The sequence below is a fragment of the Oncorhynchus gorbuscha genome, linkage group LG04 (genome assembly GCF_021184085.1).
Source record: "Oncorhynchus gorbuscha isolate QuinsamMale2020 ecotype Even-year linkage group LG04, OgorEven_v1.0, whole genome shotgun sequence".
Taxonomy (NCBI): Eukaryota; Metazoa; Chordata; class Actinopteri; order Salmoniformes; family Salmonidae; genus Oncorhynchus; species Oncorhynchus gorbuscha.
In genome coordinates, this window is record NC_060176.1 from 42,836,207 (window position 1) to 42,970,178 (window position 133,972).

Below are 133,972 nucleotides of genomic sequence, written 5' to 3' on the forward strand. Positions count from 1 at the left end.
TAAGCCATCAAAGGGGGCGTTATCTCTTACATTGAGGTAGCTTATATTTGAGTGGTGGAGTCAGGGTGGGATGCATTTTTTTGTTATTAGTTACAGTAACTCTGCAATTGTGTCAATTACAATACAGTTAGGGCAGTATATCCTACACTGGCTGTATGACTGGAAACAGTGATTAGTCAAAATAATGATGCACTACACACAGCAAAATGCACTTTAGAATTTGTAGCCAAGTGGGCCTGATAAAAATCAAGACGAGGATGTGTTTGTCTCCCTCTTCTGTTTGCTCTGGGTTTGTGGAATGGTGGAAGGTGCACTGAAATAAGTTGGTATTGATACCTGCACAACTACTTTTTGGCTCCTTTTTTTGCAGGGGAAGCAAAAGAGTCTTGCCAGGGCAGCTGAGATCTGTGGGAGGACAGCCTGCTGTTTCTTCAGCTCATCCGCAGCCACAGTACCTGAACAGGTGACAGAGAGCAGGGTATGACATCAGGGTCAATTATTATTTTTACGATCCAAAACAGTTTGTTTTTTTACGTTGTGCCTTAATGAATACGAATTCATTAAGCCACAACGTTAAAAAAATAACTGCTTTGAATCGTAAAATAATGATTTATTTAACCAGCAATTCAGTTAAGAACACATTCTTATTTTACAATGACGGCCTACCCCGGCCAAACTCTCCCCTAACCCGGACGATGCTGGGGTAATTGTGCGCCGCCCTATGGGAATCCCGATCATGGACGGTTTTGATACAGCCCGGGATCGAACCTGTAGTGACTCCTCTAGCACTGAAATGCAATGCCTTAGACCACTGCACCACTCCGCAGCTCAAAAACTGTGGAGCCCAAAAATGTGTGGAACTCTAAGGCACCTATTGGTGCCTAATGAATAAGACTCCCATAGTCGCCCATCGTAACATTACAATAGTGTGTATTTTTTAAATCAAAGTTTACAGCGTTTCCCATTCCCTTCGATTCAGTAGGGTTTTTATCAAATATGGTTTAGAATCTGTGGTTTTATCATAGAGAATGATTGAGGCCTGTAGTGGCCAAAAGGCCGTTTTAGCATGGGTAGCGCCATTCAGGGACTCCGCAATGCCTGAGTCATTTTAAAGTAGTCACCTGGGTGGGATTCCTATGGGTTGTAAGCCTCAATGGCGCTGCCCATACTGTCACAGACGCTATAATAGCACAGATATCAAGATGAGTTATATATCTATCTCTATTGGTTTTATGGATCAATGTTGCCCATTCCTGGAAGAACTGGAAGACCCATAAATTAACAGCCAATCATCAGTCTGAACGACTCTGCAGTCTGCACATAATATCTAGGCCTTTGATACGACTTTTGATATAATCAAATAATGGGTTTGTTCAGACAGGCCTACATATTTGCCACTGGGACAATTGACATTCACCATAACAGGCCCTCGAGACCGTACCAATAGATATAAAGGGTTTCATTCTAATGTTATGTTTGATATTTTTTATTAAACATACATAATTATAGTATTTAGAAAAAATAACACCGTTTCTATTTCCGTATTATGTATACTGTTTTTCATGGTGTTACGGTTCGCATTAAACGTGTATTTGAGTAAGGCTCTCTCTCACTCAACATTGTTGCTCCCCTCTGTCATATATTGGTATCGTCCCAAGATGGCAGCCTACACTTTGAAGCGTTGTTTAGGAGCTGTCAAAGTTATCCGTAAATGTGGAAATCACCGTTTTATAGGTACATTTTTTAACACTAAAAAATAATTATTTAAATCAGGAACGTTTTCTATCATTGATTGATTCACTGTTTGGCCGAACTATTTGTGTTTTTCCAGGCAAGTAGCTAGAAGGCTAGCCAGGTGGCTACCTAGCTAGCTACGTATAATGAACCCATTCTGACCTAGCCGAACTCCTCACAAGCTAAACCAAATAAGATGCCTCTTATCCCGTTTGTCCAAAGTTTAACTTAGTAGTTGCTTTTACTGTAATCGCAATAAATTGCATTGTGCATGTTACCTTCAGAGACGATTGTCTACTCTATGTAACGTGTGGTCATTCTTGTTTATGTCCTACAGCTAGAAGATGTCTACTTTCTACACCATACACAGACACCAAATTATGGGACGCAAGAGAGAAAGATCATCAAAATCTGGGTAAGACTCATTGCTAACAATTCTCTTTGTCCCTACCCAGCGCAACAAATTAAAGGTGGGCCTCAACCATATCTGCCACACGTTAGCTGTTAAGTGGACATGAAATCAGTTGCATTTTAGTTTTGGGAGACACATTGACGTGTGAATATATTTGTTATTCTGTGCATACGTCGTACTATAGATGTAACTGTCAAGTCAGTGACGATGTCTGTGAATGTCTGCACTAAATTAACACAGGGGGGCAGTGTTGGCTACACGTGGAGAGATACTGTACTGTGTTATTAGTAGTGTAACGTCTTTTGAAGATTTAAGTCATATATTTAAATGGCAGAAAGTTTCAGCAAGTCTAGCTCTTGTGAAATGTGAAAGTAAAGCTGAATATGAACATGTCATCCTACAGCGCTGTTGGCCTCCTTGATGGATAGGACGTATGACCGAAACTTCCCTGTCAGCTCCCTGTCAATATCACGTGTAAGAGCATGCAGAGTACTGAGAGATTTCATCCTTGTAGCTTGTATTGTCTGTCAACCAGTTTCAGCTGTAGCAAACTACTTCATTGTCATACCATATCTCTGTGAAATTTTCTTTTTCAGTTTGTTGACAACATATCGTCAAGAGAAGAGGTTGATCAAGCAGAGTACTATCTGTATAAGTAAGCCTAATTTGCATGCCCTGTTAAATTATTTTCGTTGTTAGGGTGTTCACTTCCTGGCCACTGTCTTCTGACCCCTGTTTTCTTCCAAAGTTTTTTATGGTGTGTTTATGTTCAGTCACATGCATGTTTGTTCTGTGCTTCGATGCTGTCTAAGAGCTTCCCTGTTCTCCCCTCCTCTGGAATCTGTTTTTTATGTGATTACAAGATTAACAAGAATATTGCATTGCAAGCCTATGGGTTAAGCGGTTACGCTTGACTTGACCTATGCTGCATAAAAGCGTCAGAATAATGACATAACAGAAGTCATAAACATTCATGTCTTGTTTGTTCTTGTTTTTTTACTTCTGAACATCTCTCTTCTCTCTCCTGTAGATTTCGCCACAGCCCGAACTGTTGGTACCTCAGAGACTGGACTGTCCACAGCTGGGTCAGACAGTGTCTCAGATACGGGGCCAGAGACAGGGCCCTGCACACACTCAAGAACAAGGTAGGACTACATTATGCTAAGCAGAGCCATAGTCCACTCGGTATTAGATAGAATGAAAATGGTGAAAACAACCTGTGGTGAGCTAGGTTACCCCATTGGTTCACTTCAAAAACTTGACATTTTCTTGTTGTCTGCTTGTTTCAGTCAATTGCAAATTCAACTTGTACATTGAACAATACAGCAGCATGTTTTTTTATTTCTGTATAACAAAAACTGACGACGAAGTTCTGACGACGAAGTTGGCTTTTTTTTGTTTTTACAATGGGTATCAATGTTTTACCCAATTTGTGGGGATGGTCGAGGGGAATTCCTTTTATGACGTGAATATCAACTCTGAGTATAGAAACACAGTGTCACAAAGTGTCCGCCATGTTGGCACCCAATGTTCCATGACCATACATTGTCATTAATGTTCTACCTAGAATGGTAATTGTCCAGTACATAGTGCCTTTTTGAAAATCTACATTCTAAAGAGTTTGACCTCCATGTCTGAGGTTGACTATGATATTGTGCTTATGGAACGTTTTTTAACCGTTCTCTGTTTCTGTATTTAGGTGCAATATGGAATGTTCCCAGATGATTTCACGTTCAACATTCTGATAGATTCCTTCATAAAAGATGAAGACTTCAAAGGTAAAGAGTCTCTGACTTCTGAAACTGTAATATCTGTCAAACTGTAAAGTTATCCCAGACCTCCTTTGGAAAAACTCAGTTAAACAAAACTAAGCCAATGTACACACATATGAAATGTAGCTTAAAACCTCACAAGGTTGTTCCTCTTGTGCAGGTGCCTGTTCTGTCGTGGAAGAGGTGATGCTTCAGGAGTCTTTTGATCTGCCCACAACACAGATCCTGTCCCTGTATGCACTTAGCAATTACCTTGCAACCAAACCAGAGCTCAGCGTAAGTAAAGTAGCATTCACTGCTCTGTACTTCATGTGTACCAACATGTCCGGGAGAAGGTATCGTGCCAAAGAACATTTGGAGTGTCTGGACTCTGTAGAAATGATTGATTGTTGTTAACTTAAGGAGGGCATATGTGTGTTTAGAAGGTCACTATGATCCCAGCACAACACCATCCCCCTTGATAAATATGGATATTTACATATATATATTTTACCAGTTTTTTATATTTTAGTCATTTAGCCAGATGCTCTTATCCAGAGCGACTTACATTAGTGCATTCATCTTAAGATAGCTAGGTGAGACAACTTATCACAATCGCAGCAATTAGATTTTCCCTCAACAAAGTATCTATCACCAGTCAGTGCTAGTAGGAAAAGATGAGTGCAAAATGTATCAGTTTAAATGTAGTAGCCACAGTTACTGTATTTCTGTGGAAGTCAGTCATTATGCTATTTCCAAATGTTGTCTGAAGCATAAGTGTATGTTTGTGTTGGTTGACTGTGCAGATGTCAGAGGAGAGGGCTCTGGGAGCATCGCTGCTGATATCTGGTCTGAAGCAGGATGGCTCTATAGGCCTCAGCGCTCAACTGCTGGGCTGTGCTTTACTAGGTCTGTATTCCCCCAGTCAGACCATACTCCTGGTCCTAAAAGAAGCCATAGCCTTTCCTCATGTTCCTAACCATTTGTCGATAGCAGAAGGATGAGGATTCCTCAGGAAACCCTGCTTTATCCTCTTGTCAAACATTTAAATCAACCTCTCCAAACCACATGGTCTGGTTGTCATGTTGTGCTGATCACATCTCTGATAGTTTCCACGTCCTGCTCCTCTCTCGTTCTCTCTGTCTGTCTCTAGGTAAGGTGGAGATGGGGGCAGGGATCCATGCTGTGTTCAGGGGCATGCCTCTGATGTGGAGCCCAGGGTATCTGGGCCGGGCCCTGGCCGTCATGGAGAGAGTAGCTGCCGCTCCTGGAGATGGCAAACTATCAAAGGATGCTGTATGTACTCACCAATACCTGTCTTAGTGCTGTACTTTTTACAATACCTAAATCAGCATCTAACACGAACAAGATCATTATTAACACATTATACAAGTATAAGACTAACTTATTATAAAGCATTATCATGAATAAGAAGCCTGTACAGTTTAGCTGATTGTTTACAATCTCATTTTACTCATCAAATGCTGCAAATAACACAATGAGCATATGACACCAACCTGGTGGCAGTAGAGAGCTGTTACTTTCCAGGTACAGGGTATGAGACGGTCTGAGGGTTTATCTCCAGGGCTTAGTGTTGAGACTGTTATATCTGGGTTATTTATACCCAGAAGCACGTCAATGCACCCTGGTGCAGTGCTCCTCTAGCCCTATCTAGTTCAATAGTTCAACTCTGAGCAGAGTAATGTGATTTAGTGGAGTCTGGAGAACAGGGGGAATCTGTGAGACTTTGGGAACCAAACCAGGTTTGCCAGAAAGCAGGACAGTGTCAGAACTGAGGACTCTGTGTAGATCAGGAAATATTAATTGTGTGTGCCATTGTCTGCGTGTGTTTGTTTTCGCGTCCGTTCTTTGTCCTGATGGACTCCTATGAGGGGATGCTCATTGCTCCAGAATTATCGTGTCGGTCTGTCAGTGCATGTCCGCCTGTCCCAGTTGCGTCTGTGTGTTTCCTTAAACCTGTGCTGTGTGTGTGTGTTTATCCTAGGTGGATTACCTGGAGGGTCTGTTGCAGGACCTGTCCTCTGCCTCAGACTCCTCATCTGGAGAGGATGATGAGTCCGGAGGAGAGGAGGGGAAGAAAGAGGAGGAGGTGGATGAGGACGACCAGGCAGAGAGAGATAAGCTACCCCTCTATGCCAGCAGGTTTAAGGTACTGGGCAAAGGGAAGATCAATTAAACAAGGGAAGAGCCTGTGTATGGACTGCATGTATGTTGTGTTACAGATTTCTTGTTTTGATCGGTTGAATAAATTGCTATTAAGCACTCATAATCTACAACGACAGTTACACTTAGGGCTCGATTCAATTAGATTGGTGCCAGCCGACACCCGCATAGCATGTGTTTTGACGGTGTCAGAGGTGGAACCGTGTAAGAGCTGTTAAATCCACAAGCGGCTTCCGGTATAACTATGTCGGACAATGCCTTTGGCTGTACGGAGTCTCATTAGTAGGAATCCCATGCCTCTGTGTTTACCAGTTCGAACACTGGAATGTGTGATGTAATCTAGGCCTACACCGTGATTAGGATCAAATAAATCTTCATCGTGACGATCACAAGAGCAACTGCTCACCGGTTTGATGGTAATTACACCGTCTGACACCAGGCAAAACATCAGCTGTGTAAGTCGCTCTGGATAAGAGCTTCTGCTAAATGACTTAAATGTAATGTAAATGTATGTGGGTGTTGGCTATTGCTGGTTAACACTTGATCTGATTGAATCTAGGCCTTAATGCCTCCTTTTCCATACACCCCATCGCTCACCACCTCATCTCCTCTGGCCATGTGTAGGTTCTGAGTGGGCAGCTCCAGTCCAGGGGAAAGGTGGACCCTAGTCCCCTGCAGGTGCTGGTCTCCAGCCTGGTCCAGCAGAGCCTAGCTTCAGCAGAGGGCCCTGACATGGAGCAGTACCAGAGAAAGGTGGGGGAATGGGAGGCAGAGAGGCAGCAGCTCATCAGAAGGGAGAAAGAGATGAGGGAGAGGGCTGAGGAGGAGAGACGGGCCCATCAGGCAGCCAAGGCAGCTGCAAAGCAGGGCTGAACAAACAGCCCACGCTACACAAGAAGTGTGGGTCATATTTGAAATAATATCATCTGTACGTGAAAAGCAAAAAATCTAGTATTTGTCTTTTGGACAAATGCCATTCGCAGATTAGCAATATACTGTAAACAAGATCAAAACTCCCCATAATGGAAGTTTGTCTATTAAATTACTGTGATCTTCAAATAATGATTCTTTACTTGTTTATTTATACACAAGTATAAACAAAGCAAAGGCTTAGTTTGTAGTTATAACTTTTAAGTGGTTTTACACGTAATACTCATAACCTCTGTTTTGTCCTTAGCTATGTTTTCTTGAGATTTTTTTTTTTTTACTTCTCTTGAAAGTATGTTGTATTTCCTGTTGTGGACATCAACATGATGTTATTGGTCTAGCTCCAGTCTAGTAATTGTTAAGCCTGATGGTCACTATGACCTCATGTAAGCCGAAAATAAGAAAAGCGGGGGAAATCCTCCCACTCCTTTTCCTCTTGTCTCTCAGAATGAGGTGTTTGTGAGCGTACATGCAGGCCGTGTGTGCTGGTGTGTGCGCGTGCATGTGTTTTCTCCCAGGGGAATGAATCCCATGCTATACAATCCTAGGGGAGCTGATGAATAATCTAGGGAAAACAAAATGTGTCCTTTACGCAGGCATGAATACAGTTGCATTTCTTAGCCTTATCTGTAGGCCACAACCCACAAAGAAAAGCACACTATCTTAGATCCAGATCGTAGGTGTATTGCTTGGCCCTGTTTTAGAGATTGAGAGGTCTTTCTGTGACGTCTGGAAAATTGTATTGTGTATCAAAACAGTGGCATAACGGTAAAGTATGAATTATGTATTGAGACTTTAGTAAACTGCAACATAGGCTACTCAAATACCACAGGCGAAAAACATTTCTGGCTAAGTTATCCCTGTTGTTGTTTTTTTCACTTGGGGGAGATAAGTCATCAATGGGGGACAAATAACTGTTGTGGCTCACATAATGTGTTCATTCCACATAATGCTCCAACTATTGAGCATTCATGGCATGGGCTTGGGAAACTGCCTGTTATGTAGACTAAGCTGAATACACAGCACAAATACTTTTAAGTCACAAACAAGAGCCATTGTTGTGTGGAGGCTCCATATTGACTCCCTAAGAGTTATTTGCTAAAAAATAGTTATATCCTACTAGATCTGCCATTTGCAAATTCCCATGGATCGGATCTGTTTTTATGTTATAAAACATACAACATTCCATCAGACAAGCAGTAACTGTATATCATCTGATTGAAACACATTTTCCGATTATGACATCAAAGATTGTTGGCTACTTAAAAACTGTGAGAAATTCTCTGACTTAAAAGTCCAATGCGGCCATTTTTATCTCCGTATCAAATCGTTTCTGGGTAACAATAAAGTACCTTACTGTGATTATTTTTAATGAAAATGTTCAAAAAGAAACAACAATAGCTTCTTAGCAAAGATACATTTCTTAAGCAAGAATAAAGTACCTTAAAACTGAAAACTAGCTGTTATTGGCAGAGAGGTTTGGAACTCTCTTATTTGTCTACTAATTTACCGCCTGGTGATGTCACCAGGCAAGCCAAAGCTCCATCCCACCAAAACAGTCTTTTCAAACAGCTCTTACACTAAAAGGGCATTACCATTATGTTCACAATGTCATAGTATTATTCCAACCTCATTGTGTGTAGATGTATATAAAACACAGGAAATCACATTTTTGACTGCACTGGGCCTTTAAGAAGAGTGTTCCATCACCCCTGTGAAACGACCGTTGTGTCCTCATAAATGCTTGATCAACAAATACTCATGTTATTCTATTCCTCCCCTGTGCTGCTGCTTTTCTGGGATTACAAGCTTAAGCTTTGGGAACTCTTCTCTGTCCCTCTCGATTTATAGATGTGATATACAGATGTAATGGGAAAGGGAACATTTTCCACAGCTTGTGACATGACAACTTTTCCCAGTATGTTGCTGTGTCTAAGTTCTTTAAAACAGATTATAGGATAAGATGCTGCTAGGGTGTGTTTTTGTTGGCTCGGCAACTGGCAGCACTGGTGTCTCGGGATACTGGGTTTATTAATCTTCAGTAATTCATCAAAGAAAATGCTGCATATTTAACATTTTAAAGCCTGCTAAGAGATTAATGAAGGAAAATAAGATAGAACTGATTTGTCATGAGGGCTTGAAGATGTGCGTATAGCAGTGTGTTTTTACAGAATATTGCACTCGGAGGAACACACAACCTCTGCATTTACAAATGAGATTACTCCCATTGCTCTCATTTCTCTCCCTATCCCCCTTCTTCCAAAAACAGTAGTCTTACATGCCCCTTGAAACAAGTGCTGTGTGTGAAAATAACATTTTGCTCTTTGCCAATAGTTTTAGGTGAGAAACATTATGCAAACCCAAAGGACAACTTGCTGTTATTGCATATTTTATTTTAGACTAGGGAAAGAAGAAGGTGGGAGTGCAATGCTCAGTCACAATTGGGGTCATTTTAGAGAGAAGCACTGTCCAGGACAAGAATCTCCCGTCTGCCTGTGAGGAGTTCTCTTCCTGAGAGCCCAGCTTCCTAAAACACCATCTCTGAACAAAACGCTGACATGGAGAGAACACTGAGGCAATGTTCAGATGATGATGGAAGACCTACAGTATCTTCTGACTTGGTTAAGTAGGACCTGACAGAAGTTCCCTTAGCTTCCAGACATGACTTGAACATAACACATACCTGTGAAGTCCATTCAAATCAAACTTAATAGCCTACTGCTGCTAAACCTGTGTAGTTACAGCTTTAACGACTGGATACACAAACAACGCTGTACACAAACAACGCTGTGAGAGAGCTTTGCTGCAGATACTGTCTGAGTGACCCTACAGTAAGTATGGGTTACTAGGTAGCCCCCGCTGCCCTCAGACTCTCTGGGGAATGAGACTTAACATGACACAGTGATCCTACTGCCCTCCTGATGTGGTAATGACGTACTTCTGGTCTTGGCAAGCCAGTAGGAGTGAAATAGCTGTCACCAGATCCCACTGTGCAACATTTGGAGTGAGGTAGGCATACGGTAGGAGTATGTGAACAAATGAACCTTTTTACAATTGAGGAAGTACAGTGCAATCAAAGCACTCAACCTGACAAAGTGGAACGAACAAATATAGTTCAGATTAATTAAAATCATAAAATAATAAAAATGTATTGTAGACAAATTGGACATATGAGCAGTGAGATATGGTCTTAAAAGGGAAGGCGGTAAGAGCTGTGTGTAGTGAAGAGACCATACTGAAAAGGCATACTTAACTTGATTAATGGGTCTATTAAACTAGAGAGGAAATGGTTTTATGTTACAGTACCAGTTGAAAGTTTGGACACCTACTAATTCAAGTTTTAAAAAAAAAACTATTTTCTACATTGTAGAATTATAGTGAAGACATCAAAACTATGAAATAGCACATAAGGAATCACGTAGTAACCATAAAAGTGTTAAACAAATCAAAATATGTTTACGTTTTAGATTCTTCAAAAGTAGCCACCCTTTGCCTTGATGACCGCTTTGCACACTCTTGGCATTCTCTCAACCAGCTTCATGAGGAATGTTTTTCCAACAGTCTTGAAAGAGGTGCTTTTCCTTCACTCTGCGCTCAAACTCATCCCAAACCATCTCAACTGAGTTGAGGTTGGGTGATTTTGGTGGCCAAGACATCTGATGCAGCACTCCATCACACTCCTTGGTCAAATAGCCCTTACACAGCTTGGAGGTGTGTTTTGGATCATTGTGATGTTGGAAAACACATGATAGTCCCATTAAGTATCCGTTCAACTACTCTGTGTCTCACAAAGACATGGCGGTTGGAACCAAAATCCTCAAATGTGAACTCATCAGACCAATATGGACTTGGTCTTTTACCAAATAGGGCTATCTTCTGTATACCACCCCTACCTTGTCACAACACAACAGATTGGCTCAAACACATTAAGAAGGAAAGAAATTCCACAAATTAACTTTTAACAAGGCTCACCTATTAATTTAAATGCATTCCAGGTGACTACCTCATGAAGCTGGTTGAGAGAATGTCAAGAGTGTACAAAGCTGTCATCAAGGCAAAGGCTGGGTGCTTTGAAGAATCTCAAATAGAAAATATATGTTGATTTGTTTTTTGGTTACTACATGATTCCATATGTGTTATTTAATAGTTTTGATGTCTTCACTGTTATTCTACAATGTAGAAAATAGTACAAATAAAGAAAAACAATGCAATGAGTAGGTGTGTCCAAACTTTTGACTGGTACTGTATGTTTGACAACATACATGCGTTCTGCATCTTTTCAACCTAACAATCACATTATGACTCATGGTACAGGCAATGGCCTGCCTGGATTACTCAGCAGTATCACTTGGAGGACCATGTTATTTTGTTTTTGTACCGAGTACAATTTTTTTTTATTCACAATATGAAACCCCAACAATTAGCCCATCTCACAGTATTGTCCATTTTCAACTGGAACATATTGAACAAAGCACTTTACAGACAAAATTCAGGATTTTGTACATTGTTTCCTAAAACACCCAACCACAAACTGAATGGTCATCCTCAGGTTGATACCATAAGCACCTATTTCCACCCTGTTCCAGTGAGTTTTCTGGAACATCTCAACATGTTAAAGTGAGACCTAAATGTTCCAGACGGCTGTCCTGAGGCACTATCCATGTTAATAATTGTTAACGCTACATGCACTTGTTTACACGTTTAATGATCCTCAGAAGGAGCACTCAGTCTGCACAATATAAACTAGGGGGCTGAATCCTAGCTTCAAATCAAATGGTATTTGTCACATATGCCAGATACATCACAGGTGTAGACCTTACCGTGAAATGCTTACTTACCAGCCCTTAACCAACAATGCAGAATATTAAAAAGTAAGAAAAATGTGCAGAGGAAAACTAGTAACACAATAAAATAACAATAATGAGGCTATATACAAGGGGAACCGGTACCAAGTCAACGTGCGAGGGTATGGGTTAGTAGAGGTAATTGAGGTAATATGTACATGTAAGTAGGGTTAGTGACTGTGCATAGATAATCAACAGAGAATAGCACCAGCATATGTGAAGAGTGTGATGGAATAGAGGTCCTGGATGGCACTACCTTCTGGAGCGCCTTGTGGTCAGATACCGAGCAGTTACCATACCAAGCGGTGAAACCAAAGCCATTCGACTGCTGAATAATTAATCAAATGGCCACCGGACTATTTACACCCCCCCCCCCCCCCCCCCTCCATTTGTTTTGTACACTGCTGCAACTCGCTGTTTATTATCTATACATAGTCACTTCACCCCTACCTAAATGTACAAATTACCTCAACTAACCTGTTCCACCGCACACTGACTCGGTACCGGTACCCCCTGTATATAGGCTCGTTATTGTGTTACTTTCTTTATTTTTTTTACTTTAGTTTATTTGATAGATATTTTCTTAACTCTTCCTGAACAGCACTGTGGGTTAAGGGCTGGTACGTAAGCCTTTCACGGTAAGGTCTACACTTGTTGTATTCGGTGCATGTGACAAATAAAGTCTGATTTGATGCAACCCGTTAGGATGTTCTCGATGGTGCAGCTGTATAACTCCGTTCAGCCTGCTGAGGGTAATATGCAAATGTCGTGCCCTCTTCATGACTGTCTTGGTGCGTTTGGACCGCCAGGTCCTTATTGATGTGGAACACCAAGGAACTTGAAGCTCTCGACCCGTTCCACTACAGCCCCATCGATGTCAATGGGGGCGTGCTCGCCCCTCCTCTTCCTGTCGATGATTATGTAAATCTCCCATTGACGTCAGTGCATGATTTACCGGTTGCCTGTGAATATCTCAAGGTAGAATTTAGACCCAGGTGAATAGTGACAACATCCCTTCAATAAAAGGAACTTGACGTGCAGAGTGCTGGACGAGGCATTATTATGCCACTATCATGGAATGAGATTGCATGTGACAGACGTGTGGATGTAACCTATAGTTTTACAAAGGTAAACAGTCTGGTGGGTGGGATAACAGAGGCCTTTGCTTTCTCATTGGCATAATTTATCAAACTACCATTGCTGCCAACCCAAACAGTTTACGTCTCATTCTCCCTGTGTCCAGCTTTGTTATGTTGCGTGAGCCATCGCACAAAACCTTCTACGGATGTTATCTACAAGTTTACCAAACTGTAGAACAGACATACACAAAGCCTTCCTCAACTAGGATTGAAAACAAAGCCGTTGTAGAGAGTACAACCCAGGACAACACCCTCCACCTCATCTCTGTGTCTGTCTGTCTGGAGTTTGGGCTGTGTAGACAAAGATGGCTGGGGATTCCCATAGAATGATTATACATCAATACACTGAACCAAGCCGCATGCCTTTACTATATAAACTTAACTACCTTCACATAATAGCCCTGAGGCGTTTGTGTGCCGTAGTGCAGTCTGTTGCCTAATACCATAAAATGTTTAACCCTTAACCCTTTGATTTTATGCTCACTTAAAACGTTTGTGTACTCCATAGTCCTAGAGAGCAACCGACAGTATTTAGTCTAGAATGGAGATAACAAATGGTGTCTCTCTCGCGCGCTTCTCTCCCGAACAAATGTGCATGTACCTACTCATGCAGTGAAAGGAATCATTGTATTCTGGTTCTCTACTGTAGGTAGCTGTTGTGTTTTTATGTGGAAGGGCCCTAAGACTGAAGGTATTGACATGCACGGTGTTGTGAAGGCTACTGCAGTAGGCTTAATAATGTTAGACATTTCCATACTGGAGGTTATCTGACTTTCGACAAACAAATCCTGGTGAAGATTAACCATTTTCAAGTCTACTTACAGTAACTTACAGTATTGTAAGTTACTGTAATTGATCCAATAAGACCCCATTGAGTTGTTTGGCGGCCATATTGGGAAAAGGCTTCTGTGCAGTTAATATGTGAATCCTGTGATGGCCCTGTATCTACAAATCTTTTTAAAAGCCTGTTCTATAGTTGTAACTGCTGCTTTCAAAGTTGGTTAAATTACATAGCATTTGGAAGGTCATTTCATTTCATGACCTTTCAGAACCACTTGTCAAACAAAGATTACAATGTATCAGGGTGTCCTTTTTTCAGCAATTTAAACAGGTAATTCTGATACAATATGTACCCCGGAGGTCTCCACTGTGTAGATTGTTTATCTTCAACTTTCTTAGGGAAAAGCATTGTCAGACGTCTGGTTCACCTCCATTCAGAGACCATTATACGCCTTTCTACAGGAAAGATTCACTCCTAGAGTCTGGGCTTAGAACACTTGACATCTTGACAACTGCAAACTACCAAGCTTCTTATTTGTTTCTGACTATTCTGTAACTGCAAACTACCAAGCTTCTTATTTGTTTCTGACTATTCTGTAACTACAAACTACCAAGCTTCTTATTTGTTTCTGACTATTCTGTAACTACAAACTACCAAGCTTCTTATTTGTTTCTGACTATTCTGTGTAACTACAAACTACCAAGCTTCTTATTTGTTTCTGACTATTCTGTAACTACAAACTACCAAGCTTCTTATTTGTTTCTGACTATTCTGTAACTACAAACTACCAAGCTTCTTATTTGTTTCTGACTATTCTGTAACTACAAACTACCAAGCTTCTTATTTGTTTCTGACTATTCTGTAACTACAAACTACCAAGCTTCTTATTTGTTTCTGACTATTCTGTAACTACAAACTACCAAGCTTCTTATTTGTTTCTGACTATTCTGTAACTACAAACTACCAAGCTTCTTATTTGTTTCTGACTATTCTGTAACTACAAACTACCAAGCTTCTTATTTGTTTCTGACTATTCTGTAACTGCAAACTACCAAGCTTCTTATTTGTTTCTGACTATTCTGTAACTACAAACTACCAAGCTTCTTATTTGTTTCTGACTATTCTGTAACTACAAACTACCAAGTTTCTTATTTGTTTCTGACTATTCTGTAACTGCAAACTACCAAGCTTCTTATTTCTTAAAGTCTGAAATGTAGGTAAATTACATGATGGATTAAGGCTATTAATCAGTGCTTGACGTGGGCAGGAGCCTACCAGAGCTGACTACCAGCACCTCAAATGTTCTACTGCTTGAGCTCTTGTTCCTCTTATACAATATTAGCTACAAAGTATTGTGGAGTTCCTGCACCTAAATATAAATAGTAGGACACCCAAAATGAGTACCGGAACCTATTGCAGTCTAAGTCAAGCACTGCTATTAATAATAAATAAAATAAACATTTAAATAAATATAAAATCCAATTAAACAAATTGAATCAAAAGTTATTTGCCTATGTGAACGCATTTTAAAGTAGGCAATTATTATTCTGGTTCATTTGATATATTATCACCACTAAGGATCTGACCCTTTTTTTCAATTTTCACCTAAAATGTCATACCCAAATCTAACTGCCTGTAGCTCAGGACCTGAAGCAAGGATATGCATATTTTTGGTACCATTTAAAAATAAACATTTGAAGTTTGTGGAAATATGAAATTAACAAGAATTTAAGCGTTCTGCCCATATCAGATATGTCTATGTCCTGGGAAATGTTCTTGTTACTTAAAACGACATGCTAATCCCATTAGCGCACTGTTAGCTCAACCTACCCTTGGGGGGACACCGATCCAGTAGAGGTTAATTAAGGCAATCCACTGTGTAGATTGTTTAACTCTGGCTTTCTTAGGGAAAAAGCATTGTCGGAAGTGAGGTTTGAACTCACATCTACATTCATAGACCAGAAATCCCCTGTCTCCAGGAATAATTCACTCTTTCAGGCTGGCGCATTAGACCGCATGGCCATCCTGACAACTGTGAAGTGTTTTCTTGTTCTGTAAGCTAAAGTTTTAAATGTAGGTACGCGACATGCTAGACTTAGGCTAAAAATAAAACTATTATTGCTCATTCATTAGTTTTCATTTTACCACTTGAGGCAATCCACTATGTCAATTTATTTTGCCGCATTCATGTGCTAGTCGGAACTCTGAAATGTTTAACTTGCTAAATGGTTGAACGCGGCACGTGTATAACTACAACTTATTAGCGAGTCGGACATTTCCGAGTTTCCTAGTTTCAACTAGCACGTGAACGGGGCATTTAATTCTGACTTGCTGTTTTGCATCAAATGATACATTTCGCATCATCATCGTGATCTGGCAGGTGACACTTTGCTTCTTGAAAGTTCAATACCTTGAAAACTTGACTGCTGACATGCAAAATGGACTAATGAAAAAATAAATGTGTTGATTTTATTTTAAGCAGCAAACTACTTTTAAGAGGTAATAACTACTTATAAATCTCAAATTAAATACAATAGACAACAATCAGATGTGTTTCCAACAGCCCCAGAACCAACTACTTGGAATGTCCCCACCCCATGCCCTAACTAGCCATTTAGACCAGTCCAAAATGTGGTCCCGAACGAGCGCAAAAGAAGGGGGCAGGACTCTTAATGTTAGGATGGTATTTTTCAATGTGCTCATCACTCTGCCTGTCCTGTGTTCACAATACATCAGTGTAAGAACACATTGATTCATTATCATCCGTCAAAGTTCACCACACCATTGCACTGCGCTTTCTCTCTCTTTAAACGTTCACTGCTTTTTGTTCTATGTTGTACGTTACATTCTGCAATTTCTTTGCACAGTTATTAACATACAATGTTCACTGCAGTTTACAGCCTAAAATATAATTTTGTACTCACTTAAAAACAAAAATGCAATTATTATCTAGGCTAGTCTAGATAATTGTATTGTCCCTAAACAAGATCAAAAGTGGAGCTTTTTGTACTCACCTGGCTTCTTCACTGCCTATCAGCTATTAATCCTTGTTATTGTGGATTTATATAGAAAATTGGTGCAGCTTTGAATGATTTTATGTGTGGTATGATTGCTAGTAACCCTATTGCAGATCTGGACAAACGATCCCCCTACCACTATTGTCACTATGCATGGTGGATAGTGGGCAAGGATAGACAGACTGGTAGACTATATTGACCTGTGGTATAGTTAGCAAGTGGAGAAGCATAGTGCATAAGGGAAGTTCCAGAACACCTTGATAGGGGAGGCACATGCAAGCAGATGAGGAAATTTGGCTAGGATGGAAGAAATGATATAGTAAAACCTGAAAAATAGTGAATGTAAACCAGGGAAAAAACGTACTCCCCCCCAAACTACACAGCCCTCCCCAAAGCAAAAAAAAGTTAAGCAACCCTCCTCTAGTTTGGACGCCCCCCCCCCCCCAAGTAATTTTCGAACTGTCCCTTACAGATACTTCAGCAAAATCAACGGAACTCGTAAACAACCGTTTTAAAGGCGTTCTAACTTCTGTTGTGAGTAGATCGGTTCAGCTCACATTCAGCATGAATATTTCAATCATGTTTGATAAGTTTAATTTATGTAGATAATATGCCTAAAGCATCTACAGTAGTCTTTACTTGTAAACAAAATGAAGGATAGCTTATAATGTGAATGAAGTATTTAAAAAATATATATACAATCTGGACATACTACAATGAGTAACAATACTGTGACCGGGAGGACCATGGTCCCGACTATACCTTCCATCATGTTTATTTTCGGAGTGGTGGGAAATGTAATCGCCATCGTGGTGCTCTGCAAGTCCAGGAAAGAGCAGAAGGAGACCACGTTCTACACGCTGGTTTGCGGTCTGGCGGTTACGGACCTTTTGGGGACCCTCCTGGCCAGTCCAGTCACCATCGCCACTTATGTGAAAGGATCTTGGCCAGGCGGGGACCCACTCTGCCAGTATTTCGGATTCATCCTCCTCTTCTTCTCTTTAGCGGGGCTCAGCATCATATGCGCAATGTCCGTAGAGAGATACTTGGCGATAAACCATGCGTATTTCTACAACGACTATGTGGATCAGAGACTGGCGGGGTTGACTCTTCTGGCTATCTACATCTCCAATGCGCTTTTCTGCGCTATGCCTAGTATGGGTCTGGGACAAGTCAAAAAGCAGTACCCACAAACCTGGTGCTTCATAGAGTGGCGGAGCAACGTGAGTACTGATGCCACATTTTCTTACATCTACGCGGGATCCAGTTCGATTCTAATTCTGGCCACGGTGATCTGTAACGTTCTGGTGTGCGGGGCTTTGATCCGGATGCACCGGCAGTTCGTTCGGAGGATGTCGTTGGGGACAGACGGAGGGCGAAACACAGACCCAAGAAGGAGACGCAACTTCGGGAATCTGGCCGGCGCGGAGATCCAGATGGTGATTGTACTCATATGCACCTCAGCGGTGGTGCTCATATGCTCCATTCCACTAGTTGTAAGTTTCTCTTCTCACTTTGAGAACTATTTTACACATTTTCCTAATCGCACAAAGACTATTTTAATTATTTACGCACAAGATACACATGTACACACGATTTGATATTTTACGCACAATGCCTGTAAGTCATTGTGACTTCATGAGTTGTTAATAGTCCCAACCTGACATTAGAATAGTTTTCTCATAGCTGATTCGCATAGTAGTGTAGGCCTATATTGCATATTCTGCTTTGTATGCTGCTCACATCAGTCTCCATAAGGACAGGTGTGCCTTCAGACAGCTAGATCCATAAAATGCTTAGCCATGATTTGTTGAACAATTTGGCAATACATCGCGCGCACGCACGCACGCACGCACGCACGCACGCACGCACACACACACACACACACACACACACACACACTTCAATTAGATTCAATTACATTTATCTTGCAGGTGTCAGCAAGCTGTATAGAACATAAATATCAATCAATTCAAATCAGCTGGGCAAAATAAGGTGATTAAATTCCATTAATTACCTCTCCCTTGCAGGTGCAGGTATTTCTGAACCAGCTGTATAAGACTCCGGTGGAGCTGAGACTGGAAAAGAACCCAGATCTGCGGGCGATCCGCTTCGCTTCCTTCAACCCCATCCTGGACCCCTGGATCTACATCCTCCTCCGCAAGGCCATGCTCCTCAAGCTCATTGAGCAGATCAAATGTCTGTTCTGTCAGATAGGAGCACGGCGGCAGCAGAGACAGAACTGCCACCAGTGCCCCTCCATCATCTCCTCTCGAGAGTCACCCTCACTGGTATCCCGCGAGCTGAGGGAGGTGTCCAGCACCTCTCAGACTGTTCTCTACCTGCCCGAAGGAAGTGAGACGTACACAGGAAGCTGTCATCACACACGAGAGCAGTTTGGGTTCCGCACTTCCTCTGTCCAAGACCCCCGAAGTTCTTATTCATCAGGGCAGAGCAATACAGAGGACGGGAGCAGAGAAGCGACACATCTAACCAGGGACCTTTCTGGTGTGGCAGGAAAGACCACTCGGTCATGTGTGAAAGACCAGGCTCTTCATGTGTCGCTAAGCAATGAGACGGTACAGGAGAAATGCATATAAGTCTTGTTTATTTGGATTCCCAGAAGCGGTTACTATCTCAACAGCTACTCTAGTACTCCTCAGTCCTCATATTATTGTGAGCTTTCTGCCACACTTACATTGAAGGGACAGTCTTCAGACTGTCCAAGATGCCTTCTCTGAGGTAGACAGCTTCTGCTCTCCTAGGGAACTTATTTGGTTGGTGGAAGTGTTAGTAAAAGCAGAAATAAACTGCCACCAAGGCTGACTCATTTGACATTCTCTCAAGATGAGTTATGGCACATTTAAACAACGTTAAGAAGCTTTTGGGAAGCTAGGTAGAGGGAGGAAGAAGTCAAAACAACAGAGACACAACTGAGAGAGAGAGAGAGAGAGAGGGGATGTCTGCTCTGCTTTGATGTCAAGCTACCTTGACCAGAAACATCAATGTTTGTTTCTTTTCCACTCTTGTTGCACTGGTCAGTCAGGGAGCAAGATTGTCTCCATGGCTTATAGGTCCATGACTGTACACTGTAGCTCAACAGTTTAATCACTAGCTTCTTTCAATCATTGAGTAAACTTTGTATTTAGAGCCGAGGTTGCCAGTAAACAAAAAATATTCCGATGTACAGAAGCGTTATTCAGATTAATTGAAGGGAATGTAGCATGGGGCCTGAAGTAACGTGCCATGATTGCCAGGACCAAGGAAAAATCCGTTCTCACAAATACCTTTGTCTTGAGAAGCTTTGCTGTCTAGAGAGAAACATTGAAACTGTTTTGCATCACAGAATAGATTTAGAGAGTTTATAGGGCAGTAATATGTGTGTAATAAACATTATCCATGTGTTTGTCCTTCAGGTGAGAAGTATGACAAATTATGCTTTTTAGAATGCCTTTGTCATGGAATGAGTTGTGCCAACATGCAAGTTAGTTAGCCAAACACAGATTCTCAGTGACCCACCGCAATATTGTCATTGTCATAATTTTGTGACCTATGCAATTTCTTCTCTGTGAGAAGATGCAAGTTATTTAATCATGTCATGAAATGTTACATCAGCATAACATAAATATGGCATATCAGTTTTAAAATATGATGTTCCGGTATATCTGTAAAAGGCTTAAAATTACAGAGGTTTTTCATTATAAATTCACTGTGCTTGCGTTATATCCACCCTATAGAATATTCATGTAAGCAATACGTTCTGAAAAGGAATAAGATGGATTAACAGTTATTGAGACCCACATTTTGGCTTCAAAGATAAGTGCATGACTCCATTTCCTTTGGACCACCAATGAGACCGTGAATGTGTGTATGTGCAAAAAAACACGCACTTAGGTCAGTGTGTGTGTGTGTGTGTGTGTTATTAAACTGTTATTAAACTACATGTCATCTAAGAACAAGCGGAAATCATTTATGCAAGCATAGGAGGGTTTTCACACTCAGATTTGTAACAGAGTTCAGAAGTCATATTATGACTCCTATAAGCACACGGATGCTACTAAAAGGTACAGGCCACTACTTTCCAAGTTTACACAAGCATAATTGGGTAAACAAACCCTAACTAACTTGGGTCCGAGGCTGTTAACGATGAGTTCAGGTTCAAACACGCAAAATAATCCCTGATCTTCTTTTTGGTAACAGTATGTGCACGCAGACACACAGACACCCACGCGCACACACACATACACGCACCCACATATATTGTGATGAGCATAAAGTAGACTTCCCAGGATATAATCTCACTGAGCCAGCTTCAATCATAAAACGACCAATATACATGGCTCCTATTTGACGCTGTTAATATTGAACAAGCAATTCAGTGGCTGAAGCAAATATACAGAGAATGGGATATCAACACAGAGAGTGTGAGAGCAACCAACCTCAACATGAGAAACCTCAACAGCGGGGTGGAGAAAGAAGATCATCTGTGAAACCGTCATTTATCAAAGCATGGAGTACTTCCAGAAAGATTATGGCCTTGTTCAGTGTACTAATTGTCTTGTATTTGACCCATGTCTGATTGCACTTTTACCAAACATGTTTAAGCATCTTCCTTTCATACGAAAAAGAGCCACTAGATGCTTAATGGACAAAAATAGGCATATAGTTGACGAGCAAGTTCATAAAGTATTAGGTTTCAGGGTTAAGTTTGAGCTAGTGGCCCCACTTCCATCCGTTCTACACGTCCCTTCATTCTGCTGTATCATGGCCAGTATCGTCCCATAAGATGCAGTCCTGTGCTGTACATCAAATTACAGCAGAATGAAGCTAACTCCTAAAGCTAACTCTCTCTCCTCTGCTCTCATCCTTCTAGACCTATCGGCTGCCTTCGATACTGTGAACCATCAGATCCTCCTCTCCACCCTCTCCGAGTTGGGCATCTCCGGCGCGGCCCACGCTTGGATTGCGTCCTACCTGACAGGTCGCTCCTACCAGGTGGCGTGGCGAGAATCTGTCTCCTCACCACGCGCTCTCACCACTGGTGTCCCCCAGGGCTCTGTTCTAGGCCCTCTCCTATTCTCGCTATACACCAAGTCACTTGGCTCTGTCATAACCTCACATGGTCTCTCCTATCATTGCTATGCAGATGACACACAATTAATCTTCTCCTTTCCCCCTTCTGATGACCAGGTGGCGAATCGCATCTCTGCATGTCTGGCAGACATATCAGTGTGGATGACGGATCACCACCTCAAGCTGAACTTCGGCAAGACGGAGCTGCTCTTCCTCCCGGGGAAGGACTGCCCGTTCCATGATCTCGCCATCACGGTTGACAACTCCATTGTGTCCTCCTCCCAGAGCGCTAAGAACCTTGGCGTGATCCTGGACAACAAACTGTCGTTCTCAACTAACATCAAGGCGGTGGCCCGTTCCTGTAGGTTCATGCTCTACAACATCCGCAGAGTACGACCCTGCCTCACACAGGAAGCGGCGCAGGTCCTAATCCAGGCACTTGTCATCTCCCGTCTGGATTACTGCAACTCGCTGTTGGCTGGGCTCCCTGCCTGTGCCATTAAACCCCTACAACTCATCCAGAACGCCGCAGCCCGTCTAGTGTTCAACCTTCCCAAGTTCTCTCACGTCACCCCGCTCCTCCGCTCTCTCCACTGGCTTCCAGTTGAAGCTCGCATCCGCTACAAGACCATGGTGCTTGCCTACGGAGCTGTGAGGGGAACGGCACCTCAGTACCTCCAGGCTCTGATCAGGCCCTACACCCAAATAAGGGCACTGCGTTCATCCACCTCTGGCCTGCTCGCCTCCCTACCACTGAGGAAGTACAGTTCCCGCTCAGCTCAGTCAAAACTGTTCGCTGCTCTGGCTCCCCAATGGTGGAACAAACTCCCTCACGACGCCAGGACAGCGGAGTCAATCACCACCTTCCGGAGACACCTGAAACCCCACCTCTTTAAGGAATACCTAGGATAGGATAAAGTAATCCTTCTCACCCCCCTTAAAATATTTAGATGCACTATTGTAAAGTGGTTGTTCCACTGGATGTCATAAGGTGAATGCACCAATTTGTAAGTCGCTCTGGATAAGAGCGTCTGCTAAATGACTTAAATGTAAATGTTAAATGTAAATTACTGTAACACATAGAAATGTGAAACTGCTCTAAGTCAACACAACTCATGTCAACATGAATTCTCTGTCCTGAGTCATCTGGGGGCTGACGCCGGCTGTTCAACATTAGGGCACTGTTCACCTACAGATGAACAGGACAACAGACCACGTCATGATTTATTATCGCAATATACATGGCAGAGATCAGAAACTGTGGGATGGTAGAGAAGATAAGCCTTTAGTGACGTGCAGAAGGCCTCTTTTGCAGGTGGTGGTTCGAAAAAACAAAGACAAAATCTCATGTCGAGATATGAAGACCAGGCAATGGTTGAAACCTTGTCAATATTACACATTTGTCTGAGGGTAAGCTACAATGGTATTATTGATTGTAGGCATATGAATTCTGTAAATATTGAGTATTTCACTAATTGAGGCCCTTGTTCAGTGCTACAGCCACAGCTATAAAGTGTTCTCAGAGCAGGGAAGGAGAAGAAGATTTGAGCAGCTGCAGTCTAGGAATTAGTCAACATTCAGTTAAGCCTCACACAAACATCAGATTCAGAATACGAGCTTAATTAATGGGGTTCAGAACAGTATTAAACGCAGCACCTTTCCATGAAACACTTTGATCCTCATTGTTATTTAAAAGAAACCACAGTAAATAGAAAACTCTTAGCCGCTCAAGATGATCTGCATAGAATCTGAAAATTGGGCAGATCGGATATGATTCAAACAAAAGGGGCGGCAGGTAGCCTAGTGGTTAGAGCATTGGACTTGTCACCGAAAGGTTGCAAGATTGAATCCCCGAGCTGACAAGGTAAAAAATCTGTCGTTCTTCCCCTGAACAAAGCAGTGTTCCTAGGCCGCCATTGAGAAAAATAATAATTTGTTCTTAACTGACTTGCCTAGTAAAATAAATAAAAAACAATCTGCTAAATATTTGGCCTTAGCAAGATGGGAATGCACTTAGCTCCATACAAGAACAATATTCAGCAGTAGAGATGCACCCAAGGGAAGAGAGTGAACGTACAGTAGTACCCATTGAATGGAATATACACATTGAGGCCAACAGTGAGAATAAACAAATTAGACATGGCACTTACTCAATGTCATTTGTTTTGGCATTGCCTTACATTATGGTAAACACCTCACATTGTTAACCCAAGAAACCAAAAGGCCCCAAATGGACATTGGTAATATAAGAGGAAGGGAGTAAGACAGACATGGTAGAACCTGCTGATGAATGCCATGAATAATTGATGTGTGTGTGTGTGTTGGCTTTGAAATAACATCCATGTTCCTCCCAATGACATCATTCTCCAAGGTCAATGGAGTTGAAAGGGGAATCGGTTAAATTCATACAAATCCATTATAATTGACACTTTTACGGCTTAGGTGTCAGACCTCTTCAACCGAAATATCATAAAGCAACAAACAATGTTAATATTACAGTTAATACATTAGACAGCACTTATTTACTAGATAACTAATAACTAATTACTGACATCCACTTCCCCGTCCCAAAATTAGGAAAGTACAGTGGTTTCATACTGGTGTCGTAATTACAGAGTATACCTTTTTTTGTACAAAAGTTTGTCAGCTGGCCTGTAGTTCAAGACAAAGTGTAAAAGAAAATATATTGCACATACCTATGCACCACAGCAAGCGTAGAGAAGTGAGTAAGGCTGCATTTTAGACCTCCAGAAAAGTAAATCAATAGAGTCCTGTGACTAAAATACTGGAAACACACAAGCATTTCCCAGCTTCAAGCTAGTGTACCAGCCAACTCCGGTCTCCAGCGATTTTTGGAGACGCTCTCAGACTTTTACAAGAGGATAGATATTCTGGGATGCTGCTCTACTCAGTAGTCAAATTTCATATTAACTCTTGGGGCAGTGGACTGGACCATATTTAACATATAGTACCCACGTTCCTGACTAAGATGCAGACACCTGCCAGATCTCACAACACCTGGATAGGTGTTTAGCATATCAACTAACCACATTATATGATTTAGCAACCTGCCTGACTGCTGCCAGTCGATGATGTGGCACACAGCTATATTGCAGACTTTGCATTGCAAAAGTCTGCAATGTCGTCAGGCAGGAACGCCACCGATATCCTGATCTTGTATATGGGAGTGCCCAGCATCCCATAATAAACCCTGGCCATGCCGAAGGCAAGCCAACACTGACCCCAGTCTTCCCAAATCCTAACTGTGTGTTTGGTCCAATAACTGTTCTACTGATGGGAAACTGTATTTTTGGGGGAATCATATTCAAAATGGCTTCCCTCCATCAGGTCTGTAATTGAGTGAGTGAGATAAATGGGAAGCATAGGAACCTTACAAAAAAAGTGGATATGGCGAACTGGGTCTGGTAGAAGGTTCCCCCTGATAGACTGGATAAAACAACAACAACTAAAGCCATAAATTCAGCAGCTTCCAGAAACCCTGAAATGGTTTAAGACAGGGATCAACTAGATTCAGCCGCAGGCTGATTGTTTTCTTGAGTGGATGGTCGGGAGGCCAAAACATAATAAAAACATAATTTGTAAACTGCAAATTGACCGCAAGATGCCTAAACAGATATGATATTTGACTAAAACATAATAATTGTAAACCTGGCTTGAATACGATCACTTCTTTCTATTATGCGTGGGAATACTTGGGTACAAATGACCTAAAGTAAAATCAATTGGAGCTGATTTCCTGGTGTTTTTAGTCTTTCATGTCCAACACTCTATAAAAAAATGTTTTTTGGCTCAGAAAACTTGGGGGCCAAATAAACCCATCCACAGGCCAAATTCAGCCCACCAGTTGGAGACCCTGATTTAAGAGTTAACATGAACTCAGACATGAAACCAAAAGACAAAATATCTCCAAATATGAAAACAGGGAATTTGAATTTAATATGTAAAAATCTAGTGTGTGTTTATTTACTGTGTGCGCTATATGCTGTTTGTGAACTTGGTACAGTAAAGTAGCAAAATGCAAATGTACTGTATTATTGTGAAATAATGATTTAATTAATTTGATCAAATGTCACCATTTGGATACAGCTCTGGCATCTCTGTCTTAGCCTGAAGCAAACTGTGATGCCTTTCCACTGTTTGGGCAAACGGTTCTAATTGTTAGTGGCATGGATCAAAACAAATGTAAGTACTTTACCAGAGGTTGGGAATGGTTGACAAGTGCACTTACTCACGCACACACTATATCCAATGTCGCCTCTATGTGTATTTGCGAAGAGCAGGGCCTTGCAAATACGTCAAGATCTAAGGGACTGCAGATGTGAGGTGAAGTCCTCCAATGTGGGCCTTGCCAAAAAGGTTATTGGCAAGAGAGAGCCTTTAAAATGAGCCCTATTAGGGTCCTCTCTCTCCTTCTCTTCCAGGATTCTGGTCACAATGAGTTTTACAGGAACTGTCATCTCCTCCAATGTGGTGGTTGCCTCTTAGATTGCATCCATCTATCCTCCTTAGTGAGTGAAACCTCACCCTTCACTCAGATAGGGAGAAATACATGATAAGGATATACATTTAATTGTAAAATAAAGAAATAATAGAATAGTTGAATTGTATCTTATATGAGAAGAATATAATGAATGATCTGCTTGACTTTTTTCATTGTATTATCATGGCCATTATTATGCATAATGAGGTACTTTCTCAGCAATGGACTTTGAGATTTGTCAGTTGAATAGCTGTTACAGTTCACTTCAGTTCACCCGGAACCCTCAATATATTTCCTGTTCTGTATTCACTGGTTAAGGATCAGGAGTCTGGAGTCTGACAAGTTGCTGTCTCATTTAAGACAGGCTGAGACTTGTGGTACACACACTATTTAAAAATATATATAATTATTTAGATCCTCTGGCCTCAGTTGTGCTATCCAGGCATTTATCATTATGATGTGAAATGAAAATAAACAAATCCACAAATAAGTCAACCTGAATGTGACGAGCAAATGATGACTTCTCATGAACATGAAAAAAAGAACACCTGGCTGATTTATAACAAACCAGGGTTTGATCATCAATGATGTAAACAAAATAAGGTTTAGTCATTATGAACTTTGCACTAATAACAACCACACTTTGTGTCAGCTGTTTCCTTATTTCCTTAACCATTTCAAAGTGCAAACATCTACACTTTGTACATTCACTTAGTGCCTTCTGAAAGTATACAGACCCCTTGACTTTTTCAACAACGAAAGAATGACTCACAGCCGTATTCTAAAATGGATTAAATAAATGTTTTTCCTCATCAAGCTACACACAATACCCCATAAAGACAAAGCGAAATAAAAACAGAAATACCTTATTCACATACAGTGGCAAGAGAAAGTATGTTAACCCTTTGGAATTTCCTGGATTTCTGCATAAATTGGTAATAAAAATCACAACAATAGACAAAGACAGTCTGCTTAAACTAATCACACACAAACAATTATACATGTTCATGTCTTTATTGAACACACTGTGTAAACATTCACAGTGTAGGGTGGGAAAAGTGTGTGAACCCTTGGATTGAATAACTGGTTGACCCTCCGTTGGCAACAATAAACTCAACCAAACATTTTCTGTAGTTACGGATCGGACCTGCAAAACAGTCAGGAGGAATTTTGGACCATTCATCTTTACAAAACTGTTTCAGTTCAGCAATGTTATTGGGATGTCTGGTGTGAACTGCTCTCTTGATGTCATGCCACAGCATCTCAATCGGGTTGAGGTCAGGACTCTGACTGGGCCACTCCTCCAGAAGGAGTATTTTCTTCTGTTGAAGCCATTCTGTTGATTTACTTCTGTGTTTTGGGTCATTGTCCAGTTGCATCCCTCAACTTCTGTTGAGCTTCAATTGGCAGACAAGAGAGCCTTACATTCCCCTGCAAAATGTCTTGATAAAAATGCCTTTTTCCATCGATGATAGCAAGCTGTCCAGAACCTGAGGCAGCCCCAAACCATGATGCTCCCTACACCATACTTTACAGTTGGGATGGCCCCCCTTTAAGATTTAGATGCACAATTGTAAAGTGACTGTTCCACTGGATTTCATAAGGTGAATGCACCAATTTGTAAGTCGCTCTGGATAAGAGCGTCTGCTAAATGACTTAAATGTAAATGTAAATGTTTTGATGTTGGTGTGCTGTGCCTTTTTTTTCTCTCCACACATAGTGTTGTGTGTTACTTCCAAACAACTCAACTTTAGTTTAATCTGTCCACAGAATATTTTGCCAGAAGCGCTGTGGAACATCCAGGTGCTCTTTTGCAAACTTCAGAAGTGCAGCAATGTTTTTCTGGACAGCAGTGACTTCTTCCGTGGTGTCCTCCCATGAACATCATTCTTGTTTAGTGTTTTACATATCGTAGACTCGTCAACAGAGATGTTAGCATGTTCCAGAGTTTTCTGTAAGTCTTTAGCTGACACTCTAGGATTCTTCTTAACCTCAATGAGCATTCTGAACTGCGCTCTTGCAGTCATCTTTGCAGGACGGCCACTCTTAGGGAGAGTAGCAACAGTGCTGAACTTTCTCCATTTATAGACAATTTGTCTTACTGTGGACTGATGAGCATCAAGGCTTTTAAAAATACTTTTGTAACCCTTTCCAGCTTTATGCAAGTCAACTATTCTTAATCTTAGGTCTTCTGAGATCTCTTTTATTCGAGGCATGGTTCATATCAGGCAATGCTTCTTGTGAATAGCAAACTCAAATTTTATGAGTGTTTTTTATAGGGAAGGGCAGCTCTAATCAACATCTCCAATCTTGTCACTTTGATTAGGCAAAGTCATTAGTTTAGGGCTTCACATACTTTTTCTAACCTACACTGAATGTTTAAATTATGTATTCAATATAGACAAGAAAAATACAATAATTTGTGTTATTAGTTTAAGCACACTGTGTGTCTATTGTTGTGACAAAGATGAAGCTCAGATCAAATGTTATGATTCATTTATGCAGAAACTCAGGTAGTTCCAAAGGGTTCACATACGTTTTCTTGCCACTAAGTATTCAGACCCTTTGCTATGAGACTCGAAAATAGAGTTCAGGTGCATCCTGTTTCCATTGATCATCCTTGAGATGTTTCTTCAACTTGATTGAGTCTACCTGTGGTAAATTAGATTGATTGGACATGATTTGGAAAGGCACACAACTGTCTATATAAGGTCCCACAGATGACAGTGCATGTCAGAGCAAAAAGCAAGCCATGAGGTTGAGACAGAATTGTGTCGAGGCACAGATCTGGGGGGTACCAAGAAATGTATGCAGCATTGGAGGGCCCCAAGAACACAGTGGCCTCCATCAATCTCAAATGGAAGAAGTTTGGAACCACCAAGACTCTTCCTATAGCTAGCCGTCCGGCCAAACTGAGCAATCGGGGAGAAGGGCCTTGGTCAGGGAGGTGAACAAGAACCCAATGGCCACTCTGACAGAGCCCCAGAGTTCCTCTGTGGAGATGGGAGAACCTTCCAGAAGGACAACCATCTCTGGAGCACTGCACCAATCAGGCCTTTAGGTAGTGGCCAGACAGAAGCCACTCTTCAGTAAAAGGCACATGACAGCCCGCTTGCAGTTTGCCAAAAGGCACCTAAAGTCTCTCAGACCATGAAAAACAAGATTCTCTGGTCTGATGAAACCAAGATTTAACTTTTTGGCCTGAATGCCAAGCGTCACATCTGGAGGAAACCTGGCACCATCCCTACGATGAAGCATGGTGGTGGCACCATCATGTTGTGTGGATGTTTTTCAGCGGCAGGGACTGGGAGACTAGTCAGGATCAAGGCAAAGATGAACGGAGCAAAGTACACAAGAGATTCTTGATAAAAACTTGCTCCAGAGTGCTCAGGATCTCAGACTGGGGCGAAGGTTCACCTTCCAACAGGACGACGACACTCAGCACACAGCCAAAGCAACGCAGGAGTGGCTTTGGGACAAGTCTCAATGTCCTTGAGTGGCCCAGCCGGAACCTAGTTTTTAACCCGGTCGAACATCTCTGAAGAGACCTGAAAATAGCTGTGCAGCAACGCTCCCCATCCAACCTGACAGAGCTTGAAAGGATCTGCAGAGAAGAATGGGACAAACTCCCCAAATACAGGTGTGACAAGCTTGTAGCATCATACCCAAGAAGACTTTAGGCTGTAATCGCTGCCAAAGGTGCTTCAACAAAGTACCGAGTAAAAGGTCTGAATACTTATGTAAAGGTCATATTCCAGGTTATTTTCAATAAATTAGCAACATTTTCTAAAACCCCTTTTTTTTTTGCTTTCGTCATTATGGGTTACTACTGTGTGTAGATTGAGGATTTTTATTTTAGAATAAGGCTGTAACATAAAATGTGGAAAAAGTCAAAGGTTCTGAAAACTTTCCAAATGCACTGTATATTTCCTTTCAGAACAATTCCTTCCCAATTTGCAACGAACCTGTCCCAAAATAACAGTCTGGCTGTCAGGCATCCAAGTGGTTGGCTCATCATCTCCCTTTTGTTTTACACATACACACAAGCCATCTTCTGAAGATTTCAAATATAACTCATTGCACCGCGAGAGGAGTTTCTACTGGAATTGTGCTGGGGTATAACACTGGAGTTTAGTCCATTAGGTTCTAAGAACACTCAGAACACTTGACTCAGAGTTGACCAAAATGATATCTTCCATGATATAGTACATATACAGTATCTGGATGTTAAACTAAAGGAGTAGTCTAAATAAAGGAACAGCAGTTGGTTCTCAGTTTGGACACATCTGGCTGTTTGAAATGGATCCATTGGTAGGCTATATAACCCTGCTACAAAGGTACTTCAAAAGTCCAGTACCTTTGTACCTTATTGATGCTAACAAGCCAAATGACTATATTGGAGTAAAATTCCTCACATTTGTACACTTAGTATCAAGTTTTTTAAAGAGCCTTGTCATCTTGCAACACTTTCAATAAGGAAAACAAACACAGGTAAAGTTCTGACACAAACCATCTGTGGATAGGTTCTTCTTTCCTTCTGTGACAAAATATCTCCTCTTAATTCCCGCCACTTCATCCTGTATGGACTGTGGGAGTTGCCATGTGTTTATTTTTGTGTCTTTTTAGCGACTAGCGGCTTTGTTATGATAAAGCTCCTTCTGGATTTTAATAGAAAATAAGCATATACAGCCATGGGAATCCAATTAAATTGGGAGATTATTGACTAATGGAAAACTGAAGACAGAACTTTCTCTGCAATGCAAAACACCACTCCCACCCTTCTATGGTGTGGCAGCTACTTATATTCCAATTCTACATGTTACGTCAAACATCTCCAAAACGGTGTCATGCACATGTAACAACTCTACCACATACCTTCACACTAAAACACTGTTGACATGTAGATATGAGAAGAGCCACTGAGTTTGGCTTCATATTTTATAAACGAAAGCTAGATACATTTCCTATTACATGGACTTCTAAACGTTATGTTCAGTGAATGGAAGGTCATACACATTGTGGCTTTGAGATGCTCTGTAAACTGTACACCAGCCCTAAGGCAACCCTTTGAATGTTTATTCAAACAAATCAGTGATTTGTAGTTACTGTATTGAAACCAATTACTGGTTAATATAACAGTTAGTCCCATGTCATTTTCACATTTCATCCAGTAGTTTGAGTTGTGGGAAATATATGAATTTTTAGAACTGCTAAATATCTATTCAAACATGCTTTTCCCCCCTCCTTCATGCCTCTTTTGTCAAATCACAATACTGTGACTAAAGAATCCTAAACCTTTTCTGCCTTATGCACTTTGAAGAATAAACAAGTGAATTATTTAGGGCTCTACGCTGACCTTTTTTTTTACAAGGTGCACCTAAATTGAAAATTGTAGGCGCACATGAAGAAATTTACGAGCATAATGAAGAATATTTTAGATATTAAAGCTAGAATTGTAAATTTTTCCAGGCTCACTGGTGCTCCTGAATTAATATTCCTAGGCGCACAGCAAAATAGAGCCCTATTATTTTTCAGATCCTCAAGAAACAAACACGAAGAAATGTGTCCCTCTACTGGTTGCAGGAAAACCTTCCTTCAAACAAGTTTTAGTGATAAAACTGAATCCCAACCACAGGAGGTTGGTAGCACGTTTATTGGGGAGAACGGACTCGTGGTAATGGCTGGAGCAGAATCAGTGGAACGGTTTCAAATAAATCAAACACATGGTTTCCAGGTGTTTTGATGCCATTCCATTTGCTTGTTCTGGCCATTACATTATTATGAGCCGTTCTCCCCTCAGCAGCTTCCATTGATCCCAACACTTAATGGTTGCTGCTAGGGTTCTTGACAGAGTTAACAGTTCAACATTTTGATCTTCATTGTATAACCTAAAACTGACCAAATTAGAGGATGAGAGGCCATCAAGTTGTTTTATGATTTATTTATTTCAAACTCAGCCTAGGAAGAGCTAGAGGCAGCCACTGCTGCCCTCTTAGGCTTAGGGACAGTTCCCTCACGGAATCCATTCCTGGAAAAGACCAGAGAAAGTGAAATGTGTTAATGAGGAAGGAGGACAACGAATTGTAAACTACATTCATATCAGGTGGTCTCAAATGCTTTACATTGTGAGGAACATAACCCCATCCATCCCTCAACATGTACCACCCGTTTGGAAGATGGCACGGCAGAAGAGTATTTGGGTATTTTCCTTTCTTCTCAATTGATATAAGCCTACTCAGCATCTTAAAAATCTTCTGAATGTGTTATAAAGCAGTGTCCAACTTCAGTGTCATCCGGATCAAAATAACTTCTGTATGGGTTAACACCTCGACCAATGTGATGTGTGGTATGACGGCCCTCCATTGTTACATGGCCTCCCACTTGTCTTTATCTTTCTTGTTTCTGTTAGCTTTTATGCCCTTGGGTGTATATAGGCTGTTTCAGTGTTGTCTAAGTCTACTAGAAATGAATCTAACATCACATCTTAGAGTTGAGTATGTGATACGAGACTGGTCTTTCACTAGCAACTTACATAGCAACAATAGCTGTTCGTGCCAGGTAACATTCAAGAAAGAACAGTGAAATAAGCCTTCCAACTTGGCGATATCAAAAGTCTCCACTGATCATGAGATGTCAACAAGCATTCAAGTCTCTCACTGCCATTGCCTTGTCAAATCATGCCAGCCTAGTCACAATTTGATTGCAGAAAAACACATTTGACGAGTAGTTTACCTAACAGTCACTAACGAAACAAATAAAACTAACACCACCTACCTCATGGTATATAAAATAACCCCTAATATTATCTCAACATTAACAAAACTGAGGGTTCAACCCAGCACTGAAATGTATCCGTGTAGACCACAACCAAATCCATCAAGGCAAACCTAGCTGGTGAAATCACACAATGTTACATTAAGATCAGGTGAGTCTCTGCACAGCCAAAACGTTTAATCCAGTCTCACATTCAACAGGCAAAAATGCAAGCAAACAATGGAGAAATTGAGGTACATAATGCCTAAAGAACAGCTCTTCTTTGAATTCCGTGGGAAACATTGCAAGAAGGATGTTGGACTCACCTGAATCTGCGGTAGACGACCCTCAGGTGTCTGATACGGCCAGTTCCGGTAGTGCTGCGTCGCTTGGCCTTGGCACTCCAGTTATCTGCACGGGTAAAAATGATGAGCGTGTAAGAATCAATGAAGAGCAAAACTACAGCTTGTCTAAACCCCCGCGTGTGAGGACATCTTTAATTTCAGCTCTTTTCTTTTTGACATAACGTTAGGCATCACCGAAAACTTCTGACATGACCTGCGGTATACATCCATCCATCTAGCCTCACTGATGAGTCCCCATTGGTCACACCGATGGATGAGCTGATTTATCAATAACAACTAGCTAACCACCTGCCAGACATTCAAGAACAGCATGAGCCACTCACACTTTCTCTTGCGCTTTTCGGGGTAGCCACACTTTCCGCAGGAGGACTTCTGGAGGTGGTATGCCTTGGAGCCGCACCGACGACACAGGGCGTGCGTCTTGTTGCGACGTTTACCAAATGACGACGTTCCCTTCGTCTGGGAAACATAAAACATGTATTAAAAGCAATAACAATTGGCCAGTATAGTTAATTCCAAACACAGCATTACATACAACTGCATAATGTCACATAGCTATGTCAGTTGGCTAACATGATGCTAGTGAAAACCAGTGAAACTTAGGCACGGCTTTCGCTTTTTTAGACGATGAAAATAAGGACATACTAATAAATTCCGTCTTTAAAAATATATATTTTATGGGGGACAAAAAAAATGGTTTGCTTTCATTTTGAGAATGATTTGTAAACTAGTTAACGTTACAGTTCATTCGTCGGGTTGATAACTACTGATTATGAAACTGAACCCGTGATATACTGGGGTCTGTGACACTTAATTGCTTTCATCTTCACAACAATAATGCAGATGATAAGGGAGAAAATGCATTAAAGCGGATGATTTGAGATTTTCAATGTAATCTCGGTCCACCCTTACCATCTTCTTGCCGAAGTTCGCACGATAGAGACCGGAAAAAGGTTTTGTGTTGCACTATATTCAGTCCGTACCGGTATGCTGTAGCAAAACAAGAGCTGCCAATAATGTGTTCCTTTCACTAGCACGGAACGTAAACTAATTGATGTTGGTCGTTGAAATTTAAATACAAAATACTGTAATACAACATGTATTGTATTATAATTATATTTTTATTTTGAGATAATGTTATCCCATCATGCCAGATGCCAATTTTGCCCCGAGAGACAGGAACAGCAGCGAATACTAGCGGTCTGTTGAGGCTACTGTCAATTTTGAGTCCAGAAAATCCGACATTATAACTTTCATCTCCCTTGCTCACGTGGTTACTACTTGTTTCTCTTTATGCATATTTCTTTGGACCTTCAGCATGACTACATGAAGTTGATGGAGCGATTTAGGAGGTACTTTAAAAAAACGTTATCCTATAGTCACCAGGGAGTCATCATAAATGATATCCATTGACTGAAAGAATAACTTAAATGCCTTTAGTTCTGCTGTCCTATCGCATCACAGCAGAAATATAAACATGTTTAATTCCATTTTTTGTAAACAAAGTCATTGTAAATACTTTATTGCCTCAAAACATTAACACTACAATTTGTAAATCATGTATGTAAAGAACTTGCATGCATAGCTCTGTCAATGAATTTGAGTGGGTACATTTCTCCAGCTCCATCTCTCAGCGGTTTACCAAAACAGTGGCAGGTTGTCTGATGTGTTATTGTTTGAACCACATATCTCCTCTTTGAGTTGTAGAACCCTCATCAGCTTCTAATATAGGATAGAATTTTCTGTCTTGTTCTCGATTTTCACAGGGGCTTTCTCAACTGATCAGGTGACAACCCAGCAGTGGTAGTAATTTTTAATGAGCTCAGTGGCTGTTGCTGTTTCAGGTGGGGAACTACAGCAGGAGAGGGCTGCCCCAGCCACCTCAAGCCATCCTGCAGTCTGCTCTACCCAGGAGTCTGTATGGCTCTGGCCCCATCCTGCTGGCACCGGCTGGTCACTACGGTGACACTACAGGTCAGTTTAATCGTGTTTCACCGGTACACACTGGAATCAGTTACAGTTACAAGGTAGTAAATAAATTAAAGATGTCCCCGGAAAAAAAAAAAAAACAATGCCAAGGGCAGTGGTGGAACCGAAGAGGTGGATGACGAGAGCTCAGAGGATCAGGAGCCAGAGCCCAAGACGAAGCGTAAGAGGGTCACTGGCACAGAGGATGCTGGAGGTGGCAGGGGGAAAAGGAAGAAATCAAAAGCTCCAGAAGAAGGGTACCACTCTGACACCTCTGAGCCTGATGTAAAAAGCAGCAAGAAAAAGGGGGAGAACAAAGGAAAAGTAAAGAAAAATAAGAAGAAAGCTAAGAAGGACAGCGAGGAGGAGTATGAGGTGAGAAGCAGCGAGTCTTAAGAGTACAGATGATGAAGATCACAGTGATACCATCAATAACAAGAAAAAGAGAGCAGAGAGGCTCCCTGGTGTGATTGAGGCCACCAGTAAGGGAACCAAAAAGACCACCAGGAGAACGACATGGGGTCAAAGGACAAAAAATCTAAAGACGACGACAAAAAATCCAAAAAGGACAAGAAAGAGGACGAACAAACTCGTGAACAGGGGGATGAAGAAGGGGATGGCAAAAAGAAGAAGAAAAAGGCCAAGAAAGGCTCAGGGGGGGACAGTGATGAGGACACCAAAAAGGGGAAAGGCAAAAAAAAGAAGCTGGTTGAGAACTACGTGGAGATCTATGAGAATGAACTACGGAACTATGAGCCAGATACCATGGAGAACTATGAGGATGAGTACCACAAGAAGAAAGGTAGGACACATTATATTGTACATTGTACTGTGTAACTAGAATGTGGCACACAGATCAGGAACAGAAGCAGGTCACAGCATCAAACATAATGGTAATAAATGGGCACAAACAATAAATGAAAGAACATACAAAATACAGACCTCGTAGTATTATTGGCTGGCTAGCTTCAAACATGATTGCCAGAAATATAATAGGTCTACTACACAGAAAATATTTGCATCCTTAACTATTTCTCAATGCATGAGCTCCCCCCGTTATAGGTTGACTGCAATTGATTAATACAATGGCTGTATCGTTGCTGGTTCCTGGTGTAATAGCTTTATTGTTGACCTTAATTTTCTTGGTAATACAACACTTAAAGTATTCACAGGTATGAGGTAGGCCTATGTCTGCATCTCAAATGTAACATGACACCTATCAATAACAATGGCTTGTTTAACTTAATGAAAAGGACCCGACAATGTTATTACATTTTTTGGATGTCTACCTAGAATACTTACAACTAGTTGTAGACTTTCTTTATTTTTGACTCTACAGTACTGTTTTACTCACTCACTCACTCACTCACTCACTCACTCACTCACTCACTCACTCACTCACTCACTCACTCACTCACTCACTCACTCACACTCACACACACACACACACACACACACACACACACACACACACACACACACACACACACACACACACACACACACACACACACACACACACACACACACACACACACACACACACACACACACACACACACACACACACACACTATATCTCATTCTCGATCTGACTGTGTTTTGTATCTGTCTGTCTGTGCCTCTAACTCTCTCTTTGCCATGTCATACACCCCTGCAGTTTATGAGGTGGTGACCATCACTGGAGATGAGAGGGGGGCGGGCACCGATGCCAACGTGTTTATCACTCTCTTCGGGGAATATGGCATCACTCCGAAGGTGCATCTGGCTAGCAAGTGAGTCCCCTTTGTGGACTGTCTTAGATATTATATACAATTGAATTTTGAATAAATAAAAGTAGTCAATTATCAGTTTGTATTTTAATCTAATTAACATTGATGTTGTTAGCCAAACTGAGACAACATGAAAAGCTCTACAGAAATCTGAACTGTAATCTAATTAGAGCCAATCCTCTCATTACACTGACATACATTAAATTGCAAAACATATATTGATTGTTTCTGTTGGTTTGAGGTTTAACATCTGTTCTTTATCCTTTTATCTCCAATATCACAGCACGGAAAAGAGGTATTTCAGTGGTAGTCTTTTACTGTTGGGTCACATTTTATCCTGTATTTTTGATTGTTGAAAATACATAATTAGTATTTTGAGCAGAACTGTCATCTGGGGTACATAAGAAAAAAAATGTAGCTCTCTTGTACAAGGTGACTTTCATCAATATATACGGCTCTATTTATTCTCATATTTGAACATTCAAATTAGCATCAAAGCAGACATCATAAAAGACAACATATCCCTGCACGTCATCTCTAGTTGAAACCCTTGCTAAACAGGTATTGTGACAATTTAAAACTTTAATAAGTCAGTTCATAGAATTGCCAATTTAAAGAAATGTAGCCAGTTTATTCACTACTACATTTAGCTAACATTAGATAGTTAATCCAGAGATTCTTACATTTGCCTCAATTCGGTGGTCTCGTCTAGATCACCATGGTATTTGTAGTTCTTAATGATAGCCACATTAGCAGCCAATTCACATTTCATTTTGGGGGGGTAAATACACTACTGGTCAAACATTTTAGAAGACCGACTCATTCAAGGGATTTTCTTTATTTGAACTATTCTATACATAGTAGAATAATAGTGAAGACATAACCAAAAAAGTGTTTAACAAATGAACATTTATTTTATATATGAGATTCTTCAAATAGTCACCCTTTGCCTTGATGACAGCTTTGCACACTCTTGGCATTCTCTCAACCAGCTTCACCTGGAATGCTTTTCTAACAGTCCTGAAGGAGTTCCCACATATGCTGAGCACTTGTTGGTTGCTTTTCCTTCACTATGTGGTTAGACTCATCAAAAAGACGTCTCAATTTGGTTGAGGTCAGGGGTTTGTGGAGGTCATCTGATGCAGCACACCATTTCTCTCCTTCTTGGTCAAATAGCCCTTACACAGCCTGGAGGTGTGTTGGGTAATTGTCCTGTTGAAAAACAAATGATAGTCCCACTAAGCCCAAACCAGATGGGATGGCATATCGCTGCAGAATGCTGTGGTAGCCATGCTGGTTAAGTGTGCCTTGAATTCTAAATAAATCACAGACAGTGTCACCAGAAAAGCACCCCCACCCCATAAAACCTCCTCCTCCGTGCTTCATGGTGGGAACTACACATGCAGAGATCATCTGTTCACCCATACCGCGTCTCACAAAGACACTACGGTTGGAACCAAAAATCTCCAATTTGGACTACAGACCAAATGACAGATTTCCACCGGTCTAATGTTCATTGCTTGTGTGTCTTGGCCCAAGCAAGTCTCTTTTTCTTATTGGTGTCCTTTAGTAGTGGTTTATTTTCAGCAATTCGACCACACAGTCTCCTCTGAACAGTTGGATGTTGAGATGTGTCTGTTACTTGAACTCTGTGAAGCATTTATTTAGGCTGCAATTTCTGAGGCAGGTAACTCTAATGAACGTATCCTCAGCAGAGGTAACTCTGGGTCTTCCATTCCTGTGGCGCTCCTCATGAGAGCCAGTTTCATCATAGTGCTTGATGGTTTTTGTGACTGCACTTGAAGAAACGTTCAAAGTTCTTGACATTTTCCGTATTGACTTCATGTCTTAAAGTAATGATGGACTGTCATTTCTCTTTGCTTATTTGAGCTGTTCTTGCCATAATAGGGACTTGGTCTTTTACCAGATAGGGCTATCTTCTGTATACCCCCCTACCTTGTCACAACACAACTGATTGGTTCAAACACATTAAGAAGGAAATAAATTCCACAAGTTAACTTTTAAGAAGGCACACCTGTTAATTGAAATACATTCTAGATTTACATTTACATTTAAGTCATTTAGCAGACGCTCTTATCCAGAGCGACTTACAAATTGGTGCATTCACCTTATGACATCCAGTGGAACAACCACTTTACAATAGTGCATCTAAATATTTTAAGGGGGGGGGGGGGGTGAGAAGGATTACTTTATCCTATCCTAGGTATTCCTTAAAGAGGTGGGGTTTCAGGTGTCTCCGGAAGGTGGTGATTGACTCCGCTGTCCTGGCGTCGTGAGGGAGTTTGTTCCACCATTGGGGAGCCAGAGCAGCGAACAGTTTTGACTGAGCTGAGCGGGAACTGTACTTCCTCAGTGGTAGGGAGGCGAGCAGGCCAGAGGTGGATGAACGCAGTGCCCTTATTTGGGTGTAGGGCCTGATCAGAGCCTGGAGGTACTGAGGTGCCGTTCCCCTCACAGCTCCGTAGGCAAGCACCATGGTCTTGTAGCGGATGCGAGCTTCAACTGGAAGCCAGTGGAGAGAGCGGAGGAGCGGGGTGACGTGAGAGAACTTGGGAAGGTTGAACACTAGACGGGCTGCGGCGTTCTGGATGAGTTGTAGGGTTTAATGGCACAGGCAGGGAGCCCAGCCAACAGCGAGTTGCAGTAATCCAGACGGGAGATGACAAGTGCCTGGATTAGGACCTGCGCCGCTTCCTGTGTGAGGCAGGGTCGTACTCTGCGGATGTTGTAGAGCATGAACCTACAGGAACGGGCCACCGCCTTGATGTTAGTTGAGAACGACAGTTTGTTGTCCAGGATCACGCCAAGGTTCTTAGCGCTCTGGGAGGAGGACACAATGGAGTTGTCAACCGTGATGGCGAGATCATGGAACGGGCAGTCCTTCCCCGGGAGGAAGAGCAGCTCCGTCTTGCCGAAGTTCAGCTTGAGGTGGTGATCCGTCATCCACACTGATATGTCTGCCAGACATGCAGAGATGCGATTCGCCACCTGGTCATCAGAAGGGGGAAAGGAGAAGATTAATTGTGTGTCGTCTGCATAGCAATGATAGGAGAGACCATGTGAGGTTATGACAGAGCCAAGTGACTTGGTGTATAGCGAGAATAGGAGAGGGCCTAGAACAGAGCCCTGGGGGACACCAGTGGTGAGAGCGCGTGGTGAGGAGACAGATTCTCGCCACGCCACCTGGTAGGAGCGACCTGTCAGGTAGGACGCAATCCAAGCGTGGGCCGCGCCGGAGATGCCCAACTCGGAGAGGGTGGAGAGGAGGATCTGATGGTTCACAGTATCGAAGGCAGCCGATAGGTCTAGAAGGATGAGAGCAGAGGAGAGAGAGTTAGCTTTAGCGGTGCGGAGCGCCTCCGTGATACAGAGAAGAGCAGTCTCAGTTGAATGACTAGTCTTGAAACCTGACTGATTTGGATCAAGAAGGTCATTCTGAGAGAGATAGCGGGAGAGCTGACCAAGGACGGCACGTTCAAGAGTTTTGGAGAGAAAAGAAAGAAGGGATACTGGTCTGTAGTTGTTGACATCGGAGGGATCGAGTGTAGGTTTTTTCAGAAGGGGTGCAACTCTCGCTCTCTTGAAGACGGAAGGGACGTAGCCAGCGGTCAGGGATAAGTTGATGAGCGAGGTGAGGTAAGGGAGAAGGTCTCCGGAAATGGTCTGGAGAAGAGAGGAGGGGATAGGGTCGAGCGGGCAGGTTGTTGGGCGGCCGGCCGTCACAAGACGCGAGATTTCATCTGGAGAGAGAGGGGAGAAAGAGGTCAGAGCACAGGGTAGGGCAGTGTGAGCAGAACCAGCGGTGTTGTTTGACTTAGCAAACGAGGATCGGATGTCGCGATCTTCTTTTCAAAATGGTTGACGAAGTCATCTGCAGAGAGGGAGGAGGGGGGGGGGGGGGAGGAGGATTCAGGAGGGAGGAGAATGTGGCAAAGAGCTTCCTAGGGTTAGAGGCAGATGCTTGGAATTTAGAGTGGTAGAAAGTGGCTTTAGCAGCAGAGACAGAGGAGGAAAATGTAGAGAGGAGGGAGTGAAAGGATGCCAGGTCCGCAGGAGGCGAGTTTTCCTCCATTTCCGCTCGGCCTTCCGGAGCCCTGTTCTGTGAGCTCGCATTGAGTCGTCAAGCCACGGAGCGGGAGGGGAGGACCGAGCCGGCCTGGAAGATAGGGGACATAGAGAGTCAAAGGATGCAGAAAGGGAGGAGAGGAGGGTTGAGGAGGCAGAATCAGGAGATAGGTTGGAGAAGGTTTGAGCAGAGGGAAGAGATGATAGGATGGAAGAGGAGAGAGTAGCGGGGGAGAGAGAGCGAAGGTTGGGACGGCGCGATACCATCCGAGTAGGGGCAGTGTGGGAAGTGTTGGATGAGAGCGAGAGGGAAAAGGATACAAGGTAGTGGTCGGAGACTTGGAGGGGAGTTGCAATGAGGTTAGTGGAAGAACAGCATCTAGTAAAGATGAGGTCGAGCGTATTGCCTGCCTTGTGAGTAGGGGGGGAAGGTGAGAGGGTGAGGTCAAAAGAGGAGAGGAGTGGAAAGAAGGAGGCAGAGAGGAATGAGTCAAAGGTAGACGTGGGGAGGTTAAAGTCGCCCAGAACTGTGAGAGGTGAGCCGTCCTCAGGAAAGGAGCTTATCAAGGCATCAAGCTCATTGATGAACTCTCCGAGGGGACCTGGAGGGCGATAAATGATAAGGATGTTAAGCTTGAAAGGGCTGGTAACTGTGACAGCATGAAATTCAAAGGAGGCGATAGACAGATGGGTAAGGGGAGAAAGAGAGAATGACCACATGGGAGAGATAAGGATCCCTATGCCACCACCCCGCTGACCAGAAGCTCTCGGGGTGTGCGAGAACACGTGGGCGGACGAAGAGAGAGCAGTAGGAGTAGCAGTGTTATCTGTGATAGATGACTACCTCATGAATCTAGTTGAGAGAATGCCAAGACTGTACAATGTTGTCATCAAGGCAAATGGTGGCTATTTGAATCTCAAATATAAAATATATTTTGATTTGTTTAACACTTTTTTGGTTACCACATGATTCCATATGTGTCATTTCATAGTTTGGATGTCTTCACTATTATTCTCCAATGTAGAAAATAGTCAAAATAAAGGAAAACCCTTGAATGAGTAGGCGTTCTAAAACTTTTGACCAGTAGTGTATATTGATAAAGGTCACCTTGTCCTAGAGAGATTTACACGGTTTTCAAAATGCCAAACCAGGGTAAGCCTACATGAAACACAGCCCTTATTTTAAGTGTTTAAGAGTTTATAAAATAAAGTAATTGTATTATTAATAAAAAAGAATACTATTTCTTTAAGTGTTTATAAAATAATGGTGGAAAACCTATTGTAACCCTTTCCTTATTTGACTGCTAGGTTTTATGGGTATTATGAATCATACTGTGGTATTCTATGGCTCATACTTATTGAAGAGATTTGGTTTGAACAGCAAATCATTTCTATAAGGTAAATGCAATGAAAACATAGTAAGACAAGTGTGTTTGGTAATATGATTAGTGTTTCTCCTGCTTATGTTGCATTTAGTGTTTTTCTTATGTGTGAAAATTCTATATTTTGAAATATAAATGGAATTTGACCCGATTGTGTGTCTAAATTGCATTATTCTCAAAGTTTGCTTCGGGATGCTTACTTGATAACATGCTTGTTTTTGTTCAAGAATAATTGTCTACTACCTTAATTTCAGTTGAAGCATTATTTATAAGACCTTAAAATACAGCGAGGAGTTGGGAAGTTCTTTATGCATTTTCTGTGTAGTCTGATACCTTATATCATACTTGTATTCCCATTTCAGGAGTAGAACAGCCTTTGAGAAGAACAAAACAGACGTCTTTAGGATCAAAACTCATAACGTTGGGCCTTTGAAGAAGATACGGTACGACAGCTCCTCTGCCTTTACCGAAGACTGGACATGTGTGTAGATGTAAAGTTTCCACACTATTGTAGAGCTGTCATGCAGGTGAAAGAGGACCCAAAAGCGACTTGGCGAAAACAGAGTCTTTAATCCAGTAAAGTAAATACAAACAAAAAACACAACTTTCACTCGAAATGACGAGGACAAACTGGAGACTCGATCTTGAACAGCAGGTGAACAGCAGGTTGCCTCGGGAAGGCACTTGAACCAGACAGACTCAGACACCTGCTCACCACGCAGCATCTGAGGAAAACACGACACGACAGGGCGATACACAAACACAGCACGGTGAATTCTAGACAAGGAACCGACAGGACAGGAACGGAACACAAAGGAAGAAATAGGGACTCTAATCAGGGGAAAGGATCGGGAACAGGTGTGGGAAGACTAAATGATTGATTAGGGGAATAGGAACAGCTGGGAGCAGGAACGGAACGATAGAGAGAAGAGAGAGCGAGAGAGTGAGAGAGGGAGGGGGGAGAGAGGGATAGAAAAAGGGAAAGAACCTAATAAGACCAGCAGAGGGAAACGAATAGAATGGGAAGCACAGGGACAAGACAAGATAATAAATGACAAAACATGACAGTACCCCCCACTCACCGAGCGCCTCCTGGCGCACTCGAGGAGGAATCCTGGCGGCAACGGAGGAAATCATCAATGAGTGAACGGTCCAGCACGTCCCGAGACGGAACCCAACTCCTCTCCTCAGGACCGTAACCCTCCCAATCCACTAAGTATTGGTGACCCCGTCCCCGAGAACGCATGTCCATGATCTTATGTACCTTGTAAATAGGTGCGCTCTCGACAAGGACGGGAGGGGGGAGGGAAGACGAACGGGGTGCGAAGAAAGGGCTTAACACAGGAGACATGGAAGACAGGATGGACGCGACGAAGATGTCGCGGAAGAAGCAGTCGCACAGCGACAGGATTGACGACCTGGGAGACACGGAACGGACCAATGAACCGCGGAGTCAACTTACGAGAAGCTGTCGTAAGAGGAAGGTTGCGAGTGGAAAGCCACACTCTCTGGCCGCAACAATACCTTGGACTCTTAATCCTGCGTTTATTGGCGGCTCTCACAGTCTGTGCCCTGTAACGGCAAAGTGCAGACCTCACCCTCCTCCAGGTGCGCTCACAACGTTGGACAAACGCTTGAGCGGAGGGAACGCTGGACTCGGCAAGCTGGGATGAGAACAGAGGAGGCTGGTAACCCAGACTACTCTGAAACGGAGATAACCCGGTAGCAGACGAAGGAAGCGAATTGTGAGCGTATTCTGCCCAGGGGAGCTGTTCTGCCCAAGACGCAGGGTTTCTGAAAGAAAGGCTGCGTAGTATGCGACCAATCGTCTGATTGGCCCTCTCTGCTTGACCGTTAGACTGGGGATGAAACCCGGAAGAGAGACTGACGGACGCACCAATCAAACGACAGAACTCCCTCCAAAACTGTGACGTGAATTGCGGGCCTCTGTCTGAAACGGCGTCTAACGGGAGGCCATGAATTCTGAATACATTCTCGATAATGATTTGTGCCGTCTCCTTAGCGGAAGGAAGTTTAGCGAGGGGAATGAAATGTGCCGCCTTAGAGAACCTATCGACAACCGTAAGAATCACAGTCTTCCCCGCAGACAAAGGCAGACCGGTAATGAAGTCTAGGGCGATGTGAGACCATGGTCGAGAAGGAATGGGGAGCGGTCTGAGACGACCGGCAGGAGGAGAGTTACCCGACTTAGTCTGCGCGCAGTCCGAACAAGCAGCCACGAAACGGCGCGTGTCACGCTCCTGAGTCGGCCACCAAAAGCGCTGGCGAATAGACGCAAGAGTGCCTCGAACACCGGGATGACCAGCTAACTTGGCAGAGTGAGCCCACTGAAGAACAGCCAGACGAGTGGAAACAGGAACGAAAAGGAGGTTACTAGGACAAGCGCGCGGCGACGCAGTGTGCGTGAGTGCTTGCTTAACCTGTCTTTCAATTCCCCAGACTGTTAACCCGACAACACGCCCATAAGGAAGAATCGCCTCGGGATCAGTAGAAGCCACAGAAGAACTAAACAGACGGGATAAGGCATCAGGCTTGGTGTTCTTGCTACCCGGACGGTAAGAAATCACAAACTCGAAACGAGCGAAAAACAACGCCCAACGAGCTTGACGGGCATTAAGTCGTTTGGCAGAACGGATGTACTCAAGGTTCTTATGGTCTGTCCAAACGACAAAAGGAACGGTCGCCCCCTCCAACCACTGTCGCCATTCGCCTAGGGCTAAGCGGATGGCGAGCAGTTCACGGTTACCCACATCATAGTTGCGCTCAGATGGCGACAGGCGATGAGAAAAATAAGCGCAAGGATGAACCTTATCGTCAGACTGGAAGCGCTGGGATAGAATGGCTCCCACGCCTACCTCTGAAGCGTCAACCTCGACAATGAATTGTCTAGTGACGTCAGGAGTAACGAGGATAGGAGCGGACGTAAAACGTTCTTTTAGAAGATCAAAAGCTCCCTGGGCGGAACCGGACCACTTAAAACACGTCTTGACAGAAGTAAGAGCTGTGAGAGGGGCAGCAACTTGACCGAAATTACGAATGAAACGCCGATAGAAATTAGCGAAACCTAAAAAGCGCTGCAACTCGACACGTGACCTTGGAACGGGCCAATCACTGACAGCTTGGACCTTAGCGGAATCCATCTGAATGCCTTCAGCGGAAATAACGGAACCGAGAAAAGTAACGGAGGAGACATGAAAAGAGCACTTCTCAGACTTTACGTAGAGACAATTCTCTAAAAGGCGCTGTAGAACACGTCGAACGTGCTGAACATGAATCTCGAGTGACGGAGAAAAAATCAGGATATCGTCAAGATAGACAAAAACAAAGATGTTCAGCATGTCTCTCAGAACATCATTAACTAATGCCTGAAAAACAGCTGGCGCATTGGCGAGACCAAACGGCAGAACCCGGTACTCAAAATGCCCTAACGGGTGTTAAACGCCGTTTTCCACTCGTCCCCCTCTCTGATGCGCACGAGATGGTAAGCGTTACGAAGGTCCAACTTAGTAAAGCACCTGGCTCCTGCAGAATCTCGAAGGCTGATGACATAAGGGGAAGCGGATAACGATTCTTAACCGTTATGTCATTCAGCCCTCGATAATCCACGCAGGGGCGCAGAGTACCGTCCTTCTTCTTAACAAAAAAGAACCCCGCCCCGGCCGGAGAGGAAGAAGGCACTATGGTACCGGCGTCAAGAGACACAGACAAATAATCCTCGAGAGCCTTACGTTCGGGAGCCGACAGAGAGTATAGTCTACCCCGAGGAGGAGTGGTCCCCGGAAGGAGATCAATACTACAATCATACGACCGGTGAGGAGGAAGGGAGTTGGCTCGGGACCGACTGAAGACCGTGCGCAGATCATGATATTCCTCCGGCACTCCTGTCAAATCGCCAGGTTCCTCCTGAGAAGTAGGGACAGAAGAAACGGGAGGGATGGCAGACATTAAACACTTCACATGACAAGAAACGTTCCAGGATAGGATAGAATTACTAGACCAATTAATAGAAGGATTATGACATACTAGCCAGGGATGACCCAAAACAACAGGTGTAAACGGTGAACGAAAAATCAAAAAAGAAATAGTCTCACTGTGGTTACCAGATACTGTGAGGGTTAAAGGTAGTGTCTCAAATCTGATACTGGGAAGATGACTACCATCTAAGGCGAACATGGGCGTAGGCTTCTCTAACTCTCTGAAAGGAATGTCATGTTTCGAACCCATGCTTCGTCCATGAAACAACCCTCAGCCCCAGAGTCTATCAAGGCACTACATGTAGCACCCGAACCGGTCCAGCGTAGATGGACCGACAAAAGTAGTACAGGATCTTGATGGAGAGACTTGAGTAGTTGCGCTCACCTGTAGCCCTCCGCTTACAGATGAGCTCTGGCTTTACTGGACATGAATTAACAAAATGTCCAGCAACTCCGCAATAGAGGCACAGGCGGTTGGTGATCCTCCGTTCCCTCTCCTTAGTCGAGATGCGAATCCCTCCCAGCTGCATGGGCTCAGACTCTGAGCCAGAGGAGGGAGATGGTTGCGATGCGGAGCAGGGAAACACCGTTGATGCGAGCTCTCTTCCACGAGCCCGGTGACGAAGATCTACCCGTCGTTCTATGCGGATGGCGAGAGCAATCAAAGAGTCCACATCTGAAGGAACCTCCCGGGAGAGAATCTCATCCTTAACCACTGCGTGGAGTCCCTCCAGAAAACGAGCGAGCAGCGCCGGCTCGTTCCACTCACTAGAGGCAGCAAGAGTGCGAAACTCAATAGAATAATCCGTTATGGACCGTTCACCTTGGCATAAGGAAGCCAGGGCCCTAGAAGCCTCCCTACCAAAAACTGAACGGTCAAAAACCCGAATCATCTCCTCTTTAAAGTTCTGGAACTTGTTAGAGCAATCAGCCCTTGCCTCCCAGATAGCTGTGCCCCATTCTCGAGCCCGGCCAGTAAGGAGTGAAATGACGTAAGCAACCCGAGCTCTCTCTCTAGAGTATGTGTTGGGTTGGAGAGAGAACACAATCTCACACTGCGTGAGAAAGGAGCGGCACTCAGTGGGCTGCCCGGAGTAGCAAGGTGGGTTATTAACCCTAGGTTCTGGAGGCTCGGCAGGCCAGGAAGTAACAGGTGGCACGAGACGTAGACTCTGGAACTGTCCAGAGAGGTCGGAAACCTGAGCGGCCAGGTTCTCCACGGCATGGCGAGCAGCAGACAATTCCTGCTCGTGTCTGCCGAGCATGGCTCCTTGGATCTCGACGGCAGTGTAACGAGCGTCTGAAGTCGCTGGGTCCATTCCTTGGTCGGTTCCTTCTGTCATGCAGGTGAAAGAGGACCCAAAAGCGACTTGGCGAAAACAGAGTCTTTAATCCAGTAAAGTAAATACAAACAAAAAACACAACTTTCACTCGAAATGACGAGGACAAACTGGAGACTCGATCTTGAACAGCAGGTGAACAGCAGGTTGCCTCGGGAAGGCACTTGAACCAGACAGACTCAGACACCTGCTCACCACGCAGCATCTGAGGAAAACACGACACGACAGGGCGATACACAAACACAGCACGGTGAATTCTAGACAAGGAACCGACAGGACAGGAACGGAACACAAAGGAAGAAATAGGGACTCTAATCAGGGGAAAGGATCGGGAACAGGTGTGGGAAGACTAAATGATTGATTAGGGGAATAGGAACAGCTGGGAGCAGGAACGGAACGATAGAGAGAAGAGAGAGCGAGAGAGTGAGAGAGGGAGGGGGAGAGAGAGGGATAGAAAAAGGGAAAGAACCTAATAAGACCAGCAGAGGGGAAACGAATAGAATGGGAAGCACAGGGACAAGACAAGATAATAAATGACAAAACATGACAAGAGCAGTGGTTCGAAATGTTAACATTTTTGTGACCCACCAAGTAGACAAAGACAATGTTTCTAGAAAAACCCAGATTTAGGTTGCAACTTAATAGAGACTTGCTATCATCCATCATTTGGGAAACTCTGCACTAGAGACCTGTAGTACTTTTACCTTTCCTTCAGGATTTAATATGATTTGGTGCAGTATATGTAGTGCACAAAACATTAGGAACACCTTCCAAATATTGACTTGCACCCCCTTTTGCACTCAGTACGGCCTCAGTTCGTCGGGGCATGGACTTTACAAGGTGTTGAAAGCGTTCCAAATGTTTACGCCAATGCTTCCCACAGTTGGGTCAAGTTGGCTGGATGACCTTTGGGTGGTGGACCATTCATGATACACACGGGAAACTGTTGAGTGTGAAAAACCCAGCAGCTTTGCAATTCTTGACTCACTTAAACCGGTACACCTGCCACCTAATGCCATACCCCATTCAAAGGCACTTCAATCTTTTGTCTTCCCCATTCACCCTCTGAATGGCACACATTCACAATCCATGTCTCAATTGTCTCAAGGCTTAAAAATCTTTCTTTAACCTGTCTCCTCCCCTTCATCTACACGGATGGAAGTGGATTTAACAAGTGACATCAATAAGGGATCAAACCTTTCGCCTTGATTCACCTGGTCAGTCTATGTCATGGAAAGAGCAGGTGTTCTTAATGTTTTGTACACTCAGTGTATATGTTTCATTGGTTAATTGATTGATTGATTGATAATACTCCTGTAGGATAGAACATGATAACACAGGTCTGAATGCCAGCTGGTTCTTGGACAGAGTGGTGGTGACTGATATTACAAGACCTCACCTGAGGTTCTACTTCACCTGTAATAACTGGCTCAGTAAAGTGGAAGGGGACAACCTGTTTGTCAGGGATCTGCTGGGCAGCCTCGACCCCATGGACTTGCCCAAATGTAGGTACCATGTCCGCCATCTTGGATTTGATTGTGTTGGATGCAGCCTGTGGAAGGTTCTTGGCTGAGATTTTTGCATAATATGTGTAAAACCAGTTACAATCTGATTTAGTTGTATTATGGTTAATCAAACGTGTGTTTTTCTCTGGTAGATAATAAGTATGTAGTGAGCGTGTTCACAGCAGATGTAAAAGGCAGTGGAACGGATGCTGATGTCTTCATCAACATCTTTGGAGAGTTTGGTGACACCGGTGAGTTTCATTCCAGACAATAGGTCATTTTAATGGTTAGTTATGTGTGATTGAGAAACTAAAATGTGATATCTTGTAGGTTACTGATTTACAGTTTAGGATTCGGGCCCATAGTACTCAAACATGCTCTGAGTGTTACATCTGACCCTTTTCATAGGTGAGAGGCGGTTGGACAATAAGAATGATAACTTTGAGAAAAGCACGGAGGACAAGTTCACTTTAGAAGCTCCCCACCTCGGCAAAATTAGGAAGATTACCCTGGGTCACAACAACAAAGGCTCTTCCGCTGGATGGTTTGTGGACAAGGTGCAGTACAGTTAAAGCAAGACTATGCTATGGCTATATGAACAGTTTTAATCTGGAGGCTTATTAGGATATAAACTCATAAAATGAAGGAACCAATGTTGCCAGCAGACCTGGGTTCAAATACTATTTCAGGTATTTTAACAACTTTTCAATACATTTCAAAACAAGTATTCAGATAACCTTTATTTGAAGAAAAAAAACAAGTAGTTGAATATTGGAATGTATTTGGAAATACACATTGAAAAAATACACTAACTCAAATACACTCCCATGCATTTAACCCATGTAGTTTTTAATACAATTTGGTCAACTATTTGGTTTAAAAAGATAACCATTCAAAAAATCAACTGAAATACTTGTTTTGGGCTGTGTATTTGAACACACTCAAATACCAGTATCACTGGGGAAGCTAAGCCAGGGGAAAAAAGCCATATTGCAACCTATATGTTGTGATAATTGCATTGTTTGCTCTATAACCTATTAGTTGATATGCCTTGCGACCATGATATATGCCTAAGGCCAAGACAATAAGACACAGTGGCAGAATAAATTCAACCACACCTTTGTTTTATCACAAAACCGGAGAGCAACCACTGTCCGGTGAAGTCCACAAAGCATTTTGCACGTAACAAAGAGTCACATGACCTACAGCATGGTCAAGAAAGTGAATGTTTCCAACATTTTCAGACTACTAAGAAACTATTGATTTAGAACCACGGAGAGTTATTGTAAGTCTCAAAGTTGAGAGCTCAGAGCTGCTACACTATTCCAGCACCATTTCAACTTCAACATTTCAACATCATCAAATCACCTATACTTAGTCTAATACAGTGACAACTAGAAGATACCAAAAAACAATTTTGTCCAATCAACGTAAGCTAAATATGATTTGGCTGTCTATGGTTCTGATTTGTGTATGTGTGTGTGCGTTCCTGCAAGTAGAAAAATCATGTTGACTCACCCTGCTTGTAGAGAAACGCCAATGCCATCCTCCTCTCTTTCAATTTGAAGAAACAGTCTATGACTGTCATATAGTACATGCTTTTATTTACTACCTGGCTAAAATGCTTGCTCGCTAGCCTAACTTACTTCCATGGGCAACGTTAGCTAGTTAACATTAACCTTCTACATCTAGCTACATAGTGAACTTCCATCCTCTCAGTTCAGGGGCACAATTTATTTTATGGTTGTATCAGAATAACCATTATAATCATTCACAAGTAAGGAGAATTAATGAAAACCACAAGTTCAAATCTCTGTCTCCATCCATGGCTAATTTAGGAAAGGGGCGATTTTAGCTAGCTAGCTGGCTAGCCACCGAAGGACAAGAACACAACGAGATGCAACAATTCAAATTGATTCTAGGAGTGAAGCCAAATCCAAACTGGCTTCCCATGACACTTTCTTTTGGTGCGCTGGGACCATACACAGTTGAGCTCACTCAGTTTAGCTCAACGCTGATCGGCCATTATATTATATTTGTTTTTATTAAGGGAGGCCAAATGCTTAATGGCTTCCCTTGCATTCAATGCTTATTTTATGAATACATCCCACTGTAAAAATACACAGAATAATTATTTTAAATAACAAATAATCAAATATATATGTATTTGAACCCATATCTGGTTGCCTGAACTGTTAAGACAATGTTTGTTTTAGACGGAGGCTGCTTAAATGCAAGATGAAGGAACAATCCATCCATATCATTCCATATCCTGCCCTATTCTATGTTTTACTGTATGTGAGCCCCTGTTGTCTCTGGAGAGGTATTTAAGACATGTGATCCTAATCTCCTCCTCTCCTCTCCTCCTCTCCTTGTCCTCTCATCTGAGACTGGTGTCCCATCACCTCCAACACATTCCAGTTACAGTGTGGAACCATGAGATGAGTTCGCACACACACGCAAACACAAACACACGCACACGCACACGCACACACACACACACACACACACACACACACACACACACACACACACACACACACACACACACACACACACACACACACACACACACACACACACACACACACACACACACACACACACACACACACACACACACACACACACACGCCAGAGGGACATCCTACCCAACCTGTAGTAAAGGGACACCAGGCCTCATTAAGGGATTATATTTCCAGTAGAGGGACAGTGTTGATGTGATGGTGATTGCCACACACTGACACCAAAGATCACCAAGATAGACATGATTTTATTCAGGGCTAATTCAAGAAATAACTTGCACCTTGAAAATGTGTTCTTTTAATGTATGGTCCTGTTTATATCCTGTATTCAGACCCATGAATGTGTTACCCTGTTGACTGCTTAAATGGAGGGTTGATGTAGGTGCTTGTTTATCCAACTCCTTCCCAGAAGGACATTTGTCAAGTGTAAAGGTTTTGACCAGGGGTAACCAGGATGGGCTTTGAACCAGGAATCATGCAGTTACAGACACTGTGCCAATAGGGTTAGACCCCTTGGCAGACGCGAGGGAGGCCAGGAAAGGAGCTTGAACACAAACTGTATATTGCCCCTGGTCCTGTCCCTGCAGGTGCTCCTGGATGACATGGGAAACAAGTCTCTGTATGAGTTCCCCATCAACCGCTGGTTCGCCATCGATGAGGATGATGGGAAGATTCAGAGGGACATCCTAGTTGGAGGCAATGAGCCCACAGGTGGGGAAAGACCAGACAACACTGTATATGACCCCCGAAACAGCAAAAAGACACATTACACTATTACATTACAGTATGTTCAGTATTCGGTTCATTAAGCAGATATTCTTATACATAGATTTACTTTAAGTAACAAGTAAGTAAAAGGGGGCTCAGCAGCAACAACGAAAAATAAAGTATCATATGCAAATTCCTCTGGCTGTAGGAGGTGCATGTAAACATTCACAGTGCAGTTGTCTCCATATTTAGTGCAGTGACGTCTGCAATGATTCATTATTTCAAAAAGGAAACAAACAGTAAATGTACAATATCTCAGACCCTCCTGACATTCATTCTAGTTTCCACACTATCAATGTTTTGATTTGGTTTTCCTCCTCTCTGAGTGGGTGTTCTGAAGCAGAGACGTGAGTTGGCAGAGTGTCTGATTAGCTGACACGTAACTGTACCCGCCAGGTATTGTGTACCACGTCCAGGTGGTGACAGGGAAGGTCCGAGGAGCTGGCACCAACTCCAACATCCACATGCTGATGCACGGCACCAAGGGCCTGAAGAACAGCGGCAAGGTACAGTCATACATCAAGTAACATGTCATTTTAGAATGAATTGCATTTCCCTAGTCCAACATGACTACTTCCCTCCTTTTCGTCATTCATATTCATTAGAAGTCATAGGTGAAAGCAACGTGGTGTTTGTCTGTATAGTGATTGTACACGGTCTTTTCCACAGATCTTCCTGCAGGGGGGTAAGTTTGAGCGTGGTCTGACGGACATCTTTAACGTGGAGATATCTGCCCTGCTCAGCCCCCTCAGCCGAGTCACCATCGGCCACGACAATGGAGGAGTCAGCGCTGGCTGGTACTGCGAGAAGGTGCGAGTACACACATACACACGCGCACACACACACACTAATATAAATAAATGACTTCCTTATATGTTTAACATCCCAATCTATTTCCAGTCAACATATGACAGTGAGTCTCTTGTGCATGTTTATGTTCCAGATAGTGGTGTTCTGCCCGTTCACAGGGATCGAGCAGACCTTCCCTTGCAGTAAATGGCTGGATGAGAGTGAAGGTGACGGACTGATAGAGAGAGAGCTCTATGAGATGGTCTCACTAAGGCAGAGGAAACAGAAGAGTAAGCCACATTACTTGAATTCTCATTACCTCTCAGATGTAATATCTTTAATTCTCTCGCCTAGCTATTCTTAAACATTTTATCCCTTTCCATGTGTAATAGATAGAAAAAAAAGCTGCTTATGGTACTGTATGTCTCGGAGAATCTGAGTAGGGTGCTCCAGGGCCGCAAATATACAGAGTTCCAATTTCCATTCTCATATCATTGGAATGTAAATATCGTATAACTTTTGTTTCTAACATGGAAACCGTTCAAATTCTGACTCTCAAACTGAGTTTGCTAAACAAATTCTATATAATCTGTATATGTGGTTTGAGGTGTTTTTCCAGAGTGTGTGTCTGTTGAGTTTGGAGAATACTTCTCAGTTTGTCTGGTCCTCTTCAGAGCACCCCTGGTCTCTGTGGATCTGGACGTCAGATCTCCCTGGCGCAGGAACAGACGCATCCGTTTACTTCCAGATCTATGGGGAGAAGGGCAAGTCAGACGAGATGAGACTGGACAACAAAGCAGACAACTTTGAACAGGGCCAGCTGGATAAGTTCATGGTGTGTATGATGTATTTAGGATAGATGGATGGACTGACAGATGGGTGGACTAAAAAGACAGACAGACAGAATGACAGGCAGGCAGAAGGACAGACCGACAGAATGGCAGAAAGAAAGACTGACAGACAGACAGACATACTGATTAATCGTTACTCAGATTCATTCCTGAGTAACGATGGATGTGTACTGTTCTTGTTATTCAACACACAGGTTGAGCTACCTGACTTGGGGAAGCTTACAAAATGTCGCATCTGGCATGAAAAGAGAAGCCCTTTTGCAGGGTGGCATTTGAGCAAGGTGAGCAAATGAAAACATTAAGAAAAAAAATCCACAAATAAGCTTGAGGTTCAGATTCTCTCTGTCTCACACCCTATATAATGCACTACATTTGGCAAGAGCAGATGTGATAAGAGATTTGCCCTGTTGACTCTCTTGGTGTTTCCGCAGGCATCTCTGATGAAAACTTTGATAAAGGAGAAGTTTAAGTTCCCCTGTGAGCGCTGGCTGGATACTAACGAGGATGACAACGAGTTAGTTAGAGAGCTGCCTGCCACTGGAGACTTGATTGCTGAACCCCTGCCCTGTAAGGTCACAAAGGATCATCTACTGCATTGTTTCACCCTATGCAAACATACTAGCGTTGTTAAGTGAATGCTGTTGTGTTGTTGTAGTGATAAAGTACCGCGTGACTGTGTGCACGGGGAAGTTTGGCGGCAGCGGGACGGACGCCACTGTCTTCCTCAATCTGATTGGTGACCTGGGGGACACAGGCGAACGTACGCTGGTCAACTGCAAAAACAACGTCAACAAGTTTGAGAAAGGCAACGTGAGTCCAGGAGACCAACGCTAGGCCTCTTGGAACATATCTAAGGATTGCACTATAGTCAGTTTACTCAAATGATAAATTAACAGGATTTTCTACATACCTTAGCTGTAATCGATTCACCAAGACAGTTTACATAAATGTCTTCCTCATAGATCTCTCTATCTCTCACTCTCTGATTCAGATGGATGAGTTCATTATTGAGGCGGTGTCAATCGGGCAGGTGCGGCGTGTGCGTATCGGGCACAACGGGCGGGGCGGAGGTTGTGGCTGGTACTTGGAGAAAGTGATGGTCAGGGAAGAGGGACAGGCTGAGTCTCAGGTTGTAGAGTTCCCCTGCGGCAGGTGAGACATGGAACAGGAAGTGTGTGGAACAGATGACTTAGCCAGGTATCTCCTAGGACAGGTATGGAATGTATGTAACATCTATGACCTTGGGGAAGATGATTGAATAGGTGCCAGGTGATCAGAGAATAGGGTCAGGTTGCGATAACAGCAGGTATTTTGGGTAAGAGTTAAGACGGCCATGTTTTCCTTTACCATCTCAGGTGGCTAGATCGGAATGAGGATGACGGACAGATTGTTCGGGAGTTGGTGCCATTTTCAGACGGCCAGCGTCTTTACAGTAAGTGTTTGTGGGAAAATATATTCATATTTTTGTCATTTAGCAGGCACTTTTACCCAAAGCAACTTACAATGGTGAGTGCATACACTTTTGTCTTTTTTCCCCTGTGGGAATTGAACCCACAACGCTGTTTTTGCAAGCGCCATGCTCTACTAGCTGAGCCACACGAGAGCTGTCAACTCACTGACAAGTCAGTTGAAGTTGTTGTACGGAGACCACATTACTGTATTTACTACATTTGTTTCACCTGCCACGTGAGTGAATAAACACACCTGAACTACGACTTGTAGTTCTGCCTTTCAGATGTTAGCTATCATGTGTCGGTGAAGACAGGCAGCGTCAGTGGAGGCAGCTCGAACTCCACCGTTTTTGTGAAGCTGTATGGGGAGAAGGGAGACACCAGTAAGATGATGCTGGTGGTCTCTGACAACAACCTGAGCAACTACTTTGAGGTGGGCCGGGTGGATGTGTTCACTGTGGAGACGTTTGACATTGGACAGGTACAGTAACAGTAGAATTCTTGGTTTTAGTGTTAGAGGCTACTAGAAGTGGACGGTATCCAGATATACTGTTTCTGTACCATACTAGGGTATACGGTATTAACGAATGTGCACACAAGGGGCGCTACCCCCCCTTCTCCTCCCAAAAACAAAAATTGAAGGAAACGTGGATCTTGATCCAGGAGGGGATTGAATAGCTCTGCTGTAACCAAGAAGCTTGATCTTGACATCTAGCCACTTAGCTAGCAAGTTAGCAAACCAAATGCATAGCTGGAACCCTGAGAATAATATTATTTATTTAGATAACATTTATTTTTAAGGTGTTGAAAACCATACCCTCGATAAACGGTATGTCGCCCAAGCCTAGAGGCGATGCCTTTATTTCTGCCAAAGTGTAATCTCTCAAAAATTAAAGATGTATATACACAAGCATTGTATACCTTATTCATACAAGGCTGAATCCTTAAGATACATGCACATAAGTCAGACTTTCATTAAAATCATGTATTGATGTTAACCCGAGATGCATACAAAATAGAATATTTGGTGAATATAAGTAGAAAAATAAATATTTGTTTTTTTTGTACACCAGATCAGCCGTCTGATGATTGGCCACAACAACGAGGGGATGAATGCTGGTTGGTTCCTGGACAGTGTCCAGATCATGGTGCCGGCCAGTGGGAGTCAGTACATGTTCCCCAGCCACCGCTGGCTCTGTAAGGACGAGGCAGACGGCAAGACCGAGGTGGTGATCTACCCTAGCGAGATCCTGGACATTAAACAATGTAAACACACCTATTACAATACACCCTCATACACACCCATTTAATTATAAACAGACACACACCTATAGATGTTTCCTGCTTTATTTTTTATATACTGTACAGGGAATCCAATCAATCTCTCAGGCTATCCACACAGATATGGAAAATTGAACTAACTTGAATCCAAAGATTTTGATTGGGGCGCATAGAGGCGCAATATATATATATATTTTGCCTCCATGAGCCTCAATCAAAATCTTTGATTGATATATATAAGTTGTGTTCTTCTGTAATATCATTATTTTGTTTAATCTTGTTTTGCAGTGATAAACTATGAGATAACAGTGGTGACAGGTGATGTGAGCTTTGCTGGAACCAACGCTAATGTTTTCATCCAGATCTACGGTGGTAAGGGCAAGACAGAGGTCGTCAATCTGGCCAGCAGGTCCAACAACTATGAGAGAGCAACTACTGAGATATTCAAGGTCATTATTGTCATATTTCATGTCAATACTTTTTTTTCTGAGAATCTATTTGAGACAAACTGACATTATTCAATAGCATACAATATCGTTATAGACACAGTAATATTAGAAACGGGTAAGTAAATGGTTTGAAAATATGAATAACACCAACGAAGCCATGAAAAAACTAGTTTTAATCAGTCATGGAAATAAAAGCGCTGAAAACAAATTGGTTCTCTATTTAAAAAGAGGGGGAACAAGCTATGTAGGAAAAATCTTGGAGTTTTGGTGCAGGTATAGCCAACTAGCGCAGAAATTATATTGTGATATTGTCAAAACGATCTGATATATTGTCAAATAATATCCTGATATGTAGCCGTTTAGATTTTTTTTCTCCCATTACTAGTATGATGTCACATGGTACTGTTCGGTACATTTTAGAGTACATGTGCAAAAAAAATAGTATAATGGTACATTTGTGTATCCAAACATTTGAATATAAAGCTACAATCATCACACCCCCAACGTACTGTGAAGGTACATTACTGTTTCCCAGGGTACAAACTTATTTTGTGTACCTTCACTTCTTGATGGTATTGATGTAACGCTCGTCTGAAAAAGAGGGAGTGGACCAAAGCGTGGTACGTGTTCATGCTGTTTATTAAAATCTGAACACTAGAACAAAATAACAGAGCAAAAACGACAACGACCAGTTCTGTTAGGTGCAGCAACACAAAACAGAAAACTACCCGCAACACAGATGGGAAAAAGCTGCCCAAGTATGATTCTCAATCAGAGATAACGATAGACAGCTTCCTCTGATTGAGAACCACACCTGGCCGAACACAAGATAGAAAACATAGAAATAAAGAAACTAGAATGCCCACCCTAGTCACACCCGGGTCTAACCAAAATAGAGAATAAGGGCGTGACAGTACACCCCCCCCCCCCCCAAGATGCGGACTCCGGCTGCAAAACCTTACTCTTTAGAAACTTACCCTTTGGGTCTAGACAGATGGACTGTCTGGCTGCGTACCATTGAGAATGGCTTTTGTGGAACATAGACTTGATCTGGGTGGGCCTCCTTTATGGCGGCGGCTCTGGTGCAGGACGTAGACCCCCTCCGCCTCTAGCTCCCCCCACTTTGGTGGCGCCTCTGGTGCAGGGACCCTTGCCACCGACCCCGGACTGGGCACCCTCGTTGCTGGTGGCCCCAAACTGGGCACCGTCGTTTCTGGAGGCTCCGGACTGGAGATCGTCGTTGCCATGACTCCTCGCTGGAGGCTCCGTGCCATGACTCCTTGCTGGAGGCCCCGTGCCATGACTCCTCGTTGGAGGCTTCGTGCCATGACTCCTCACTGGAGGCTTCGTGCCATGACTCCTCACTGGAGGCTTCGTGTCATGACTCCTCACTGGAGGCTTCGTGCCATGGATCATCACTGGAGGCTTCGTACCATGGATCATCACTGGAGGCTTCGTACCATGGATCATCACTGGAGGCTTCTTGCCATGGATCATCACTGGAGGGAGGAGACGTATGGGCAGTCTGGTACGTGGAGCTGCCACAGGGCTCACAAGGCTAGGGAGACTTACAAGAGGATTAGTTCTGGGCGCAGGCACAGGACTCACCAGGCTGGAGAGACATACAGGAAGCCCTGTCCTTGGCAGAGGCACCGGATACACTGGGCTGTGTAGGCGCACTGGAGGTCTTGAGCTAAGAGCCTGCACAACCCGTTCTGGCTGGATGGTGACTTTGGCCCAGGCACGTGCAGGGCGCAGGCACAGGACGCACTGGGCTGTGCAGATGCACTGGAGACACAGTGCGCAGAGCCGGCACAGGATATCCTGGGCTGTAGAGACGTACTGGAGGTCTGGAGAGCAGGGCTGGCACAATCCGTCCTGGCTGGATCCTCACCCTAGGATGGGGAGTTGGCTCAGGTCTCCAACCTTGCTCAGCCAATTTCCCTGTGTGCCCCCCCCAAAAAAATGTTTTGGAGTGGCCTCCCGGTCTTTAGTGCCAGTCTTGTCCCTGTGTAATCCTTGGCCCTTTTACTAGCTGCCTCCGCCTTCCTTGCTGCTTCGACCTGTTCCCATGTCAGGCGATCTTTTCCGGCCAGGATTTCCTCCCATGTGTAGGATCCTTTGCCATCCAGGATGTCCTCCCATGTCCAGTCCTCCTTACCACGCTGCTTCGTCCTTTGGTGGTGGGTAGTTCTGTAACGCTCGTCTGAAGAAGAGGGAGTGGACCAAATCGCAGCGTGGTACGTGTTCATGATGTTTATTAAAATCTGAACAAAATAACAAAGAGCAAAAACGACCAGTTCTGTCAGGTGCAGCAACACAAAACAGAAAACTAGGCGTCTCACAGTACGGACATTGCAATTTATTGCCCTGGCCACATGTGCAATCCTCATGCCTCCTTGCAGCATGCCTAAGGCACGTTCACGCAGATGAGCATGGAACCTGGGCATCTTTCTTTTGGTGTTTTTCAGAGTCAGCAGAAAGGCCTCTTTGGTGTCCTAAGTTTTCATAACTGTGACCCTAATTGCCAAACATCTGTTAGTGTCTTAACGGCCGTTCCACAGGTGCATGTTCATTAATTGTTTATGGTTCATTGATCAAGCATGGGAAACAGTGTTTAGACCCTTTACAATGAAGATCTGAGAAAGTTATTTGGAGTTTTATGAATTATCTTTGAAAGACAGGGTCCTGAAAAAGGAATGTTTATGTCCATAATTGTACCCCAGTTCATACTTCAGATACCTTACAGTTCCTAAAAATCCAAATAACTTCACAGATCTTCATTGTAAAGGGTCTAAACACTGTTTCCTATGCTTGATCAATGAACCATAAACAATTAATGAACATGCACAAATCACTCTGAGAGCCACCATCTGACCACTGACGCAATGTTGTTGTTCACGCTCATTTTTCAAAATAAAAACCTGAAACTATGTCTAGTGACTGTAGACACATTAGGGAAGCCATAGAAAAAGGAATCTGGTTGATATCCCTTTCAATGGTCAATAGGGATACATAGGAACGCAGAGGTTTCAAAATAAGAGTCACTTCCTGATTGGATTTTTCTCAGGCTTTTGCCTGCAATATCAGTTCTGTTATACTCACAGACAATATTTTTACAGTTTTGGAAACTTTAGAGTATTTTCTATCCTAAGCTGTCAATTATATGCATATTCTAGCATCTGGTCCTGAGAAATAGCCCATTTACTTTGGGAAAGTAATTTTTCAAAAAATGAAAATAGTGCCCCCTAGCCTTAAGAACAACTCTTTTAACCTTTTTTTCTGAGAGTGTGCAGGATAAGCAAACCTGCAGTTACATGGCAAGGTTTTTTGCTATAAAGGTCTAGCCATATTGGTGGAGGGTGGATACCGAGAAGTTACATTCTGAGAGGCCACAGTGTAACAAAGTCTGGCTTCTGTCCTGACAACTGTACTGTAGATAGAAGCCAGCAACGTAGGAAAGATCTTCAAGGTGCGTATCGGCCATGATGAGGCGGGGATCGGCTCCGGCTGGTTCCTAGAGAAGGTATATGTCAAACACCTAATCATGGGCATGGTGACCAAGGCGAAGAAAAAGGATGACAAGAAGAAGAAGAAGAAAAAGAAGGTAAATCAAATATTTTTTCAGTTTCCTGTACTTTGTAATATCAGACTTTCTCAATAACGCTCTATTCTATTCTCAGGAGGCGGAGGAGGAGACAGAGGAAGTGATGCAGGAGATAGTGCAGACATATGTGTTCCCCTGCTCCCGCTGGCTGAGCCGGGGGGAGGAGGACGGGGAGCTGGTGGTGGAACTGCTTCCTGAGGATACAGACCAGCTGGAAGGTACTGGAGAGGGGAGAGGAGAGGATACATTTTTTGTTGTTTTGCAGCAAGTAGACAAATAATACAGTCACAACTTATGGATCAAACTAAGTCTGACTTACCTATCCTATGTATTGTCTGACAGAGAACACCTATGAAGTGTGCGTCTTCACCGGGGACATGCTGGGGGCTGGGACTGACGCCAATGTCTACATCAATATTTATGGGGAGAACGGGGACACAGGGGAGCGCCTCCTCAGGAAGTCAGGCAACCTCAATAAATTTGAGTCAGGGCAGGTGAGAGAGAGGAGTCACACTACATGGGGAGAAAATGAACACTTACAGGAAACCAATTGGTCTTACAGGAAAACAATGGGTCTTACAGGAAAACAATGTGTCCATTGAAGTTAAGCGGTGCTTTACTTAGCAAACACTGGTCTACAAAGTATACTGTAGCTGGTATGGGGAGACCGGACTTTAGCCTAGTTCTGCATGATTCCAGGTATTCTTGTAGCTTGGGTACTTGACTTTGTGTGCATTCTGCAATGCTACAATGTTGCTTTAATAAACTGTCACCCAGGCAAGTGCTCTTGTACGTGGAATGCCCACAATGCCCTCATTAGCTTTACATATCCCTTGGGAAATCAATAATCAGACCCTCATTCAGCAATATGAGCTTCCATGCAGACTGTTGCTCTGAGTGTTTCTCTAGGATTACATTAGGTCCATTAGGCCATCTGTGACTAAGAGGAGCTGGAAGTAGTCGCCAAAGTCACTGAACCTGTCACCCTGTCTGTCGCTACATTGACAAACCTGATAGCGTGTGTCCTCTTATTCAAAGTAGCGTAGGTATATGTTTACTAATCACTAAATGTGAACCAGTGAATTATTGAGCTTAAGTTTTGGCTCTTTGGAGCAAGGAGGAGTACACGTCCACAAACAATGTGTTTTATTTATTGCATCAGCCTAGAGAGGGACCTCTTATCATGAATCAGTGACACACTTGTATAAGACCTTTATTTACCAAATGAGTAGATAGTGTGCTATGTGGGAAATATGAGACCGTTTTGAGACTCTTTCTATGGAAGATGATAGACCTTTATTCAAGACTGCTGTTTTGGCACCTCTAATCATCTGTTTCAAACCCCTTCTTACTAAAACAGTACAAGGACAGCTGAAGAACCCTTTATGGTTCTAGGTAGCAAAAAAATCAGTTGCAAGAGTAAAGAATCCCCAAAAGTCTCTCTGTCAATGTTGCTGTTGTCATACAGGAGGATGTGTTCACCATAACAGCCATTGAGCTGGGCCCCCTACGGAAGCTACGCATTCGTCAGGACAACGCAGCGTCTTACTCCTCTTGGTACCTGGATCGTGTGGAGATAGTGGACACCAAGGATGACACCACGTAAGTCACTTTTGGGTGCATCCTAATAGTCTGAGGAGAGGAGGCTACTTTAAACTATTGAGATTCACCCAGACAGGAGTCACTTTCTCTCGTTCATTCCATATTGTAGCTACATTCACAAATTATCTTATCACTACCCTAGATATGACAGAATACTCACTCTCATGGTTGAACATAAAGTGTATCTGTGTGCAACAACAAAGTGTGTGACTGAATATGGTTCTCTTCCATATAGTTTGGTGTCTCACTGTGGGAATTATGGCAATAGTTTGGTGTCTCACTATGGGAATTTGCTCAATAGCTCATTTAATACAGAATAATCCAATCACACAACTTCTGTCACAGACAGACATGTCAAGTGGACAATGAGCCCCTCCCTCATAAGTGGCCACGCGCCTGCCCTCTGGTCATTCTCACTCTCTTACTTGCGAAGATCACTACGCTCTCTATGCTCTTCAGAGCGCCACTTGATCCCTGTCTTCCTGCTTAATGTTTTCAGGTGAGCCGTAAAAGTAAACGCTACTGAATGTAGGACGTCAGCTCTAGTCTTTGTGTTGAGTAATGACCCGAAGGAAAGTTTTTGCTTCGAGTAGAATTAGTCTCTGGTTGTAGCTAGTGTCACACGGCTAGCTACTGAAGCTAGCTCACGCCGCAAGTCAAGCTAACCACCATTAGATCTTCCTACCTGCCCAGATGGCTTTGGGGCACCAGAGGAGAGGCAGTCCCCGGAAGGACCCCTGACACACCCTTCCCCGGCCTCGGCTGGTTCACCCAGTCTCAAAGAGCAAAGTGGGAGGAGGGTGTGGAGTCCCCTTGGGTGTTGTCCACAATGCCCAAGGGGTACAGACTCCTTCGTGTCACCACGGTGGCCTACCCCCTGAAGAAGAAAACGCTGTGGCTAGAGATCTCCTCACTCCTGGACAAGGGTGCCATCCGCATGATTCGAGACATCAGAACGGCTAGGTGGGCCCAAAAAGGGACGAAGGGTTGCAAGCGATTCTGGACATCCGCAACCTCGATGGGTACTTGAAGGTACTGAGGTTCTACATGCTGTCCCCAGCCCACGTGTTGCAGGCCGTGTCCAGGGACCGTGGTCAGGGTTTCGTACTTCCATGTTCCTGTTCACCCAGCTCATTGGGAGTACCTCAGATTCACTTTCAAAGGGACGGCTTATGAATTCATGGTTCTTCCCTTCGGCCTCTCCTTGGCACCCCGTACTTTCACAAAATGCATGGACGCTGTCCTGGCACCTCTCACGTCCCGAGGATTTGATGATCCTCAATTACCTGGACGATTGGCTGATTTGTGCTCCGACCACAGGACCCAGGTCCTGTCAGACAGAGACATGCTCCTGATCCACATCAATCACTTTCGGCAGGGGTGGGTGGTATCCGCCCTGACCTGACAACGCCTGTTGGGCTTTCTCCATCTCCGGCCTCTTCAACGGTGGTTCAACTCCCACCGGCTGCACCCGAATGTGCCACCGTCACCGCCAGCTATGGGTGACCGCACAGTGCCTCAGGGCATTGTTAGGGTGGCTCTGTCGCTCCTTTCTCTCAGGTGGGGTGGAGATGCAGAGGATGTGCCGCCGGGAACTGGTCAGCACACATGTCTCCCAGATTGGCTGGGGGGTGTGACCAAGGGCAGGTCGGCCAGTAGCTGTTGGCTACCCCCTTGGAGCGGCAGGCACATCAACTGAAGGGAAGACAGGACCAGGATGGCTGAGCATCGTCTGCTGCTGGTGGCTCCATAGTTGCCCAGACAACCCTGGTTTAACCTTCTTCTGTCCTTGTTGTCTGTGACACCTTGGCAACTGCCCCTGAGACCCGACCTGCTGTTTCAGTCCGGGGGAACTCTGTGGCATCCGAGACCGCACTGCCTGAGTCTGTGGGCTTGGCCGCAGAACGGCACCAATGGTCCATGTTAGGACTACAGGAGGGCGTAATGAACACCATGCAGAGGGTACAGGCTACAACCGCGGCATACCAGTTGCGCTGGCGGTTGTTCTGCTCTTGGTGCACTGGTATTGAGGTTTTGCCCGAGTCATGCGGGGTGCAGTATGTCCTCCAATTACATTTACATTTAAGTCATTTAGCAGACGCTCTTATCCAGAGCGACTTACAAATTGGTGCATTCACCTTATGACATCCAGTGGAACAGTCACTTTACAATAGTGCATCTAAATCTTAAAGGGGGGGTGAGAAGGATTACTTATCCTATCCTAGGTATTCCTTAAAGAGGTGGGGTTTCAGGTTTCTCCGGAAGGTGGTGATTGACTCCGCTGTCCTGGCGTCGTGAGGGAGTTTGTTCCACCATTGGGGGACCAGAGCAGCGAACAGTTTTGACTGGGCTGAGCGGGAACTGTACTTCCTCAGTGGTAGGGAGGCGAGCAGGCCAGAGGTGGATGAACGCAGTGCCCTTGTTTGGGTGTAGGGCCTGATCAGAGCCTGGAGGTACTGAGGTGCCGTTCCCCTCACAGCTCCATAGGCAGGCACCATGGTCTTGTAGCGGATGCGAGCTTCAACTGGAAGCCAGTGGAGAGAGCGGAGGAGCGGGGTGACGTGAGAGAACTTGGGAAGGTTGAACACCAGACGGGCTGCGGCGTTCTGGATGAGTTGTAGGGGTTTAATGGCACAGGCAGGGAGCCCAGCCAACAGCGAGTTGCAGTAATCCAGACGGGAGATGACAAGTGCCTGGATTAGGACCTGCGCCGCTTCCTGTGTGAGACAGGGTCGTACTCTGCGGATGTTGTAGAGCATGAACCTACAGGAACGGGCCACCGCCTTGATGTTAGTTGAGAATGACAGGGTGTTGTCCAGGATCACGCCAAGGTTCTTAGCGCTCTGGGAGGAGGACACAATGGAGTTGTCAACCGTGATGGCGAGATCATGGAACAGGCAGTCCTTCCCCGGGAGGAAGAGCAGCTCCGTCTTGCCGAGGTTCAGCTTGAGGTGGTGATCCGTCATCCACACTGATATGTCTGCCAGACATGCAGAGATGCGATTAGCCACCTGGTCATCAGAAGGGGGAAAGGAGAAGATTAATTGTATAGCAATGCATAGCAATGATAGGAGAGACCATGTGAGGTTATGACAGAGCCAAGTGACTTGGTGTATAGCGAGAATAGGAGAGGGCCTAGAACAGAGCCCTGGGGGACACCAGTGGTGAGAGCGCGTGGTGAGGAGACAGATTCTCGCCACGCTACCTGGTAGGAGCGACCTGTCAGGTAGGACGCAATCCAAGCGTGGGCCGCGCCGGAGATGCCCAACTCAGAGAGGGTGGAGAGGAGGATCTGGTGGTTCACAGTATCGAAGGCAGCCGATAGGTCTAGAAGGATGAGAGCAGAGGAGAGAGAGTTAGCTTTAGCAGTGCGGAGCGCCTCCGTGATACAGAGAAGAGCAGTCTCAGTTGAATGACTAGTCTTGAAACCTGACTGATTTGGATCAAGAAGGTCATTCAGAGAGAGATAGCGGGAGAGCTGGCCAAGGACGGCACGTTCAAGAGTTTTGGAGAAAAGAAAGAAGGGATACTGGTCTGTAGTTGTTGACATCGGAGGGATCGAGTGTAGTTTTTTTCAGAAGGGGTGCAACTCTCGCTCTCTTGAAGACGGAAGGGACGTAGCCAGCGGTCAGGGATGAGTTGATGAGCGAGGTGAGGTAAGGGAGAAGGTCTCCGGAAATGGTCTGGAGAAGAGAGGAGGGGATAGGGTCAAGCGGGCAGGTTGTTGGGCGGCCGGCCGTCACAAGACGCGAGATTTCATCTGGAGAGAGAGGGGAGAAAGAGCACAGGGTAGGGCAGTGTGAGCAGAACCAGCGGTGTCGTTTGACTTAGCAAACGAGGATCGGATGTCGTCGACCTTCTTTTCAAAATGGTTGACGAAGTCATCTGCAGAGAGGGAGGAGGGGGGAGGGGGAGGAGGATTCAGGAGGGAGGAGAAGGTGGCAAAGAGCTTCCTAGGGTTAGAGGCGGATGCTTGGAATTTAGAGTGGTAGAAAGTGGCTTTAGCAGCAGAGACAGAGGAGGAAAATGTAGAGAGAAGGGAGTGAAAGGATGCCAGGTCCGCAGGGAGGCGAGTTTTCCTCCATTTCCACTCGGCTGCCCGGAGCCCTGTTCTGTGAGCTCGCAATGAGTCGTCGAGCCACGGAGCGGGAGGGGAGGACCGAGCCGGCCTGGAGGATAGGGGACATAGAGAGTCAAAGGATGCAGAAAGGGAGGATAGGAGGGTTGAGGAGGCAGAATCAGGAGATAGGTTGGAGAAGGTTTGAGCAGAGGGAAGAGATGATAGGATGGAAGAGGAGAGAGTAGCGGGGGAGAGAGAGCGAAGGTTGGGACGGCGCGATACCATCCGAGTAGGGGCAGTGTGGGAGGTGTTGGATGAGAGCGAGAGGGAAAAGGATACAAGGTAGTGGTCGGAGACTTGGAGGGGAGTTGCAATGAGGTTAGTGGAAGAACAGCATCTAGTAAAGATGAGGTCGAGCGTATTGCCTGCCTTGTGAGTAGGGGGGCAGGGTGAGAGGGTGAGGTCAAAAGAGGAGAGGAGTGGAAAGAAGGAGGCAGAGAGGAATGAGTCAAAGGTAGACGTGGGGAGGTTAAAGTCGCCCAGAACTGTGAGAGGTGAGCCGTCCTCAGGAAAGGAGCTTATCAAGGCATCAAGCTCATTGATGAACTCTCCGAGGGAACCTGGAGGGCGATAAATGATAAGGATGTTAAGCTTGAAAGGGCTGGTAACTGTGACTGCATGGAATTCAAAGGAGACGATAGACAGATGGGTAAGGGGAGAAAGAGAGAATGACCACTTGGGAGAGATGAGGATCCCGGTGCCACCTCCAATACCTTCTGTCTCAATTGGATGAGGGCTTGGCAGCCTCTACACTGAAGGGTATTTGGCCGCTATACCTGCCTGCCATGTGGGATGGATGGACAGGCTTATTGGGGTGCCATCCCTTGACCTCCAGGTTTATGAAGGGGGTTCGCTCCCTCAAACACCTCTCTATGAAGGTGGCTTTCTTGGTAGCGATTACTTCCATGAAGAAGGTGGGAGGAGTATATCTCTCCACCCAACCCTTCATTCTTTCCAAAGGTTCTGTCAGACAGGCATGTGAACATCCCTTTTATCCTGTCTGCTTACGACCCCCCGGCAGTGGCGGGGGAGTCTGGGCCTTCCTCCGGCATGTTGTGCCCTGTGCGGGCACTGGCTGCCTATGCGGAACAGACACGGTCAGTGAGAACAACAGGCCAGCTCTTTGTCTACTATGGTGAGCGAGCCCTGTGGGCTGGGCTATCAAAGCAGAGGCTCTCTCACTGGATCGTGGACACAATTACGTCAGCACACTGCATGGCTGGCAGGCCAGTGCTGGGATCTGTTGTGGCACATTCAACACGAGGTGTGGCTGCGTCCTGGGCTCTACTGAGAGGAGTGCCCCGCACTGACTTCTGTGCTGTGGCCAGCTGGGCTTCCTCTTGCACCTTTGCTAGGTACTTTCGGGTAAATGTGGCACCTCCCTCAGCGGTTGGTTCGGTGGTCCTGGGCGTCGCCTCCCCTTCCGGGGACTGTGCCGGGATCCCCTTTCCACATTGACGGCCCCTGCGTCTCGGTCCCGCGATGGGTGGCCAGGTCCCTCTACCACCGATTAAGTCTGGTACAGATATAACAATATATCGGTGTCATCCAATATAGTGAAACATAACAAAGGTTACGTATGTGTCTGGGTGCTGGGGCAGGAGCCCTGCTCGGTTCACCCTGTGAAGCGGTTGCGGGTTCCTTGCCACGAGAAGAACACAAAGGTTTTGTACTCGGGCAAATCATAAGCTAGCTAGCGTACGCCTTGTGGTTAATAGCCTAGCTCGTTAGCACAATGTTCACCAAAGAAAAGTGTTGTGCAACATAGTCCTTTGGCGAACAAAGAGCCTGTCTTGACCGTCCAGCTGGGAAGCATGGTCGGTCGTTCTAGTCAAGGCTAAGAGTAAACGTAGGTTGAACTTAACCAGAGAGAAAGCTGAAAATTATACTGTCTGAGCAGATAGGAAGAGCTAGTGGTGGTTAGCTAGCCGGGTTAGCTAAGCCTTGCGGCGTGCTTTAAACAAGTCTCAGTAGCTAGCCATGTGATGCTAGCTACAACCGAGCAGATTCAAACAGTTAAACAGCAAGACAGGGATCAAGTCGTGCTGAGGAGAGCTTAGAAGAGAGTGAGAATGACCAGGAAGAGAGTGAGAATGACCAGAGGGCGGGCGCGTGGCCACTTATAATCAGAGAGGGGCTCCCCTCATTGGCCAATCGACCTCTGTCTGTGAGAGATGTTGTGTGATTGGATTCTTCCCATAAGAGACACCTCACTCTATTATCATAGAACTGGAGTTACGCAAGTAATGTTAAGTATCTGTCTTGACACAGGTACTACTTCCCATGTAACCGTTGGCTGGCGGTGGATGAGGATGATGGACAGATCGCCAGGGAGCTGGTGCCCGTGGATGAGGCCTTCATGAAGAGGGACGATGATGAGGAGGGGACAGGTGCAGCTACCCTGGGGCTTGAGCAGAAAGGTAAGAGCCTGGGCCAGTGTGGGTGTTTTTGCTGTTGACAACTCCTCAGTGGTTAACTTAAAGTTGTTTTGATGATTCATATTATTAGTGTCTATAATAACTTTAATAACAGTATTATGAACAGTCAATAACAGATCGCTCTCTTGTTATGTTTGCTTGTTTTCTTACAGCTATGTCTACAACTCTAGCCCTGAAAATAAAGACAGGAGAGAAGAAAAATGCTGGAACGGATGCCAATGTTTTTGCTATCATTTATGGAGAAAAAGATGATACAGGTGTAATGAAATACAGTACAAGCTCCATTATAGTGGCATTATAATGTGGGCCAGTGTAATTATTATTATTTTTAATCTTCATTTTTTTTGTGGGGGGGGGGTTATAGCTTATTTAAATTCATATTTCAAAATGTAAACATGTTTGTGAACTACTAATATTCCTATCCCTAAACGCATGACTGTCTATTCCAGGGATAATCAACCTGAAGGCGTGTAAGACCCATAAGAACAAGTTTGAGCAGGGCATGGTGGATGAATTCACTGTGGAGGCTGTGGACCTGGGAGAGCTGGAAAAGCTACGCATCGGCCATGACAACTCAGGTGAGATCACGGGCTCATCCTTCCACTCATATCCACCAATTAACAAAGTTGAAAAGAATACAAACATCCCCATTCTATGAAACCCCTGACCTCATGACCACTGTGTCTGTGTCTGGTGCCAAGGTGGCTCTCCTGGTTGGTTTCTGGACTGGGTGGAGATCGATGCCCCTCTCAGGGCCAGAGACTCCGTTTCCCATGTGGCCGTTGGCTAGATAATGGAGAGGATGATGGGGCCATAGTGAGAGACCTGTACCCCAACGAGCTTCAGACTGAACTCTACATGCCATGTAAGTCATGCTCTTTAACATTTAAACAGGTATGGAGTATGATACTATGTTTTTACAACACTTTCCAAGGATCCTTACAATGTACTTTGCTGTCAAGAACTGTTTGCTTGGGTGTGCAGCCTGTTGTTCCAGTGCCAAGCACTAACTAACCTACAATATTCAACTAATCTACTGTTCACCAGGAGGAGATGAATAAGCCCTATGCTCTGTAGCTGTGACACTTTAGGACTGGGGTCGGTGACTACTGATCTGTCATAGTGACATCAAACCATCTCATTTCGCTTTTCAGTTGTCCCCTATGAGATCAAGATGTACACAAGTGATGTGTTTGGTGCTGGGACAGATGCAGACGTGTTTATAGTTCTTTACGGCTGGAAGGGCCTCTGCACCCAGCAGAAACACCTGTGTGTCAACAAGCGAGAGAGAAGGCTGTTCTTCGAGAGAGGAGCTGAGGATATGTTTATCGTGGAGGTGTGTATGACTGTTCCTGTCTTAAACCATACAAATGATATACTTTTACATTTGAGAAGATAAGTGTTTACATACAGTATATGCCAAGACTACAGAATGAAATGTAAAAGTGGATGGCATTTAATCTAATGTGCTGTATGATATCCAGTACCAGTCAAAAGTTTGGATACACCTACTCATTCAAGGGTTTTTCTTTATTTTGACTATTTTCTACATTGTAGAATAATAGTGAAGACATCAGAACTATGAAATAACACATATGGAATCATGTAGTAACCAAAAAAGTGTTAAACGAATGAAAATATATTTTAGATTTTAGATTCTTCAAAGTAGCCACCCTTTTCTGTGATGACAGCTTTGCGCGTGCTTGGCATTCTCTCAACCAGCTTCACCTGGAATGCTTTTTCAACAGTCTTGAAGGAGCTGAGCACTTGTTGGCTGCTTTTCCTTCACTCTGCAGTCAAATCAAATCAAATTAATAATAATAATAATATATGCCATTTAGCAGACGCTTTTATCCAAAGCGACTTACAGTCATGTGTGCATACATTCTACGTATGGGTGGTCCCGGGAATCGAACCCACTACCCTGGCGTTACAAGCGCCATGCTCTACCAACTGAGCTACAGATATAGCCCTTTGTACATTAGCTGATATCTCAAAGTGCTGTACAGAAACCCAGCCTAAAACCCCAAACAGCACGCAATGCAGGTGTAGAAGTCCAACTCATTCCAAACCATCTCAATTGGGTTGAGGTCGGGTGATTGTGAAGGCCAGGTCATCTGATGCAGCACTCCATCACTCTCCTTCTTGGTCAAATAGCCCTTACACAGCCTGGAGGTGTGTTGGGTCATTGTCCTGTTGAAAAACAAATGATAGTCCCATTGATCGCAAACCAGATGTGATGGCGTATTACTGCAGAATGCTGCGGTAGCCATGCTGGTTAAGTGTGCCTTCAATTCTAAATAAATCACAGACAGTGTCATCAGCAAAGCACCCCTACATCATCACACATCCTCCTCCATGCTTCACGGTGGGAACCACACATGTGGAGATCATCCGTTCACCTACTCTGCCTCTCACAAAGACACTACGGTTGGAACCAAAAATCTCACATTTGGACTCATCAGCCCAAAGGACATATTTCCACCAGGTCTAACATCCATTGCTCATGTTTCTTGGCCCAAGAAAGTATCTTATTGTTATTGGTGTCCTTTAGTAGTGGTATCTTTGCCTCAGTTCAACTATGAAGGCCAGATTCACTTAGTTTTCTCTGAACAGTTGATGTTGAGATGTCTGTTACTTGAACTGTGTGAATTATTTATTTGGAAAGCAATTTCTGAGGCTGGTAACTCTAATGAACTTATCCTCTGCAGCAGAGGTAACTCTGGCTCTTCCAGTGGCGGTCCTCATGAGAGCCAGTTAGCGCTTGGTGTTTTTTTGCGGCTGGACTTGAAGAAACTTCAAGAAAAGTTCTTGAAATTTTCCACATTGACTGGCCTTAAAGTCTTAAAGTAATGATGGACTGTTGTTTCTCTTTACTTATTTGAGCTGTTCTTGCCATAATATGGACTTGGTCTTTTACCAAATAGGGTAATCTTCTGTATACCACCCCTACCTTGTCAAAACAACATTGATTGGCTCAAACGCATTAAGAAGGAAATAAATTCCACATTAACTTTTAATACGGCACACCTGTTAATTGAAATTGCATTCCAGGTGACTACCTCATGAAGCTGGTTGAGAGAATGCCAATTGTGTGCAAAGTTGTCGTCAAGGCAAAAGGTGGCTACTTTGATATGAAATATCTTATGATTTGTTTAACACTATTTTGGTTACTACATTATTCCATATGTGTTATTTCATAGTTTTGATGTCTTCACTATTATTCTACAATGTTGAAAATAAAGAAAAACCCTTGAATGAGTAGGTGTGTCCAAACTTTTGACTGGTACTGTATGTTCCTGAAGTTGGAGGATGTGGGTGATGTCATTGAGAAGATCCGTATTGGACACGACAACAGCGGCACCAACCCTGGCTGGCACCTTGACAGAGTGGAGATCAGACGCCTACTCAGGAAGGGAAAGGTACTGAAGAACTGCGTCTCATTCCTTATCCCCTGTCCTCATTCACTCATGAATGGGCTATGTCTTATTTTAAAAACGTTGTCCCCTTCACCCTGTTCACTCTCTCTGCTTCTCATCTCTGAGATGACAGAAGAGTGAGGTTTGAGCAATAGCATCACCTACAGTAATCTTTACCCCATTGTGTTAATCTATTCAGTCGAATCAGATAATCAAAGTATAATTCATTAAACTAAATCAAAAACCCTTCCAACATGGCTGCTCCCTCAGGGTTCGGAGACGACCATCTTACCGTGTGAGCGCTGGTTGGCCAAGTCAGAGGACGATGGGGAGACGGTGAGAGAGCTCGTTCCCTCTGATATTATCACAGAGAAACTGCTGAAGGAAGGAAAACTGAAACACACAGAGATGGAGGTGGAGGATGCCCTTGAAAGTAGGTCCCTAGCTTCCTATACATGGTCATATGGGAGATATCCTCCCTCCTGTTCTGTTACATTGAATTGCCATTAATGACGGACTTTAATGTTCTCCAGCTCACACCTATAAGGTGTCTGTGAGAACGGGTGACATGTACGGAGGAGGGACCGACGCCAAAGTGTTTCTCACCATCTACGGAGACCTGGGAGACACGGGGGAACGCAGACTCAGCAAGTCTGAGAGCAACAGCAACAAGTTTGAAAGAGGGGCGGTATGTGTTATTATTTGGTAACACTTTACCACTTTAAGTTGCAAAGACACCATATATACTGAACAAAAATATGAACGCAAATATGTAAAGTGTTAGACCCATCTTTCATTAGAAATAAAAGATCCCAGAAGTTTTCCAAATGCACAAAAGGCTTATCTCAAATGTTGTGCACAAATTTGTTTACATCCCTGTTAGTGAGCCAAGATAATCTGTTCCTAGGCCGTCATTGAAAATAAGAATTTGTTCTTAACTGACTTGCCTAGTTAAATAAAGTTCAAATAAATAAATATCAAGGAGCTGATTAAACAGCATGATCATTACACAGGTGCACCTTGTGCTGGGGACAATAAAAGGCCACTCACGAATGTGCAGTTTTGTCACACAACACGATGCCACAGATGTGTCAAGTTTTGGGGGAGTGTGCAATTGGCGTGGTGACTGCAGGAACGTCCACCAGAGCTGTTGCCAGATAATTGAATGTTCATTTCTCTACCATAAGCCGGCTCCAATGTCATTTTAGAGAATTTGGCAGTACGTCCAACTGGCCTCAAAAACCGCAGACCACGTGTAACCACGTCAGTCAGCCCAGGACCTCCACATCCGGCTTCTTCACCTGCATTATCGTCTGAGACCAGTCACCCGGACAGCTGATGAAACTGGGGGTTTGCACAACCAAAGAATTTCTGCAAAAACTGTCAGAAACCGTCTCAGGGAAGCTCATCTATGAGCTTGTTGGCCTCACCAGAGGCTTAACCTGACTGCAGTTCAACATCATAACCGATTTCAGTGGATAAATGGTCACCTTTGATGGCCACTGGTACGCTAGAGAAGTATGCTCTTCACGGATGAATCCCGGTTTCAACTGTACGAGGTAGATGTCAAACAGCATGTACAGAATTCCTGGAAGCTGAAAATGTCCCAGTTCTTCCATGGCCTGCATACTCACCAGACATTTCGCACGTTGAGCATGTTTGGGATGCTCTGGATCTACGTGTACGACAGTGTGTTCCAGTTCCCAACAATATCCAGCAACTTCGCTCAGCCATTCAAGAGGAGGGGGGCAACATTCCGAAGCCCACTATCAACAGCCCTATCAACTCTATGCGAAGGAGATGCATAAAGCAAATGATGGTCTCACCAGATACTGACTGGTTTCCTGATCCACGCCTCTACCTTTTTTTTGAAGATATCTGCATATCTTTATTTCCAGTCATTTGAAATCCATAGATTAGGGCATAATTCATGTATTTAAATTGATTGATTTCATTATGTCGACTGTAACTCAGTAATATCTTAGAAATTGTTGCATGGTCCGTTTATATTTTTGTTCGGTGTAGTTTACCATGTAGTTCCATGGGATAATAACACTGTCTATGAATCAAATCAAATGTATTTATATAGCCCTTCGTACATCAGCTGATATCTGAAAGTGCTGTACAGAAACCCAGCCTAAAACCTCAAACAGCAAGCAATGCAGGTGTAGAAGCACAGTGGCTAGGAAAAACTCCCTAGAAAGGCCAAAACCTAGAAAGAAACCTAGAGAGGAATCAGGCTATGTGGGGTGGCCAGTCCTCTTCTGGCTGTGCCGGGTGGAGATTATAACAGAACATGGCCAAGATGTTCAAATGTTCATAAATTACCAGCATGGTCCAATAATAATAAGGCAGAACAGTTGAAACTGGAGCAGCAGCACGGCCAGGTGGACTGGGGACAGCAAGGAGTCATCATGTCAGGTAGTCCTGAGGCATGGTCCTAGGGCTCAGGTCCTCCAAGAGAGAGAAAGAAAGAGAGAAAGAGAGAATTAGAGAGAGCACACTTAAATTCACACAGGACACCGAATAGGACAGGAGAAGTACTCCAGATATAACAAACTGACCCTAGCCCCCCGACACAAACTACTGCAGCATAAATACTGGAGGCTGAGACAGGAGGGGTCAGGAGACACTGTGGACCCATCTGAGGACACCGCCGGACAGGGCCAAACAGGAAGGCTATAACCCCACCCACTTTGCCAAAGCACAGCCCCCACACCACTAGAGGGATATCTTCAACCACCAACTTACCATCCTGAGACAAGGCTGAGTATAGCCCACAAAGATCTCCGCCACGGCAGAACCCAAGGTTTTAATGGATGACTGGTCCCTGATTCCCTCAAGCCTCTCTGAGTCCATCGTAGTCACTAAGAGCAGACCGGTTAATTTGACTTCACTGCATGGCGTCCTTTCTTCTTCTCTCTCCCAGGTGGATAAGTTCTCCATCGAGGCGGTGGATCTTGGCCAGGTGTTTAAGATCCGTATTCGCCACGACAACTCCGAATTTATGGGGACAGACTGGTACCTGGACCAGGTAGAGGTGATGGACATGGAAACAGAGGAGGTATATATGTTCCTGTGTGAGCGTTGGCTTTCCAAGAAGAAGGAGGACAAACGTATCGAGAGAACCTTCTACGTCAAGGTAACAGTAATAGGGTTTATATTACAGATTCTTTCACAGGCGGAATGTAAAGCCCCCCCAAAGCAATATCCAGAGCTTCTGGCATTGTTCTAGTCTCATCAGAACTGTTGGCATCATTGTGTTGTTCTTTAGTGGATTGTTTTGGCACTTCCCAGGATTATGAGGGTGAGAGGAACGTTGATCCAAACAAGAAGAGCACCCAGGCCAAGACAGGGCTGGACAGGAATGCAAACAAGAAGAAGAAGAAAAAGGCGGTCTTAGAGGAAGGTCCAGGTAAGCGAGCACATTGTTTGCAACGTTGCTTCATTAAACTCTGGGAGCATGTAAACACTGTGTGGGTGTTCTCTTTCCTTCCTGCTGGCCAGTCATCCCCTACCACTTCACTGTGTCTACTGCTATGGACCCTGACGCCAGCACCACAGCCAGGGTTTATGTCATCGTTATGGGACCCAATGACATTGAGACGGAGCGTCTGTGGCTGGACCTGCCTGAGGGGAAGAAGAGCTTCGCCGCAGGGACCATGGAGAACTTCCAGTGTTACGGAACTGACGTGGGAGAGATCAAGAGGGTGGAGGTAAGGATGAGGACGCTACTCACTAGGCTTGTCATGCTAGAATGGAAGCTGTTCATTACCCATGTAGGGTTAGGATTAAGCTAAGAATAAGGCTGATACTTGGATATTTGATTTTAATAGGTTACCAGCTTTTGTGGTTGCCTCTACCTCTCTCTCTTCCTCGCTTCCTATATTTATCTCTTTCTCTCCCTCTTGCTCTTTCTCTCCCCCCTCCAGCTGGGTCATAATGGGGCAACCCCAGAGAGCTGCTGGTTGGTGGACGAGTTGTCGGTTGCTGTGCCGACCAAAGGCATCAAGTACATCTTCCAGTGTAAGTGCTGGTTAGCCAAGGACAGAGGAGACGGTCTCACCGGCAGACTGTTCAACGTACTAGATGCCAACAGCATCAATATCGTCCGGAAGGTAAGTTTGTTGGGACAATAACACACTGAATACCACTATGTGACAGAGAGGTGTTTTCAATGTGATTGGATGTTTATATACATACCTGTGCTTGGGATGCTCCTTCGTAGCGAGGGCTTCCTTGAAAAAGATTCTGCTATCTCAATGGGGCTTAAATACAGGACACATGTATGTTTCCCCTCCAGATCATCTATGTGGCCACGGTCATCACAGGCGACATCCAGGATGCAGGGACGGACACCAACATCTTCCTGTCTGTGTTTGGAGCCAATGGGTGCACAGAGGAGATGCTGCTGCCCAAGAATGAGGACAGGTGACATCACACTGTCATTCAATAGAGTGACTCTAGTGTTGACTGGGTTGACTTGTATTGGGCTGTACCAACATTAGGGGATGTCCATGTGATGATATTATGGGGTACCCTACCCTAGCCTGTTAAACTCTGAACAGTTGCTTTGGGCCATGTACTGGGCCGGCAAGTTTTTTCACCGGCTCACATAAAGGCCATAAATAATACGCTATGGTCATATTCATGGAGTATGCAATGTAGGTCAAGTCACCAAAAGTGCAAACATTTAGTATGCATGGAAAGGGTACACCCTGGTAGTCATTGGAAAGCAATGCATATGCTTCTCCATCCACATTTCCTTGTATGCATCCTCCACATGCGCCACTGATCTAGCTCATCGTTTACAATAGGAAACGTGAATGGGAAAATACGTTTTAAGGTTCCTCACCTGTCTTACTTCAACAACACAAGCTTGAAAGCCTTAATTGCTAAGGTCATTTTAAGATGTCAGGCTTGAAAATCCGTTCAGCCATTTTAGCAGAGTGACTCACTACCCAAACTAGACGCAACTGGTTTCAGGTGGCCAAGAGACGTCATGTGATCTCCTACTGCGATCTAGTGGACGGATTTGGAATCAGACAGGGGTGTATTTACAGCAAAGATGGATAGAGACTTCAGCTCTCTCATATGTATATCATTCCTATAAGACAATAAATGAAGGCATGGCACGTTGCACAAGCCCTGCACTTTTAAAATGGCTGTGTTCCTATGGAATGTTTCGAGGCCAAAAGAACTGAAAAATGTATATTCTTTACATAAACAAAATACTTCTGGAACAGTAATTGGTGACATGTTTTATTTCAAACCTAGACTTTCAAATCTCTTATTCTCCAACATGGGGACAATTGGGGGGCACTGTACAAAAAAACTGTACATTTCAGTAATTATTTTTTTGCTTTGTTTCTGACACTTTTATATGAATCCCACAGTCCTTACCTTTCTAACAGTATGTGTTTGTAGGACTTATAGTTTTGAAACTGAAATGTACATTGTGAGGGTAGTATACTAGAAAATAGTAAGTATATTAGAAAATGCCACCAGAGGGGTTCAGAGTTTAAGAGGCTATTTTTTCTTGGCCACGATTATTCGAACAATTGGAGCCCTTGTACTTATCTAGCCATGTCTTCCTCCACAGGTTTGAGAGAGGTCAAGAAGACACGTTTAACCTGGAGATAGATGACATCGCTCCTCTGAAGAAGATCAGGGTTCGCATCGACGGCTCTGGGAGTCGCCCTGACTGGTTCCTCGACAGGGTTGGCACTCAAACTTACCGTGCTCATAGGGGCCGATTCAGACTTAGGAAATGTACGTCTTTCCTATACGTGCCTTTCCTGCTCACTTCTCAGTATTAACACCTTATTCAGTCTTGTATCGCACTCTGCAGCTGTGGCTACCTTGCACGCTCTGAATAAATTACATTCAACTGCTGAAAACGCTCCCACTTGCTGGTCAACAGAATTTCTCGTGGAGTTTTCATCTAATAGGGTTTTCAGTACATTTATCGTAAGCCATCCCTTTAAATACGGTGTACCTTTTAGTTTGAATTTTGTCAACAGACTAGAATATATTGAGAGAACGGGTTCAGAATATTAGGGATCAATGAAAGAAAGCCATCTAAATATATGCTTATTCATCTCCGTTTCAGCACCAATTGATAGATTTAAAAAAATACTCTGATCTTGTTGATCATTTAGGTTTAGGAAAGTATTTATGAATCATAAAAAAAACTGGTTTGTAAAGCCTTTAACCACAAAAGAAAGAAAACGGTGGCTTGTGGCACATTCAGTTCTTCAACCCATGATAATGTTGGAAGTTTAGTGTACATAGAATTATAATCGGGGAAATAGTGTAAAATAGTAGGCTAGACTATTATCTATTGCCTGCACTAACCATTAATGCGCCAATGGGTTGGGCTCAAACTGTTACGGCTTGGTCTGCGCTCCACTCCATAACGATTTAATTAGCCTACATGTAATCCTCAGCAAATGAAGGTAAACAAAACAATGTAATTAAATGGAATGATAATGTAGGCTAAAGCCTACCAACTGAAGGGATCCAACAGTAAATGGGTTGTTGAATATGTGTGGTTATTAGGCCTACTGACAGTGGATCATATTTAAAATGATAGAAATAGGAAACAGATCGACACTGACAGTGGATCATATTTAACATGATAGAAATAGGAAACAGAGAAAGTCGGGGTAGCCTATAATTAAGACATTTGAGAGTGCCCATCCCTGCAAGTTAAAAGGCTGTACAATTTAAATTCTGCATAATGACACAACATTTCATAAACTTTACTGTGGGAAGGTTGATATGTTGCAATGCTTCAGTTTGCTGCCATATGACTGGTTGCACATTTGTCTCCTCCAGCGATTATACGGTCAAATCAGTCAATCAAATATATTTATAAAGCCCTTTTTACATCAGCAGATGTCACAAAGTGATTATACGGAAACCCAGCCTAAAACCCCAAACAGAAAGCAATGCAGATGTAGAAGCACGGTGGCTAGGAAAAACTCCCTGGAAAGGTTGGAATCTAGGAAGAAACCTAGAGAGGAACCATGCTCTGAGGGGTGGCCAGTCCTCTTCTATCTGTGCGGGTAGAGATTATAGGAGTACATGGCCATTAAGGCCAGATCGTTCTTCAAGATGTCCAAACGTTCATAGATGACCTGCGTGGTCAAATAATTATCACAGTGGTTGTAGAGGGTGCAACAAATAGATGTAAAACGAGTGTAATTTATATTTACAATTCCCTTATCCAAACAGATTACTCATTTACCTGGCTCTTATTAAGTTGTAATGCAGAATGGTTCTATTCCTTTTTTACCTACCTTTTCTCTCCCCAATTTCATGGTGTCCAATTGGTAGTTACAGTCTTGTCCCATCGTTGCAACTCCGGTACAGACTCGGGAGACGATTAAGAGCCGTGCATCCTCCGAAACACGACCCAGTCATGCCGCACTGCTTCTTGACACAATGCCCACTTAACCCGGAAGCCAGCCGCACCAATATGTCAGAGAAAACACCACACACCTGGCAACCGTGTCAGCCCGCCACAGAACTCCCGGCCAGCCAAACCCTCCCCTAACTCGGACAATGCTGGGCCAATTGTACGCCGCCCCATGGGTCTCCCGTCGCGGCCAGCTGGACTCGAACCAGGATTTCTAGTGGCACAGCTAGCACTGTGATGCCGTGCCTTAGACCACTGCGCCACTCAGGAGACCCTCTGAATGGTTGGATTTCTATTTGGAAAAACAAAGTAGAATGCTTTTTCCACTTGGAATAGGCAGGTTCGTTAGACCTTGTTCATGGTTTCCTCACTCGTAAAGGTGGTGGAATTATTAGGGAAAATAAGACAAGGTCAGAAGGCATATCCGTAGATCAGCGTTTCCCAAACTCAGTCCTGGGGCCCCCAAGGTGTGCACGTTATGTTTTTTGTCCTAGTACTACACAGCTGATTGAAATAATCAAAGCTTGATGATTAGTTTATTATTTGAATCAGCTGTGTAGAGCTAGGGCAAAAACCTAGACTTGTACCCCTTGGGATCCCGAGGACCGGGTTTGGGAAACGCTGCCATAGACATACTTCTGCCACACCTTCATTTATTTGATCTCCACCCCAAATGAGTAGCGGGTGAATAGCATCCTATTCTCATGCTTAAGTTCAAGTTCAGAATATGCTTAGAGAAAAAAGAATTACGCTCCATTTACACGCGCTCGTGTTTATTTCAGCCTTCTTATCTCAAAACAGTTTCTGTAAATTACCCTGAGAGTCTGCTAATAGATTAAAATGTTCATATATATGTCTGGTATGTATGGCATACTGTACGTATCCTCTAGATCGTGATGCATAACCTGACCACAGAGGAGGTGTCTGTGTTTACCAATGAGAACTGGCTGTCGAAGACCAAAGGGCCCAAAAGGACTAAGATCTGTGAGCTGGCAGCGGTGGTGGATGGAGAGGAGATGGTGGAGAGGACCACCTACATCATCCAGGTCCAGACAAGTGACATCGGAGGTGGGTCACAACAGCTCCACATGAGAACAAAATTCCACATGGGAAAAACTCCTGCACCCACTAGGCACCCTCTAGTTCCACCTTTTTTTTCTCACCATCTTTAATATCCCTTTTCCCCCATTCTTCCAGGCGCGGGCACTGATGCCAACGTGTTCCTGATAGTGTTTGGGGAGAACGGAGACACTGGTACGCTGGCACTAAAGGAGGGAGGTAGCAGAAACAAGTTTGAGCGGAAGTCAAAAGATGTGTTCCGCTTCCCAGACATCCTCAGCCTGGGAGAGCTTTCCAAGATCCGCGTATGGCATGACAACAAGGGTGAGGGACAGGTCTTCATTTGCCATGCCACATAGTTTTATCACAAACGGTGATGGCGGTGGCCAAACGGACTGAAACAGGACAGCTTTCTTTCTCACTATTGATTGATCGATTTCTTGGCATCTGCAGTTCTGTACACAGGATTTACAGCAAGGGAAAACTAAAGTAAGTCTTGAAGTGGCTGATTGGAGTAGAGGCAATAATATAAGCCATAAACCTGTGTTTCTCTCAGGTCCTGCTCCGGGTTGGCACCTGGAGTACATTGATGTGAAAGATGAGACCATGGACCAGAATTTCCGTTTCCCATGTGGCCGCTGGCTGGCCAAGAATGTGGACGACGGGCAGATCATGACAGAGCTGGCCTGTGCCAACAACGACATCCTAGACTTCAGTGACAAGACCAGTGAGTTCACCTCTGACCCTGATGTAGACTAGTGAGCCAAGAAAACTCCAGAGAAATAGAATGTTCCATGATAAGTGGATGGCCGCTCTATTAGATGTACCATTTGGAATGTTCGGTTAATTGAGACTCCATATAAATTAATATCAACATATAAGTGAATGTAGTCTACCAGATCAGTTTACATTTCCTTTCAATCCCTACACCTAACATCTAGGCTAGGGATTGTAGATCTATTATTATATTTTACATGGCTGGCACATATGTCATGAATAAATTCAGTTGGAATTTAAGAGGTTGCATTTTTAAATTCTTTCTCCAGAATATGAAATTGCCACAACAACAGCTAACACTGATGACGCAGACACCAAGGAGAATGTGTGGATCGTGCTGGAAGGAAAGAGGGGACGTTCAAAGGAGTTTGTGCTAGAGAATAGTTCAAAGAAAAAGAGGTTCCTTTGGTAGGTTCTCAAAGAAACACTTCAAGCTATTCTCTTGTTATTGGTTCCCCTAAAGAATCTTCTCTTCTCTTTCAAGTGCTCTGGCATTCTACCTTTTCTCTTGATCTTACTGTTTTCAGCAGGCCATTAATTTCAGGACAGTGAAGTTCATACTGTGCTGAGAAGAATAATTATTTTACATATATCAAAGAAGGGAGAGTAAAATCCTGTGGATGTCTCTTTTCAGTGGAGCCACAGACACGTTTGAGTTTTCCTCCAAGCATGTGGGTGAGATAGCTGGCATCTGTGTGGGACACACGACTAAAGACAGCAAAAAGGTGAAGGGTGAGGCCTTCTGGCACGTCCTGGAAGTTGTGGTGACAGAGAAGGGACTTGGAAACAAGTGAGTGAAAACCTCTGGGAAACAAAGACAGGTATTTTTCCTCGTCATGTCTAAACTCATGTCATTATGCTTCTCTTTCTGTTCCTGTCCAGGTATTTATTCCACTGTGATGCCCAGATCCCTCTAGCAGCCAAACGGGACAAGTTTCTGACCTTCGAATGCTTTAAGACCATTGAGAGCTTTGCCAGCAAGGTCCGCAGCCTCGTACCCGTCAAATACGAGATAATTGTCATCACCGGCGACGTCAAAAGGGCCGGAACTGACTCTAACGTTTACATCACCATATATGGTTCCAATGGGGATTCTGGAAAGCGTTCCTTAAAGCAGAAGTTCCCGAAACCTTTTTGAGCGGGGACAAACTGATCATTTTATTCTGGAGATGTTGGATTTAGGGGAGCTGCTGAGGGTCAAAGTTGAGCATGATGGCTCAAGCCACAACTCTGGTTGGTACCTGGAGTGTGTGGAGGTTACCAACACAGCCAACTCGGTCACCACTATCTTCCTGTGTGGGAAGTGGTTGGATCTTCAGAAGGCAGATGGGCAGATACAAAGAGTGCTCTACCCCAAATACTGACAAGTATCCATGTTAACCCTTAGTAGTCTAAGCTGGGGGGGGGGGGGGGCTTACTGCTATTAGTCAATAGATTCATACCTGGAAAAAAATGAATCAAAATTAAGTTTGTTTTAAAGTGGCTGTCCTATATCTGAGAGATATAAGAAAGATCAGGATTTTTATTTTTTTATATTTTTAAATGTACCCATATTTAACCCCCCACTTTTTTTTAAACACTAAACTACTTCCAAATATACTGTTCCATTAATTGTTTTAACTGGTACTGGACTACCTTCAGACGAGTTTTGTGATGCTTGTGGGCGTCCTAGCCAAACTGTTCAGACGATACAGACAGAAGTTGGCAGATCGGTGGTTAGACGAGTCACGTGACCGTTGTGTTCGTGAGAGTCTCATCTTTCCATAGAGTGGTCATATTAGTTTGGATGCCAAACCATTCGGATGCTACAAAGGTTTTTGTGAGAGGACCGATTTTCGAGATGTCTCATGGTCTGACAAACACAGCTGTAGCTCGGCCACCCCGCAGATGCGGAAAGTCGCCATTGTAGGAGGCGGTAGATTATCAGCTCATGCAAAAACCATATCTCTAGTTTAAACAGACAGATTTTATTTATTATGTTATGCTAATTCGATTTCACATGGAGGCGCGGACGTTGACTCTAGAGTAACCTCTACGAGATCGTTGTCCCTCCACCGGGACGGTTGCGTTAACGTGCGCTAATGTGATTAGCATGACTTTGTAAGTAACAAGAAAATGTCTCAGGACATAGACATGTCTTATATGGGCAGAAAGCTTAAATTCTTGTTCATCTAACTGCACTGTCCAATTTACAGTAGCTATTACAGTGACAAAATACCATGCTATTGTTTTAGGAGTGCACAACTACAAAACTTTTATCATGGCAACTGGTTTGATACATTCACCTCTGAAGGTAAATAATGTACTTACATTCAGTAATCTTGCTCTGATTTGTCATCCTGGGGGACCAAGAGATAAAATGTAGCATAGTTTTGTCTGATGAAACCAATTTTTATATTAAAATGTCAGAACTTCTAAAGTTTGAACCCCTTCTGTTTCTGATTTATTATGGCCTTTCCATTGCATTTCAAAGATAATGGAAAAAATAAAAATGGACGTGTTTTTTTTTTGCATGATCTTTTACCAGATCTAATGTGTTATATTATCCTACATTAATTTCACATTTCCATAAACTTCAAAGTGTTTCCTTTCAAATGGGATCAATAATATGCATATCCTTGCTTCAGGTCCTGAGCTACATGCAGTTAGATTTGTTATGTCATTTTAGGCAAAAAATGGATAAAAGGGTCTGATCCTTAAAAGGTTTTAAGGGACTTGGGACCAGCTATTTATGTATTGGTGGAGGTGGTGGTGTGGGGGGGGTGTTTCTGGAGTACTTTTCAGTCAGAATTGTATTTGTATGTTTTAATATTTAACTTTGTGAAACATAAACAGAGAACATAGGTGATAACTATATAGAAACAAATGATACTCAGAAGCATATTCATAACATGTGATTCTATTCACTCATGCTGGACTAGATACACCACTGTTGACATGTATTTCATGCACAGGCTCTGTGTGTCCATTTAGCCTAATTGTTAGGATTATTGCTGATATTTTGATTTTATACTTGCTTTGTGTTTATAAACATTTGTACCGATTCTTGTGTCATGAAGTTAAGTATTTACTAGAAAAATGGAATAATCCTTAACCAGGTACTTTCAGCATTTTGGGCAGTTTATTTGAAAAACACATACAAAAAGATCATATACAAGACAATAAATAAAAAAAGGAGACAGAACAGTTTGGGTTAAGCTATGCAACTTTTTGCATCATCATTAGTAATAAATACAGTACAAAATCCACCAAAAGTAAATCTAAAGATTTTCCACAATATTCACTGATCCATGTTATTCTTCATTATCATTTAGCTATTGCTTTTCATATTATTGATACATACTTCGTCTAGAAAATACCCCAGCTCATAACACATTGCGCAGTTACAGCAAAACAGCAGTGTGTTGTACAAAGATGGCCACTTCCCTTTAAATCACTGGCAGGTTAGTTTCATCAACAGTTTGTCAGCAGCAAAGAAAACATCTGTAATATTCAAGAAGGTACAGCCTCATATTAAACACGTCTACAGCTACGCCCATGTACACATATGAAAACCTGAGGAGGACATGCATTAGAAAGCTTGTGCTTTAGGATTATACTGTTCATTCCCCTTCACCAGCTCGAGTTAAAATACTATGGCTACTGTCCGCTAACGCAGTATACCGTCTGTAGAGGACAGGGGGCAAGTCAGGAGTTTTTCCTGACCAGGAAAAACTCTTGGCCCAAGATATGGGGTAAGGCCAGTGACAGCAGGAAAAATAAAAAATAAGACCAGTCAGCTTCATTCCAATCGGATATATGTCGGATTAATAAATTGTTATTATTAAGAAAATGCACACAGAAAACGGGTGGTTAGCTTATTATACCCAGGTGTAAAACCACACTCGAGTATTATACCAGAAAAAAATAAGACCCAATAGCTCAAGTTTATCATGTTAGCCACCTCTCGCACCTAACTACACAAACACAGCATTTGCCAGAAATACAAAGTACCTAATAATGGAGTTATTCATTCATATGGGAGGAGTTAATATAGCTGGGCCAGAGAAACGTATGGTCTGAATGGAGACACCCAACATTCACATATGGTGAAATATACAAACGAGGTAAATCGAAACAAATGAAAACAAACTGAGAAACTGGTAATGATCAGGGATAAATATGAAAAATAAAAGAGTATCATATTTCCTCTATGCCAGCAAGGGATATAGCCATGCTAGGAGGTTTACATGCTAAAACATTTGCAGCTAGTCACAGTCTGTCCACTCGATCAAAGCAGGGGGGGATCTTCGATATGACATTGAATGGAATGTAAATCAAGATCAACAGCACCACGTTGGCTAGAGACAGCTCACATTACACCCTTCCAAATTACATGTTCTCCTTATGAAAAACGCAACTTGCATGCAAAGCATCCCCACCAACCAATGCATAATGAGGTATTATTATTATTATTTTTTTACATTGTGTTATTTCTAAATAAATAGATTGATTCAATTGCAAAATCAAGAGAGAAAATACATGAAATATGCCACCACAATAGCTACAGTTAGTAATAAATTATGATTGTTAAATACTTAAGGCATTTCAACTCACAGCATCCTATGTGAAGTAGCAACCCTCCTTGTTTGTCCGTCTAGTTTTTTTGGATGGAGGGTTTGGACAAAGGAAAATAAAAAACGCAACACAGTCAAGTCAACCTCCAAAAGTACACAAGGAAGCATGAAGACATGTGTAACGAACACAGACGCATAAGCTAGAACAAGGAGACCCCACACCACCAAAATCTACTTCAGGCAACCCCAATATTTTAGTGCATTTACAAAACACAAGCTACATTAATAAATATGTTGGTTTTTTTGCAGCATTGGAGCCATGTCTTCACAATTGTAAAAAAAAAAAATGGACAAGGACTTGGCTTTACTTGGTCCAATGTCCAAATTGGCATGAGCGCTCAAAACAAATTGATAGTAAGAAAACCAAAATGAAGAAAATAATTCAAACAAATCAAAGAAATGTAAATAGTAAGAATAATTGTTTGGTATTTTCAAACGAATGGCTTTTTCTCCCTTTAACCCTCGTTCAAGTGAACTACACCAACATGATTCATGCACGATATAGAGGAAACAGCTTCCATCACTGAACAGTTTACAGTGGTTCTAGCAATACCATACACAACTACCATCATGGGGGACCATCTTACATATTCTAGGACACAGAACAAAGGCCTACTAGTTGGATATATCCCAGGAACACCAGCTGTATTCCTGTATTGAACAACGGGATCAACTGAGATTGAAATTAAGGGAACCGAAACAGAGGTTGTTTGCTATGCACTGTATAACTCACATGTGCTTGTTCTGTAGGCAATAAGGTACTGGTATATGTTAGAAAAGGATTACATTGTATTCACTCTCAAGACAAGACACAGACACTGCATCCCCAGCCTTCAAGATCGTGCTATGGATGAGGCTGTGAGTAGAAATTGCCCATAAGCGCAGTTCTTGAAATCAGTTTACCCCTCCCCCAATCCTAATCTTAATCATTAGGAAGGGAGACGCAGCAGTGACCAAAGATCAGCGTCTAGGGGAAACTTCATCCTGCTCCATGGATGAGTAAGAGAGTCATACTGTTTATGGTTCACATGCAGAGACTGCAGACTTTCTACTGCTCCACAATCACAAGACAGCCCAAGCCTGCCATAGAGCATGCATATCTGGGGCCTCTGTTCTAGACTATAGAGGCCCCACTACAGCACAATACAGACCACTGAAGCCATGCCTGGATAGCATCTCTAGCATCCACTGTGATGGCAGAGATCTACTGTACTGGAAACCCACAGAATGTTTGGCCTTTGTACATTGCTAGCACTTCCTCATTGCCTGTAAGCCTATTCCCCTTTGTTAAATAGGAGTATTTTCCCTCTCCCCCCCCCCCCATCTTATTTCTCAAAGTGGGATTTTTGCTTGCTACACAACACGGTCACTCTGTTGTAAATACTGGCGATCAATTACAAGACTACTACACTCCATTACACCATAAGCATTAGGCCATAGAAGCTCATTTCAAGAAACATTCCCTTACTGATTTCATATCTTTTCATGTTTTACACAATGTGCTGTAGTTAAAGCTCAGCGTTTGGGTTTCATCGCACGGAGGAAGACCAACACACATCAGCGGTCGAACATAGACCTATATATATAAACCCTCAGCAACACAACACAATACACACACATGCTAGGGGGTTTGATAGAGAATCATCTTTGAATAGGTGTATGGAGAAGCAAATGCTACTGTGCACAACCCGATGGAGACCCATCAAGCCCCAGCACCTGTCTGTATATTCTGCCACCCTTCTGCCTCTTTCCATCCATCAGCCTGTTTTGTTTCTCTATTGTGTGATCAGTGTGGTTTCTTAATCCCTCCCTCCCCCACTCCCTCGTCCCCTTCATTGTCTTCTTTGACTGGCTCAGAAGGCAGGCTCATAAGTGATGCGGGTGGGAAGGGGGATGTTTGGCAGCGCTCCTCCTAGGGATGCTATGGGGTATTACAGGAAGGGGCAGGGAGAAGAGGTATCAGCTGTCTGGCGTCAACTGGGTCTCAATGTCCACCCGGCATATGGGGCATTTCCTACTGGTGGCCAGCCATTGGTCAACACACGCCTGGTGGAAGAGGTGCATGCAGGGTAATCTCCTGTTGGTGGAGGAAGATGTCGAAGAGTGTTAATACAAATGACCATAGATACACAGAGATCTGCATACTGTACTCTGTGTTGGCACCAAACCTTCCATGACACCAAATGTTCATTAGCATTTTGACTAGACCCACCTGACATCCTCTCCATCCTCCAGCATTGATAGACAGATAGTACACTTCTCATCTGTATCCAGTTCCTCATCCTCCAGCCCTAGCTTCAGGTCCTGGGGTATTCTCTGGAAAATAGAAGAATATACAACAACAGCCACAATTACCATTGGCAAATGAATCTCTCATTTTAATTCGCAAAGTATCGATAGTTCACATGAAAATAGTTATGGTTGAAGTCCTCATAGTGTAGTTCTGATATATGACTAACGGCTGTCCTGAAGAACCCTGTTCAGAACCATCGTCCTAACACGGCATACAGTATGCTGCAGAAGACACAATTTATAAAGTGCCTTTGGGTTCCTGTCTCATTGGATCCTTTAAATGTCATGCTTATGATTCCTTCACATTACTGTACAGTAGATTCAAATCAGACTTGCACAGCTTTATAATAATTGGTCCTTTCACCTACAAGATTAGTCATCCTTGGTCTTAAAATTGGGTACACCCCAGAGCAGATAGTCTGGATAAGTCTGTTTGGAGTGGAAGCAGACAGTATTCTTTGGAGAGATAATGTGGCTAACAATAACCTAAAATGAGATGGCAATGTTCATCTGTGTCATTCTACTCTATGGTACTCTATTATATTTACTACCGCAGTACATCCGTTACCGACACCACTTATGAGGGCATAGTCTTACCTTCTTGTATTTGTGAGGGAAGGTGAACCTTTCAATAGTGGTCTGGATGGCCCCTCGGTTCACACTGCCCAACCTGTCCTCCAGCTGCAGTAGCTCCTACAGGCAACATTTGGGGAAAGACCATTAACTATCTTCTTTCAGTACGATAAAAAAATAAACATAAAACAATGTTATTTTTTTGATTCGGAAGCATCTGGAGCACAGAGCTAGCGGAAATTAGAAGATCAGTCCCACATGAGGCTGTCCACAGCATTGGACACACAGAGGCAGGGACGGATGTGTGAGAGGTGAGAGTGTATGTGTGAGGGGGTGATAGTGTGACGGGGTTGATGGGACTTGGCCTTGTGACTGGGATGACTGCACCTCGTAGCTCTCTCTCACAGCGGATGCATGGCGGGAGGGGTTGAGGCCCTGCAGGGCCAGCAGGTGTAACTGAGGATACGGGTAGTTTCTGATCTCATGGACAACCTAGAGAGAACATACAGAGAGACAGTAAGGGAGTAATCTGGATACATTCTCCTCAACTCATCTGAGAATACATCTTTGCATTTCATACTGCTTCCTGCCTGCCATCCCGAATCCTGTCTATCCAATGATCTATGGTGTGAATACCAAATCAAACACTCCAGGTGGTTTAGCCAATAAGGACACCAGCAGCGCAGATCATGAAACGTCACTTTAAATGGGACTGTCCATTCTGATCATTTAAATTCCATGACAAAAGTAGTTGTGATGTCCTCACCACTTGGGTGGAGGTGCTGTTCCTGGGGAAGTGATGCATCCGGGGAGAGGTCAGGTAGTGTTGAAAGTGCTGGGGCAGTGGGCGGATGTGGTACTGGTGGGGGGGCAGCCCCGCGTCCACACTCAGGTCCCTGACCAACCACACAGGACAGGAGGAAAGAAGAGAGAAGAACAAATTAAACACTGGGCCCATTTCACAGACCCATCAACTATTCAACATTGATTGTCATTGGATTACATCATGCCCGTGGGAGGGGACTCCAATTTGAAATGAAGATTATCCATAGTTCAGGAGTAATGTATTAGACTTAACTATGAAGCCACACTATTGTATGAGCGCAAGCTGGTGTGTTATTTACCAGTCTGTGCCTTCGGCCAGGTAGCGAGGCTGCTGGCCAACAGGCTGTGGGGGGACATGGAGGGCAGGAACAAACTCGTACCCCAGCCGCAGTCTGTGGGACTGGTGGGGCATTCTCTCTGGGGTGCGTCTGCTGACACAGGACAACCAAAAGTTTCTGTACACATTACATTCCCCGCAATCTGTTGTGTGGTTCCACAGATGCCATGGAAATGTAGACTCAACTTAAAAGCACTTTTGAAGTATGAAAACACATGCCAAACTTTGGGGTTAACTACTCCTTTACCAGGGGCACATTATTAAACTGTACAGATTTTGGGGGGGTTGCATCAAAATATAGCTGTTTGTACAGAACATGACATTTCTAAAACTTATGGAGGTAATCTAGTTATTACGGGAGTGGCGTGCATAGCCAGAAACCAAGTCCCAATACCTTGTAGGTGGTATGATGCGGCGGTTCTGGGCTTCTAGGATCTGCTGTTGGAGGAGGTATTGCTGGTGTAAGGCCTGAGGTAGGAAAGGGGGGACCAAGAGGTCCTGGAACTGGGGTGTGGGGGGGTAAGGGGTTGAGGGGCGAGTGGAGCTGGGGAGGATGCTGGTGGCCAGAGGGAGCCAGGTGGGGGTTTATGCCCGACTGGGGCTGACCTGGGTGGGGCATGGGGAAGTCAATGGGCAGCGGGACATGGGGGCCTAGCTGGAAGTGCCGGCAAGAGGTAGCATGGCTATGCTGCTGCCGGTTAAAGAGGGATCCTGTGGAAACATCAAGAGGGAGTTAGACACCTGAGAGAAACGGTAGGTTAGAATGAATTGTGTATGAGACGTGGAGTGTGTGTGTAATTGTGTTTCTGTAGGATGATCTTTACAAAAGCCCTAAATCTTACCTATGGTGAAGCAACACATTCAATCGGCATGGAAAATGTTAATTTCTCCAAACATGAATGGTCTTTTATGGCATCATGTCACATTTTGACCCTCTGTTTGGATTCTCACCTCTGGGCATCTGACTCTTCGGCAATGGGCGCAGCCAGGACTGTGCATTTAAAATTGTGTATTCAAGTGGTTTCCAAATTAGGCTGTGTGTAATATATGAGAACAACCTTGAATCCGTTTGATAGAAGTGCACAACTGCTGTCAGAAGTGTTTCTAGATCTACTGTGTGACATCCTGCTGATCAACCACTAATCCACAGGACAAAGAAAACAGAACATCTATTCCTAAGAGTTTTTTTTATTGTAACATAACTGTTTCTCCATTATAAATCACTGAGGATTTTACCAATGTGATGACTGCTGCGAGTGAGACCTTTTTCTGAGAACGTTCTCACCTGTTGAACTGTGGGTAACACAAGGCTGTATCATATAGTACAACAACACTGTGAATGTTTATGTTGGGCTCCCGAGTGGCACAGCGCTCTAAGGTACTTCATCTCAGTGCTAGAGGCGTCACTACAGACCCCGGTTTGATTCCAGGCTGTATCACAACCTGCTGTGATTGGGAGTCCCGTAGGGCGGCGCACAATTGGCCCGGCGTCGTTAGGGTTTGGCCGGGGCATGCGGTCATTGTAAATAAGAATGTTCTTAACTGACTTGCCCAGTTAAATAAAGGTTAAATTAAAATAAGTGTATCACTACCCAAATGTCTCTATCAGCAAAATGTTAAAGCTACATAGACAAATACGTTGTAGGCTTTATCTCCAACCAGAAATCAGTATCAATTTACATACGGCCTATATCTCTTTCTGTCACTCAGAAACACAGTGCTACCCGAAGCTTTCCCATATGTAGATTCCTTGGTTCAGGGGAAATAGCTTGAATGCATTGCATGCCATCTCAGTACTTTTTCCCTCTTCTTAACCACAGCTATTTGGCAGCTGAAGAGAACAGGCTGCTGTTGAGGCTCGAGAGGGAGAACCAGATGCTACCAATGTACTGTCTTGGTTTTAATACTGTGTGTGTGTGTAAATATATGTGGATAGACAGGACTGACAATTCTAATGGAAATAGCATTGATTGTGAAAAGGAATGGCTTTCAATTTACGTGAAGTAGGTCTAGGCTACATTGTGACATTGATGCCAATATGACAAAATATATTTGAAAGGGGAGAACACAATTCATAGGACAAGACTTCATAGTCTGTGATTTTCTTTCCATGGTGGCAAATTTTAGTTTGGACTCAAGCAGCAAGAGAAATCATGGAAAAAGACCATCAAACTAAATCTACCCACTGAGATATACGCAGCCTAGCACCAACATTTTAGGGCGAACCTACATCTAGTCCTTTGTGTCACCTTCAGTTGCTAGGCTCTTTTCTAATATGAACATACTAAAGTGTTTGTGTAAGAGTGGATAACACATTCAGATGAAAACAGTTGAAACCCCTACAGTTGAGAAACGGGCAAATATCTACATTGCATTTGGATCATTACGTTGGGAGTGGATTTGAAGGTGCAGGGCTATAAAATGCCTAGGAAAATAGTAATTAGTCTAGTCTTGACAACTTTCAGAAACATCCAATTGTGGTGGTGGGTTTTTAAAAATATCACATTCAGCTCATAACCAGTCACTAATGAATGAGAATGAGTTGGGCCTGCTAAATTAGCATTTGATCCAAGGATCAGAGGCGCACTGCACTTTCAATTGTCTTAGTAGAATCACCACGAATGACAGGGGATAGACTCATTCAGGCCTTGTGATGGGAAATGCAAGGAAATCGTCTATCTTTGTCACAGCGGGAGAGGTGGGTGAGGTGGAGGTGGGCAGGTAGGGACGAGGGGAGGGATAAAGACAACAAATGGAAATCAGCAAGAAGCACACTGAAGGTTAGGAAAAATACTATATTCTTTATTGGAAAATATTAGTATATGTGGAATTTGTGTTTTGGTTGTTGTAATAATAATAATATCAATACCATGCAACAAAAATAAACAACATAGACTGAAGGCAAGGCTCACCATGCTCCATGAAAGGGTTAAAAAGAACAAAAGCAGCATCCAATGAGCAGATGTGGTTGGCTACAGCACAGTACATTAGGGTACATCTTTACCACAGAAAAATTACATTGGAATTTACTATTCAATGTAAAAATTAAAAATTAAATCATATGAATCATAACATGACCATGCATTGAAAGTACTATTACCAGAACAAAGGGTAAAGAGCGACCACAACCAAACAATACAAGACGTTATTACTCAACAAGAGGATTTACTGTAGCAGTGCAGGAGATAGGCATCCCTGTGAAATGGATAGCATTTTGCACTTTTTTTTTTGGAGGATCATTAGGAAGTGATTAACCACCAGTGAGTATCTACTACTTATAGAATTTGTTTTTTTGCTCCTTCTCAAGAAGAACAAAGTGTTACACAAATCGAGACGGTTATGACAGGTTGTTGGGAAGAGGTACAGTGTACCAGTATTTAATCCATTTTGATGTGTTGTCCATTTTTTAATCACTCAGATGACCACACTAGGGATAATCCTAATTGTGTGTGTGTCATAATATTAAAAAGTATGGGTTCTACATGTCATGGAAGAATGCCAATAGGAGAATTTGCTACCATTACTTAGCCACATTTGTACAATGCACTTTCCATGGAGAAAATTTGCCAAATTCTGGTCTTCAGTAAAGCAGTGCAGAAATCGAAACAATTGCAAAATGTATCCACTTTACAGGAATTTACAGCATGTTGTATATCAAGACTGGATGGGCGGTACACAATTACATTTATTTGATTCTCTAAAAGAGCTAAAAATGGGTTAACAATACAGCTACTTCACAGAAAGAGACAACAGGTGTTAGCATTTTTTTCACAACAATGAATTGTGGATGAATGGTACATTCTTGGGGGCGTTTAAACAAAAATAATAGCAATGTCTTCTGATGGAAATAGGAAATGAAGAAGGGATTCACAATACAGCTAAATACAGAGAACAGGCCACGCCACACCACACAGCAGCAGATGATCATTAGCTACAGAATGGGGGGGACGACAAAGATCTGATAAATGCAGAATGTAGAGCCAGCCTCGATACTATGAAACAGGAAATAAGAACAGAAATAAAAAGCACAATGTGAAATCATTGATGCCAGTGTATGAATTTAGTTTATACTCTACACTGTAGCCTAAATGGTTTATGAAACGGTATGTTTTGGTATTGAATCAACGTGAAATGACTTGTGCAAAATCACCTGGTGGATAGCTTGCTTTAAATATTGGAAAAAACAACATACGACGTGTTAATTAAAAGAGCTTTGAAAATTTGATATGTCAATTGTCCCTGTTTGTAAACTACTATAGTTGTGATATACAAATTCTATAGATTACCGTAGCTAATTGAATTTGTCGCAAAACCCTCTCGGCAAGCAGTAAAAATGATCTCCAAATGACATCATCCTGGGATTAAATAGGTTATCCAGTAACCTAACCTGCAGAGAACGCGCTAGCTAGCTAACCTTCAAACATGTTTCACGCATTACTCTCTGTGGTCTGACATTACACCACTGCCATTAACGTTACTTGGTAAAGTATTTCTTAAAATAGAACTGACTAGCTAGCTACAATATATAATGTCCAAAAATAGCGAAACGTTTAGCTAGCATTAGCTAAATAGCATTGGTCCACGCGCTAACTAGCTACAGTAGTTAGCTGTCAACAGCTAGTGTTATCTACATCTCGATTTGAGAAGGGGGGAATATATATATATATTTAGGCAAATAGGACCAGACCCATACTACCAAGATGTGTAGTATGGTCTTGCAATTGTTAATAAAATGTAACGCTCGTCAACAACACGTTGGAATGGATTCTAAAGAGATTTGCGAGCAGCTCCAGTGGAATTAAGATGAACATAGCACATGACATATAAGTGTTAAAGATTAATAAATATAAATACCTCTATTTCTTACTGAGCCAAATACAGGAAGAACCAGATATCCGACATGCACTAAAACCATCCTTGGATCCTTTTCTTGCCGCTGGGTTTTTGGAGAGACAAATAGCCCATGCGGATGATCCGTTTCAATATTTCTACATTCAAGCGGATCTAGCAAGCACTGTGCTGGCAGGCAGCTGCTTCGGTGACAAAGCGTCGATGGCTCGGTGTTTTCTAAAGGAACATTTAGGAAATGTAAAGTACCACAAATAGCCACTAGGTTGTGCCATAATACCTGTAGAATGTTTTTTCAGCCAGAGTTAATTCATAGATAAGTGCACTCCGCTGCAGTAGATGGCAGTAATGCTTTGAAATGACAGCCTGTCATCACGGATGACATAAAAAGAAGAAGAAGGGGTTCGTTTTCGGCCATTCGCACACCCTCCAAGTACAGCTAGCTGGTCTTTGCAGGTGGTGGAGGACAAGTACCATTCGAAATGTTATCTGTGCGAGTTGCAGCGGCTCTGGCCAGGAGCCTGCCCAGACGTGCTGGATTTGTGAGTATTGCATTGATTTGGATGTTGAATAGAGGACATTTAGTATTGCACGATTTAAAATGTCATTGTGAATGCAGTGGATATGTGAAGGGTACATACAGGCCGCCACCTTCACGCGCTCGTCCCAGAACTATATGTCCAAGAAAGGACACGTATGTCACTCGACGTATCGTCTTGATATTTATTTGGTAACGTTAATTTGCTAGGTTTGCTGTTTTTATAACTCGTTCATTTCACATTTCGTTTAGATTTGCACGTTGAACGCGCTTATGCGCACTTGAACTAACACTATACGGCCCCATATAAAATGGCTGTGCTAGCAAGCTGACTAGGTTAGCATGCTATCAGCTAGTTAGCTCATTTCTGAAGGTCAGAATCGCTTTACATGCTGAATGCTCCATTCGCGCGCACATACTACAACATTCTGTAAGTATATTTAGCTGTAGTGTCTAGCCTACGCTTTGAAAAGGTCGATTTTCTTATTTTTTTATTGGTTGCTTAGTGTGATTTATATTTTTCATAGGCCAGCTGTCAAAGGAGGACTACTTGCGCACAACCTAGCTAGCTAATAGCTAACGTTACTTGGGCTAACGCCTAGCGCTTATGCCATGTTTTGTTTGTAACGTATTCCAGTTTATTGTGCAATTTCTGTGCGGTTCAATTACACTTGTTTTTAACAACCGATCATGATTTTATTAATTGTAGGTGTCCAAAAATGTTGCCGCCGCCTGCGTAGGAGTGAATCACCTCCACACACATAGACCATGTCTTGCTGCGAAGACCGGTAAGTATAGAGAGAATGGGGACTCAAGGAATGACCTTCTGTTCTTGGATCAGAAATCCAGTTTTGCCACAAGTTTCACTTGTTATGAGCTGGGCACTTAGGTTTAGATGACATTTGAAAACAAAAACATAATGTTGCTATCTTAATTTTCCCCTGTATAAACTGAGATGACTCTTTCTTATTTGTCACATGTGCCGAGTACAGCAGGTGTAGACCTTACCATGAAATTATTACTTACAAGCCCTTAACCAAAATTGCAGTTTAAAGAAAAATATTTACAAAATAAACTAAAGCATAAAAGAACAACAATAACGAGGCTATATACAGGGGGTACAGGTACTGACTCAATGTGCGGGGCTTACAGGTTAGTCTAATATCTACATGTAGGTGGAGTTAGTGACTATGCATAGATGATAAACCAGCGTGGCTGAGAACATGCCATACAGGGCGGTGATGCAACTGGTCAGAATGCTGTCGACGGTGCAGCTGTATGACTTTTTAAGGACCCACGCCCAATCTTTTCAGTCTCCTAAGAGGGAATAGGTGTTGTCATGCTCTCTTTACAACTGTTTTGGTTTGCTTGGACTTGATGCTCTCAACCTGCTCCACTACAGCCCCATCAATGAGTGGGGGTGTGCTTGGCCCTCATTTACCTGTAGTCCACAATCATCTCCTTTGTCTTTATCACATTGAGTGAGAGGCTGTTCTGGTACCGCACTTCCAGGTCTCTGACCTCCTTTCTATAGGCTGTCTCATCGTTGTCGGTGATCAGGCACTGTTGTCGTCGGAAAACTTAATAATGGTGTTGGAGTAGTGCTTTGCCAAACAGTCATGGGTGAACAGAGTACAGGAGTGGACTAAGCATGCACCCCTGAGGGGCCTCAGTGTTGATGATCAGCGTGGCAGATGTGGTGTTGCGTATCCTTACCACCTGGGGGCGGCCCGTCAAAGTCCAGGATCCTGTTGCAGAGGGACGTGTTTAGTCCCAGGGTCCTTAGCTTAGTGATGAGCTTTTGAGGGTGCTATGGTGTTGACTAAAGCTCAGCGTTCAATGTGGGAAAGGGCAGTGTTGAGTGCCAGAGACTGCGTCATCTGTGGATCTGTTTGGGCGGTATGCAAATTGGAGTTGGTCTAGGGTTGTTTAAAGGTCTTTCTCACATAGGCTACGGCGAGCATAATCACACAGCATCTGGAACAGCTGCTGCTCCCATGCATGCTTCAGTGTTGCTTGCCTCAAAGTGCGCATATAATTAATTTAGCATGTCTGGTAGGCTTGTGTCACTGGGCAGCTCAACCAGTTTTAATGTAAACTTATGTTTTATGTGTTTCTTTTTTAATTTTAGGCACAGCCGAGGTGTCCTCCATCCTGGAGGAGAAGATCCTGGGTGCTGACACTAGTGCTGATCTGGAAGAGACTGGTCGTGTGCTGTCCATTGGTGACGGTATCGCCAGAGTGTATGGTCTCAGGAATGTTCAGGCTGAGGAGATGGTGGAGTTCTCCTCTGGGCTCAAGGTGCAGATCTAGGAGAAATTTATGAATCTGAACTTAACCATTTTTAAACTTAACAGATTAAGCTTTTCCATCTACTACTGTCGTCAATTGGTATATTTTAACGAGACATCTTTCCTCTTTTCTAGGGTATGTCTCTGAACTTGGAGCCTGACAATGTTGGTGTTGTGGTGTTCGGTAATGACAAGCTGATCAAAGAGGGTGACATTGTGAAGAGGACTGGTGCCATCGTGGACGTGCCAGTGGGTGTGGAGCTGCTGGGTCGTGTGGTGGACGCTCTGGGCAATGCCATCGACGGAAAGGTGAGGGCAGATTTATGTAGTTAATTGTTATTCATCAAATATTATTGGTCGTGTACACATATTGCAGATATTATTGCAGGTGCCACGAAATGCTTATGTTTCTAGCTCCAACAGTGCACTAATACCTAACAATATACACAAATCCCTAAAATTAAAGATCAGAAACAACTATGTCAGTCTGGAATCGATGGATTTAGTGCCTTCAAAGTATTCACACACCATTACTTTTTCCACATTTTGTTACAGCCTGAATGTACAATTTTTTTTACATAATTAAAAAAAGTCACTGGCCTACAGACGATGCCCCATAATGTCAAATGTTTTACAAATCAATTAAAAATGTAAAGCTTATGTCTTGAGTAATGAGTATTCAACCCTGTTATGGCAAGCCTAAATAAGTTCAGCAGTAAAAAAATATATCTTTAGTTGCATTGACTCTATGCAATAGTGTTTAACATTATTTTTTTACTCTCTGTACCCAACACAAACAAATATCTGTACATTCACTCAGTCGGGCAGTGAATTTCAAACAGTCTCAACCACAAAGACCAGGGAGATTTTCCAATGCCTTGCAAAGGAAACCACTTGGTAGATTTGTTTTTTAATTATTTTATTTTTAAATAAGTGAAAATTAAATATCCCTTTGAGCATGATGCATGTATTAATTACTTTGGATGGTGTATTAATACACTCAATCACTGCAAATATACAGCTGTCCTTCCAAACTCCGTTGCCAGAGAGGAAGAAACCACTCAGGGATTTCACAATGAGGCCAATAGTGAAGTTTAAAGCAGTTCGTTTAACTGTGATAGAACTGTGGATGGATCAACGTTGTAGTTATTACTCCACAATACTAACCTCCATGATGGTGAGAAGAGAACCTGTACAGAATAAAAAAATGTTCCAAAACATGCTACCATAAAGCAATAATTAAAACACTGATTGACAATAAATTTCACATGCTGTTGTGGAAATGGAATAGACAACAGGTGGAAATGATAGGCAATTAGCAAGACATCCCCAATAAAGGAGTGGTTCTGCAGGTGGGGACAACAGACAACTTCTCAGTTCCTATGCTTCCTGGCTGTTTTGGTCACTTGAATGCTGGCGGTGCTTTCACTCTAGTGGTAGCATGAGACTGAGTCTACAACCCACACAAGTGGCTCAGGTAGTGCAGCTCATCCTGGATGGAACATCAATGTGAGCTGTGGCAAGAAGGTTTGCTGTGTCTGTCAGCGTAGTGGAGGTGCTACCAGGAGACAGGGCCAGTACATCAGGAGACATGGAGGGCAACAACCCAGCAGCAGGACCGCTACCTCCGCCTTTGTGCGAGGAGGAGCACTGCCAGAGCCCTGCAAAATGACCTCCAGCAGGCCACAAATGTGCATGTGTCTGCTCAAACGGTCAGAAACAGACTCTAAGAGGGTGGTATGAGGGCCTGACGTCCACGGGTGGGGGTTGTGCTTACAGCCTAACACCGTGCAGGACGTTTGGCATTTGCCAGAGAACACCAAGATTGGCAAATTCGCCACTGGCGCCCTGTGCTCTTCACAGATGAAAACAGGTTCACACTGAGCACATGTGACAGTCTGGAGATGCCGTGGAGAACTTTCTGCTGCCTGCAACATCCTCTGGCATGACTGGTTTGATGGTGGGTCAGTCATGGTGTGGGGTGGCATTTCTTTGGGGGGGGCGCACAGCCATCCATGTCCTTGCCAGAGGTAGCCTGGCTGAGATCCTCAGACCCCTTGTGAGACCATATGCTGGTGTGGTTGGCCCTGGGTTCCTCCTAATTCAAGACAATGCTAGACCTCATGTGGCTGGAGTGTGTCAGCAGTTCCTGCAAGAGGAAGGCATTGATGCTATGGACTGGCCCACCCGTTCCCCAGACCTGAATCCAATTGAGCACATCTGGGACATGTCTCGCTCCATCCACCAACGCCACGTTGCACCACAGACTGTCCAGGAGTTGGCGAATGCTTTTGTCCAGGTCTGGGAGGAGATCCCTCAGGAGACCAACCGCCACCTCATCAGGAGCATGCCCAGGCTTTGTAGGAAGGTCATACAGGCATGTGGAGGCCACACACACTACTGAGCCTCATTTTGACTTGATTTAAGGATAAAGTTGGATCAGCCTGTAGTGTGGTTTTCCACTTTAATTTTGAGTGGTACTCCAAATCCATGGGTTGATAAATTTGATTTCCATTGATCATTTTTGTGTGATTTTGTCAGCACATACAACTATGTAAATATTTCATTCAGATCTAGGAAGTGTTGTTTTAATGTTCCCTTTATTCTTTGAGCAGTGTATACATTTTTAAAATTCTCCCCAATTTTGTGATATCTAATTGGTAGTTAGTTTTGTCCTATCACTGCAACTCCCGTGCGTACTCGGAGGGCCGGCGGTTGAGAACCATGCGCCCTCTGAAACATGACCCGGCCAAGCTGCACTGCTCTTTAACCATGGAAGTCAGCCCACCAATATGTCTGAGGAAACACCGTACAGCTGGCGACCAACGCCAGCGTTCAATGCCCCCGGACGCCACAGTGAGTCACTAGAGCGTGATGGGACAAGGATATTCCAGCTGGCAAAACTCGGACGATGCTGGGCCAATTGTGCGCTACCTTATGTCTTCTGGTCACGGCCGACTGCTACACATCCCGGGATCAAACTCAGATCTGTAGTGCCGGCTCTAACACTGATCAGTGCCTTAGACTGCTGCACAACTTGGGAGGCCTTAACTAAATGAACTTTGTCCTGAAAACAAAGTGTAATGTTTGGGGTAAATCCAACACAGCACTGGAGTACCACTCTTCATATTTTCAAGCATGGTGGTGGCTGCATCATGTTATGGGTATGCTTGTCTTGGGAGTTTAATATGTGTGTGTGTGTGTGTGTGTGTGTCTCTCATGCATACAAATGTATCTCATGCATACATGCATGCATAGGAAAGCCTTGTTCAGTCTGCTTTCCACAAGACACTGGGAGCCACATTGACCTTTCAGCAGGACAATAACTTAAAACACAAGGACAAATGTACATGCGTTGTTTACCAAGATGACATTGAATGTTCCTGAGTGGCCTAGTTACAGTTTTGACTTAAATCGACTTGAAAATGTATGGCAAGACCTGAAAATGGTTGTCTAGCAATGATCAACAACCGACTTGGCAGATCTTGAAGAATTTAAAAGAAATGTGCAACTATTGTACAAAGTTTAGACTTAACCAGAGACTGACAGCTGTAATTGCTTCCAAAGATTCTAACTAGCTGTGTTTGAATACTCATATCGCTTGTCTACCGTAAGTTGATGCTGTTACTGTGTTACTACTTGCTAGCTTGTTAGCGTAACAAATGACTAAGACATCTTACAACTTCACAATGTCCATTGAGAATGCACAACTATACCGCTAAGAATTATATGAATAATCAAGTCCCTACACGTTGGGTGCGTAGTTAGATGGCGTATAGTTAAAATACTGGCAAGTTCGATGTAGTAGCCAACTAACGTTAGGTTGCTAGATAACATACCGGTACATACAAGCAACTGCATTAATGATATTCTGTTTGTAAGGGAAGCGTAGCTAACAAATTGTCAGCTAACGTAGTGTAGCTTATTTGAAAATTAATTATTTTATTACATTTTTTTTTTATAAACATTTGTTAAAGCAATATATTTCTATACGCTTTCCTCTGACTTCGGCTGCATATTTTCTTCAAATCTGAAAATGTTAAGCCACGCTCATTTTCTGAAGATTTGCATTATGGACCTTAAAAGCACAGAAATGGTGTCCACTGCATGTATACTTTGTATTTTGGAGACTAGTATGACATCCAGGAACTTTTGGCATACTATGACCAATAACCATACTACATACTCAATTAACGTCACACATAGTGCAGCTAGTATGAGTATTTGAACACAGCTAGTGACCATAGCTATTGACTCGGGTGTGAATACTTACGTAAATTATATTTCTGTTTCATTTTTTTGTAAATTTGCCAACATTTCTAAACATGTTTTCCCTTTTGTTTGTGTGGATGAGTGATCGTGAAATCTATTTAATCCATTTTGAATTCAGGCGGTAACGCAACAAAATGGGCAATAGAGGCATATGAATACATTCTGAAGGCACTGTGTATGGACAGTATATGAATAGGAAAGGTGTACAGAAGTAGTTGTATAGGATGAGGTAGGAACAGGAAGACCATGTCTGTCGACGCAGTCTTGAAAACATTCATAGGTAATAGTATAACATAACGTTAGTTCATTTTAAGAATTCATGAAGATGTATTTTTATACCCAAACATCTTGGATGCCACACAATAAAAAGATCTCCCACCTGATCCTTTCAGATCTAGGGTCCTTGGGTTGTGACTACAGGTTTACTGCGGTCTGGCCATATCGGGTCTGATCAGAATAGCGTTAACCCTTCTTTGTCCCTCAGGGTCCTCTTGGATCGAGCATCCGTAGGCGTGTGGGTCTGAAGGCCCCAGGCATCATCCCCCGTATCTCTGTGAAGGAGCCCATGCAGACGGGTATCAAGGCCGTGGACAGCCTGGTGCCCATTGGCCGTGGCCAGCGTGAGCTGATCATCGGTGACCGGCAGACTGGGTAAACAAATGGCCAGGTGCCATCTATCCCGTAGTCGGGCTATTTGGGGATTACAACTCTGCATGTTCAATGTGTCAAACAATTGTTAATGTTCTATCTACACTTAATTTGCCTTTACGTGGAGGGTAGTAGACAGCACTTCAACCATTTTCTATTGCCTCCCATTCAACTTTAAAGCCATGCAGTTATATTTGTAGTAATTATTTGCTTACTCTGACACTAGAACTGTAATCTAATACAAATTCCCTCTTCTATTCTAACAGCAAAACTGCTATTGCCATTGACACCATTATCAACCAGAAGCGTTTCAACGAAGGCAAAGATGAGAAGAAGAAGCTGTACTGTATCTACGTTGCCATTGGCCAGAAGAGATCTACTGTGGCCCAGCTGGTGAAGAGGCTGACTGACGCTGATGCTATGAAATACACCATTGTGGTGTCTGCTACAGCCTCTGATGCTGCTCCCCTGCAGTACCTGGCCCCATACTCTGGCTGCTCCATGGGAGAGTTCTTCAGAGACAACGGCAAGCACGGCCTCATCATCTATGATGATTTGTCCAAGCAGGTGAGAAGGGGGAAGTCTGGGCTGAGTGAAGTCTTGAATGTGATGCTGCTTCATGAAGATAAAATAAAGGAACCAGGCTTTGTTAATCTACCCATGTTTAACTGCTGTATTCACATCCCTCCTAAATCCCTCCAGGCTGTAGCCTACCGTCAGATGTCCCTGCTGCTGCGTCGTCCCCCTGGTCGCGAGGCCTACCCCGGTGACGTGTTCTACCTACACTCCCGTCTGCTGGAAAGAGCTGCCAAGATGCACGACAACTTCGGAGGCGGCTCCCTGACCGCTCTGCCTGTCATTGAGACCCAGGCTGGAGACGTGTCTGCCTACATCCCTACCAACGTCATCTCTATCACTGACGGACAGGTGGGTGCAGTGTGGAGAGGTCATATCATTATTGTCCCCACTTGCCTTATCCTCCAGTCAACTTATCAAAGTTTAATGTAATCCCTAAACAGAAGTGTGCTCTCTCCCCTGCAGATCTTCTTGGAGACTGAGTTGTTCTACAAAGGTATCCGCCCAGCCATCAACGTGGGTCTGTCTGTGTCCAGAGTCGGATCGGCTGCCCAGACCAAGGCCATGAAGCAGGTGTGACCTGTGGCTTTAAGGGGACTGATATTATACGTCAGATAAATGCAGACAAACTTTTTTAAATTCATCAGTTACCCCAGAGTATTTTCTCACTTGGAATCAGTCTCTTAAATCCATAATACGATTGTGGTCCTTTACTGTGTGTAGGTGGCTGGTACCATGAAGCTGGAGTTGGCCCAGTACCGTGAGGTGGCTGCCTTTGCCCAGTTCGGCTCTGACCTGGACGCTGCCACCCAGCAGCTGCTCAACAGGGGTGTCCGCCTCACTGAGTTGCTCAAACAGGGACAGTACTGTGAGTGTCACCACCCAACATGCTAATAAAGTTTAACATTTTATGTCGTCAACCAGGGCCACTCCTTAATTTGGGGAGACATGCATTTTTATTTTACTTTCTCTCCCTCCCCCAGGCCCCATGGCCATTGAGGAGCAGGTGACAGTCATCTATGCTGGTGTCAGAGGTCACTTGGACAAGATGGACCCTTCCAAGATCACCAGGTTTGAGAAGGCCTTCCTTGTACACGTCCTCAGCCAGCACCAGGACCTGCTCACCACCATCAGGTAACGGGACCGTCTGAGTAATCGGTAAAAATCTATGGCTGACGTTAATCATTATGAAGGTTGATATGAATTTAATCTGAAGTAATGAGACTCGTTTTTATTCCAGGACCGATGGTATGATCTCACCGACAGCTGACGCCAAACTGAAGGAGATTGTGTTGACCTTCCTGTCCAGCTTTGAGTAAAGAGCGAAACTGCTCCTGATCCTTCAGTGTGCTTACGGTCTGTCGCATTGTCCTAATATTATATGTATGTGAAACACTGAAGGCCAGAACCTCAATGTACAGATTTCTCCTAAGAAGAAATAAAATTGTACAACCCTAGAGAGCTGTGGTAAAATTTGACTGTTCGTGGTAGACTGTGCCGGTCCAGCAGATTATCCAGTTGAAGGGAATAAAATGTCATGTGAAAAATAATTCTTGCTCTGTTCTAATGCAGTAACTGTTTCTCCCACTGTGGGTCTTTATATACTCAAACTACTCTAAATTTCTTGTGACTTTGTTCATGAATTTCATGAGTTAAAATAAACACATTTGGGTGGTCTCAATTACAGGGTATCAAAATCTTCACTTTTGCATCACAAGAAACGTAGCACACTCAATCAACCATAAAGCATTTCATTGTTGGAAAGAAATGTATGGCATTGATTGTGTTTAGCAACTGTTGGAATGTCTATTGGGAAATATCTGTCGCTGGCTCATGAGCTCATGAGTGTCCAGTTTCTGGAATGCTGGAATGGTGGGTGTAACTCATTTGATGATGGAAATAAAGGTATCCACACTTATTGTAAAACAGACATTATGAGAGGTATATCTATTACAGCTTCTCGCCCATAAATCTGGACGAATACAGCCCTTTTGCGTATTGAAACAACAACCCCAGTAAGTCTGTGCATGATTGTCAAAATGTTATTACTCTAAGTAATACAATTTGAACTTGCATTCCATGTATGACTGAACTCTGAAAATTATGGGGTTATTCATTTTGGAGTGTTACTTGTCAAATCCTTTGCTACAGTCAGACAAGGTAATCAATCATTTACCTCCCCGCTGCAATGTTTGTCCACTAGAGCGTGGTAGTTGATCTGGTTGACCCCATGTGAGCAGACAGTCATGTGAATTACATGTTATTTCTAGTAGTTTCTTTTCACTAAATTGTTATATACAATTAGTGTATTTAACAGCATTTTCCCAGCTGATTTCATTTGAACACAGTGCATTGCTTGACAAGTGTGAGTAGTGTGTCAGAGTATTAATGGGACTTCTGTCAATGAAGACATGTCTGGGTCAAAAGTCTCTTTTGTAGCCTGGTGAGAGTGGCTAGGATCAGAACAAGCTCAGTGATAAAGATATGGTTACATTTATCAACGTGAAACACTAGTCTGAACACAAATTGAAACTAAGCGAGTCCAACCTTAACAGAGATGAGATCTTCAGCAAGTTTGAGAACACCAAGTGGATGTTGACTGGTTAAATAAACCATATGAATGTGTATGTGCCTTTGTGTTTAGCAGCAGTCCATTTATGGTATTCAAAACCATATTTGACCTCTGCACATTTCATGTGTACTTAACCATGACAACTGGTTCATCTAGTAGAGAGGAATAATAGTGTATTTTTTTTAATCCTAAAGATCTTTCTCTGGTATCAGCTGTTCAGACCCTTTATTAAATCAAATAAACAATACCAGCTTGTATAGTCACATAGTTTATCAATTCAAAAGTCACATGAACAAATGTATTTCACATGAACATCATATGGTGAACATTACATTTCCTTCTATTCAATATATTTTTAAGTAGCATCTTACCCTTTGTAGTCTCATGAGAACTTTGGTCCTTTAATTTCTCTGTTTCAATCTGAGCTATGGATACCGGAAGGACTGACCATCCATGATATTAAAATGATAGTTTTAAACATGGTTTGAGGCTGTATAGTGTTTAAATGTAGGGTGCTTACAAACATTGGAGTAAAACAACTTAATATTTTGGGTTCTGATGGGGAATGACAGTTAACTAGCTCATGAGGCTTTTATAAATTCTATTCTTCAAGAATAAATGGGTATATATTAATTTATAAGTACAAAAATTATTGAAACAACTGCAGATTGCTCCTTTCCTTTGAATATGATGAATATCATCTCATGTACTTTGTACATGACACAATTCATTTTTCCAATTGTTTACAGATGGATTATTTCACTTATAATTCACTGTATCACAATTCCAGTGGATTAGAAGTTTACATACACTAAATTGACTGCCTTTAAACAGCTTGGAAAATTCCAGAAAATGGTGTCATGGCTTTAGAAGCTTCTGATAGGCTAATTTGACATAATTTGAGTCAATTGGAGGTGTACCTGTGGATGTATTTCAAGGCCTACCTCTTTGCTTGACATCATGGGAACATCAAAAGAAATCAGCCAAGACCTCAAAAAATAAATTGTAGACCTCCACAAGTCTGATTCATCCTCCGATGAGGTACCACGTTCAGCTGTACAAATAATAGTACGCAAGTATAAAGACCATGGGACCACGCAGCTGTCATACCGCTCAGGAAGGAGACTGTCTCCTAGAGATGAACGTACTTTGGTGCGAAAAGTGCAAATTGATCCCAGAACAACAGCAAAGGACCTTGTGAAGATGCTGGAGGAAACGGGTACAAAAGTATCTATATCCACAGTAAAACTAGTCGAAAATCAACATAACCTGAAAGGCCGCTCAGCAAGGAAGATGCCACTCCTCCAAAACCGCCATTAAAAAAAGCCAGACTACGGTTTGCTACTGCACATGGGGACAAAGATTGTACTTTTTGGATAAATATTCTCTGGTCTGATGAAACAAAAATATAACTTTTTGGCCATAATGACCATCGTTATGTTTGGAGGGAAAAAGGGGAGGCTTGCAAGCCAAAGAACACCATCCCAACCGTGAAGCACAGGGGAGGCAGCAACATGTTGTGGGGGTGCTTTGCTGCAGGTGGGACTGGTGCACTTCACAAAATAGACACCATCATGAGGAAGGACAATTATATGGATATATTGAAGCAACATCTCAAGATAGTCATGAAGTTAAAGCTTGGTCGCAAATGGGTATTCCAAATGGACAATGACCCCAAGTATACTTCCAAAGTTGTGGCAAAATGGCTTAAGTCAATGTATTGGAGTGGCCATCACAAAGCCCTGACCTCAATCCTATGGACAATTTGTGGGCAGAACTGAAAAGCATGTGCGAGCAAAGAGGCCTACAAACCTGATTCAGTTACACCAGCTCTGTCAGGAGGAATGGGCCAAAATTCAACCAACTTATTGTGGGAAGCTTGTGGAAGGCTACCCGAAACATTTGACCCAAGTTAAACAATTTAATGGCAATGCTACCAAATACTAATTGAGTGCATGTAAACTTCTGACCCACGGGGAATGTGATGAAAGAAATAAAAGCTGAAATAAATCACTCTCTACTATTATTCTGACATTTCACATTCTTAAAATTTAGTGGTGATCCTAACTGACCTAAAACAGGGAATTTTTACTAGGATTAAATGTCAGGGATTGTGAAAAACTGAGTTGAAATGTATTTGGCTGAGGTGTATGTAAGCTTCTGACTTCAACTGAAAGTACCTCTCTGTTTGTGCTGTTGCTGGCCAGCAACTAAGCAATGACAGCAGTTGTTAGTGAAAGGACTATGGTGCATGTTACATAAGAATGTGTTTAATTTGAAGATGACTTAATTACCATTTGCATGTCCGTAATGTCTATGGGTGTGGCTGAAAGTTGAGGACACACCCACAACAGCTGAGTGTGAGACAGAACACAACTATGTAGTTCCAGACTTGTGGTGAGTACGCCTCTATATTTTCGTCTGAAGTCTGTACTTTGGCTCTTGAGGAACATTAGGAAAGGAATATGGTCCGTGTGTTTTGACCCCACCCTGCCTTACCTCCTGGGCCCCACCTAACTCTTACTTCAAAAAGAGATCCTTTACGTCAATGGGACATCCATTGATGACATCCATTTACATCAATGTGACAGTTATGGTTTTGGACTTTCTGTATGGGTAGTTCCTCACGATCTCACTAAACAACGCACACACTTCTACAGTTCAAAAAATGTGTCTCAGACACAGTTGTACCAAAGTACCAAAATGGAATTCCATCTTTATTTGTGTCACATAGCTAGCATTTTGTTTTCCGAAAAGCTCAAAACACCGTTTTTACAACAGTACATTTGCATACAAATGTCAAAAAGTTCATTTGTGTATTTGTCGCCATGATTTCTACACTTGGACACGTGTAAGGAGTTTCCAGGGAGATTTGAGCAAGTGTCAGCAACAACAATCTGGCGAAGGCAGTATTAAAAAAATATATACAGTACATAGCACATCATTGCAAAGCTCAGTAAGTCTCCTGACTTTCATTTAACCTTTGGGACAGTCGTGGTATTTCATTCCCAGGTGTAAGACTTATTATTGGCCAGGCTACACACATGGACACCCATTACTCACTGTAACAAACTTGAATATCACTCATTTCAAACACAATCCTCAAACCAATGTAATCCCAACTGTTCCAACAAGAGCAGACCTCGCACCGCAATTGCACACAAAGACCAGGAATTGAACACAAGGACCGTTAGCTCAACACACATAGGCAAGATCATTGGCTCTGAGAGGACTTAACTTCTGTCTACATGGCTCAGGCAACATGATATTTACACGACAGTCAATGCCAATGACCTGAAATGCATGGAAATAAATAACTATAGTTCTCTGAAGCGGATGGCACGTAGTTGTAGCTAGCTTAACATGCTACTTGTCCTCAATGCATTGTCCATGTTGTAGTCAGAGCTTCATCCTGTGCTTCCGTAGTGGATCCCATTTGCAGGGTTGTCCTGTAGACTGGGGTGGGACGTCTCCTCTTGTATCTCTACTGGATCAACAGGCGTCTTGAAGAAATCGGACACACAGAACACCTATGTTGGGAGAGGAGAGGACAGCATTTCTTATACAATGGAGACTGAAACCGAGGAAACTACTTGCAGTGATACAGTATAAACATGAATGATGTTGTCTCTAAAGGAATGGTACTACATGGTTTGTTCATATATAATTCCATGCAGAAACATAAGGTGCCCACTATTATGCATTTAACTAGCTACCTGTGTCAATGTGAATAATGAACTACAACAGTGGCTATCAACTTACTTTAAGTGTTTACCCTAATCGGCTGGGCCTGTTGTCAATCTGGCTGGGCCAGTGCGCAGGCTCACCCGTGTCTATAACCTATAGCAGTGGTTCCCAACATTTTTTAAACCGTGGAGCATCTTGATGGGAAATACAATTCGGCGGCACACCTAAAATGTTCCTATTAATGTATTTAGTGGTAATCACTGCCATCTCCTCTGATCCATACTGCAGATCATATATTTTCTGTGACAAACATTTTTTATAGATTAAATAGCAAATCTGCGCCAGAAAATTGTAAAATAGTTCTTCAGATTTGAATGGTTTGGGCTACAGACAAGCGTTTCTTTGCACGGCAAAGGTGCAGTCACAAACTCAATGCCATGCTCTGTTTGTTTCTATGGCAGTATAGCTAAGCCCAGAGCCATATATTAAGAAATAAATGATTCTGGCTAAGCCTATTCAGACTTGCCTGTGCTAATGGTTTTCACAGACAAAGTCAAATGATATAAATGTAACACCAGCCTGAGCGCACTGGACTTGAAACAACGATACAGACGTAACCATGTGCCATTTAATGTGGTTAGAGCGTTGGACTAGTAACCAGAAGGTTACAAGTTCAAACCCCCGAGCTGTCAAGGTCCAAATCTGTCGTTATGCCCCTGAACAGGCAGTTAACCCACTGTTCCTAGGCCGTCATTGAAAATAAGAATTTGTTCTTAACTGACTTGCCTAGTTAAATAAAGGTAAAAAATAAATAAATAAATGTATTGTCTGGCAGTAGTGCTCCCAAATCAAAATTCCATGTGCATTCCACAGGTCACATTTATAAGTGAGTGTTAAAAAGATTTGAGGCACACAAGAGAGTCCCTCAAGGCAATCTGGTTGGGAACCGTTGACCTATAGCTAGCTACCCACCGTGAGTATCGCAACTATCGCCCCCAGCAGGAGGCCAGTAAGTACGTCATTCCAGTGGTGTTTGTAGTCTGAGACGCGTGACAGCCCCACGTAGATGGACGTTGCCATCAGGAAGAACTGGATGGTGGGTCTGAGGAGCCTGGCCCACTCTGTCTGCAGTCTGGCCTGGATGTACAGCTAAAAGAGAGAGGGAAGAAGGACACCATCAACATCATGAAAAGGGAGCTATTGCTTGGGGACAGAAAAGAACTGAACTGTTGTAGCATCACTGTATGTAACAATGAGCACAGTATGCCCACTGCTGTACTTACTGCTAGGAACAGCATACAGTACATAGAGAAGGATGAGTGACCAGAAAAAAAAGGAAAGTCTGTAAAACAGAAGACAAAAAAAAGATGAGGGGAAACTGTGTTTACAGCCTCGCAAACATCTTTCGAGCTTACATTTGCCAGTAGAGTTCAAAGTTTTTCAGTCTCGATTTTGCAGCAATATCATCTCTTGGGATGTAACCCTAGGAAACCTCTACTGTACCTGGCCTCATCCACCATGTTTTTGTCCCCGGTACAGGTGAAGTTCTCGATGTAGCCTCCAGCAATGCAGTTGATACGGTCCCACATAGGCTTACACACAGCCAGGAAGTGGGGACGCAGACGACCAATCGAGTACTTGGCAATGTCCGTCAGTGATTGGTTAGCAGCAGCCCCGAACAGGAAGCTGCCCACTGCTTTGTAGATGCACGCCACGTAGTTAGCCCCCAAGGATGATTTGGTCTTTATATGAGTCATATAGACGCCAAGGCACTCACCACTGACTACCTGTGAAAGCAAGAGAAGTCATCTTTAACTGAGGTGAATTGAATAGATTGACATATTGTCTCAAATTATTGTACTTTTACCATAAAACACTTAAAACACAAATACCTGATATGTTGAAGAGAACATCTGAGAACAGAGCGAAGGTAACGACTTACCACAATCAGTGTGAAAGGGATCATGACTCCCCCCAGTAACTGGTAGGATATGGTGTCCTCTTTCAGGGGGTATCTGATGGACTCATCATTACAGAAGAAACCCCTGTTGAAGGGATTGTGCTGAGGGGTGAGGATCACAAAGGGAAGCCCAACTGGAGAGAGAGAGAGAGAGACAGATGAAGATAGAAGTCTCCTTAGCTCAAACTAGCCTTTGTAAACATACTTTTAAGGTTCTGCTGTAATTCTTTAAAACACGCTGTTGACCAAACCGTCACAGGAAAAAGGAACTTGGTAGGCAAAACCTGATGAAAATCAATATGCAAATAAGGCGTGCTTGTTCATGCTTTCACTTGATTTGATTATACCATTCTCTCCTGCTCTGACCTCCCTCTCACCTTACCAAATAGCCCACTCATTACCAAGGTAACAAATAAATGTAAAAGTCAATTCAATAAAGGAGGGACACAACACTCTTAAATAATAGAGTCTAGAAAGTAAGTGGACAGCATATCAACCCCCATAAGAGAAAATAAAACAACAGGAAAATCAGAGAACACCTGTTTCTAAAATGAATGAGCCTTACTACTCTGAAACAGACTAGCAACCAGGCTAGCTAGTCGATGAGTCAGCGCAGGATGTTTCCGTTAAGGTTAGCTGACCTAACTAACGATAACATGATTTGATGGAGATGCTGGTGTACCACTTCCTCCTGATTCAGCTCACACCGAGGATCGAACCCAGTAGCTCTACCTTGCTAGCACATGTGACCGCGTTCCTGAAGCGTCTTACCAGTCGGTGGCTGGCGAAAAGCGGGGGGGGCACTTCATGCTGAGGAGTAAGTTTCACACATCTCCATGTGCTACACTGGCATGGATGTCTAAATGCTTCTGACACTCAGTCAGACTCACTCAGGCACACAGTCCAAATCACCTGTAACAGAGTGGATTACTCTCTTACGCTACACTGCTCTCATCTGATTTCTCACACTCCACAACATGTTCACAACAATTAGGCCTTCACCAAGCGAAATATGGAAAACACAGGTCTAACTATACAATAGGATACCAATGAAGAATTCCGTGTCCTGATATCTCGTTCAGTCTCTCGAGGTAAGCCATCTCTCTTGCATCTTTATTTGTACCTAGCAGAAGGCTACATATACTACGACCCACTATTCCCAATTCACAGTGTCAGTCTTCATCAGCTTCAAAGTTCAACCAAGTTTGTTGTAATTTGGAACTAGGTTTGTTGCTTCTTAAAATACCCTTCTATTCAACCCACGTACTCTCTTCACAGCTGAAGTAACTTAATTTGCTATTTGAATCACTCAGGTTACACGACCAGACTTGCTCTATCTTGATTCTGGCCAGTAAAGCACATTCAACCCCTGTCGGCAGATTCCAGCCTAAATTAGTGAACTACACTCTTAGAAAAAAAGGTGCCCTCTAGAACCTAAAAGGGTTCTTTGGCTGTCCCCATACTAGAACCCTTTTGTCATCCATGTAGAACTATTTTCTACAGTGGGTTCTACATGTAACCTAAAAGGGTTCTTCCTAAAACCAAAAAGGTTTCTACCTGGAACCAAAAATGGTAATCTTATGGTGAAATCTGAAGAACCCTTGTGGAACCCTTTTTTCTAAGAGTGTAGCAGTCACAGGTCTTTGATTAGAGCCTGTCCTGTTGGGGAGTATGGGCACAATGTGCCATCCTTCGTTGAACATTCTGACTGCTTCTAATTGGTCACAAAAGGTGGGGAAAATGCAGATATTTTTTTAAAGTGCTACACTAGACACTTACTCCAAGTTGCACTTAGGCACAGATTTAGGATCACATGGTTAACGGCACTAAGTACCATATCTTGACAAGACTTGTCGGAGTTATCTGACTAAGTAGGGGTGAGACAACACGAAAGTGCTAGACAACCTTGCTTTTTAAAATGAGGAAACCGGAGGGCCAACATTATTTTTATGATGTTTGAAGATGGTTGGCTTGGGTCTTGTTTTTCTCACAGAGTTCCAGTTTTGACTCCATCTCTGCTCGACTGTAGCCTGCCTGTGGCATAAACAAACTATTTTTTCTCATAATAGTAGTGTTGTACTGTCTTTCATCACACAAAATCACAAAATCCTGCACCATCTTTAGTTACACTAAAATTTGTGGCAAAAAAACAACCCAACCCTTTCGCCAAATCCCTATATTAGAGTAAGTCTATTAAGACCCAGACCACGTTTAGATAAAGACCACGAGATCAAGAGTCCATCGCCGCAGTCGGGGGATATGAAATGTACCCCAATTTGAGAATTAGTCACATACACTTTAGAAAACACACTACGGATAATGGCATAATCATGTTGTGGTCAATATGTAATAACTGAACCCCATTGAACCCATGATCTACCCCTCTGACTGTTGTTTAATATGCAACCAGAAGGCTACACTCAAATCAACAAATACACCTTGTGGGCCTGAATGATCGAATACAATATAGGCTATAGGTTATAAGATAAGTTATAGCTAAAACTAGAACACAATGTTATTACCTGGTCAAGACATGGTTAGGAAAAACTCGTGGCCCTAGTTCTTATAATATACATCCATACTGTGTGTTGTATGCTATTATAAACCGGGTGGTTAGAGCCCTGAATGCTGACTAGCTGAAAGCCTTGGTAAAACAAAAAAGTCATTTTTACTGCCTGTTCTATTTACGTTGGTAACAAGTTTGTAATACCAATACGGCACTTCGATTGGTTTGTGGTATATTGCCAATATATCACGGCTAAGGGCTGTATCCAGGCATTCAGCGTTGCGTCGTATCTAAGAACAGCCCTTAGCCGTACTATATTGCCCCCCCCCCCCCCCCCCTAGCCGTACTATATTGCCCCCCCCCCCCTTATTGCTTAATTATAACAGTGTTATTGACCACAACATCTCTAGTAGTGGGTGAGTAGTGGAATATAACACCCATTCATTCAGAGAGTTAGACACTTACTGTTAGATAGAAGTAACCCATGCACCTATAGTCATAATGTAGCCTAGCTACAATAGTCGTAATAAATAGATACCTCCAATATAACTGGTGTTTAGGCTACAGTAGACTAGTGCAGAATAACTTCTCATAGAATAGGAACTCTATAAGGCTTAACACTGCCAACAACATGGTAAGTACGTCGGTTACATACCGAGGATAAGGCAGGTTACGTCGAGAAGGACGAGAGGGATTCTACCAGTCTCAAACATCTTGTGTCTCTGGACTTCTGTCTTTGACAAAGCCGTAGACTCCGGAGCGTCCGGCGTCTGTCTGCTTTTTTTCAGCGAGATGTGAGACAGCCTATCGGTGGAACATGCCTCGCTATTTGTTTAAAACAATAAAACAAATATAAAAAGGAAATCGATATTGTAGGTCTTACTAAACCTAACCAAAAACGTGTAAAACAAAATGTTAGTTTTTTAAATCAAGGGGGGCTACTGTCTAATAAACAAACCAGCCCTATTCCTAAAACCACTACGTTTTCCTTTCATTACCCTTTAGAATCCGTACAACCCAACTTCATAATATAACGGATTCTTAAGCAAGAAAAAAAGACGCTCATAATCTCCTGGTGCTTCCAGTAAAATACACCGGTAATAAAACAGGCAGGCCTCTGGTTGTGATTATGATAGGGAGGTGGGATCAGGTGAAGAGCCTATCGCGTGCTTGCTAGGAAATACGACAGCCGTCGCCCGATGTTTGACTCGCTCCACCCCTCCCTCGAGCTATGCAAAATTGAGGTTACGTCAATGCAGGAAACTCCAATTCTTGATTGTGGCAAAAAGTGTTCAATGTAACTAAAACCAACTATTATCAATTAATTTACTATGATTATATTGACCCTTAGAAGGATGATGAAAATAAAGGTGACAATAGAGATGAAACAATGTATCTATAGCCTGTGTGGCAAGTATACATTTTTATAGAGGTTCTACCAAGCCAAAGTGTTCTATCCTGTGTCGAAACATGTCTGACCATGGATTACTGGCAGTGGTGAGTACACACCAGTTATGTCTGTGCATCCTGCAAAAACAACACAACAAGAAACAACACACACTCACAGGAAGAGACAGAGAGAAGAGGTTGTGAAATATTGACTCTCCCAATTTATTAATGCAAGACCAGAAACACCACAAATACTGACGTACCTGCAATTGCTCATCTATGCCCAAATCATATAAATGGCTAGGATGGTGCATGCCATCAGAATTCTTTTAACTACAGCATTCTTTTAACTACTTGACCTATCCAAGTTATGGGCTCCAGGTCGGTTGGTTGGTTGGTTGGGTCCCAGCCAGTTCCTCTTGGTTTGTGGGTAAAGCTTGGGTTGTGGCTACAAACATGGTTTTATCTATTCGATGAGTAACACAGAATGTTTGGGAACCCACTGTGCTTATGTATCCAAATGTGGTCATTTATTTGCCAGGATATTTTATTCAGTGTCCACCAGTTTTAAGAAGAGGGAAGTACCGTAGGCCTAAATATGAATATGCTTAGACAGTCTGTTTCTCTAAATTCATATTTCAATTCATATAACTAAAAACTGTAAAGCATTATGACCTTGTATTACATATTCAGACACAGTTATAAAGCAAAAAATATAATTTTCATTGAGTTGAAAGTCCATAGCAGGCATAATCTGAAGCGGACAGTCTCAATACAACAAAGACAGTAAAATATTATTCTGACCTCCCTGCTTTCAGACTCAGTACAGGAATGAAGGTGGCGATAGAGGACATACAATGAGTTAGTATGCCTACATAACATCACCATTTAAAAAAATTAAAATCAAGTTTCTGTCATGTCATGACAAAGTTCATGTCTCATCCCTATACTCTCCCTCGTCAGGCCCTGTGTTAAGTCTGTAGAAGGAGAAAGACATTGTTCTCTCAACAAAACCCAGAGGATGTCTCTCCTCTCCAGGTGTTTTGATTTCATTACCCTAACCACTGGTCCAGGGTCAGATATTGTGTAACCCCCTAATGGTTAAGTTTAGGATAAGCGGTAGAGTAGTCTGATCTTAGATATGTGGTTATGGGGCAGTTTCTAGTTTTTACCTCTTCAGGTGCTCCTGGATCTCCTGTGTGAAGAACAGCTCCCCAGGTGCCTGTGAGAGACCTCACTCATGGCCTTGGTCTGCATACACATCTTATACTTGTCTGGCGGCAGCTCGTCTGCACACTGCTTCTCATACCACAGGTGGAAGAGGCCTCGGGAGGGAGAGTGAATCACCATCAGCTTGCAGTGCAGGTACTTTCTGTACTTTCTGTACAGGTGAACATCCTCCAAACCTCAGCCTTTGGTGTTCCGGTCAAACCCACCTGTGCAGATCACAGATTCCAATTGGCTAAATAAATCAATCAGTCAGTCAGTCAGTCAGTCAGTCAGTCAGTCAGTCAGTCAGTTAGTCAGTCAGTCAGTCAGTCAGTCAATGAAAAAACACATTGTTATATTACCTATGTTGATGAAATCAGACCTATACTTTCCAAACCCAAGATCTCTCCAGAATCCAGCGTCCTTCCTTATCACCTGTTGCAGAAAGACACAATGTATAAGTATCATATAAAGAACCCAATATAATGAATTATGCCTTTTTGGCTGCATTTACACAGGTATCCTGTGTGAACACAGCTTTTGAAGGGATTTCCACACCCAGATGTCATAAGGAGTATGAACAGTTGTTGTTGAAAAGAAGAGAGGGGCTGTGATTATTGTAGATAAGAGATGGATTGTACTGGCTGAAGAACAATGGGTGGAACACTATCACCTAAAGTTAGAAAAACAAAGTTAGGGACTGCATCACAGTGTTGTGGCGTTACTACAGGCTGTGTCATTACCGGCCGTGACCGGGAGTCCCATAGGGCGTTGCACAATTGGCCCAGCGTTGTCTGGGTCAGGGGAGGGTTTAGCCGGGGGGCTTTACTTGGCTCATCGTGCTCTAGCGGGCACCTGCAGGCCAACTTTGGGCGTCAGTTGAATGGTGTTTCCTCCTCCTTGGTGCAGCTGGCTTCCAGGTTAAGTGAGCGGGTGTTAAGAAACACGGTTTGGCAGGTAATATTTCGGAGTACGCATGAGTCGACCTTCGCCTCTCCCTAACCCCTTGGGGAGTTGCAGCAATGAGACAAGATCGGAATCCATTAGAACTTCCATTGACAGAAATACTGACAGACAGATTGATAGATAGTGGTCCTTCTGTAGCTCAGTTGGTAGAGCATGGCGCTTGTAACACCAGGGTAGTGGGTTTGATTCCTGGGACCACCCATACGTAGAATGTATGCACACATGACTGTAAGTCGCTTTGGATAAAAGCGTCTGCTAAATGGCATATATTATTATTATTATTATTATAGATCGTTATACTTTTAGAAAAAAGGTGCTATCTAGAATCTCAACAGGTTTTTTGGCTGTCCCCACAGGAGAACCTTTCGAATAACTCTTTTTGGTTCCAGGTAGAATCCTTTTGGGTTTCATGTAGAACCCTTTCCACAGAGGGAAACAAAAAGGGTTCTCCAATGGGGACAACTGAAGAACCCTTTTGGAACCCTTTCTTCAAAGAGTGTAGGAGACCCCATTCCTCACCGGGATCTGCATGAGTCTGCAGGAAGTAAAAGAAGTCCAGGGTAAAATGGATGTCGACGTCGCAGAAGAAGAGCATCTGGGAACTGGGTCTCCCTGGTGGGAGGGCAGTGAGAGAGTTCTGCTGAGGTCATCTAAATCAATTTTTTCAATTTTCGCCTAAAATTGCATCCCCAAATCTAACTGCCTGAAGCTCAGGAACTGAAGCAAGGATAACTGTATTTCTTCCATTTGCGAATAATAAACTGTTGTCACATTCTCAGCTGCTAGGCGATGGTCTTTAAGCCCATTCCAGCCTTGTGTGGGTCTACAATCTTGTCCCTGACATCCTTGGAGAGCTCTTTGGTCTTGGCCATGGTGGAGAGTTTGGAATCTGATTGATTGATTGCTTCTGTGGACAGGTGTCTTTTATACAGGTAACAAACTGAGATTAGGAGCACTCCCTTTAAGAGTGTGCTCCTAATCTCCGCTCGTTACCTGTATTAAAAATACCTGGGAGCCAGAAATCTTTCTGATTGAGAGGGGGTCAAATGCTTATTTCCCTCATTAAAATGCAAATCAATTTATAACATTTTTTACATGTGTTTTTCTGGATTTATTTGTTGTGATTTTGTCTCTCACTGTTCAAATAAACCTACCATTAAAATTATAGACGGATCATATCTTTGTCAGTGGGCAAACGTACAAAATCAGTAGTTGATCAAATACTTTTTTCCCTCACTGTATGTCTCAGATTCACAGTTTGACATTAGCGTTCAGATATTACTCAGAGAAATGACAAACAAGTCTGCAATCCACAAACCCTCAATAACTCAATACTTCTTATTTAATATGAAACTGTGTATACTTTACTCAGCCTTCCTCTACACTGACTCCCCCCTCCCTCTCATCTCCCGTGTTTATTAGTGTGTGTGTGTGTGTGTTTCATTTTGAAACCCCCACCTTTTAAATATTCAGTCTCGCTGACTGTGAAGTCTAATTAGTAGTGGGAAATGGGGAAATGACTTCAGAATATTCTGACCCCTACACTAAAATTCTTACTAGATAATTGGTAGCTGTAGGATCAAGTGGGATGAAAACGTACATGCAGTATCTACATTCCAATTGAGTTCTACTGGATGAATAACATTTGTCCAAGACTGATATATGTTTCATTTTGATAAGACCATTATTAAAAGAGTTTTTGTTCAAATAAAGACATATTCAGATTTAGAGATGACATGTAGGATAGGAAAGTAGCAGAGCTGCATGTCACCACAAGTGGCCGACCGAAATAAGACTTCAGATGTCACTCTTCGGTTTTACCAGAGGGTGGTGCTCAGTTCCCACACACAAATGCACACGCACACAACATAGTCCAGACATAAACAACTTGAAAAGTAACAAACTGAGATGAAGAGGAAACCCCTCCAGTTGTTAAAGTCATATTTATTGATGCACACCAAAAACGTGGAATGTGGCTGGTGTTGGGAAAAGCACATCTCTGTCGGTGCTGTAGGGGGTGCTATATTTAGAGATGGGAAACATCAGGGAAACAGGGCCACTGTCCGCCCCGGCACCTTTGTTATTGTTTTTGTTTTGTGGATGAAAAGCAGGTGAGAGCTTCGAACAGAGTGCAACATTTCTTTGCAGTACATATTCTGCTGTTCTAACGTGCGTGCAATGTCCGAGAGGGGGGGGGAGTGTTCCTTGTTGTAATATCCCAAACGGACTTGGGCATTTACTGCTATTAATAACTGGTTACCAACATAATTAGAAGAGTAAACAAGTGTTTTTGCATCATACCCGTGGCATATTGTCTGATATACACATGGCTGAACTACTGTTTCAGCCAATCAGCATCCAGGACTCAAACTACCTGGGTTTATAATTTTCTTCACAGTCACACATTACATAAGTGTGATCAAACAAAGCGATGATTCAGTCCATTCTTAATACAGAGACTATAGCGGAGTGTTAATGTGCTTTTGTGCTCAATATAGGCAGTGATTACTTGGTCTGTGTTTGACTGGTAAAACAGTTTTAAAAAACAGATTACTCCACAGAAATGTGTGAAAAGGAGCCATTGAATGCCACCGTCAAGAAATGTAAAAACATATTATTCAAAAAGTATGCAATGTATTCCATGTGACTGAGTTGTTCTTGAGAAAGAATCACACAAAAACAGTGAAACTCTCTAAACTCTACTGTAACTTGATTGAAATGTGAAGAACGCTTTGCTTCAATGAAAGCCACGTCACAGGTTTTGCTACACCAGTAATACGAAAGAAAACGGCAGGTGTAGTGCCTTTGATTACTTAGATGTCTCAATCCATCGATGTGATTGGCTAGGTGTCAAAACCAGGCTGTCTGCATATCTCAGGTCCACAACAGACTACTGAGCTAAAGCCTAGGTGTTCATGCTGGGAGCTAAAACAAGTCTTCAGGTGGTTCTAAAACATGTGAGCATGGTTCACCAAACCACCAGCTTGTCACAAATATGTTGTTGAGAATAGTCTTTAACTACATTTGCTGTAGTGTAGAATGGTAATAGGTTTCCCCAAAAAACTGTCAGAGTGTTAGAGTGCAAAACGTCGTCTACATTCTGAAGAAATAACACGTTTCAGTCATTAAACCCCCAAAAAAGACATTTTGAGAGGGTGATGCACATTATTCACATTGCCTTGATCCATGTACAACAATAGAAAACAAACATGGTATACATATGTTATGAACAAGATGTCACGACTTCTGCCGAAGTCGTTGCCTTTCCTTGTTCGGGCGGTGCTCGGCGTTCGACGTCACCGGTCTTCTAGCCATCATTGATCCATTTTTCATTTTCCATTGGTTTTGTCTTGTCTTCCCACACACCTGTTTTCAATCCTCAGTGGCGCTGTTTCCCTGATGTACTTAACCCTCTGTTTCCCCTCTGTTTCCCCTCATGTACCCATGTTTGTTCATGTCTGTACTTTTAGTGTAATGGAGCATGTTCTGTGGACATTTATTAAAAGACTCCATTTTGACTCTCCTGCACCTGACTTCCCTGCGACCTATACACACACGACGCTGACACAAGAACTATAACAAGTGATCCAAACAGACTCCCCTGTATGACATAGAACACACACAACACACAGGTAAGCACAACATGTCGGTAGAACATCACTGTGTATTTTCTCAACCCCATGGTTCTGATAGGGCCACTCGTCACACGTTCATGTCAACCGGCCTGTTCCTCCACTCTCCCAACTGGAGAGTCTGGAGGTTTCCCCTCTTTCTGACTTTGGAACTAGCGTGCGACTCTGAGGCAGTATGGGAGAGAAAGAGACGGAAAGAGAGAAGGTTGAGAAAGAGCATAGAGACATCAGAAGAGAGAGAGAAATAAAGACAGTGGCAGAAAGACAAGAGCAGAGAGAGGGTGAGTTAGAGGAAAGGGGAAAGAGAGACAGAGGAAGAGTTAGACAGTCAGAGAGAAAGAAAGAAAGAGTGACATGTGGGTATGGAGATATTCTGTCAGACAGAGTGTAACCTCGTCCCCATGCTATTGAGCACGGCGCAAATAAGCCTGGGATGCCAATGATTCAAAGTTGGCCTTAGTGGGAGTGACCATAGATTTCTACAGGAGTGACCACATTGAGTAAAGTATTTGTCATCATTTAATTTGAGCGAATCACACGACTGTGAGGCGTGACTCCAAATGGAGGAAAGACACGTATGGAAGACATGTACGAGAGAGGGTTAGGGGGAAGGTGCTGTTGGAGATGATTGGTTGGTAGATTAAGCCAATGCCTATGCGCTGGGAGTTTCTCCTGGCCTTTCTATTTGCTAACAAAAGCCAAGTTTGACGCTTTGGTCCACCAGACTCTTCGCGCATTAAGGCGGAAGTGTCTGGGAAGGAGATTAGACAGAGTGTGGTGTAGACTCCTGTCTGCAGCTCTGTCTTGGTTGCTAGGTAACAGCAGTTCTTATAGTCCTCTCCAGGTGGTAGCTAGGTTACACCATTTCACAGTAATCTGTGGATGGTTTCTAGGATACACCAGATAACGGCGTACACGTTCTGTTGGTTGCTAGGTTACACCAGATAACAGTGTTCTCTTCCTGTTAGAGCTAGGTTACATCGGCTTGCTGAGCCCCCTCCGTGCTGGATGCTATGGTTACACCAGTTCATCCAGTAGTGGTCCTATGCTGTGGCGCTGTTCTGGGGGTCCTGCGATAAGTTTGTTACACATGGGGCACACACAGCGCACCTCCAGCCATTTCACCAGACACCTGAGAAACACACCAAAATTGTTTAAATATGGAATAATCATTACAAGTAATTCTAATTGTTGACATCACAAAGGATACTTCTGTAAAAGTCAGTACAATTAACGACATCACAAAGGATAAATATATAATATTGAGTCTAATTGATGATATCACAGAGCAACCTGGTTCCATTTTATATTATTATGTACAGTGCCTTGCGAAATTATTCGGCCCCCTTGAACATTGCGACCTTTTGCCACATTTTAGGCTTCAAACATGAAGATATAAAACTGTATTTTTTTGTGAAGAATCAACAACAAGTGGGACACAATCATGAAGTGGAACGACATTTATTGGATATTTCAAACTTTTTTAACAAATCAAAAACGGAAAAATTGGGCGTGCAGTTTAGTCTTATATCTTTATGTTTGAAGCCTGAAATGTGGCAAAAGGTCGCAAAGTTCAAGGGGGCCGAATACTTTCGCAAGGCACTCTATGTAAATCCAATACACTCAATTTAGTATGATAAGTATTAATTTGTGGATGTCCATCACGTATTTCGTATGAATTACAATTTGTATTAATATGTTACGAAACTTGCAAAACTTACTATATACAAAACTTACTATATGTTACACATTTGCAAGACGTATTTTACGAATTCTAGCTAGGTGACTAAAGTTAGCTAGCTGGCTAATGTTAGCTAGGCTAAGGGTTAGGGTTAAGGTTACAGTTCAATTTAGGAGTTAGAGTTAAGGTTAGGGGAAGTGTTAGCTAAAAGGGTTACGTTAGGGTTAGGGGACGGGTTAGCTAACATGCTAAGTAGTTGCAAAATAGCTAAAAAGTAGTAAGTAGTTGAAAAGTTGCTAATTAGCTCAAATTCAAAAGTTCAAAAGTCCGTAATTCAAAAGTCCGTAACGAGTTTAAAGTTTGCAGACGTTCGCATTATAATCCCCCCCATCCAACAACCCTACTTTTGTTTTTGCCTTAAGTAACCATCTGTCTTATGTAACCATACTAAACGTAACATATACTAATTTGAGTGTCCTGGATTTACATTTACATGTTATGTCTAGTCTATGAGACCAGGCTGCACACAGGGTGCACCTGTAAAATTCAGTCTAATTGATGACATCACAAAGGGTGCATTTGAAGAATTCAGTGTAATTTATTACATCACAAATGTTGCAACTAATCATCACAAATGGAATCCCAGAAAAATAGAGAATATCTGAGAAATAAAAACAATGTTTCACATCAAAGGGCTTGAAATGGGATACACTAAAGCAGGGATGGGTAACTTTGACGGCAGTGGGGGCTAAAAAATAACTGATTATGAAGGGCCGCAGTTGCTTGCGGATCTGCGTACCCACATAATTTTTAGGATATCTGAGTGAGACTGAGAAACAAAATTAATGCGGGCCCCCCAGCCGGTAATTCGACCATGATAACAAGTTTAGATAGCTGGCCGCTAAACCAACTGACATGGGCTAATTTACTGACTGTAAGTGACTGACATAAGAAGAGAAAAACTGCTGATGCATAACCAAATTTCACCTTGTGTATTCTACTATTCTAACTCAAAACAATATGTTGAGACTGACTGAGTTCCACATTTTAGGGAAATTGATCCGAGTTACCCATCCCTGCACCTAAAGCAATCGTTACCAGAGATACCTCTCTAGTCATGCATGTACTGTCTTGCAACCATCTCCCTCCTCATGCAGAAGGATTCGCATCTCGTACTGCCGCCTGGTTATCTCCGTTGCTCATTTTGTTAAGTAGTCCAGTAAGGGTTCCAAGTCCATCTCGGAGGCTCTGTTCTCATCCCAGTCCTTCATCTGTGACCTGGAAACATTTAATAACGGTTGGTATGTCAGTGAAATCACTCCATTCAAAACCCCCAAGAGCTGTGTGTTGACTGTAGAAATAAATGGATGTTGACCTCCTGCCTCCTAATTTGGTACACACTTCCTGTGAAAGGCGTGTTGGCATGGCAACACACCTAGCTCGTCTTTGACTTTGAAGTATACCAGGCAGACAGCACACGTCTGCTGTGAGAGTGACACGGGGAGAAGAGATAAGAGACAGGATAGGACAGGTTTAGAAAGCAAGAGAGAGAGAGAACAAGAGAATGAGGGGCATAGAGTGGTGCATGGGAAGAAAGAGTAGACAGAAAAAATGATGGGTTGAGGCAGAGAGCGAGAGAGAAGAGAGAGAGAGAGAGAGAGAGAGAGAGAGAGAGAGAGAGAGAGAGAGAGAGAGAGAGAGAGAGAGAGAGAGAGAGAGAGAGAGAGAGAGAGAGAGAGAGAGAGAGAGAGAGAGAGAGAGAAGAGAGGTGTCGAGTTTGAGGTGGCATCAGATATGTTTGATTATGTCCCTCTATTAAGATTTAGACAAACCTCATCATACCTATTCACAATCAATTACAAACGGAAGAGATACACTGCTCAAAAAAATAAAGTGAACACTCAAACAACACAATGTAACTCCAAGTCAATCACACTTCTGTGAAATCAAACTGTCCACTTAGGAAGCAACACTGATTGACAATAAATGTCACATGCTATTGTGCAAATGGAATAGACAACAGGTGGAAATTATAGGCAATTAGCTTGACACCCCCAATAAAGGAGTGGTGACCACAGAGCACTTCTCAGTTCCTATGCTTTCTGGCTGATGTTTTGGTCACCTTTGAATGCCGGCGGTGCGTTCACTCTAGTGGCAGCATGAGACGGATTCTACAACCCACACAAGTGGCTCAGGTAGTGCAGCTCATCCAAGATGGAACATCAATGTGAGCTGTTGCAAGAAGGTTTGCTGTGTCTGTCAGCGTAGTGTCCAGAGCATGGAGGCGCTACCAGGAGACAGGCCAGTACATCAGGAGACGAGGAGGAGGCCGTAGGAGGGCAACAACCCAGCAGCAGGACCGCTACCTCCGCCTTTGTGCAAGGAGGAGCAGGAGGAGCACTGCCAGAGCCCTGCAAAATGACCTCCAGCAGGCAACAAATGTGCATGTGTCTGCTCAAATGGTCAGAAACAGACTCTATGAGGGTGGTATGAGGGCCCGACATCCACAGGTGGGGGTTGTGCTTACAGCCCAACACCGTGCAGGACGTTTGGCATTTGCCAGAGAACACCAAGATTGGCAAATTCGCCACTGGCGCCCTGTGCTCTTCACAGATGAAAGCAGGTTCACACTGAGCACATGTAACAGAGGTGACAGAGTCTGGAGACGCCGTGGAGAACGTTCTGCTGCCTGCAACATCCTCCAGCGTGACCGGTTTGGCGGTGGGTCAGGCTGTATCACAACCGGCCATGATTGGGAGTCCCATAGGGCGGCGCACAATTGGCCCAGAGTCGTCCGGGTTGGGTTTGGCCGGGGTAGGCCGTCATTGCAAATAAGAATTTGTTCTTAACTGACTTGCCTATTTAAATAAAGGTTAAATAAATACAAATAAAATCCCTGAATATAGCATTAAGGCCATTCCATCTCACCTAAGGACAACTCCTGATTGAAACACTGGCCCATGCATCCTGTGGTTTAACTGTTTGGCTTTACACTCTAGCCATGGCTTTACCCTCTAGCCATTAAGGTAAATGAGGTCCTGAGAAATATCTAAGACCCCTCATGCACCCTTTCCCCCAGTTCACTACATGATTTTAGGCCTGGGATAACTCCATGCTTATAAAGCAAGTATCCTCACATTGTTGTATATGGCGCAATGCTAGCAGTAATCAACAATAACAATAAACTGATCAAAACAACTACTTTCATGTTTTGTTGGGCTGTATACAAGTGTAAAAAACACAGCCATAACAAGGACCCACAAAATAACCACCATAACAGACACAGTTAATGAAATGGTCAAGATCTGAGTTGGAAAAAGTGTCTGTGTGTGTGGTAAAAAATTTGGCTTTGACAATGTGATTCGTTATCGACAGGTAAATATTTACATGGCCATACAGAGAATCACATACCCAGTTTGAATTCTTATCAGTTCATATTCAAAATGGCAGTTAATTAACAGTCTATCGCTCACACTTTCTCAAGAAGTATTAACACAGTTTTCATAACACTATCAAAACTTCTATTGACTACCCCCTCTCCCTCCCTTTCTCCTCTGATGTATAGAACTACAAACTATACTGAACAGAAATATAAACGCAACATATAAAGTGTTAGTCCCATGTTTCATGAGCTGAAATAAAAGATCCCCAAATTTTCCATGCGCACAAAAAGTTTTTCTCTCAAATGTTGTGCACAAATATACTTTAGTCTTCCACCATTAAACAATACAGAATATACAATACCATTATGTTGAACCCTGCTCCCCTTGCTCCAGTGACGTCGGTCCTTACACTGTGGCAAGCAGCTTCCTGCCGCCTTATTTCCTGTCCTTCGGATGCAATCATCCCCCCAGCTTAAAAATCAGGGAGTTCATTGTCAACAGAATAAAATGTCTCTCTTTCTCACCCCTGTATTCACTTGGTGTCCTTGTCACCCCCCCCCCCCTCTCTCTCTCTCTCTCTCTCTCTCTCTCTCTCTCTCTCTCTCTCTCTCTCTCTCTCTCTCTCTCTCTCTCTCACCCTACACAGGGGGTGGGAACGGGGTTGAGAACATAGCAGCACTTTCAGCACAGTCTCAGTGAAAAGGATTATAGAGGCGACAAGTACAGTGCCAAGAGTTCAGAGGCATGTTGAAGAGGGAATAAAGGCAGGGTTTAGACTAACTATGCACACACAACTGGGAAGACCCTGCCATCCCAGCTAAGGGTCAGGGTTGCCAGTGCTGCAGCTGTGTCCGCCTCTGATACAAGTCAAGCAGAGAAACTACAGGTACACACACACAGAGAGAGAGAGAGAGAGAGAGAGAGAGAGAGAGAGAGAGAGAGAGAGAGAGAGAGAGAGAGAGAGAGAGAGAGAGAGAGAGAGAGAGAGAGAGAGAGAGAGAGAGAGAGAGAGAGAGAGAGAGACAAACGCACACGCACACACCTTACTGTCTCTCAAATAAATGACAATGAAACACATCTCGGCTCCTTGGAAAAGTTCATGGCTAAAACATGACAGTTTCCAGACATCTCCAACTCCAAGGCAACGGTAAAGTAGACCGTGAGCTGTTCCATTCAGACTGAAACAAGGTTTGTCTACTAAGTTTTTGTTGGAGGCAAAGTTAAGAGACTTGCTAGATAACTACATAGATCATACACAACACAGTGCTGTCTAGGCAACTGGTCTATTTTATACAAGGCATAAACTGATGTCTAAGACTCACAATGGATCGTTTGATAGAACAGAGAACAGAAGAGATATTGTCATTGATAAAAATGCAATTTAAGCTGCTCGATTAATTTCAATTCCTTTCTTGTTTTGCCATACAATAAACCATATTAATAAGTGAAAAAACAATCTGACAATGAAAAATTTGTATTTTCACACATGAATGTCAAGAGGATGAAGGAAATTTGCTCAAAACAAACGAGGGTGTAGTGCGCTTGTCCGGTAAGTGCTCTGGCCTTTCCCACTCTGGCCTTTAACAGAAACACAAATACCTTTACAATGCCCCCATTCCTCACAATAACCCCTCACTAATGACACACCTGCTTGTCAAAGACACACATCTACATAGAAATAGAGTCATAAGATTTTTTTTAAACTATATTTGTATGCACCATCTTCTCACCAATGAAATCCACGCAGAGAAGGTTGGTCTACCCATGTGTGTGAGTGTGTGTTCTCTGCAGCTTCTCAAGTGTGTGCTGTATGTAGCATTCAAGCCAGTCGATGACCAGCTCAAAGGTAGCGGGGGTGAGAGGTAGGTAAGTGAGACAGGAGGAAGGGGAAGACAGGAGTAACTGTGGGGGAGAGAGGAAGGTTGACCCATGGAGAATGAACAAGACACGGACAGGCTGACAGAGAGGTCTTTGTGTGAGCCAGGTCACATGACCCCTGCCTGCAAGTCTGAACTTCATTTCACATCACGCAATAGGCAAATATTCATTCAGCCTAATTGTGTGCACAATCGTTGTTAGCAGTTTAATTAATCAGGGATTTAATTTTGTTCCTGGAATTGACCTAATTGACCTCTGATATTTCGATTAACTCTTCAACGAAAGAAAACAACAATGAAATCTCTCTCTCTACCCCCCCTCCTCTCTCTCATAGTACTTCCATGGACTGGAATCAATACCCATGCCTCTTAGCTTCATTTACTCAGAATGAGAGGCGATCCTTCATTCACTGAAAGGCTTGGTGTTTCAGGTTTATTTTCTCCTGTCAGATTACTCAACTCTGCTGGAATAAATCAATACCAGACACTGTGATGTCTGTCTAATTCTCTATACAAACCACACACACACCCTTACTCACTCACTCACTCACTCACTCACTCACTCACTCACTCACTCACTCACTCACTCACTCACTCACTCACTCACTCACTCACTCACTCACTCACTCACTCACTCACTCACTCACTCACTCACTCACTCGCACACCAGCTCCAGTATCTCCTCTACAGCTGAACTCTAGGTGGACTAGGCTTAGTGTCGTGAACGAGACCAGGTTGATTGTCTTTGTTTTTGGTTAGTCTCGTGGCAATGTTTCTGTGTAGTCATAGCAGTCTCATCGTGAGTGGACATGTCAAAGGAGAGTGGAGAATGTTAGGGAACAGTAATGAACTGGCGAGATAATTATAGGTTGCTCTAGGTCTGAACAGACACTAAGTGACTCATCCAGCCATTATACATTACATCTCTATGAATAATGATGACACACACATTATTAACAGAGAATGAGAGCATATATCATTTGTGTGTGTGTGTGTGTGTGTGTGTGTGTGTGTGTGTGTGTGTGTGTGTGTGTGTGTGTGTGTGTGTGTGTGTGTGTGTGTGTGTGTGTGTGTGTGTGTGTGTGTGTGTGTGTGTGTGTGTGTGTGTGTGTGTGTGTGTGTGTGTGTGTGTGTGTGTGTGTGTGTGTGTAATCAGAGGTTGTTTCATGAAGGGTGGGGTGGTGGGGAGTAAAGTAGAGAGAAAGAGAGGGACAGAGAGAGATAAAGCTCTTCACAGATAGTGGTCTAGTCTGTGTATTCATATCTGTTCACAGTTGATAACATCACTTGTGTCTCCTCTGCAGACTTGAATGTGGGTCATATATGAATGCCTCTCTCTCTCTCTCTGTGTGTGTGTGTGTGTGTGTGTGTGTGTGTGTGTGTGTGTGTGTGTGTGTGTGTGTGTGTGTGTGTGTGTGTGTGTGTGTGTGTGTGTGTGTGTGTGTGTGTGTGTGTGTGTGTGTGTGTGTACACACTAGCTGAGTTACGGTTTTATGAGAGGAGCCCCCCATGACCAATGACCTATTTTGCCACTCTCCAGAGGCACCCCATTGCCATGGCACCAGAGCCAGCGGATGCAGGGGGAACTCTGCTTTAACAGTCTCATTCTAAAACTGTCCCCCTGCTCCAACAATCCAGAACTACTCCTCTATTCTAACATTCTAAATCTAGAACTGTGCCCTAGTTGGCCCCTAATGTCCTCACTCTGAACTGAGCTGATTTCTCAATGAGCCATAAGTGTGCAAGACACCATTAACATTTTCATAAACGGGGTACTGTGTAGTAATGACTTTTGTACATTGAATGAGAGGTTTAAGAACTACACTGATGCCAAGTCTGTACCGCTGCCTCCTCCTACAATCGAAGCTTCTATCCAAGTATTAATCAGCTCATATGAACACAAGCACTCATCTGTGCTGCTGGTTTTCAAGAAAAAATTCAACGGACGACAACAAACACCAATAACTAAACGCAGGTCGGTCTGTGTAGAGGAAACGTTAGACACTATACAGACACACGCATAGACACATGGTGGATGCCAAAGTTCCATCCTCTGGACCTGCTCTTAGAAATCTTACGATCATAACTATTCTCATTTAGGGGGCATGTTAGAATTTCTATACTAGTTGTATACAGTCACATATTTAATTTACTGATGGTGAATACTAGTAACTATGTGTAACGGTATCAGACAATTTAATAGCATGTGTTTTTTTCCTGTATCCTATCGTGTGTAACATGTTGTGCACAGATGCATTGTAGGCCTGTCGTTGTATGTCATTCTAATCTCCTGACCTACAGAATGAGGATATACTAGCCTCTGTGCCAGTCTGTTTCCACTTCCAGCTCCTTTGTCATTGTCATGTTATTATGGCTCTGGAGATCCAGTACTAGTCTGGATGATCCCAAACTCAACATCCTCTGACTTCTCTCTTGCTGTGTACCCCGTGTGGAGCTCTTACTGGGTGTGGGGATTCGCCTCCAGGAATTCAATCAGTAAATGTCATGAAAAGTTATGTCAAGTCCATGGGAAACAACTCTGATATTGTCAGGAGTGTTTGGCATGATACTCAGAGCAGACCAAACGAGCCTGACATACATTTTCTTAGTGTGCACCCTGATAGAGCCTTTACATGAGGATCATGTAACAAACAAAAAATAAAATACAATTAAATGGTCAACTAGGCATTGACATTCAGTCCAAGTCAAGATGTCTCAGAATAACACGTGCACACCAATATATAGTTATATATTTTATAAATGATAAAAATTAGAAAGCTAATTTTATGTAAAAAAAAATTTATACTACTTGAACTAGCCAAACACTGGCCGGACCACTGAGAGTCTGAAGAAAAGGTGTGAATTCCAAGCATCTTCATTCTCCAACCAAACCACTTTGAATTTCACCACAGTTATTCCTTAAAACATCAAGGCGATTACATGACAGTTGCAGCGCTATGGCAAGGATCATGAACAAGCAAGCAAACAGCATTAATAAGAAAGCACTTAGATTACATGACAAATAATAAAGGGGTTAATTATTGAAAAAGCAATAGCATGTCAAACCCAACTTGAGTGGCCCACTAACAGCTTTAGTCGATAGCAAGTGCACTGCATAAATATAATGAGTCTGTGAATAAATAATTGATGGATAGATTAAACATGTAAAATGACTACCAGTTTAGAGCTGCAATATGTAACCTTTTGTGGGACCTGACCAAATACACATAGAAATGTGCGTTATAGATCAGTCATTCCAGTAGAGGCTCCTCAGCGAAGGAATGGGAGGACCTTCCCCCTCAGTGAATTTCATAAAAATGTAAATTGTAAAACATTAAAAAAAATATACTGGGTGAATGAGAGTAATCCAATATGCTGTAATAGAAATAAGGCCATGCTCATGAAAAGAAAAATCATCCTCCCTCATCTTAAATGGCACTGACCGCCACTGTGTCATTCTCATGGAAAGCAAGTCTAAGAAGCAGTAGATCTGTTCTGTGTGCTATTTCTATGCTTTCCATTCTAACATTTCATTTTTGCATCTTCTACTTTCAGATTTGTTCACCAGCTTCAAACAGCTGAAAATACAATATCTTTGGTTATGGAAAATATATTTCACAGCGGTTTAAAATGGTACAATGATTCTCTACACTATACTTAGGGGGGGGGGGGTGTAAGGGAAGGGAGAGTGCATCTACACAGTTCCTGGGAACAGTGTAACTTCTTCTAGCTAGCTAACTGCTGTTTGATTTGACATGAAACTAAACTAGTTTTAATCCCAGGGTTGAGCTGGTGCGTAGCAGCTAATTGTATGACATGTGTTTGTGGAATGTTACATCCCCTATTGACTGAAGTGAAAGAAACTACAGCAACAAGGTTGGAATACATTTTTTTCCAGTTTTAAATGAGTAGAAATACAGTAAATTACCTTAAATCTTATACAATTTCCATCACTTTGCCATACAATAGGTTTAGCTGAAATGGTGCTCCTGCATGTAGGCTAATTCATTTTTTTTACACGACAGTGCCTTGTATTACAAAAGAATATTGCAATCTCATTCATTATTGTCAAATCAAAATATCTACCCCAAATAGAATGCAGTTTCTTTTCTGATTTTACAAAATCGTCTAATAAACCCTTGAAATAACTGTGGCATACCTAGGTCTTCGCATTAAACACAGAGTTCGGTCAACATCAGATGCCCAGTGATAGGCTCCATAATGAAATTTAACGCTCACCGTTACACCACTGAAACTGGTGCATTAATGCACAGGAGGTGGTTCTGGATGAGAATGGATTCGTGTTCATCAACAAACGGTTTAAATTACCAAGTGGCGGTGGGGCCTATCCGTAGTATCTGCAGTTGGCTCTTTTCAAATCACCTTATGATTCGGTATTCAGGCAAAAAGAGACAATTTAACCTAGATCCAATAAAAACACATTATTGCGCTAAATCCCGGCTATCTGTGATGTTGTTGGCGTAAAAAAAAAGGTTCAATGGTGCAACCATTTACGCGGCAGTTCATCATTGAGATGGTGTTGTTGCCATCTACGAAAATAAATTCCACCCTTCTCCATTTCAATTAAATAGGCTAACAGTGATTTATCCTTCATGAATTGGATATATATTGCCAAGCGTGTTCAATCTGACACAGCATCTGTGGAGCGGAGAACACTGGATCACTTATTCCTAAACCCCCCCCAAACGCGATAGACCAAGATCAAGATGGTCCAATCGCTACATGCTCTGGTCCGGTTGGGAACCACGGTTGGAACCCCGTCTGTTGGCGTCGTTGTGTTGTGACGGGATCGCAGCAATGTTATAAGATTGTGTGAGAAGGTTGCAATCATAACATTAAGATCAATTACTGCCGACAGCAATGTCATGACAAAGTACACAAACCACCATGCAGTGAGTGAAGTTCTGAGGCTAGGGCTTCGTATAGCCTACAGGAAAATCATATTTTCATGCGGTGGAAATATGCAGATAATACAAAAGTGAAAATAACCATTTCCATAGACACTTCTAAAACTAAACTAAAACTTAAAAGAAGAAACGTCCTCTCACTGTCAACTGCGTTTATTTTCAGCAAACTCAACATGTGTAAATATTTGTATGAACATAAAAAGATTTAACAACTCAGACATAAACTGAACAAGTTCCACAGACATGTGACTTACAGAAATTGAATAATGTGTCCCTGA

At 43.2% G+C, this 133,972-nt stretch overlaps 7 protein-coding genes and 1 pseudogene across 7 annotated transcripts in view; 4 read left to right on the top strand and 4 right to left on the bottom strand.

The window, feature by feature from the left end:
- LOC124034095 (isotocin-neurophysin IT 2) overlaps positions 1-2,106 on the bottom strand; it is a 22,745-nt gene extending 20,639 nt beyond the window's left edge. The window contains exons 1-2 of the mRNA XM_046346835.1: positions 2,013-2,106; positions 337-455 (exon numbers count right to left, since the gene is read on the bottom strand). The gene's annotated coding sequence lies outside the window, so the exon portion shown is untranslated. The remainder of the gene's footprint in view (positions 1-336; positions 456-2,012) is intronic.
- LOC124034094 (28S ribosomal protein S27, mitochondrial-like) lies at positions 1,639-7,140 on the top strand. The gene is made up of 11 exons (XM_046346833.1): positions 1,639-1,734; positions 2,072-2,149; positions 2,550-2,620; positions 2,743-2,801; positions 3,177-3,291; positions 3,846-3,924; positions 4,079-4,194; positions 4,704-4,806; positions 5,051-5,193; positions 5,903-6,067; positions 6,706-7,140. Exons 1-11 carry the CDS (start codon positions 1,659-1,661, stop codon positions 6,952-6,954), a joined length of 1,254 nt encoding a protein of 417 aa, XP_046202789.1. The 5' UTR covers positions 1,639-1,658; the 3' UTR covers positions 6,955-7,140.
- Positions 7,141-17,298: 10,158 nt separating this feature from the next.
- On the top strand, positions 17,299-20,725 carry LOC124033228 (prostaglandin E2 receptor EP4 subtype-like). The gene is made up of 2 exons (XM_046345198.1): positions 17,299-18,285; positions 18,820-20,725. Exons 1-2 carry the CDS (start codon positions 17,506-17,508, stop codon positions 19,387-19,389), a joined length of 1,350 nt encoding a protein of 449 aa, XP_046201154.1. The 5' UTR covers positions 17,299-17,505; the 3' UTR covers positions 19,390-20,725.
- Positions 20,726-32,284: 11,559 nt separating this feature from the next.
- Positions 32,285-34,547, bottom strand: LOC124034096 (60S ribosomal protein L37). The gene is made up of 4 exons (XM_046346836.1): positions 34,394-34,547; positions 33,805-33,940; positions 33,443-33,527; positions 32,285-32,391 (listed from the first exon to the last, which is right to left on the bottom strand). Exons 1-4 carry the CDS (start codon positions 34,394-34,396, stop codon positions 32,322-32,324), a joined length of 294 nt encoding a protein of 97 aa, XP_046202792.1. The 5' UTR covers positions 34,397-34,547; the 3' UTR covers positions 32,285-32,321.
- A 2,532-nt stretch (positions 34,548-37,079) lies between these two features.
- LOC124033229 (lipoxygenase homology domain-containing protein 1-like) lies at positions 37,080-83,481 on the top strand. The gene is given in 44 exon segments (XM_046345199.1): positions 37,080-37,224; positions 43,052-43,132; positions 49,345-49,529; positions 49,682-49,780; positions 49,938-50,086; positions 52,642-52,765; positions 53,219-53,328; positions 53,492-53,632; positions 53,766-53,901; positions 54,286-54,446; positions 54,657-54,743; positions 54,894-55,029; positions 55,118-55,272; positions 55,454-55,614; positions 55,818-55,894; positions 56,198-56,394; positions 56,987-57,179; positions 57,483-57,643; positions 61,083-61,303; positions 61,305-61,468; positions 61,593-61,744; positions 62,719-62,852; positions 69,244-69,392; positions 69,563-69,667; positions 69,860-69,988; positions 70,112-70,150; positions 70,153-70,275; positions 70,565-70,746; positions 72,716-72,832; positions 73,100-73,262; positions 73,363-73,517; positions 75,759-75,971; positions 76,127-76,244; positions 76,337-76,545; positions 76,762-76,947; positions 77,133-77,260; positions 78,432-78,549; positions 81,143-81,320; positions 81,450-81,635; positions 81,868-82,038; positions 82,358-82,496; positions 82,723-82,878; positions 82,971-83,211; positions 83,213-83,481. Coding segments are annotated over 44 exon segments (6,603 nt in total). The 5' UTR covers positions 37,080-37,090; the 3' UTR covers positions 83,453-83,481.
- A 1,709-nt stretch (positions 83,482-85,190) lies between these two features.
- On the bottom strand, positions 85,191-95,833 carry LOC124034098 (annotated as a pseudogene).
- Positions 95,834-95,966: 133 nt separating this feature from the next.
- Positions 95,967-105,585, top strand: LOC124034097 (ATP synthase subunit alpha, mitochondrial-like). Its single transcript, XM_046346837.1, has 11 exons — positions 95,967-96,121; positions 96,827-96,905; positions 98,249-98,418; positions 98,544-98,717; positions 103,165-103,331; positions 103,595-103,895; positions 104,031-104,255; positions 104,370-104,477; positions 104,628-104,772; positions 104,888-105,038; positions 105,145-105,585. The coding sequence occupies exons 1-11, from the start codon at positions 96,062-96,064 to the stop codon at positions 105,221-105,223; spliced, it is 1,659 nt and encodes a 552-aa protein (XP_046202793.1). The 5' UTR covers positions 95,967-96,061; the 3' UTR covers positions 105,224-105,585.
- A 3,582-nt stretch (positions 105,586-109,167) lies between these two features.
- On the bottom strand, positions 109,168-115,730 carry LOC124034099 (phospholipid phosphatase 1-like). The gene is made up of 6 exons (XM_046346838.1): positions 115,285-115,730; positions 112,106-112,257; positions 111,656-111,950; positions 111,447-111,505; positions 111,136-111,312; positions 109,168-110,006 (listed from the first exon to the last, which is right to left on the bottom strand). Exons 1-6 carry the CDS (start codon positions 115,340-115,342, stop codon positions 109,884-109,886), a joined length of 864 nt encoding a protein of 287 aa, XP_046202794.1. The 5' UTR covers positions 115,343-115,730; the 3' UTR covers positions 109,168-109,883.
- Positions 115,731-133,972: the final 18,242 nt, after the last annotated feature.

Excerpts from the sequence above, each read along its gene's own strand:
- LOC124034094 (XM_046346833.1), top strand. The coding sequence starts at position 1,659 with ATGGCAGCCTACACTTTGAAGCGTTGTTTAGGAGCTGTCAAAGTTATC. Across the intron at positions 4,195-4,703 it reads CAACCAAACCAGAGCTCAGC|ATGTCAGAGGAGAGGGCTCT; the intron begins GTAAGTAAAGTA and ends TTGACTGTGCAG. Across the intron at positions 6,068-6,705 it reads TCTATGCCAGCAGGTTTAAG|GTTCTGAGTGGGCAGCTCCA; the intron begins GTACTGGGCAAA and ends GGCCATGTGTAG.
- LOC124033228 (XM_046345198.1), top strand. The coding sequence starts at position 17,506 with ATGAGTAACAATACTGTGACCGGGAGGACCATGGTCCCGACTATACCT. Across the intron at positions 18,286-18,819 it reads TATGCTCCATTCCACTAGTT|GTGCAGGTATTTCTGAACCA; the intron begins GTAAGTTTCTCT and ends TCTCCCTTGCAG.
- LOC124034096 (XM_046346836.1), bottom strand. Across the intron at positions 33,528-33,804 it reads CGAAAAGCGCAAGAGAAAGT|ATAACTGGAGTGCCAAGGCC; the intron begins GTGAGTGGCTCA and ends TTACCCGTGCAG. Across the intron at positions 32,392-33,442 it reads GTCGTCTACCGCAGATTCAG|GAATGGATTCCGTGAGGGAA; the intron begins GTGAGTCCAACA and ends GGTCTTTTCCAG.
- LOC124034097 (XM_046346837.1), top strand. The coding sequence starts at position 96,062 with ATGTTATCTGTGCGAGTTGCAGCGGCTCTGGCCAGGAGCCTGCCCAGA. Across the intron at positions 96,122-96,826 it reads TGCCCAGACGTGCTGGATTT|GTGTCCAAAAATGTTGCCGC; the intron begins GTGAGTATTGCA and ends TATTAATTGTAG. Across the intron at positions 98,718-103,164 it reads GCAATGCCATCGACGGAAAG|GGTCCTCTTGGATCGAGCAT; the intron begins GTGAGGGCAGAT and ends TTTGTCCCTCAG.
- LOC124034099 (XM_046346838.1), bottom strand. The coding sequence starts at position 115,342 with ATGTTTGAGACTGGTAGAATCCCTCTCGTCCTTCTCGACGTAACCTGC. Across the intron at positions 111,506-111,655 it reads TGAGGCCAGGTACAGTAGAG|ACTTTCCTTTTTTTTCTGGT; the intron begins GTTTCCTAGGGT and ends TCTGTTTTACAG. Across the intron at positions 111,313-111,446 it reads ACTGTATGCTGTTCCTAGCA|CTGTACATCCAGGCCAGACT; the intron begins GTAAGTACAGCA and ends TCTCTCTTTTAG.